The 144,179-nt window shown below is 44.2% G+C and overlaps 2 long non-coding RNA genes and 1 pseudogene across 2 annotated transcripts; 2 read left to right on the forward strand and 1 right to left on the reverse strand.

Annotated features, from left to right (window-relative positions):
- The first annotated feature begins 47,927 nt into the window (after nucleotides 1-47,927).
- LOC148113036 (uncharacterized) lies at nucleotides 47,928-86,707 on the forward strand. Its single transcript, XR_015728563.1, has 3 exons — nucleotides 47,928-48,296; nucleotides 84,021-84,207; nucleotides 84,903-86,707. It is a non-coding gene; the product is annotated as an uncharacterized LOC148113036 (long non-coding RNA).
- On the reverse strand, nucleotides 68,377-69,218 carry LOC148113037 (uncharacterized; annotated as a pseudogene).
- Nucleotides 72,279-75,534, forward strand: LOC148113038 (uncharacterized). The gene is made up of 2 exons (XR_015728562.1): nucleotides 72,279-74,331; nucleotides 74,914-75,534. It is a non-coding gene; the product is annotated as an uncharacterized LOC148113038 (long non-coding RNA).
- Nucleotides 86,708-144,179: the final 57,472 nt, after the last annotated feature.

Genomic DNA, 144,179 nt, shown 5'->3' on the forward strand with positions numbered 1-144,179 from the left:
CTATTTGCTTAGATCCGCCTTCCAAGTCCACAAACACAGAATAATTTGGAATGTTGCATTCGGAAAGCTGGCATGTTGTTTGGGTTGGTGGGTGGAAAAAAGGCCACAAATGCATTTGGATTAGACTGTTATATTTAAAACAACACACAAAAATAAAATAATTAGGCTGTTTGCAGCCCTGCGAGCCTCCAGAAATTGATTCCAAAAAGGAGAGATTGTGTTGTACGTCATCTGGCAAAGATTTCGGCGACGGGCGGTTCAGAATGAGTGAGTGTAGGGAATTTAAACCCAGCATTCTTTTCACTTATGCTAACTTTAAATTTTAAGGAAGATAACATTCCTCTGCTGAGACTTCAACATCCCAATCCCCTTTCATTGACCAGTGGCCACATCCTGGCACTGGTCTCCTGGCTGTAATCACTACAAACTCAATGGTTGAAAAGGGAATTACAGGCAGTTCGGCCACCACTGAGAATTGAATTCCCATTGTGAAACAAGACAGTTGTTAAGGAAGACGCTTGATTTTACAACCGTTTTTTGCATGGTTGTTAAATGAATCACTGCAGTTGTTAAGGGAGTCACGTGGTCATTAAGCAAATCTGGATTTTCCCCATTCGCTTTGCTTCCTCAAGGGGTCACAAAGGACAGTCACAGGACCCCAGATGCTGCAGCTGTCACAAATATATGCCAGTTGCCAAGCCCCTTAATATTGATCACATGACTGGGAGAATGTTGTGATCAGTGGTGGAATCCTTCTGGTTTAACAACCGGTTCGGTGATAATGCGCTTCCAGTTCATCGGGGCTACCGGTTCACCAGAACCGGTCAGAACCGGTAAAATCCCACACCTGGTTCAGTGGTCGGTTTCTCCTGGTTCGGGTGAACCGGTAGTGGTGACAATGTGACGTCACCGAACCGGTTCTCTTTGACGGGGAGCTGGGCCCTCCCACCCGCCCCCGCGTTATTCCAACCTTTATTTCTCATTTTTTAGCCCAGCTGATAGGTGCAGCAGAGTGGATTGCCGCACCTCAGCTGGGCAGAAACCTAATGTGATTGCGTGGGGCGCACGCTCAGCGCGCGTGCGAGCGCAGCAAGCTCGTGTGCAGTGATTGTGTGCAAAGCACATGCGCGAAGAGAACCGGTGGTAACACCAGTTGGAACCCACGACTGCCCTGGTCGTGATGGTCATAAGCGTATTTATTTATTTAGCCAAGATTTTGCTTTCTGCATTGAGATCACCCATCCTATGAAGGAATTTCATCGGGGCTGCCATCTACAGGGCATCGAGGGCAACGTTTTTCAACCTTGGCAACTGGCTAGGGAATTCTGGGAGTTGAAGAAGTCCACAAGTTGCCAAGCTTTGACACCCCTGTTTTTAATTCTCTCTCTCTCTCTCTGTGTGTGTGTGTGTGTGTATTCCAGAGCACTGAAAAGGCGTCAAAAATCATAACAGTTTTTTTTATTTCTCTTTGCCTGTTCTCTCTCTTTTTAACTCCCTTAATTTTGCTTTGTGTTTGTATTTTAAAAAGCTTCAATTTTTTATTATTATTTGTTTAGAAAGACCCACATTTGGCCTCCTATGAGTCTGCCAGCATCCTCGCTAGGGCTGTTCTCTTCCCTGTGTCCAGAAATGCCCTTTCATCCCTGGCTAATCAACCCCAGAACATACAAGCACCATCTCCTCTTTGTCTCGGGCACCAAAATGTTTTGGACCAGCTCCGATACTGTCCTGGAGAAAGGAGAGAAAGAGGGAGCATCTGTTTCCTTTCGCCTGCATTGTTATCTCAGGCAGACATTGTGTCTGTGATTGCACCCCCGTTGCACAATCCTTCTTTTTTGGCAGCCTTCCTTTATCTGCTCTGTCCATCACAATCAATATGGCCATTCTGCTTGTGCAGCAAAACCAGGAAGAAGGAGAACAACAACAACAACAAATCTTGTATAAAGATCCCAGCACATTGTGCGAAAGATGGTTATGGCTGAAACGGCTCCTCTGTTCTTTAATCTCCTTTGTCCACTTGCCATTAAGCTTTTTCTAAAGCCATCACAAAAGGACGAGTCGATCCTGCTAGACGATCAAGGTGAGAGAGAGAGAGAGAGAGAGAGAGAGAAACCAAGCAGGCAGAGTATAAACACGGCTGAGGACAGAAGGACAGATTCAGATAAGCCGTTAAATTCAAGTTAACTGAGCATAATTGCTAGGTTCGCATCCATGCAAAAGCCCAACCAATAAATGGCTTAAGATCTGACCTAAGCATAGTACATAAAATCATCTGCTACAATGTCCTACCAGCCAATGAATACTTCAGCTTCAACCAAAACAATACAAGAGCACACAATAGATACAAACTCATGGTAAACCGATCCAAACTAGACTGCAGAAAATACGACTTCAGTGACAACTCCAGGAGTGCCTGGAATGCACTATCTGACTCTGTGGTTTCTTCCCCGAATCCCCAAAACTTTAACCTTAGACTGTCTACTGTAGACCTCACCCCTTTCCTAAGAGGTCTGTAAGGGGCGTGCATAAGCGCACCAGCGTGCCTACCATCCCTGTCCTAATGTTTTCTTTTATTTGTATCCTTTTCATGTATTTATAATTATGTTTACACTTGTATCTGTCATAAAATGCATGCTTGACGAAATAAAATTTATTTATTTATTTATTTATTTATTTATTTATTTATTTATTTATTTATTTATTTATTTATTTATTTTTAAATTTGTATACCGCTCTTCTCCCTGAGGAGTAAAAACATAAACTACAAACATTAAAATACAATTAAAAAGATATATATAAATTTGGCCCCATGATTAAAAACAATAACAAACAATTAAAAACATTTTAAAAAGTGTTAGGCCAGCCCGGCTTGCTGGAAAAAGAAGGTTTTAAGGGCACGGTGGAAGGCACCGAGGTCTTGGATTCTCCTTATCTCTGGGGGCAGCTGATTCCAGAGGGTAGGTGCCCCCACAGATTAGGCCCTCCCCCTGGGGGTCACCAGCTTACATTGTTTGGCTGATGGCACCCCGAGGAGGCCCTCTCTGTGGGAGCGCACGGGACGATGGGAGGCCGTCGGTAGCAGCAGGCGGTCTCGAAGATAACTAGGTCCTATGTCATGGAGTGCTTTAAAGGTGATAACCAACACCTTGAACCGCACCCAGAAGACCACTGGGAGCCAGTGCAGCTCACGCAGGAGAGGTGTTGTATGGGAGCGCCATGCAGTCCCATTATAAATAAATAAATAAATAAATAAATAAATAAATAAATAAATAAATAAATAAATAAATAAATAAAGATGTAACACCACACCTAGAGTACTGCATCCACTTTTGGTCACCACACTATAAAAAAGATGTTGAGACTCTAGAAAGAGTGCAGAGAAGAGCAACCAGGATGAAATTGGGGACTGGCGCAGTGGTGGGTTTCAAATTTTTTTATTACCAGTTCTGTGGGTGTGGCTTGGTGGATGTGGTATGGCTTGGGGTCGTGGCTTGATGGACATGGCAGGATACTGTAAAATGTCCATTCCCATCCCAATCCAGGGGAAGGTTACTGCAAAATCCCCATTTCCTCCCGATCAGCTGGGACTTGGGAGGCAGAGAATAGATGTGGGTGGGCTCAGTCAGAATTTTTACTACTGGTTCTCCGAACTACTCAAAATTTCTGCTACCGGTTCTCCAGAACTGGTCAGAACCTGATGAAACCCACCACTGGACTGAAGACTAAAACATATGAAGAACGGTTGCAGGAACTGGGCATAGCTAGTCTGTGAAGAGAAGGACCAGGGGAGACATGATAGTTGTCTTCCAATATTTGAAGGGCTGCCACAGAAAGGAAGGCGTCAAGCTATTTTCTAAGGCATCTGAAGGCCACACAAGGAACAATGGATGGAAACTGAACAAGGAGAAATTCAACCTAGAAATAACGAGGAATTTTCTGACAGTGAGAACAATCAACCGATGGAACAGAAGTTGCCTTTGGAAGTTGTGGGAGCTTCATCTCTGGAAGCTTTCAAGAAGAGATTGGACTGCCATTTGTCAGAAATGGTGTAGGGTCTCCTGCTTGGGTGGGGAGGTTGGACTAGATGACCTACAAGGACCCTTCCAACTCTGTTAATCTGTAATCTGTAAAATGAAGACCTGCAGGGTGTCCTCCAAATTTGGCCAAAAAAAATAAAATAAAAATCAAGTTGATGCCTGTAATGGTGTATTCAAAGCTCCTTCTGTTCTTTTGTGTGTATGTTGTGTAATACCCTGAACCACAAACTGCCTCATCTCATTTGAGCATAGCTAGGTTTGGTTCTTGGGAAGGAAGGTGAGTTTTGGCCTGCCTGATCCTACACAATATTGCCATCAAAAGATGTAGGCTCATTCTGTTGCATGTTGCCACAATTTTTTTAAAAAAATGTGGATGAAATCATAAATAAATGCTGGATGCTGTTTCTATTTACTCTTCTTGGGTAAAAGTTGTATGAGCTTGCTTAAATTTCCAAGCATTTAGACTAAAAGATCTTTCTCCCAGTTGTTTAACAGTTACCCTCAATTCCATAATTGACTATTTGTCAGGGTATGAAAGAGTTAATAGCTGTAAACTGATGGGAAGCTGTAAGCTGAGGCAGCTGGAAGCTGATGCCATGGAATGAGGCAGCAGTTACTGCCACTTTAAGAAGCTAGGTAAGAAGCTGCCAATATAAGGGAAGCCATTAGAGGGCGTTTCCTTCTCCTCAAGCCTTCTCCTCATGCATTATATTTCTTGTTCTGTCGTCGTGTGTATCATTGCTCTCTGTTGTATCAGTAGCTGTATGATGCATAAGTTTGTAAATATTTAACTGTAGATAAAACCACTGTTATTTATCTAAAAGGCTCTGTGTCCTCTGTGCTGTGTTTTGCTCCTGGGTTTATCTCATAATACTAGTCACGCTGCCTAAACTCTGACACTGTTGAAATTCAATAAGTTCAAATTCAGGACTGGTCTATGTTGGGGAGGGGACAAGATATCAGAAAAAGTCAAACGCCTGACTTTTTTGACCTTTTCCTCCCTCCCATAGATAATAAATACTGTTCCAATCTGTTGATTTTCCTCCCATTTTATCCTTAGATTAGCCCTAACATTAAGACTTCCTTCTTGCAAATCTTCATCCTGAATCATTGCTTGTGTCCACACAACATGTTTAACCAGGGCAGTTTGAAAAAGTAGCGGCTTTTATCACGTTGTGATGTCCGCCCACAATGTGATAAATCTGGTGTCAGGCCTGGAAGCCATCTTTTTCATTGGATATCCAGGCCTGCCACTGAGGGAAACTGGGAGGGTGGATTGTATGGAGCCAGGGTGATATTTATTTATTTACTTATTTACTTATTTACTTATTTACTTATTTACTTATTTACTTACTTACTTACTTACTTATTTTATTATTTTATTTTATTTTATTTTATTTTATTTTATTTTATTTTATTTTATTTTATTTTATTTTATTTTATTTTATTTTATTTTATTTTATTAATCATATTTCTATGCCGCCCACTCTCCGAGGACTCTGGGCGGCTTACACCAAAGACAGTATACTAAATAGAATATTGCCTCCTAACAATCTGGGTGCTCATTTTACCCACCTCGGAAGGATGGAAGGCTGAGTCAACCTTGAGCCGGTGAGATTTGATCCGCTGATCTGCTGAACTAGCAGTCAGCTGAAGTAGCTGCAGTACTGCACCCTAACCACTGCGCCACCTCGGCTCTATTACTCATAATAACATTTCTTTCTCAAAGAGTCAAGGACATCTTGCCCTGCACCTAGACAGCTGGAACTGGGAGACATCTCCAGTTGGGACGGTACTTGGATTGGACCATGTGATGGACTTGTGGTTCAGGGGAAGAGACTTGGACTTTCTTTTGGGTGAGGAAAATCTGGAAGCTTTCAGATTTTGGTTTTCCCAGATGTGCCAATATGACATCTCTAATAAAATGGAACTTTGAGGAAACTCAACCCTTGGAGTTTTCATTCAATGGGGGTGTTACTTGGAATCCTGACACCTGGGTTTGTATTTTTATGCCTTCACTTGTCCTAAAAATCCAGCCTACAAATATTTGATTCATTCATAGTTCGATGGTGATAAGGCAAAACCAAAAGATCCAAAAAATCAGGACAACGTGTTGCATGAAGGTGCCCATAGATGAACTGAAAAGGGCTACCAACAAGGTGACTATACTTGCAAAAGCATATTTGGGGGAAGAGATATTTATTGTGCTCGCTTTTCCTGGGGAAGTCTTCTAATCTCTAAGGGGCTGCTACAAAAAGAGGGGGATCAACCTATTTTCCAAAACACCAGAAGACAGGACAAGAAGCAATGGGTGGAGAGAAGCAACCTAGAATTAAGGAGAAATTTTCTGATACTGAGAAGAATCAATCAATGGAATGACTCACCTTCAGAAGTTGTGGGTGCTCCATCACTAGAGTTTTTAAAGAAGAGATTGGGCAACCATTTGTCTGCAATGGCATAGGGTCTCCTGCTTGAGCAGGGGGTTGGACTAGAAGACCTCCAAGGTCCTTTCCGTTATTCCGTTCATCTGTACGATTAAATTATGGGTCTCTCTGCCATCTCAATGCTCTGTATTTTGCTACACACAGATGCTAGATCTAAATTCTTCAAGGTTTTGGTTATCACCTTTAAAGCGCTCCATGGCTTAGGACCTGGTTATCTACGGGACCGCCTGCTACCACCAATAGCTTCCCACCGGCCAGTACGCTCCCATAGAGAGGGGCTCCTCCGGGTGCCGTCGGCCAAACAATGTCGACTGGCGGTCCCTAGGGGGAGAGCCTTCTCTGTGGGGGCACCTACAATCTGAAACGAGCTCCCCCCGGAGATACGGAGGATCCCGGATCTGGGCACCTTCCGTCGCGCGCTTAAGACTTTTTTATTTCATCAAGCTGGCCTGGCCTAAATCTTCTCCCCTTTTTAAATGTAAAATTTTAATTTGTTTTTAAATTATGGGGTATTTTAAATTCAGCCAAATTATTTAATTCGTTTTTATTCTATTTTAAATTTTTGTATTTGTGTGTTTTATCTTGTGGCTGTTCACCGCCCTGAGTCCTTCGGGAGTAGGGCGGTATAGAAATTTAAATAAATAAATAAATAAATAAATAAATAAATAAATAAATAAATAAATGAATGAATGAATGAATGAATGAATGAATGAATGAATGAATGAATGAATGTATGTTATATCTGCAAAGCGACAGCTACTGTATTATCTTTTTCAAGGGAGGCCTAATGCAGTGTGAACACTCACACATACGCAGTTCTTCAAGCAGGATTTTCCACATTATAGCTTTACAACTTTATCCTGGCTTCTTCTCGTGAATGAAAAGGCAAACCCAAATTAAAAACCTGCCAGCTATGTGTCTCTGCAGGCTGTCTGAGGGCCACACAAATGATGGCAGTGTCTCACCAGACTCTGTTTCTCAATCAAAGTCTTTTAGAAACACGCTGGGTTTGGGTTTTTTTTTTTTCCTCCCCTATTCCCGAATGGCAAATAAAGCCATTCAAAATAAGACCACCTGTTCCAATGTCTGGATAAGACTCCGTGCTTTCAGGCCCAGGCAAGAATGGAACCAACAGAGAAAACCTCCCATTGTCCAAGATCAGTAGCTGACAACCCTTTTCTTCCTTCTGTGAAAAACCTGAACGTTGGGTCACCTTCAGTCAGAGACAGAGAGAAAGAAAGAGAGAGAGAGAGCTTGCTGGAAAGTGAGGAGTGGAGAGGAGTTTTTCTCCAACAGTGGAGAAAAAACCCTGTGCTTTTATGCTAACTAAACCTTATCAAGCTGCCCAGTAGTGAAATCCTTCATGGATTGCCACTGATTCGTTGCCTGCGCATGCTGATCATCAGAAATACCGGTTTGAATAACCGGTAGCATTTTTTAACTTTTTTTTTATCACTACCGGTTCGCTCGAACCGGTGTGAACCGGTAGCATTTCACCCCGAAGCTGCCTTGCTAGTCTATCTGTTGTAGACACGGGAAAAATCGAAAAGAAAGAATTCAAGTTGAACTTGAATTAAATGAGCCAAAAAACCATTTCTGTGCCAGGCTTGGCCAGGTTTTCAGATCGCAGCCCAGCCTGGAGAAATTTCCCAAACTTACATATATATTTTTTTCTGCAGAAGCTGAGTCAAGGTTGGCCCTTCTTTCGGATTTAAAATGGAGATGTTTTATGGAACTTAGTTTTTATGCATGATAATGGCTGTGAGACTTTTATATGCTCAAAAAATGTGATGGGACTAAAAAATACCCAGAATGGAAGAATGGATGGTGGAGCTGGTGGAATTGGCAGAAAATGCAAAACGGACAGCCTTGATTTGGGGGGCGGGGGAAAGACTTTGATCAATTTTATTTCTACTTGGAAAGCATTTTTGGATTTTTTGGCAACAAAGGGAAAGAAGTGAATCGTTGATTTGGGGATTTGATGATTAGAATTATATGTGATTATAGAAATAATATAGGGATGCGGTGGCTCAGGGGCTAAGACTCTGAACTTGTCGATCGAAAGGTTCGAATCCCTAGTGCCACGTAATGGGGTGAGCTCCCGTTACTTGTCCCAGCTTCTGCCAACCTAGCAGTTTGAAAATATAAAAAAAAATTCAAGAAGAAGTCGGGAACGACTAGCACATATGTGCGAGGGGAACCTTTACCTTTTAGAAATAATATAGTCAAATGTTAATCTTAAAGCAAGAGTTTGATGTAAGTTTTTTTACTTCGACCTGTACGCAAAGTAAGTTGGGAATCCTTCTTTTTCTATTTTTCTTTCTTCCCCCACCCCCTTTTTTTTTTTTTTTTTTAAAAACCCTTGCATTTCATCTTTTCTCCTTCCATTTCATTTCAATCTTTCTCCTGCCGAAAGATTTTCCATCTTTCGGTAGCAAATTGCAGGTGCTCTAACAGGCTATTATGAGGGAGGGAGGGAGGGAGGGAGGGAGGAAGGAAGGAAGGAAGGAAGGAAGGAAGGAAGGAAGGAAGGAAGGAAGAAAATCACTCGGATGAGATTGCCAACATTGTCCTGCCTCCTCTCCACTGCCTGGCAGAGCTCCTCCTTTCTCAAATTGTGTGGATGCTAAAACAACTTTGATTCCAAGCTGTGAAGCTTCTCAAGGATGTAAGCAACATCCTGGTTTGGATCCCAGTGATTCAGTCTAGGTTGGTGGGCCTCAAAAGGTGAACTTGAAAGCGGTACAATAACCGCTGGATCTTTTGGGCCCCGAAGGCAAAAACCACTTCTGCTGAGCTGCTGAAGAACAGGATTCTATGTCTCAACTTCCAAAACAATTCCAAGACACCAGCCTGATTCATACTATTGACTTCACTAAGGAAATTCCCTGGAATATAAGCCAGGGAAGAGAAGTTCAAATATTGGAAAAAAGAAACACAAGTTCATCCCAGCAGGGAGAAATATAGAGAATTCTGGCACCACCCTTCCCAGCCTTGTCTGTTCTGCTTGCTTTCCCCCATTAACCAGAGATAAAATGCAGAGATATCCAGCATATCCCAAGGGCCCTTCAGAAGCCACGAGATTAAACTGAGTTCTTATTTGTTGTTCAGTTGCTTCTGACTCTTCATGACCTTACCAGTTATCATTTTGTCAGGATTATTTGTCAAGCAACGGCTTCTCTGGAGTTCTTATTTTTATTTATTTTTTATAAACTTTCTTTGCCCCATCCATGCTAGTAGTTAGCTAGACACATGTCTTTTTTTAAAAAGGTTCTTCAGAACAGGGCTACCATGATTTTAGGCTGCAAAAAAATCCAGATAAACCCAAGATGGCCCAGAGAATTAATTTTCGGTATCTCTTGGAAACCATCTAGCAACTGTCTAAGTTGGTGTTTCTCAAACTTGACAAATGCTTGCTCCAAAAGAGAGAACCAGCCAAGCTTAGAAGAGCTGGAGAATTCGCTATTCTAAACATTTTAAAATGAACTAGATTAATATTATTATCCATTATCAGTCAAACTTCACACCGTACAGCATTTTAGGCTGCAGTTTCCTCTCCCAAATACACCTAGAATACTTTCATTTAGTGGCCATTTGAAGTTACAAGGCACTGAAAAAAGTTGATAAATGTTTAATAAATAAAATTTGATAAATGTGAAAGAGATTGCTAACATTGTTAGCGTGAATTGGATGAATACGAATAATACCCAGAAACAACTTTGCCTATACATAATAGAGAAATGTTTAGATTGAACAAGAAAGATACAGATGAAAATAGAGATAAAGAGGAGGAGTTAGGCATTTTTTGTTGATGTAGGTTTAAACAAATATAATGAGGATTATTTAAATTTGATAAATGTGATAGAGATTATTAATATTGTGACTGCGAATTGGATTAACATGAATGATACCCGAACCAACTCTGTCCACGCACAAGATGGATGTATATTTTTTAAAAAAGAATAAAAACTATACTTAAAAAAAAAAAGAAAAGAAAAAAGAGACTGATGACCGTTTTCCACACTTACGACCACTGCATGATCCCCATGGCCACGTGATCAAAATTTGAATGCTTGGCAATTGGCTCATATTTATGACAGTTGCAGTGTCCTGGGCAGTAGTGTGTTTCAAAAATTTTTACTACCGGTTCTGTGGGTATGGCTTGCTGGGCATGGCATAGCTTGGTGGGCGTGGCAGGGGAAGGATACTGTAAAATCTCCATTACCACCCCACTCCAGGGGCAGGATACTGCAAAATCCCCATTTCCTCCCGATCAGCTGGGACTTGGGAGGCAGAGAATAGATGGGGGCGGGGCCAATCAGAATTTTTACTACCGGTTCTCCGAACTATCCAAAATTTCCGCTACCGGTTCTCCAGAACTGGTCAGAACCTGCTGAAACCCACCTCTGGTCCCGGGGTCACATGATCCCCCCTTGGTAGACTTCCGACAAGCGAAGTCAATGGGGAAGCCAAATTTTCTTGACAACCATGTTACTAACTTAGCAACCGCAGTGATTCACTTAACAACTGTGGCAAGGAAGGTCATAAAATGGAGGGGAAAGTCATATCATATCTGTCTTGCTTAGCAACAGAAATTTTGGACTCAATTGTAGTCGTAAGTCAAGAACTACCTATATATTTGAGGAAGGGAAAATTTAAGTGCAGGTTTTGGGGCAAATTTATTTAAAATGCTGTGAGGCAACTCCATACATACAAATCAGTGAAAGGTCATTTCTAGAAGTAGTGAGGAATTAAGAAGCATTAAGTTTATCAAATATTGGAATCCATTCCTTAGAAAACAGAACCTTAGTATTCACAAACAATGAAACTGTAAAATAATATGTGGCAAAAGAACCTAATTACGTGGCTGATTCTGAGAGGGAATTGAATTCCCACATTTGAAAAGAGAGTAGCAAGCTAAATGGATCTCTAATTAGAAAAGAATATTTGTAGCTCAGGTTGAACTGTGGGGTCGTTGGTGCTCTCTGAGATTGGTTGTTTTCTTGCAGAAATTTAATTACCCAACTAGGTAACATCATCAGTGCTGGTAGGAGTGGGATTTGCTCTCTTTTTATATACCAGTGGCTTCCCCTATCAGTGTCGGTGTTGGCAGGACTGTTCTTGGCATTTTCTTGATTAGACTGTTGTTTACCATTTGATTGTTTGTCTGAGTTGGTAGTTCCTTGATTGGCATATTGTTTACTGCTTGAACTGATCCCTGAACTTCTGCAATTGGACACGTGTAATGTGTAAACTCACCTCATTTTTTGCACAGTTGACGCCAAACACATACCCTGTCAACCAAAAGAGCAAAGGACAATTATTCACAGATGAGACGAGGTAACTCAGAAGGCTTAAATTCAACAAGGATGCCCAGGAGATCATAATTGCAATGGTGACTGGCAATGGTGACCGAATGTGCCAAACATTGGAAGTTGTTAAGAAGGGATTGGACAACCATTTGTCTGAAATAGTATAGAGCAGTGTTTCTCAACCTTGGAAGCTTGAAGATGGGTGGACTTCAACTCCCAGAATCCCCCAGCCAGCAGCGCTGGCTGGGGGATTCTGGGAGTTGAAGTCCACCCATCTTCAAGCTTCCAAGGTTGAGAAACACTGGTATAAAGTTTTCTGCCTGAGCAAGGGGTTGGATTAGAAGACCTCCAACTCTGTTATTCTGTCCTGTCCTGTCCTGTCCTGCCCTGCCCTGCCCTGCCCTGCCCTGCCCTGCCCTGCCCTGCCCTACCCTACCCTACCCTACCCTATCCTATCCTATCTTATTTTATCCTATTCTATTCCTTATTCTAGGGGTGAAATGCTCTGGTTCAGACCAGTTCGACTAAACTGATAGTGATGGCGGCCGGTAGTTCGGAGAACCGGTAGCGATGGCGGCGCGAGGTTATCTATTTATTTAGACAACCAGCTAAATATGAGCTAAATATTTATTTATCATATTTAGCTGGGCTTCCAAATAGCTTCCAAATAGCCTCCCAATTAAGGTCACATCTGCTGTCAGGTCCCAGCTTATTACATTTACTGGGGGTCTTTCTACTGGACGGAGGAGAGCAGACTAAGGCCCTTATTTTAAGATGCCGGGAAAAAAAAAAGACAACTTGCTAATCGTTTTCTGAACTGCTGGATGTTTAAATAGCACTTCGTTTTCTTTCTATGATAGTGAATTAATGCAGTGAGCAGAGAGTGGATCTTCTAAATTAGAACCATAACACAGGCAGAAAGTGGAGACCTCCTCAAGGAGGCCAAGGCTGATCTGATGACTTAACAATGGTGCGCGAATGTCCTTCAGCAGCAGGATGTGAGGAATTAGTTTTAGATGACATTGGATGTTAATTACATCCAATTCTCCCAGCCTCACCCAGAGGACTTTCCCGCCTTGATTCCCTCCTGTTCAATCTTGTCTTTGGTGCCAAATGAAGGTAGACAATGCTTCTTTTTCCCTAGCAGTCTCCTCTCCTCATCTATTCACAACTCCTGGCGAGAAAAAGTTCAGCGTAACCTTCTGTTATTCTGGGCAGTGCTATAAATTCAAGGTTTGGCCTGAGATGTAAATAGTCCACAGAGAAGGACAGGGGAGCTTCTAAAAGAGCTACCATATTTTTTGGAGTATAAGACGCACCGGGCTATAAGATGCATCTACCTTTTTTGGTGAGGAAAAGAAGAAAAAGAAATCTCCCTCTGCTTCTGCCTCTGAGCAATTTTGCCTCTGTGCAGCAAACAGCAAACAGCCTGCTTTACTTTCATTTTCGTTTTCAGCATAACTTGATTAGCGCAAGGAAAAAAAAATCTGCTCCAGCAATTTACCTCTTTGCAGCAAGCAGCAGAGCCCTGTGCAAAACAACTGAGAGCAAATCAGCTGAGAGTTGGGAGGCTGATCCAATCAACTTGTGCTAATTAGGCTGTGCTGAAGCTGAAAGGAGCTGTTTTTTTCTTGCTGTTTGCTTGCAAGGGGTTAACTACTGCAAGGCAGAAGCCAAAGGGTAGAAGCCAATGGCTGGGCGGGGCTACCTTCGATGTATAAGACGCACCTAAATTTTCACCCCCTTTTAGGGGGGAAAAAGGTGCGTCTTATACTGCAAAAAATACGGTAAGCTGTTTTTTGAAGGTGCTGAATAGCTATAGTGTCAGGAGGGAATCTTTTACAAAAAAAATGTGTAGGAGAAGAGAAGGCAAAACTTGGGGGTGGAGTGAAAAAGGGGAATCAGCCTAGAATCCCTATGTAGTCACAAGAGAACTAGCTCCAACTCCTCTTGAGTGACATTGACTCTTATCTAACTCTAAGCAGTCACTACCGGTTTGCTTCACACACACATGTGTGGTGTGCGCCAAATGTGCGCTTCACATGCGCATGTGCAGTGAGTGCCAAATGCGCACTTTGCACGCATGCACACTGCATGCGCTACTACGCAGTGCTGAAAAAGGAGGATTAAGAACCTTTTTCTGAGTCTGCAAAGGTAAGTAGAACAGCGAGGGGGGGAAAAAGCTGTGCTGCGTGATTTAGATTCATTAGAAAGCAGGATTTCCTGCTTTCTAGAGAATATAAATTGTGCGGCACAGCTGATAATCGGAAATATCAGTTCGTCGAAACTGGTAGCATTTTTTTTTTACTCCCGATTCACCCGAACCTGTATCTATTTTTTTTACTACCGGTTCGTGTGAACCGATCTGAACCGGTAGCATTTCACCCCTGGTGCCAAGCATTAGTTCCCAAGAAGAAGAGACTGGGTAGCCATTTGTCTGAAATGGTATAGGCTCTCCTGGCTTAGCAGAAGGTTGGACTAAAAGACCTCCGAGGTCCTTTCTGTTCTGTTCATTTGAGAGGATTCCTGGACATAGGTTTTTAGTAATGAATCAAACCTTCACATGTGGACCTGGGTTTTTTTGCACCTGATAAATTGTCTAGAATAAACCAATAATAATAATAAGCAAGAAGTTCAGCTGCACCACTGATTATTGCATTTTTGGGGCCAACACAGATCGATGGGAATTTTGTAAGCGTGAATCCTAAATTGGCCCATTTCGGCACAGAAAGAAAGGGCTTAGATTTAAATAATTGGAACGTGCGGTCAAGCAAATCCAACAATTGCTTAGTACAAGCATTTTGATGTGGTCTCCACATATGGCAGAGAATGGAGTGGGCTGCAGAGAGCTCAGCCTACACTTCAGTGGTTTCCGAGATGTAAATAGCCTCTTACTACTTTTGTAGCCTATATATCATGATGCCACCAGCACTACTTAAAAAGTTACTTTAAAATATATTACAGGTAGGCTGGAGCCTGCCTATTATGGTTACAACAAATTACATTTGTGTGAGTGACTCAGTTTTACTAATTTTATTTGCGGTGGTCATTAAGCAAACCAACCGTTTGCTATAGGCCAGTTTTGCTGACAACCAGAAGACCAGCTGCCTGCAATTACTGCAGCTTCGAATCTCACCAGGCTCAAGGTTGACTCAGCCTTCCATCCTTTTTAAGGTAGGTAAATTGAGGACCCAGTTTGTGGGGGCAATAAGCTGACTTTGTATAAAATATACAAAAGGATGAAGGCTATTGCTTAACGCATTGTAAGCCGCCCTGAGTCTCCGGAGAAGGGCGGCATATAAATCAAATTTAAAAAATAAATTAAAAAAAAAATGGAGATTCTCAATCATCCAGCTCAGGGTTGTCCCAAAGGCAGGGGTGAAATGCTCCCGGTTCAGACCGGATCGCCCGATCCGGTAGCGATGGCGGCGGGTGGTTCGGAGAACCGGTAGCAAAAATCCCTGTGCACCCCACCCATGCCCCTGAGCCACACGATCATCAAAGGCTTTTTTAAAAAACTTTTAAAAGCATTTTTTCTACAACCTCTTCCGATGAAAAAATGCTTTTAAAAGTAAAAACAAAAAAAGCCTCTGATGATCGCATGGATCGCATTTGAATCCCACCACTGAGGGTGGGAGGTGGGGGGGGGAGTAATCCCAAGAGAAACCCATCTTTATTAGGAGGGCTACGGCTCCTGTTGCCTTTCCATTCGAAGATTTCGGTTCCCCGCCCGGTTTGCTTGCAAAATTGAAAAGTGGGAACACAACCGCCCTGCCTCAACCTTTTTCATCCCCCCCCCTTCTCGCTTTCTTGTCAGATTAGTGTCTAATCACTATGTTTTTGGGGTTGGGGGGTTGGGGGGTGGTGCTCCAGTCAAGCTGGGGACAGAAGAGGTGAAAGGTCAGCCTCTGATTCATAAGCCACCCAGTTACCAGAACAAAATTCCCCTTCTAACAAGGCATGGAGAAAACAAATTATCTTTGTTGTTAGGAAATCTGTAAGCACTTATCCTTATAACTGCCATCTGTGGTTTCTGCAGCTCAGGTAAAGTAGCTGCCCAGCTCCGATAGAAGTGAGGTGCGCAGCCTCCTAAGGGCTGTTAATCAAAACCAAACTTCCTTGCCTTCAGGTTGATTTCGATGGAAAGTGATGTCAAACTTGATTGAACCTCCAGCCTTTGATGGCCGTACCTGAAACCACCCATCATCTGTCTCTCACTCTCAGTAGCTCTGAAAAGTGATCCGGGTGGAACTGGAGAAGCGTGGGCCATCCATGTTCCACCAGAAGGAGCAAGGCCGCAGCAGCTCCGTAATATATCCGCCGACTTCAGGAATCAATAAAATGGGACCTTCTTTCTAAAGAAAGAAAGAAAAAAAACGTAAACAACACACAGAAAGAGAGAGACCCAAAGAGTTGGTCAGGAGATCTAGGCTTTAGTTCAGATTTCTGTAATCGGTTTAAATTAATGGCCTGCTTCCCAAGAGATAAATTGCTTCCAGAGATTGGAAGTGAGGTTCTACATTTAGGCAAGAAAAACAAAATGCACAGGTACAGTAAATGTGGTACCTTGCTCAATAGTAGTTCCTGTGAGAGGGATCTTGGAGTCCTAGTGGACAACCATTTAGATATGAGCCAGCCGTGTGCAGCAGCAGCTGCCAAAAAAGCCAACACAGTTCTGGGCTGCATAAACAGAGGGATAGAATCAAGATCACGTGAAGTGTTAATACCAATTTATAATGCCTTGGTAAGGCCACACTTGGAATACTGCATTCAGTTTTGGTCTCCATGATGTAAAAAAAGATGTTGAGACTCTAGAAAGAGTGCAGAGAAGAGCAACAAAGATGATTAGGGGACTGGAGGCTAAAACATATGAAGAACGGTTGCAGGAACTGGGTATGTGTAGTTTAATGAAGAGAAGGACTAGGGGAGATAGGATAGGGTTGTTCCAATATCTCAGGGGCTGCCACAGAGAGGAGAGAGCCAAGCTATTCTCCAGAGCACCTGAGGGTAGAACAAGAAGCAATGAGTGGAAACTAATCAAGGAGAGAAGCAACTTAGAACTAAGGAGACATTTCCTGACAGTGAGAACAATTAATCAGTGGAATAACTTGCCTCCAGAATTGTGAATGCTCCAACACTGGAAGTTTTTAAGGAGATATTGGATAACCATTTGTCTGAAGTGGTGTAGGTTTTCCTGCCTAAGCAAGGGGTTGGACTAGAAGGGACTCTAAGGTCCCTTCCAACTCTGTTATTCTATTCTATTGACAGTTTTTCAAAGCAAGCTGAGCTGTGGTCCCCAGGATAGAGTCGAAGGTACAGAATAGCCACCTTTGGTGAGTTTGATCCAAAGTAAAACCCAGTTTAAAGTGGTGGAATCCTTTCCCATTCCTTTTTTTGTTTTTCCCATTCCATTTTTTCCCTTCTCTCCTTTTTTCAGGGTTTGAAGGCTTCGGAGTATCATTTCATTTATTTATTTATTATTTTTATCTCGCCTTTTTATTTATTCAGCATAAGGCATACCATACATGGATTAGCAATATATTTGAACACTAGCTGGACGCTGGTGCTTCGCTACGAAACTATGTGATCGGGCGTGATAAATTGACACTTACAGCTTGAAACTTAATGTAGAATGTGTAACTCCATAGCATCAGAGTGTGTTAATATAAGGCAACTGGCAGTTGGAACAGAGTTCTTTTCAGGTGGGGAGGGGGAGTCTAGTCCTTAGCATCAGAGCGTGTGAATATATAATACTGTATATGAATTACTAATGATCTGATGGTCATTTCGAAAAATCCTTTCTTAGCGAGCACCTAGAAACCAAATTACAAGTTTATAGGCTTTACCATTCTGGAGATAAGTGAATGCTATTTGGCTTTTATATATATAGATTTCCTCTAGATTAGTAGAAACAATAAAATATAAATGTTAAGAAGATCTGTGTTCAAATATCAATGTTAGGCCATCTAACCATTGAAGCGCAACATCATTTATATTTTTAAAAAATCAGATAGTGGACTAGTATACTGTATGCCCTCAGTTTACAGCCAGCCATGATGTGATCTACAGTTTGACGTGGGTGAGTTTATCTCACCTCTATTACTTCAGAAGAAACTCAAGGCAATAAAGATATCTAATACTCCTTCCTCCTCCCTGTTTCCCCACAACAACAATCCTATGAGGTACATTGGACTGAGAGAGAGAGAGAGAGAGAGAGAGAGAGAGAGAGAGAGAGAGAGAGAGAGAGAGAGAGAGAGAGAGAGAGAGAGAGAGAATGAGAGAGAGAGAGAGGGAGGGACCTAAAGTCACCTAGATAGTTTCCATACCTTAAGGTAGGATTAGAACTCACAGTCTCCTGGTGATTGGCCCAAAGTCAACCAGTTGGCTTTCATGCTTAAAATGGGACTAGAACTCACAGTCTCCTGGCGATTGGCCTAAAGTCACCCAGCTGGCTTTCATGCTTAAAGTGGGACTAGAACTCACAGTCTCCTGGCGATTGGCCCAAAGTTACCCAGCTGGCTTTCATGCTTAAAATGGGACTAGAACTCACAGTCTCCTGGCGATTGGCCCAAAGTCAGCCAGCTGGCTTTCATTCTTAAAGTGGGACTAGAACTCACAGTCTCCTGGTGATTGGCCCAAAGTCACCCAGCTGGCTTTCATGCTTAAAGTGGGACTAGAACTCACAGTCTCCTGGTTTCCAGGCCAGCACCTTAACCACTGCACCAAACTGATTGAACGATGAAACCTCATTGGCTACATTTTCTTTTCTATTTTTCTCCCTTGATTGCTTCTGTAATTCCCAAGATTACTTTTAGTGTAGAGATGCAACATGTATGGTTTGATTATCTCTAGTTAGCGTTTAACAAACAGGCTTTGTATTATTATACAGGAGTCCCATGCTGTAATTTTCATCTGTGTTTTTTTTTCAATCATTTCCCTCAATTTCATGGAAAAGAAATTATGTCAGGTTTGTTTGTTCAATTTTTCAGAGAAGAAGTGCCCAGGATATTTCCACGAATAGAAGTGAAAGATTCTAGCACTTCATTAGTGACAAGATACCCAGGAGTGTATAAACGTATCCTGTCTCCTCGTTGTACAATCATTTCTCTAGCAACCTACAGCTTCCTTAGCTCTTATGCTTCAATTAAATTCCAAGTTAATGAATAGAATTCCTCCCATAGGGCTCTTTCAGGTCAGGAAATTTGCGTACCCTGGGAGGCGGGAGAAAAATGGAGCAACAGAAAGGAAGAAAATCAACATCAGCATCTTTCAGCAAAATTCTGAATGTTTGCTAAGGAAATTCCAAAACTCTGAGAAGAAGACAGGCGCAGAATGTCACATCAGTCTATCGCCAGACAGATGGGAAGCAGATTACATCAACTCCTGGCCATGCCCACCCCACTCCAGCCCATTCCCACGACACCAACACCAAATTAGATGGAACCAGGGGTGAAATCCAGCAGGTTCTGACAGGTTCTGGAGAACCGGTAGCGGAAATTTTGAGTAGTTCGGAGAACCGGCAAGTACCACCTCTGGCTGGTCCCAGAGTGGGGAGGGAATGGAGATTTTGCAGTATCCTTGCCCTGCCATGCCCACTAAGCCATGCCCACCAAACCACACCACACCCGCCAAGCCACGCCCACAGAACTGGTAGTAAAAAAATTTGAATTTCACCACTGGATGGAACCCTCTGGTGTTAAATGACCCAACTCTTTCTACTGGTTATTCCAGAGAATCAGATTTTAACAGAATAACAGAGTTGGAAGGGACCTTGGAGGTCTTCTAATCCAACCCCCTGCTGAAGCATTTCACACAAATGGTTGTCCCATCGCTTCTTAAAAATCTCCAGTGATGGAGCACCCTCAACTTCTGGAGGCAAGCCGTTCTATTGATTTATTTTTTTCACTGTCAGGAAATTTCTCCTCAGTTCTAAGTTGGTTCCTTCATTAAGTTTCCATCTACTGCTTCTTGTCCTGCCTTCAGGTGCTTTAGAGAATAGATTGACACCCTCTTCTTTGTGGCAACCCCTGAGATATTGGAACACGGCTATCCTGTCACCCCTAATCCGTTTTTTATTAAACTAGACATACCCAATTTCTGCAACCCTTCTTCATATAGAATAGAATAGAATAGAATTCTTTATTGGCCAAGTGTGATGGGACACACAAGGAATTTCTCTTTGGTGCATATGCTCATATGTCCTCTCCTGTCCCCTAATCAACTTTGTTGCTCTTCTCTGCACTCTTTCTGGAGTCTCAATATATTTTTAATATCACGGTTATCAAAACTGGATGTGATATTCCAAGTGTGGTCTTACCAAGGCATTATAAAGTGATACTGATACCTCATGTGATCTTGATTCTATCTCACTGTTAATGTAACCTAGACTGTGTTGGCTCTTTTTTTCCTTTCCTTCTTTCCTTTCCTTTCCTTTCCTTTCCTTTCCTTTCCTTTCCTTTCCTTTCCTTTCCTTTCCTTTCCTTTCCTTTCCTTTCCTTCCTTCCTTCCCCTTTCCCTCTTTCCTTCCTTCCTTCCCCTTCCCCTTTCCCTCCCTCCCTCCTTCCTTCCTTCTTTTCCTTTCCTTCTTTCTTTCTTTTTCTTTCTTTCTTTCTTTCTTTCTTTCTTCTTTCCTTCCTTCCTTCTTTCCTTCCTTCCTTCCTTTCACCCTTCCTTCCTTCCTTCCTTCCTTCCTTCCTTCCTTCCTTCCTCCCATCTCTGTCTATTTTGCAAAATAAAGCTTTCTTGTTGTTGCTGGTTTAAAGACCCCTGTCTATGATTCTGGGAGAACAAGAGAGTTTCTGGACATACTGATCTGGGAAACAATATCAAAATGTTGTGCAGTTACTCTGGAGCAAAGTTTCCCAGGAAGCTGTCTTCTGGATCTCAGTCCCCAGCTTTCAAGAGAACATCACTGGAATAGAATATATTTAGGGAACGAAGGGTTGCATGGAAGACTTTTTACCAGACGTTTTAATGATTCTACTCCAGTTAACAGGAGCTTGATAATGAAACAATTATGGAGGGAAATGATGATCTCTCCTTCACAGGATGGGTCCAACTGCAGACTGAAGAGCCTCTCTGTCTGGGATGCTTCAATTCGGACTGTAGCATCAAATGGGAGATTGGATTTGACAGCTCCCAATGCATTCTTCCAATGCTAGAATCCTACATCAACCAGGTGAAAAGTTTGGGTCTCCAATGACACAACAACCACCCCTCCCCAAATATACAGCCGCTTTCATTGCACGAGGAAAGGAAGAAACGATTCTTATAAGAAGCACCATCTAATATTTTCCACGCTCAACCCAGTTGATCTTTCTGTCAGTTTACCCACCCTAGGTTAAGAAGGTAGGTGTCCATTTTCATGTTTTTACAACTGCAATTTGCAATCAAATAAAAATACATTTGAAGAACCATCAACAAAAGTGAAAGCCCAGTAAAAACAGCACAAGGGTTGGAAGGAGCTGCCAGTAAGCTGAGGCAGAAGGGTGCCTGAACAAACCGATAAGCTTTAATTAGAAATGAAAGGACTTCATTGTGAAGGCTTCCCTAATCCCCAAAGTGGAAGCTGTGAATTGTGCTCAGGGTGATGCGGTGTTTTGAGCAATCTTATGCATATTCCTTCTGAGGGAAAATAGAGAGAGAGAGAGAGCTTGGGTTCAGATGGGCACATCTCCACAAAAGGATTAAATGATTTATTAATTAATGTTTCAATACTCCTAGGAGCCTGACTGCTGAGAATACTGTGGATAGCCAAGAAAACAAACTGATAGATCATCAAACAATTCAGTCCAGAATTCTAATGAAAAGAAGAACAAGGGATGACATGATAGAAGTGATCCAATATTTTAGGGGCTGACACAAAGAAGAGGGTGTCAAGCTATTCTCCAAAGCACTTGAAGCAGGGGTGAAATGCTCCCGGTTCGGACTGGATCCCCCGATCTGATAGTGATAGAGGTGGGTGGTTCAGAGAACTGGTAGCAAAAATCCCTGCCCCCTCCCACATGCCCAGATGAGCCGCGCGATCATCAGAGGCTTTTTTTCTTTTAAATGCCTCTGATAATCCATGCTGAGTTGCCTGATAGTCAAGCTGAGTTTGACAATCCAAGCTGACGATCCAAGCTGACAATCCAAGACAATGCCTGACGATCCAAGCTGAGTTGCCTGATTGTCAGAGTCTTTTTTTCTTTTAAATGCCTCTGACGATCCAAGCTGAATTGCCTGATCAGCAGAGGCTTTTTTTCTTTTAAATGCCTCTGACAATCCAAGCTGAGTTGCCTGATTGTCAGAGGCTTTTTTTTCTTTTAAAAGCCTCTGACGATCCAAGCTGAGTTGCCTGATCAGCAGAGGCTTTTTTTCTTTTAAATGCCTCTGACGATCCAAGCTGCCTGATCAGCAGAGGCATTTAAAAGAAAAAAAGCCTCTGACGATCAGGCAACTCAGCTGGGATTATCATAGCCTTTTGAAAGCATTTTTTTTTACAACCTCTTCACCGAAGAGATTGTAGAAAAAATGATTTTAAAAGTTTAAAAAAAAATTGGCCATGCCCACCCAGTCACATTACCCCCCTCCCCATCAAGCCACGCTGACAGAATCGGTAGTAACCAATTTTAGATTTCACCACTGACTTGAAGGCAGGACAAGAAGCAATGGATGGAAACTAATCAAGAAAAGAAGCAATGTGAGGGGAAGGAGAGAAGGGGAAGGAGAGGAGGAAAGAAGAAAGTAGAAAGGGATAGAAGAAGGAAGGGAAGGGAAGAAGGAGAGGAAAGGTTGTTGTAAAATAAGGGAGAGGGAATGGTAGAAGAGAAACCCTGAGTATATCCTAACATACCCTAATTTTTTAGGATGAAGAATGAACTAATATGAAAGTCAAAAGATAATATGTATGATTAACAATGGATAAGAGGCTGTACATTTAAGTATGCTTTATGAGAAACAAAAGTAAAAAACTTTTACCAAAAAAGAAGAAGAAGAAGAGAAGCAACGTAGAAATAAGGAGAAATTTCCTGATATTGAAAACAATTCATCAGTGGAACAGCTTGCCTCCAGAAGTTGTGGGTGCTCCAACACTGGGAGTTTTTAAGAAGATATTTGTCTGAATAGGTATAGGATCTCCAGCTTGAGACCTCCAAGGTCCGTTGCCTCTATTATTTTGTTATTCTCATTCAAGCACAAATAACCAAATTATCCTACTTTGGAAACATCATACAAAGACCCAGCTTTCTGGAGAAGCCTCTGATGTTGGGAAAGATGGAGGAATCCAGCACTTTTTGCTCCCTGAATAAAACTAAGATATAAATACAGTAAAAGCTCCCTTTTTACAACCCTGTAGTACCTATTCGGGGTAGAGTCGGGACGACTGGATGGAGCTGAGCCTTTACCGGCCAGATGCCCTTCCTGATGCCTATACAGAGTTCACAGCAGACATTTTTTCTTTGCGTCCTAGGAGGGAACCATCTGCTGCCACCTAGGATTGAACTCTCAACCTTCCGAGTGGGAGGCGAGGGTCTTCACCACTAGGCCACCACATCGCTCCTAAGATATAAATACAATGATTGAATCAATTAAGTTGGAAGCCAACTGTGATAAGAACTATTATGTTATGGCTACTGTGAGGCTAGGCCTCACACCTAAGCCACCATACCTAAAAGTGGTGAAGGCACAAAAGCCAGGAAAAGCTCCCTCAGGGAAAGTCGTTAAGGAAACAAAAGGACAAAAGTTGGGTCAAGTACTTTTGGGGATAAAAGAGGTCCTGAAGCCTGCCCACTCTTTGAGTTATTTTTGGATCCCAGATTTGACAGCTTCTGTCCCTCTGGCTAGTGCCTGGCATCATAGTTGTGGACGCTAGGTAAGTGTGGATGAGAGAAAGAGTGTGCATGCCAGAGGTGGGTTTCAGCAGGTTCAGACCACTTCTGGAGAACCGGTAGTGGACATTTTGAGTAATTCGGAGAATTAGGACCTGGTTATTTACGGGACCGCCTACTACCACAAATAGCCTCCCACCGGCCGGTATGCTCTCATAGAAAGGGTCTCCTCCGGGTGCCGTCAGCCAAGCAGTGTCGACTGGCGGCCCCCAGGGGGAGGGCCTTCTCTGTGGGGGCACCCACTATCTGGAACGAGCTCCCCCCGGAGATACAGAGGATCCCGGATCTGCGCACCTTCCGCCGTGCTCTTAAGACCCTCTTATTCCAGCAAGCCGGCCTGGCCTAATTTTTCTCCCTTTTCTTTTAAATTTTAAATTGAAATTTTAATTTGTTTTAAATTTATTGGGATTTTAATTGTCGTGGGCCAATATTATTTAATTTGGTTTTAAATTGTTTTTAACTTTTGTATTCTGTATTTTATCCTGTGCCTGTTCACCGCCCTGAGTCCTTCGGAAGTAGGGCGGTATACAAATTTAATAAAACTAAACTAAACTAAATTAAACCGGTAGTAAAAATTCTGACTGGCCCAGCCCCCATCTATTCTCTGCCTCCCAAGTCCCAGCTGATCGGGAGGAAATGGGGATTTTGCAGTAACTTTCCCCTGGAGTAGGAAGGGAATGAAGATTTTACAGTATCCTTCCCCTGCCATGCCCACCAAGCCATGCCCACCAAGCCATTCCATGCCACGCCCACCAAGCCACGCCCACGGGACCGGTAGTAAAAATTTTTGAAACCCACCACTGGTGTGTGCGTGTAAGAACAAATACATCAGTCAAAATTTGCTGTTATTTTAAATTCACTGGATCTCTGCATATTTTAAAGAAGCATTTGCGCCTCTGCGTTCAGTTGATTTGGGATTGTGTGTGGCGATTTTCCAGAGCTGCAAGTGTGTGAGTGAGCGGCCATAAGATGAACCTGAGAGCGCAATTGTGTAACACAACCTACCTCACTTCTTTTGGAAGAACATCTAGACCAGGGGTCTCCAACCTTGGAAACTTTAAGACTTGTGGACTTCAACTCCCAGAATTCCTGAGCCAACTGGCTGAGGGATTCTGGGAGTTGAAGTCTACAAATCTTAAAGTTGCCAAGGTTGGAGACCCCTGATCTAGACAAGGTTCTCCGAAAAAGTAGCCAACACAATCTTGATACGGATGGCTTAAAACTGTTTCTCCATATCCCAGCACGCAAGGGAAGCCAAATGGGAAATGGCAATTATATTTGTGAGTTTCCCATTAGAAGCCTTTAACATGAGATTAAAAGTTCTTTGCGCTCACCTTTGATTTCCAGATTGGATAACTTGATGCTTCTGGGAAGTCCATGAGCACGCCAGGAAGACGGGGGCTCCCCCACCCCCAGCCCCATTTGCATGCAGAGGCATTCTGCTTCTGACCCAGCGGTCTTCCATCACTCCGCTACAGCATGAAATAGGCAGCCTGCTCAATGTTTTTAAAGCAACTGATGGGGCTTATATTAAATTTCAGCAAATGATATATGAAGTCTTGACATCGATGGTTAAAAAAAAAAACCCTTGGCTTGAAACCCAAAAGAGCTCTTACGAGCAGAAGCAGATATCTCAATAATTCATAATCAAGGTGTGAATAATATATATTCATTTAAGTTGTTTTATAGCAGCCTTCAATGGCAGTCTATAATTGCTGTTATTTTTATACGGGTGCTTTCCTGTTTGATTAGTTACTACAAGGCTTTGCCGTTTCCAATGCCGTCGGAAAGGTGCTTCGTTCAAGTCCATCGTCAGCCACAAAAGTTCCCTGCATAACTTTGGACAAGTCTGGAGTTTTTAAAGAAGAGATTGGACGACCACTTGCCAGAAATGGTGTAGGGTCTCCTGCTTAAGCAAGGGATTAGATTAGAAGACCTCCAAGGTCCCTTCCAACGAGGGGTGAAATCCAGCAGGTTCTGACAGGTTCTGGAGAACCGGTAGCAGAAATTTTGAGCAATTCAGAGAACCGGCAAATATCACTTCTGGCTGGCCCCAGAGTGGGTTGGGAATGGAGATTTTGCAATATCCTTCGCCAGGAGTGGGGAAGGAATGGGGATTTTGCAGTATCCTCCCCCTGTCATGCCTACCAAGCCACACCCACCAAGCCATGTCCACAGAACTTGTAGTAAAAAAAATTGAATTTCACCACTGCTTCCAACTCTGTTATTCTGTTAATCTGGAAGATTAAATTGTGGTCTCTCTGCCATCTCAATGGAGTCGCTGGAATTTTTAAGAAAAAAAATGTGTCTGAAATGGTATAGGGCTGTGATGGCAAACCTTTTCTGGACTGCATGCACACCCACTCCCTCACACATGCCCAATTCCCCAGTGGTGAAATCTAAAATTGGTTACTACCTATTCTGTGGGTGTGGCTTGGTGGTGGTGGGGTAATGTGACTGGGTGGGCGTGGCCTTTTTTTTTTTTTTACTTTTAAAACCATTTTTTCTACAACCTCTTTGGCGAAGAGATTGTAAAAAAATGCTTTCAAAAGGCTCTGACGATCCAAGCTGAGTTGCCTGATCGACAGAGACTTTTTTTCTTTTAAATGCCTCTGACAATCAGGCAACTCAGCTTGGATCGTCAGAGGCATTTAAAAGAACAAAAAAGGGGGTTTTTTTCTTTTAAAAGCCTCTGAGGATCCCAGCTGAGCCGCGCAATCATCAGAGGCTTTTTTCTTTTACTTTTAAAAGCATTTTTTTGGCCGAAGAGGTTGTAGAAAAAATGCTTTTAAAAGTTAAAAAAAAAAAGCCTCTGATGATTGTGCGGCTCAGCTGGGCATGGGGGGGCGGGCAGGGATTTTTGCTGCCAGTTCTCCGAACCACCCGCTTCCATCACTACCGGATCGGGCGATCCGGTCTGAACTGAGAGCATTTCACCGCTGCAACTCCCCTGCATATGCACATGTGCCCCCACGCACACCCCCTGCCCCCCCGCATGCATGTGCATCCTCTGCACATGCCCCACCCCCCGCGCTTACGCAGCAGAGACCCAACGACCATATGGCCGGCGGGAGGTGCGCACGCATTCGCAGCAGAGCTGAACTGTGAGCTCATGTGCCCACAGAGAGGGCACCGTGTGCTACCTGTGGCACGCATGCCATAGGTTCGCCATCACGGGAATAGGGTTTCCTGCCTGAGTGAGGGGTTGGACAAGAAGATCTGCAGAATAATTCTATTATTCTGTGAAAAAAGCCAAACCAGCATAAGACTCCACTGCCCAGCCCTAGATCCCACAGCCAGAGAAATACAATACATACAATGGTCAATGGTACTGAAGGCTGCTGAGATGTCAAGGAAAGCAAGGATGGATACACTAACTTAGGGGTCTGCAACCTTAAACACTCAAAGAGCCATTTGGACCCATTTCACCACAGAAAAGAAAACACCGGGAGCCACAAAACCCTTCCCGTGCCTGACTATTTCTTGAGCGGCCACAAAAACTAGCATATGTACTTGAATTAAACGTTCGTCTTTTCTTCTGAAACTTTTCTTTTCTTGGATTTATCCATAGTTGGCCTACTGGGGGTTGAGAAGCTCAATAAATCGCGTGCCGGCGGGTGTTGCACATTGGCGGTTGTGACGCATATTTTGAGTGACAGGAAGCTGCAGCAGAGGGGTGAAAGAGCCACATGCGGCTCCATAGCCGCAGGTTGCTGACCCCCTGGGCTAACTCATCCTGCTTCTGCCAGAGATCATCCACAAGCGCAGCCAATAATTTTGGAAATTATTTGGCTGAGGGCTTGCTAGAATTGACACTTTTCATCACACATCTTTGCATCAGTCAGAAACTAGGGAAGAGAATCTGGGATTTTTCATTGTAGGTTCCCCCCAGGACTTAATGGAGGCAAGAATAGGCCAGGAAGAGAAGATTTCACACAGACACACACACACACACACACACACACACGCAACCACACACACACAAAACCCCAGGTCATTCTCATTTCTCATTCATAAACTTCAGAACTAAATAATGCAAGAATCGTGTGTCCCACCCTTGAGAAGGTTTTCAAAATCCCTTCCTCCTTTGAAAGAAATTACAATAGCCCGTTCTGTTTTCCCATACGGAACGAAAAGAGAAAGAAAAAAGGAAGGTTTTGTTTTTCTACGCCGGCACAAATAATTTATCACAATTTTGGTTGCTAAAAGATAACAGGAAGCCCTTTTTCTCTCCCACCCCCACCCCCCAAACAATTTTCTGATCTTTCCAGCTCATTGATGCTGTTACAGGAGCATCATCAATGGTGACTAACATCTAAGGGCCTTTGGCTAATTCTCATGTGCCCTGAGGATATATATTTTATGCCTTCATCGTCAAGAATAAAAATCCCATTTATTTTCTGGTGTACTTAACGTATTCAAAAAAAAAAAAAAGGCAAGTCAGAGAAAAGATATTGCAACCCCATTTGCTACACTAAATTGATAACATATATTTCATCAGTTGTGTGTTTTCTTCTATTGGACCAACACAGTTCTTTGATTCCCATTTATCAGATGATTTAGGGAGGAGAAAGAAAGATCGCAGATAATCCAGAACAAAGTTTTGAAAAGGCACTGTAAAGACAACAATTTGTGTGTGTGGGGGGGGGGTGTTTGCCATTCAAGATGTCGTTTCCCCACATTTATGAAGAATCTGAAGTCTAGTCAATTTTGCTTCATCTTTTTTTTTAAAAAAAGGTAATAGGACTTGGGAAGCCACAGGAAGATTCCAGGAAGAAGAAGAAGTAGAAGAGGAAGAGGAAGAGGAGGAAGAAGAAAAAGAAAAAGGAGGAGGAGGAGGAGGAGGAGGAGGAGGAGGAAGAAGAGGAGGAGGAAGAAGAAGAGGAAGAGGAAGAGGAGGAGGAGGAGGAAGAAGAAGGAGAAGAAGGAGAAGGAGGAGGAGGAGAAGAAGAAGAGGAGGAGGAGGAAGAAGAAGAAAAAGGAGAAGGAGGAGGAGGAGGAGGAAGAAGAAGATAAGGAGGAGGAGGAAGAAGAAGAAGAGGAAGAGGAAGAAGAGGAGGAGGAAGAAGAAGAAGAGGAAGAGGAGGAGGAGGAAGAAGAAGGAGAAGAAGGAGAAGTAGGAGGAGGAGAAGAAGAAGAAGAGGAGGAGGAGGAGGAAGAAGAAAAAGGAGGAGGAGGAGGAGGAAGAAGAAGAGGAGGAGGAGGAGGAAGAGGAGGAGGAGGAAGAAGAAAAGAGGAGGAGGAGAAGGAAGAAGAGGAAGAGGAGGAGGAGGAGAAGAAGAAGAAGAGGAGGAGAAGGAGGAGGAGGAAGAAGAAGAGGAGGAGGAGGAAGAGGAGGAGGAGGAAGGAGGAGGAGGAAGAAGAGGAAGAGGAGGAGGAGGAGGAGGAAGAGGAAGAGACTTACTCTGTTCCATACTTGCAATTGATTGGGGGAATGGTTAAGATGCTATATTATATACCCAATGAACTTAGGTTTGCATATATCTGATGCACTTTCAGGCTTTCAAGATTGAGATCAGCCTCATAAAGCAGTCCAGGCTGATCTCCAGAAGACCAGATGAGCTATGTCTACTTTATTGTCAGGGTAAATTTAACAGAATCCTGCAGAATTGACAGTATGTTTCTTCCCCCACCGCTTCCTCTTCCTGAATTTTTAAAAGAAAGTTTGCAAAGGAATCTTCGGATATAATGGCATAGGCAGGTAATATTTTATTAAGTGCTATTCAGAACCACAGAGTTTTAAACAACAATCCCTGAAAGTTTTTACACAATTAAAAATTAAACAAGAACAAATGTATAAAAGAAAAACAGAAACAGATAAAAGAAAAAGTGTTAGAAAAAGAGAAGGAGAAGGAGAAAAAAAGAAAAAAAATATTAAAGCTGCTTCCAATCTTCTTTTCCTGTTTTCCCCAAAATAAAACATCCCCTGATAATAAGCCCAATCGGGCTTTTGAGCGCATGGCAATAAGGCCAAGCGCTTATTTCAGGGTTCAAAAAAAATATAAAACAGGGTCTTATTTTCAGGGAAACACGGTAGCAGTTATAAACAAACTGTTATCATTTTTTCCCCTTTAGAACTGTGTTATATATTTCTCCCCTGCCCATATTCAACCCCCAGAACTGCAGTTTTCATGCCATATTACAGTAACTGTGGAAAAGTAATGCTTCACTAATGCTAATTCTAACCTGATGAGTACCTTAGAATCTCTTCAGGCGTGGCACTTCCAAAGCAAATTTCCAATTATCAGCTGGAGAAATTTTCATATTCTTTTCTGAATATGAAAGCTAAGTATTTAGGCAAGCTGTGTAGTAGAGCTAATAACCTTTTTTGTTGGATGACACACAAAGTGTCACAGAGAGAGGGGAGGGAGAGAGAGAGAGGGAGAGAGAGAAATAGAAATGGAGGGAGGGAGGGAGGGAGGGACAAAGAGAGATAGAGAGAGGGAAGGAGAGAGAGAGGGAGGGAGAGCAGGAGGGAGAGAGGGAAGGAGGAAGAGAGAGAGAAAAATAGAGATAGAGGAAGGGAGGGAGAGAAAGACAAAGAGAGGGAAGGAGAGAGAGAGGGAGAGAGAAAAACAGAGATAGAGGGAAGAGGGAGAGACAAAGAAAGAGAGGGAAGGAGAGAGAGAGGGAGGGAGAGGGGGAGGGAGGGAGAGAATATCCTGGAAAATAAACTCTATAATAAATTGTCCCACGACGAGCTGGCCATAGTGAGTTGGCCGTGGCAAGTTGTCCTATTCCAAGCATAATCTAGTGCTAAAAGACTAATGAGAACTAATCTACTGTGTTTCCCCGAAAATATGACCTACCCCGAAAGTAAGTCCTTGTTTGATTTTTACATGTGTGCTAGTGGTGAAATCCAATTTTTTTTACTACCGGTTCTGTGGGCATGGCTTGGTGGGCGTGGCAGGGGAAGGATACTGCAAAATCTCCATTCCCACCCCACTCTGGGGCCAGCCAGAGGTGGTATTTGCCGGTTCTCCAAACTACTCAAAATTTCCACTACCGGTTCTCCGAACTACTCAAAATTTCTGCTACTGGTTCTCCAGAACCTGTCAGAACCTGCTGGATTTCACCCCTGGTGTGCGCCCAATATAAGTCCTACCCCCCAAATAAGCCCTAATTAAGACCCCGCCCACTCCAGGATAATTAAAAATTAAGCTAGGGTGGGGATGTTGGGTTGGAACTGCCGTACTACTTACCTTCGGACAGTTGCAGCCAGGCCTCAAGCACCCCAACACCTGCCTTGCCAGCCCATTTATTCTGCAGCCGGCAAGGCTTTCCTGAAGGCCTCTGCAGCCGATAACAGAGCTCCAGATCGATCGATTTAAATTCCATCCTTGACCTACTCACAAGGATCAGTGTGTACCTGTTGTGATTGCCTTCACCTGACTGGTCCACGCTCTTGACATTGGATGGCTTGGAAACAAGTCCATTGATTCCTGGGCTTATTGAATCGATCCGGAGCTCTGTTATCGGCTGCAGAGACCTTTTGAAAAGCCTTGCGGGCCACAGAAGAAGTTCCTGAAGTCCACAGAAGAAGTTTCTGATAGTGAAAAGGAGGCCAGGGGCGATGCGCACAAGTGAGGTGAGTCCGTGGATGACATCCTCCCCCCTCTCTGAAAATAAGACCTGGTGCCTTTTTTTGGTGGCAAAACAATATATAAGACAGGGTCTTATTTTCGGGGAAACACGGTAGCAGCCTTTCCTCTCCTCACTGGATATGCTCAGAGGGAGGTCCATCTTACAGAGGTATCCGATGTCAAGATGGCAGCCACAGCTACACTTTAAAAGCCCTGCCAACCTTTGGTTACATAAGACAGGTACTTAAGAAAGCTCAATTTCGCATCAGTCCTGAAACTAAACTGCTGACCAGTCTGTTCGCTTGACCCAGAATTGTCAGGAAACTGCACTTCGCAGCTTTATGTGCTGAAATGTGAAATTATGAAAATGTTGACAGAGTGAGATGTTAACTCCTACCTCTACGCAGAGCCCTGACATCTAAATATAAAAGCTTCGCTTGGAGACTGCCAAGCAATCTCTCTCCCAAAGTGACTGACATTTTCTCCACGGATGCCATTCATGCATTTAGATTGGTCGCTAATGGCTCATTGTTCTTATTCACACTGTACCATGGTAGCTATAAGACTAATGTTGCACACTGTTCTTCTAACCCGTAGCAAACTCAGTAGAGTAAAAGGTGACAGGAGACACCCTCATTTGGCTAACCAAACAATAGTGTTACTTCTAAAATAGAGGTACAGTTTTCAGGTCTAGCACAAGCTGTAAAAGGACAAGAAAAATCCTGCAAATATTTAGTATCTCGTGGCTTCAGAAAATCCACTGATAGAACGGTTTATTGGCTAGTACCTATTTTGTCACCTACTTAGTAAGTGATCCAGATCCTTGTTCTGTGCAGCATTTTTGCAATTCCAAAAATAGTATGAGTTTTTAAAAAGATAAACTATACACACTTATATCCATATGAAGTACCATATTTTTCAGAGTATAAGACGCACCTTTTTCCCCCCTAAAAGGGGGTGAAAATGCAGGTGCGTGTTATACACCGAATGTAGCCCCGCACATCCACTGGCCCCCACCCTTTGGCCTCTGCCTCCCAGCAATTTACCTCCTTGCAGCAAGCAGCAAGAAGAAACAGCTCGTTTCAGCTTCAGCACAGCCTAATTAGCACAAGTTGATTGTCCCTTGGATCAGCCTGCCAACTCTCAGCTGTTTTGCATGGGCCTCTGCTGCTTGCTGCAAGGAAGTAAATTGCTGGGAGCAGATTTTTTTTTTTTTTTTGTGCTAATCAAGCTATGCTGAAAACGAAAATGAAAGTAAAGCAGGCTATTTGCTGTTTGCTGCAAGGAGGCAAAATTGCTGGGAGGCAGAGACCGATTTCTTTTTCTTGTTTTCCTCACCAAAAAAGGTAGGTGCATTTTATAGTCTGGAGCGTCTTATACTCTGAAATATATGGGTATTTTAAATGTTTTAAATTATTTCTTTCCTTATTTCATCTTGCCTTTATTTTTATAAATAAGTTAAAGCAGTGAACGTATCTAATATTCTTTCCTCCTCCTATTTCCCGACAACAACCTTGTCAGGTGGGCTTGTCTGAGAGAAAGAGTGACTAGCCCAAAGCCACCCAATTGGCTTTCATGGCTATGGCAGGACTAGAACTCACAGGCTTCTGGTTATTGGACCAAAATTACCCAGCTGGCTTTCATGCCTAAGATGGGACTAGAACTCACACTCTCCTGGTTTCTAGCCTGTGCCTTCACCACTAGACCAAACCGGCTCTGAATGAAGCAACTTCATTCCAAGTGACACATTCTCTATTTATTCTATCATGACCTATGTATTAGGAGCAAGTACACCAGAGCCCATACTAGCGTCAGGGTTCCAAGTAACAGCCCCAACGAAAGAAAACTCTGAGGAATGAGTTTCCTCAAAGATCCATTTTATTAGAGATGTCATATTGGCACATCTGGGAAAACCCAAATCTGAAAACTCCCAGGTTTTCCCCACCCAAAGGAAAGTTCAAGTCCCTGCCCAACACCCACATGTCCATCACGTGGTCCAATCCAAGCACCGTCCCAACTGGAGATGCCTCCCATTTCTATCAGTCTAGGTGCAGGGCAAGATGGCCTTGACTCTCTGAGAAAGGAATGTTATTATGACTACATATCACCCTGGCTCCATACAATCCCCCCTCCCAGTTTCCCACGGTAGTAAATGTGGCAGGCCTGAAGATCCAATGAAAAAGATGGCTTCCAGGCCAGACAACTAGATTAGCATATTCCATCTTGCCTTCCCCTTTTTCTTTCCTATCCCACTTTTCATTTCATCCATCCTCCTTCTTCTTCCCCACCAAGACAAGACAACAGGGAAAGGGTATCCTCAAAGTATGGATTTAAAAAACACCTCAGAATGGTGATCATAACAGCAGCAGACATAAAAACCAGTCAGAGTTTCAATCTCACCATCGTGGCTACCACCCATAGACCAGATATGAACTAACTGCTTGACAAACCATTTCTCCTCTTCCTTCCATCCTTGACCTACTCACAAGGATCAGTGTGTTCCTATTGTGGTTGCCTTCACCTGACTGGTCCACGCTCTTTTTTTTTTTTTTTTAATTTGATTTATATGCCGCCCTTCTCCGGAGACTCAGGGCGGCTTACAATGTGCTCAGCAATAGCCTTCATCCTTTTTTTGTATATTTATACAAAGTCAGCTTATTGCCCCCACAAACTGGGTCCTCAATTTACCTACCTTAGAAAGGATGGAAGGCTGAGTCAACCTTGAGCCTGGGGAGATTCGAACCCTGCAGTAATTGCAGGCAGCTGGTCTTAAGCTGGTTAATAACAGGGTGCCTTAAACCCTTGTACTACCAAGGCTCTTGACATTGGATGGCTTGGAAATAAGTCTATTGATTCCTGGGCTTATTGAAGGATAACTGCAGGGGTGGGATTCATCCGGTTTGGACTGGTTCGTGCGAACTGGATGCTAATTTTACATCTGGTTCGCCGAACCGGTAGTTGCAAGGACTGGCTGGCCCCACCCCGCCCACTCCGCCCCTCCCAGGACTCCACGCAGCCCGTTTTAGATGCGAGGTAAGTGCAGGGCCTGCGTGGAGGCCCTGCGAGGGCGAAAAACAGGCCTACCGGAAGTACTGGAAATCCGGAAATATTTCCAGCCTCCGGAGGGCCCCCAGAGGTTGGGGGAGGCCATTTTCGCCCTCCTGGAGGCTTGAGGAGAGCCTCTGGAGCCTGGGGATGGCAAAAACACCCCCCATCCTGCCGTGGTGCAAGAGGCTGAGTAGGCCACACCTCCATGGCCATGACCAACCAACAACCTGGCAGAGAACCGGTGGCTAAAATTTTTGAGTCCCACCCCTGGATAACTGCCTTCTGCTTTGTCAGTTCTGTTGCTCTACAAGACCTTGTGAGGAGACCATGTTCTCTTGGCAGAAACTCTGCTTCACTGTGACCCATTTCAAGCAGCCATTTCTGTCCTAGTTCAGACAGACAGAAAGACGGAAAGACGAAAAGACAGAAAGACAGAAAAACAGAAAGACTGTTGTGGCTCCGTTACCTGAGCCTGTGTCATCGGCAGGAGAGGACTCTGAGAGTGAAGGAGAGGAGTTGGCAAGGCCTCCCTCTCCAGGACCCTCCTCTCTGGCAATGCCTTCGGTGTCCGCCGAAGGTCAAGAGATAGGCCCGGGGCCAAGCACATCCACGCAGCCACAGGTGGACAGTAATGAGGGAGATGAGTCTCGGCGGCGTCGCAGAGATAAGCGTGCACAACAAAAGAAGAGGCGTGCCAGAGATTAAGCTGAGTCGCTGGACCACACCCCACAGGGTATAAAAGGGGGTGAGGTGGCCATTCAGACTCTGTGACGGACAAAATTAACTACTATCAAGTCACATTGCATCTTTGGAAACAACATTATCTGCCTTGGATTTAATTACGGACTGGACTTGACAATTCTTGAACTGTGTGTATCTTGTTTATGAGTAAAGTCTTGGCAAGCAGCTACTGGGTTGCTGCCAATCCTCTTATCGAAATAATTTGTTGTCTACCAATTTATTTAACCCCCGGCTGTCTGTTTGTGTGCGTGTGTGAGACGGGGACAGAACAAAGACAGAAAGACAGAAAGACAGAGGGTCTTCACCCTTAGGAACTTCATCTTTCTGTTCCTGAGCTTGGTCTGAAGGAATATATCTTGTCCACTCATTCTTCATTCCCCCCTCCCCCCAAAAAACCCGCTGGCATATATTTGTGTCAAAAGTGCTTTTTCAAAAGGCAACTGGCAACAGCCTTTCTTTGTTTTGCCTTGAAGATGTTTCACTTCTCATCTGGGGAAGCTTCTTCTGACCCAGAACCGATGAAGCTTCTTGGATGAGAAACGAAACGTCTTCAAAGAAAAAACAAAGACCATCAAAAGTTGCCTTTTGAAAAAAGCACCCCTGATACAATCGTGACCTGGATGTCTGACAATCTCCATACACATTTGGCATATATTTATTCTTTGCAGAGCATATTAAATACCACAGAACGGCGACTTTGCCCTTAGGAAGCCTCTCATTGTAGTAACATTTCAGATTGTCTGTTTGTTCTGGCAAGTGACTAAACAGATATAAACAACAGCTACTGACCTTATGGGAGATGGATAACAATTTGTTTGTTTGCCTTGTGTAGAAGTTCAGGGAACCGAACATTGATTGGACAATGCTTGTTGCATTCTCTTATTGATCAACTGGAGATGTACCTTGACTGGGTCATGGCATTCTCTGTGTATTCTCCAATGAGCTCTGCTAAAGACTGAGAGGGATATTATTATAGGCCTTATATTATCTTCTAGTTCCTCTATCCATCACGCAAAGATGGTTCGGTAGCTATTGGAAATGGGGCAGATCCTCATATCCTCAGCTCTGTTCCCAGCTTGAGTACAAACAGTAGAGTCCATTTGAGACGGTGTTTTCCTACTTCTTCCAACACAGAACTTCTTATATGGATGGTCATTGGTCTAGAATGTATGAATTGGATACCTGCCTTGAACAGGTGATTTGACTAACAGAATGGCCTCTTCCAACTCCAAGTATTGAGTATACTCCATACTCCAAGTACACTCCATACTATAGAGTGAATAGAGTGTCATCAAGTTAGTGACAACACTAACTGAAACTGGCTCGCCATATGATGGCTCCAAAATATGATAATTGGACCCTGTTCCTCCCTACCTTGAATGAAAATTCTGAATTGGTCTTTTCTATCATCTGTTCTATAATCTATACTTGTTGGAGGCAGGGGTGGTATTTACTTACTTTCCCTAAAGGTAAAGGTAAACGTTCCCCTCACACATATGTGCTAGTCATTCCTGAGTGTAGGAGGCGGTGCTCCAGTGGTGGGTTCCTCCCGGTTCGGTCCGGTTCGGCAGAGCTGGTAGCGGTGACGATATGACGTCACCGAACCGGTTCTCACCCCCCCACCCCACCCCCACGATATTCTTACCTTTTATTTGGTCCCACCCCCAATCTATTGCTGCCTCCTGAGTCCCATCTGATGACTAGAGGGAAAAAAACTGTTTAAACTATTGCCGTGGGGCTTCAAAGGGCCGTCCTACAGCTGATCAGTGTTAAAAGCAAACTAATGAGTCGGGTCGTAAGTCGAGGACTTGGTCGTATGTGCGAGGACCTTCCAGAAATGACTCTGACCAGCTAGCCACGCCCACCTAGTCACATGACCTCCAAGCCACACCCACAAAATAAGCCACACCCACAGAACCGGTAGTAAAAAAAAATTAGAACCCACCCCTGCGGTGCTCATCTCCCTTTCAAAGCCGAAGAGCCAGTGCTGTCCGAAGACGTCTCTGTGGTCATGTGGCTCTGTGGTCATTTGACTAAACGCCAAAGGCGCACGGAACGCTGTTACCTTCCCACCAAAGGTGGTCCCTATTTTTCTACTTGCATTTTTTACGTGCTTTCGAACTGCTAGGTTGGCAGAAGCTGGGACAAGTAACGGGAGCTCACCCCGTTATGCGGCACTAGGGATTCGAACCGCTGAAGTGCCGACCTTTCGATCGACAGGTGCAGCGTCTAACAGATTCGCAAATGTGAACAAGTGCCATCCATGCATGCGCCCAGCCTTCTGCGCATGTGCTTTGCTGGTGCACCTTTTGCGCATCCGCCCAGCCTCAAAAATGTGCCTAAATAGGATGGCATAGAGCCAGGGCAAGTGGGTGGGTGGGTGGGTTTGGGTGAACCAGTCCGAACTGGCTGAATACCACGTCTGGTTGGAGGATTTGGGGGTTATGAAAAGTCTTCTCCATCACCAAAGATCAAAATTATTTATATATCAAACTTTTTAATTGTCCGTTTCCCTCACAAAGGGCTATGGGCAGTTGAAATTTATTGATTTTCTTTCTAACCTGCTGATTCCAAGTTTGCATTCGCAACCACAGAGTGTTATGGGGAAGGTTATTGCTTGAACAATTTTAATCTCTGTTGATACAGCCTGTGTTTTTCAACCTTAGCCATTTTTAAGACCTGTTGACTCCCAGAATTCTCCAGCCAGCCGTGCTGGGAGTTGAAATCCACACATCTTAAAGTTGACCAGGTTGAAAGACAGTGATACGGGCACAATCATGTTGTCTTCATAACCTTTTAAAGGCCTCCATTCTCCACTATGTCATACACCTTATTAAAGTACCAGCAACTCATTTGTTCTGTCTTTTGACCTCAACCTGGGCCTCCTTCCTCTATTTCCCTCTTATCACACCACTGCCTGGCCAGAATCACCCCAGAACATTCTGCAGTTTGCAAAAAGCTGGAATCACCATCCTCCATGTCCTTTGTGGAGGCAGCCACGTGGACTCAAGAACAAATTCCCGTGGTTGATACACCACACCGCTCGGAGGCTATTTGTGCCCCCCCCCATAACATTCCTTTGCAAAACCAAAATTTGACATGCTGTCATTTCCAGAGTGTCTCTAAACTGAGGAAGTAGGAGCTCCAATACAAGAATGGGGCTCAATTTGTTATAGGTCTCTTCCCTCCAATACCGCCCCCTTGTACGAACAATGCTGTGGCCAGGCTTTTTTCATTGCTTAAGGCTGTCTAACGAAGATTTTTTTTAAAAAAAATTGATTTATATGCCGCCCTTCTCCTGAGACTCAGGGCAGCTTACAATGCGTTAAGCAATAGCCTTCATACTTTTGTATATTTTATACAAAGTCAGCTTATTGCCCCCACAAACTGGCTCCTCAATTTACCTACCTTAGAAAGGATGGAAGGCTGAGTCAACCTTGAGCCTGGCGAGATTCAAACTTGCAGTAATTGCAGGCAGCTGAATATTAATAACAGGCTATTAGTCTGCTGCACCACCAGGCTCTTTGAGGAGTCTCCCAAAGTTGCTTTTCCAAAAGGCAACTGGACTTTCTTGGTTTGTTTGTTTTTTAATGAGCCAGTTGCCAAGTGTGTCGACAAAGGCTGACAAAGTGTCCGAATTTTGATCACGTGACCATGGGGAGGTTTGCAGCGGTCAGAAGGGTGAAAAATATGTCGTAAGACTTTTTTTCAGGGCTGTTGTAACTTTGGACAGTCACTAAATGAGTGGTTGTAAGTTGAGGTCTACCTGTATTTAGTATAAGAACAGGATTTGTACTCAGCACGACACCAGTGCTTTATTTATGAAATAAAGCTATAGGTTTGTTCTCCAATTTAATTTCTGAATGTTTGGTTACCAACTAGGTAACATCATCAGCAGGATTTTCTTATCCTCTTCTCCTTACAAGACAGTTTTGGTCACCACACTATTCAAAAAAAGATGTTGAGACTCTAGAAAGAGTGCAGAGAAGAGCAACCAGGACAGTGGTGGGCTCCTCCCGGTTCGGTCCGGTTCGGCCAAGCCAGTAGCGGAGACGATATGACGTCACCAAACCAGTTCTCCCCCCCGTCCTCCCCACCCACCCACCCCCACGTTATTCTTACCTTTTATTTGGTCCCACCCCCAATCTATTGCTGCCTCCTGAGTCCCAGCTGATGACTAGAGGGAAAAAAACTGATTAAACTCTTGCCGCAGGGCTTCAAAGGGCCATCCTACAGCTGATCAGTGTTAAAAGCAAACAAATGAGTTGGGTCGTAAGTGCGAGACTGGTTGTAAGTGCGAGGACCTTCCAGAAATGACTCTGACCACCTAGCCATGCCCACCTAGTCACATGACCTCCAAGCCACACCCACAAAATAAGCCACGCCCACAGAACCAGTAGTAAAAAAATTTAGAACCCACCCCTGAACCAGGATGATTAGGGGACTGGAGGCTAAAACTTATGAAGAACGGTTGCAGGAACTGGGCGTGGCTAGTCTCGTGAAGAGAAGGACCAGGGGAGATATGATAGCAGTGTTCCAATATTTGCCACAGAGAGGAAGGTGGGATCCCACCAAGCCAGTGGTGGGATTCAAGTAATTTAACAACAGGTTCTCTGCCCTAATGATTTCTTCCAACAACCAGTTTGCCAAACTGCTCAGAAAGTTAACAACCGGTTCTCCCGAAGTGGTGCGAACTGGCTGACTCCCACCACTGGGTCAAGCTATTTTCCAAAGCACCTGAAGGCCAGACAAGGAATAATGGATAGAACCTGAACAAGGAGAGATTCAACCTGGAAATAAGGAGAAATTTTCTGACAGTGAGAACAATCAACCAACGGAACAGAAGTTTCCTTCAGAATTTGTGGGAACTTCATCACTGGAAGCTTTCAAGAAGAGACTGGACTGCCATCTGTCAGAAATGGTGTAGGGTCTCCTGCTTGGGCGGGGGTGGGGGGGTTGGACTAGATGACCTACAAGGTCCCTTCCAACTCTGTTAATCTATATCTAAAATCTAAAACCCAAGCTACAAGTATTTTCTATTATTTCAGTGAATAATCATCTTCCCTGACAACCTGAGCAGCCACCTTCCAAATACTGGTTTGCCCTGTTTCATTGCACATTCCCCCTCAAGATGTCTCCTTGATGGCCACGCTTATTGCTTGTCCTCCTCTGTCCAGGTTCCTCCTCAAAAAAAGGGATCTTCCAGACATTAAACCTGGGGAAGTTGGCCTCAAAACTAGCAGTGACATCTCCAGTCAGTAGCTGCAGTTCTGAAGCAGAGTCCAAGCATCACTCATTCCTTACAACGAGTGGTTTGATTCAGAGGAACAGTCAGAAACGAGTAAGTACTGCTTCTTCCTTCTCAACTGTGTTCCCAGCTGCGTTCAAGAGAGGGAACGATGGTTCCCACATGGTTGTGACACTTCTGTTTTTGCTTTTGGTCTGTGCCCATCACTATTGCGATATCAGCAGGGACTAAGATGCTACTCAGGTGTGACTGAGATGGATTATCCAAGTGGAATGACCTACGTAAAGCATGACAGTCGAGCCAAATATTTCGCTGATAAAGAAATAAAGGGAGACTAATATAGATATATTTCAAGCTATTTAGCTATCATCAGCTAGCCATACCCTTACCCAGATTCAAACTTGGGCTGCCTGCATATTAGGCAGTTATATTAACCTCTGAGCCACAAGTTCTCCTGCCTTCATCATCTTGAGCCAGGGGAGAGATTAAGTGTTTTTCTATCGAGGCACCTTGTCTACCCAAACAGGTATAAAAATGGTTTGTTGTGAATGCGACTGCTTGAGGGCTCCTGGATTGGAGCTGAAAGTCAAAAGGGAAGCAGTATGCTCCCGCCCACATGTTGGGGTAGACCAGGTGCCTCGATAGAAAAACACTTAACAATATATATATATATATATATATATATATATATATATATATATATATATATATATATATATGTGTGTGTGTGTGTGTGTGTGTGTGTGTGTGTGTGTGTGTGTGTGTGTTTCTTCTAGCCAGGTTTTCCCTACGTAACCAAGGTTTTTTGTAGCTCCAGCTCAGTAGAATCACATTTACTCGGTTCTGGGCTTTTTTCTTTTCTAACAGCTAGCAAGCTCTATACACACACGATATATGATATATAAGACGTAAGGGGTGTGCATAAGAGCACCAGCGTGCCTACCATCCCTGTCCTAATGTTTCCTCTATTTGTATCTATTTTATGTATTCAATTCATGCTTATACTTATATATATTACCTAATATGTTCTTGACAAATACATTTTATACACACACACACACACACACACACACACACATGCAAAAAATTAAAATCTCCGGTGTTTTCCCGCGTCATGTCTGTAAGGATTTTTGGAAGATTTTAAGCTAGGATTTTAACCAGAATTTTAAACATTTTAACTAACTTATTTAACATGACGCGGGAAAACATACACACACCCGCGAAATATATATATATATATATTTCATAAATATATATATGATATATAAATATATATATCAGTTTGCCCACAAGCACCAAAGCGAGAACTTCAGCCAGAAGATGACGAATGTGATTTCATCGAAACATCGCTACTACCCTTTTAAGGATATGTTTACAATTACACGGGAAGAAACCCGAGATATTAATTGTACACACACACACACACACACACACACACACACATATATATAATATGTATAGTTTAACGGACTTTGCTCGTAAAAGAGCATGCATGGGATGCATGCTATAACTGACTCAAATTAAGGGGGATAATTTGTGGGTACACAGTGTTTCACCACTAAGACCGCCACTCTTTGGAAAAAAGCATTTTTGCTATTTTTCACAACAAGATGGGTGGGCTTCTCCATGGCAAGCGTTCCTGAGGATGCAGCCACAAGAAAAGACCTTGCTTGTAGTGGAAAGGAATCTGGATTTGGATGGAGCAGGAATCTGATGTACATTCCCCTAGAAGGATCCTAAGTTCTAAAGCAGGAATGAAAAGGGGCAGGATGAATAGCTGGTCGTTAAAAGCTGTGGATTAATTAGATCTTAATTATGAATGGCTGCCTGCATGGCTTTGCAAATACTTCTACTTATGACCTGTATTTCTTTTCTTTACTTTCTTTTATTAGATTTCTTCTACTAAGATCTTACCTTTCCTTCAGGTAGCATTGTGCAGTATCCATGGACCTCTGTAGAGATTCTCAGTCATCCAGGTCCTGGTTGTCCCAAAGGTGCTTTTTCAGGAGGCAACTGGACTTCCTTGTTTTTTCTTTTGAAGACGTTTCGTTTCTCATCCAAGAAGCTTCTTCAGCTCTGACAGGATAGTGGAGAATGGAAGTTGGGGTCTGGGTAGGGATGTCAAAAAATCATGTTGGTCATAGTTATAGCTATTGTGTGTATAAGATTTATTATTTGTATTTAAAAGAGATTGTACCCAGACAGTACACTGCCATTGTGGATATGGAAATTTTATATATAACAAAGAAAATTGCATTCATCATCATCATCATCATCATCATCATCGAGTTGCTAAATTGGTCTACTGGTCACCATGTAAAAAATACAACATTCCTGTATCCGAAAAGTCATGGGAGCACAAAATGTAAAAAGTTATCGAAAATGAGACAGTGAAGACTTTGTGGGACTTTTGAATACAGACGGATCGTCATTTGGAACATAACACACCAGATATCACGGTTATTGAGGACCGAAGCGTACAGTTTATTGACATCGCTGTACCAGGAGACGCCAGAGTCGAAGAAAAAGAACTGGAAAAAATCACGAAATATTGCGACCTGGCCATCACGGCTATGGATGAAACATGTAACAGTGATACCCATTGTCATCGGGGCACTTGGCACCATGTCCAAGAATTTTATAAAACAAATCAAGAAATTGCAGCTTCCTGCAATAACACCAGCGGAACTGCAAAAAACTGCGCTACTCGGAACATCGTACATCTTAAGAAGGCACTTGGTTGATACCTAGGATGCTGGCAGCAACCCGTATCAACCATTAGCACCAGTCAATCGTATTTGTGACACATTTTAAAATGTTCAGTTGACTGAGTTTCATGTTTAATGAATAAAAGAGATAATAATAATAATAATAATAATAATAATAATAATAATAATAATAATAATAAAAAATATCATGTTGGTCATAATTGTGCAATCAAAACCGGACCGCCTTTTTTAATGTGCATTTTTATTTATGTATCTTATTTATGAGATTTTTATCCTGCCGTTATCACATTCTAAGTAACACAAGGCAGCAAACATAGGTAATATTCTTTCCTCCTCCTATTTTCCACACAACAACAACAATCTTGTGAGGTGGGTTAGGCTGAGAGAAAGAAACTGGCCCAGAGGCAGCCAGCCGGCTTTCATGCTTAAGGTGGGACTAGAACTCACAATCTCTTGGTGATTGGCCCAAAGTCAACCAACTGGCTTTCATGCCTAAGGCGGGACTAGAACTCACAATCTCCTGGTGATTGGCCCAAAGTCAACCAGCTGGCTTTCATGCCTAAGGCGGGACTAGAACTCACAATCTCCTGGTGATTGGCCCAAAGTCAACCAGCTGGCTTTCATGCTTAAGGCGGGACTAGAACTCACAATCTCCTGGTGATTGGCCCAAAGTCAACCAGCTGGCTTTCATGCCTAAGGCGGGACTAGAACTCACAATCTCCTGGTGATTGGCCGAAAATCAACCAGCTGGCTTTCATGCCTAAGGCGGGACTAGAACTCACAATCTCCTGGTGATTGGCCCAAAGTCAACCAACTGGCTTTCATGCCTAAGGCGGGACTAGAACTCACAATCTCCTGGTGATTGGCCCAAAGTCAACCAACTGGCTTTCATGCTTAAGGTGGGACTAGAACTCACAATCTCCTGGTGATTGGCCCAAAGTCAACCAGCTGGCTTTCATGCCTAAGGCGGGACTAGAACTCACAATCTCCTGGTGATTGGCCCAAAGTCAACCAACTGGCTTTCATGCCTAAGGCGGGACTAGAACTCACAATCTCCTGGTGATTGGCCCAAAGTCAACCAGCTGGCTTTCATGCTTAAGGTGGGACTAGAACTCACAATCTCCTGGTGATTAGCCCAAAGTCAACCAGCTGGCTTTCATGCTTAAGGCGGGACTAGAACTCACAATCTCCTGGTGATTGGCCCAAAATCAACCAGCTGGCTTTCATGCCTAAGGCGGGACTAGAACTCACAATCTCCTGGTGATTGGCCCAAAGTCAACCAGCTGGCTTTCATGCCTAAGGCGGGACTAGAACTCACAATCTCCTGGTGATTGGCCCAAAGTCAACCAACTGGCTTTCATGCCTAAGGCGGGACTAGAACTCACAATCTCCTGGTGATTGGCCCAAAGTCAACCAGCTGGCTTTCATGCCTAAGGCGGGACTAGAACTCACAGTCTCCTGGATTCCAAGCCAGTGCCTTAACCAATGCACCAAATTTTCACCATCTTGACTTTTTTTTGACACACGCACACCTTTTCCAACCCTGCAGCTAGGGATTCTAAAACTGGCTTTTCCCACCCCGCCTTTCTAAGATGTTTTTTTTTTTTAAAAGCAAGAAGGGGGAATGTGCCAGATATATTACATTTCTGGGACAAAGGAGGGAATAAAGATGGAACGGAAGAAGAATGATTACGTAACCAAAGAGAATGACATCGAGCTGAACTGGCAGGTTGGAAGTTTTAAACGTGGAGCTGCTCAGTCCAGATTTCCACATCTACAGTCGCTGGTGGTGAAGAATCTCCTTCCACAAGGTTTCCCATGTCAGTTCACACTCTGAATTATTTGATCCAATGCTCGGCCTCACAGCAGAGATAGGAGATGCGCCATCTGCGCATTCTCAGGGCAGGACTGAGAAGGTCGGCGCCATTCATCTTCCCTTCTAGGCTTCTCAGTCTTTTTTCTCCTGCCCCAGGAGGTCCAAAAGCTGAAGTGACATGCCAGCCCTCCCAATTTTTAATCAGAAATGCGTATATCTCCCCATCTAGACGGGGAATTGAGGGCCAACCTCCCATCTTGGTCTGCTTCTTCTCAACAAGGATAAAGAAGCCAGGTGGTCTCCAGGTGGACCCTAACTCATCTTCTTGCATCTTACGCACAGATCGTATTTTATCTCATGGCACCTGCCGTTATTGTTATTATTTATCTTTGTTGCAGCTTCCCTGGTGCTCTGGGCCCTTTGCAGACAAGGTGTAAATTATGAGGAGAAGTTTCAACTTTCCCTCATGAGCAGAAAGCAATGGCCTGCCTTTGCTTTTTTGCAATGTTTCCATCCCGTATTTTCTCTTCTCGGTCTCTAAATTTTTCCACACGCTCTACATGAATCAAAGAAAATGTTTCCCATTAGCTTTGTTTATCCCCCTTCTCTGGGCCTTTTTATCCCATTCCATAACACATGGATATATCCAGTTCCTACATTAATCTCATACTTTTGGGTAGAATCCCTGCGGCCTCTTTATGGTTAGTGCAACCCAATAAAAATCCATGTGCTGGTAATTGCTCTAAGCATCTCTTAAATATATGTTGGATAAAGACATTACAAGCCTCAAGCAGCCTCCTCTACTAGTAACTACAAGAACTCAATGTGCTTAACCCCTTCAGTTTGACTTCCAACTACATCCACACAACATGCTGACCCTAACTAAGATTAAACTGGGTTGTATCTGGGGAGAACTGGCTTAATACGTTTGGTGAATTCAGCCAGGTGAGTTAATGTATGTAAATCGTTAGTGTTTGATTAATGTATGTACAGCTAGTCCTCGACTTATGACAATTGAGCCCAAAATGTCTGTTGCTAAGTGAAACATTTGTTAAGTGAACTTTGCCCCATTTTACAACCTTTCTTGCCACAGTTGTTAAGTGAACCATTGCAGTTGTTCGATTAGTAACATGGTTGTTAAGTGAATATGACTTCTCCGTTGACTTGGCTTGTCAGAAGGTTGAAAAAGTCAATCACACAACTCTGGGACACTGCACCTGTCATTAAATATGAACCAATTGCCAAGCATCTGAATTTTGATCATATGATCACAGGGATGCTGCAACAGTTGTAAGTGTGAAAAACAGCCGTAAGTCACTTTTTTCAGTGCCATTGCAACTTTGAACAGTCACTAAATGAATACTAGGTTGAGGACTACCTGTATGGACCAGTTCAATCCTGCTGAGCTTTCTTCAAGATCTGCCGAAGCTAGTTATTGATATCTGACCTCTAACCAAAGTAATTTCACAACTCCCTCAAATATAAAGCCATCGCTTCCGAGATCACTGTTTCTCAGCCTTGGTGTAGAAAGTCAGCACCCACCCACCCTCCTAGAGAATGAAACATTTTGGGGGATATTAAAAAGACAAGATAGAATATTTCCCCTAAAGGAGAAATGGGAAAAAAATTTAAGGGAGGCAGAAACCAGCCCCAGTCACCCTGCCCCAAGCAGAAACTAAGGAGTCCAGCTTTTAGAAATTCAGATTTGGTAATCCATTCAGAAAGACTGGGTCAGACAGAAACTCCAGATAAGCAACACAATTAGGAAAGCCAAAAGTTGACAAGATTAGCTGAGACAAACACCTAGGATTTGCATTTCCTCTTTTGCCTATAGAGCCAGCCATGACGCCTACATGACTTCATAGGAATCAAGAAGATATTAAAAAACCCACCCAGTCTCAACTCCATTTTGTTAACTGTCCCAGAACTGCAGTCTCTCTCTCTCTCTCTCTCTATCTATCTCTCTCTCTCTCTCTCTCTCTCTCTCTTTCTCTGTGTGTATGTGTCTGTGTCTCTGTGTGTGTCTCTGTGTGTGTGTGTGTGTGTGTTGGTTCTGTTCATCAATAAATGGACCTTTCTTTCTTAAGCAGACTCAATTTTCTTCCCAGCTTGGAACTGGATTTTTCTTTCAACATTGGCAACTTTATGAAAACCAGGCCTAAGATACAGTTGGAGTATGTGGACTCCAACTGACATAGCTGTATAGGGAATTCTGGGAGTTGAAGTCCACATATCTTAAAATTGCCAAGGCAGAGAAATACTGCTTCCGATCAGAGGTGGCATTCAGCAGGTTCTGACCAGTTCTGGAGAACCGGTAGCGGAAATTTTGAGTAGTTTGGAGAACCAGTAAATACCACCTCTGACTGGCCCCGCCCCCATCTATTCTCTGCCTCCCGAGTCCCAGCTGATTGGGAGGAAATGGGGATTTTGCAGTAACCTTCCCCTGGAGTGGGGAGGGACTGGAGATTTTACAGTATCCTTCCCCTGCCATGCCCACCAAGCCACGCCCACCAAGCCACACCCACAGAACCGGTAGTAGAAAATTTTGAATCCCACCACTGCTTCCGATGTTCCTATCCTACAACTTTGATCCCACAACATTAGCAACACGGCTGCAATTGATGGAATGAGCACCCCAGCATCACAATTTCCCACCACCATTTCAAACCATTACATGGCCCAGGGGCAAAGTCCTGTGAAAGAAAGACAGAGGCCTGGGATCCTTACAGTATAGTATAGTATCCTTAACTTCCACATTTTTATTTTTTTTTTGTCTTCTGCAAATTCCGCAAAGAGTTTTTTGTCTTCTGCAAATTCTTCCTCACAAACTTTGGGAATATTTCTTTTCTGCTCCTCTAAGCTACAAGCAACGATGGAATATAAGAACCGAGCATGCCTCTGGCTGAGCCTGTACATGCCAGCATTCAGAAGACGGGGTGTAAAATAATCCTGCTACTTATTATGGAACTCTGGAAGGCAGCCAAGGTCCACTAAGCCTCCTTCCTGAAAGGACACTGGACTTGCAAAACAACTGTTCCCCCAAAATCCAGACCCCAGAGTGAGGCCTTCTTTGCATCGCCTGGTTCTCCGGCTGAAATTTGTCCCAGGAAAGCAGATTCTCAAACCCAACGGATATCCATCCCATTGCATTCAGAAGGACAAAGAAAGAGATGCCCACAGACACCTTGAGTACCATCATTTCTGCTTTCCATCTAGCCTTTTCTTCCTTGGGTTTGCTCCAGCCTCTCAGCCCTCCCCTCTTCCTCTGCAAAGAATGTTGTCCATGGAAAAGTTTGGGTTTCTCCTCTTTTCCTTTCTTTAATCACTCGTAGCCTTCTGGGTTAAATAGCTCCCATATGCAACTTTTCAAATGCCATAGCCCCACATCTGTGCAAAACGATCAGCTATCCCCTCCAGACACCGGCCATTAGCAGAGATGGATGGACAGGGGACAAGACAGGGCCTGGCAAGGTAAGAAAACTTTTGAGTTTTATTTTGCTAGTTTGGCTGTTGTCTTCTTGGGCAAGTCTCCCCAACACTTAATCAGTTTGGTTTCCTTGAATTCGTACATAGAGAGAGAAAGACAGAGAGACAGAGAGAGAGAGAGAGAGAGAGAGAGAGAAAGACAGAGAGACAGAGAGAGAGAGAGAGAGACAGAGACAGAGACAGAGAGACAGACAGAGAGAGACAGAGACAGAGACAGAGAGACAGAGAGAGACAGAGAGAGAGAGACAGAGAGAGAAAGACAGACAGACAGACAGACAGAGAGAGACAGAGAAAGACAGAGAGAGAGAGACAGAGAGAGAGAGAGAAAGACAGAGACACAGAGAGAGAGACAGAAAGACAGAGAGAGAGAGACAGAGAGAGAGAGAGAGAGAGAGACGGAGAGAGGGAGAGATGGAGAAAGAGAGAGATGCTTTTAAAAAACGAAAGGATAGGACTCAGTTTCCTTGGTTGGGATTTTGATTTACATGCTGACATTTAATGTCTTGTAACAGGACATGCTAGAATCAGCAGCTACCACAGAGTGATGTGGTTTCTGGCACCTTCTCTCCTGGTTTCCAGCTGTTAGCACGCATACTTCCAGCCCCTGATGGTTATTTCCCCACCACCCCACCCCGTGGGATAATTGTTTTCTTGTTTGCTTGAAAGCCACAAAGAACTCAAGCTGAGAAACAGCACCAGCTTTCTGATCCAAATCCCTTCTGTCTTGTGAACTCAGTTGGAGGTCTTCAGCAAAAGTTCTCCGCCTCCCCGTTCCTTAGTCTATATCTGCCTTGGGGATAAGGAAACTGACCCGCTTAAGGGGAATAAGTGGGGATTATAACACAAATAATGTTTGTGAAATAGGAAAGGCTGATACAATTTACAATCCCGCTCATGTGGCAAAATTGTACAGTTCAGGAAAGTTAGGAAAATTTGAGCCTTATGACATATATGACAAATTATTTAATATGTTTTTTAAATTGCTTTTAATTTTATATATGTGTTTGTTTTATTTTCTGGCTGTGCACTGCCCTGAGTCCTTCAGGAGAAGGGTGGTATAAAAATTAGATTAAATAAATAAATAAAGATAGATAGATAGATAGGTAGATAGATAGATAGATAGATAGATAGATAGATAGATAGATAGATAGATAGATAGATAGATAGATATAGGTATAGGTATAGATATAGGTATAGATATATAGATATGTATGTATGTCAAAAAATCAGGTTGATCACATGGGTGGCTGGATAGGTTGCCAATGGTGATCACATGATCCTGGAATGCTGCAGTGATCATAAATACTGTATTTTTCGGAGTATAAGACACTCCAGAATATAAGACGCACCTTAGTTTTGGGGGAGGAAAATAAGAGGAAAAAAAATCTGTGTCTGCCTACCAGCATCCATCGGTTTTTATCAGTGTCCTGTCAGTGTTTGAGACTGTTTGGAAACTGAAACAATATTTGCTGTGTGAGCAACAAGGAAGGAGGCAGCAAGGAGCCTGGGCGTGGCTTAGGTCAATTGATCTAAAGCTGCATGCTGTGCTGATTGCTGAAACTAAAACTGAAACTGAAACTCCTCTCCTCTGCTTGTGTTTTGCTTGCTTCTGCAAACTCTGACAGTCCTTGCAGAAAATAGCGAACAACCAGGTCAGCTTCAGCACACACATTATTGCAGCCTGATTCAGCATGAGCAGCTGATTGGCAGGTGGTTCAGCCTCCCGGAATACCCCCAGTCAGCTGTTCCAGGCTGCAGGGATTGCCATAGATCATTGCCTCCTCTGTGCCTCACGTTTTTGGCTACATTCGGTGTATAAGACACACCCAAATTTTCACCCTCTTTTGGGGTGTGGGGGGGAAGTGCATTGTCAACACTAAGATAAATGCATCTTGACGTGCTGACATTCATCTTATACTCCGAAAAATACATTACATGCTGGTTGCCAAGCTTCCAAAGTTTGATCATGCAACTGTAGGGATATTGTGATGGTTGTATAAGTGTTAGGACTGATCGCAAGTTACTTTTTTCAGTTCTGTTGTGACTTTGAATGGTCATTAAACAAATAGTTGTAAATCGAGGACTATTTGTATCCATTTATTCCTATTCGTTTTCATAAATAGGAAGCGGTGAAGGACTATTTTCTCCCTTACTTCCTCTTTTACTGCTTCAGGTATAATGGGCTAGGCATTGCCAAATTTTAATCTTTTTTCCTCATTTTAACTTATCTCCACATACTAGAATTTCTCCTCATACTAGAATTTCCCTTCATACTAGAATTTCTCCTCATACTAGAATTTCTCCTCATACTAGAATTTCCCTTCATACTAGAATTTCTCCTCATACTAGAATTTCTCCTCATACTAGAATTTCTCCTCATACTAGAATTTGCTCTCAAGCATGGAATGGGACAACTCGCCACAGACAACTCACTGCGAGACAACTCACCGTAGAACAATTCAACAAATACAAAAGTTAAATTAATTTCAACAGAACTGTGGCCAATAATCATAAAGTAAAGAGAGTCACTCCAGAAATACAAGAGTTACAATAATTTTGATGAAAACACGGCCCCCAATAATAAAAGTAACAGATGTAATTAATACAGCATTGAATTGTCCCATGTTGAGTTGGCTGTGGAGAGTTGGCTGCAGAGAGCTCGCCATGGCGAGTTGTCCTATTTCAAATCTTGATTGTCAGCGTACAACGTATGTACAATACGTTGTACGCTGTATGTTGTATGTATGTATGTACGTTGTATGTACAAAGGAGGTGAAAGGGACAGAGAAAGTTGTGGTTTCATGGGAGAAAGACAGCCTGCATGATGTATCCTTAGATCTGTGAGTTGGCAGTTTGCAAAGGAGTCTAGCTTTCCGCTACATTGGAGAGGCTGTGCCCAGCTCTTAAACATCCCTTCCAGCAGCAGATAATCTCCAGATGCCTTAAAAAGCCATTTTCCTTGCTGCTATGCGCGAAGCAAAAGTTTTTGTTCCCCTGCCTGCTTCTGCTTTCCTAGTAAAGACATGGCTGGAGTCTAAATTAGAAACACAGCTTGCCAGAATGTTTGACAACACCGAGCGCAGTTGGCAGCATGCCAGATTCCCGTCGTCCTTTATTTTTTTTCTCCTAACGGGGTTCTATCCAAGTTGACATCAGAATCAATTTGCGATCCCACAAGGAAGAAAAAAAAAATGGTGAAGAGCAGCACCTATGGGAAGGCTAGAAAAAAAATGGCCCAAGAGGAGAAGATGCTGTGCAACATTTTTTAAAAAAAAGTTTTGATTTTGATTCCTGCGTTTATAGAGCCGTGGTGGTACAGTGGTTAGAATGCAGTATTGCAGGCTAATTCTGCTCACTGCTGGGAGTTCGATCCTCACTGGCTCAAGATTGGCTCAGCCTTCCATCCTTCCGAGGTCGGTATAATGAGGACCCAGATTGTTGGGGGCAAATATGCTGACTCTGTAAACCGCCTAGAGAAGACTGTAAAGCACTGTGAAGCGGTATATAAGTCTAAGTGCTATTGCTATTTTCTAAGCACCACAACTAACTGTCAAAGGTAGTTATGAAGAAAATTGGGAGTCAGGCCAGAGGAAGACAAATTGCAGACCAGGGATGTTGAAAAGGTTATGCTGGTGGTTGGGCGTATACCACCAGTATCTTTTCCTTTTATTTTCTTTATTTAGATTCTAGATTTTTTTTTTTTGATAAGTAACATATAAGACTCTTTCCTCCCTCATCCTATTTTCCCCACAAAAACAATCCTGTGAGGTGGCTTGGGCTGAGAGAAAGTGTTTGACTCAAAGTTCCCCTGCCAATTTTCATGCTTTAGGTGGGACTAGAACTCACAGTCTCCTAGTAATTGGCTCTAAATCACCCAGCTGGCTTTTGTGCCTAAGGCGGGACTAAAATTCAGTCTCCTGGTGATTGGCCAAAGTCACCCAGCTGGCTTTTGCGCCTAAGGCGGGAATAGAATTCACAGTCTCTTGGTGATTGGCCGAAGTCACCCAGCTGGCTCTTGTGCCTAAGGCGGGACTAGAATTCACAGTCTCTTGGTGATTGGCCGAAGTCACCCAGCTGGCTCTTGTGCCTAAGGCGGGACTAGAATTCACAGTCTCTTGGTGATTGGCCGAAGTCACCCAGCTGGCTCTTGTGCCTAAGGCGGGAATAGAATTCACAGTCTCTTGGTGATTGGCCGAAGTCACCCAGCTGGCTCTTGTGCCTAAGGCGGGACTAGAATTCACAGTCTCCTGGTGATTGGGCAAAGTCACCCAGCTGGCTTTTGCGCCTAAGGCGGGAATAGAATTCACAGTCTCTTGGTGATTGGCTGAAGTCACCCAGCTGGCTTTTGCGCCTAAGGCGGGAATAGAATTCACAGTCTCTTGGTGATTGGCCGAAGTCACCCAGCTGGCTTTTGCGCCTAAGGCGGGACTAGAATTCACAGTCTCTTGGTGATTGGCTGAAGTCACCTAGCTGGCTTTTGCGCCTAAGGCGGGACTAGAATTCACAGTCTCTTGGTGATTGGCCGAAGTCACCCAGCTGGCTTTTGTGCCTAAGGTGGGACTAGAACTCACAGTCTCCTGGTTTCTACACTAGTGCCTTAATTACTAGACCCATGCATGCAATGGGGGTTAAAGAGGGAGGGCTTTAAAAATATAGAGATAGATGCGATTTGGATGTTTTGACCCCCTACAAAAGGACCATGATGAAAGGAGCTACAATTCACTGCTTTCACTTCAGATCCTTTCTGAGATTCTGTGTCCGCCATTACCAGCTTCTGGAGAAAATTCCATATTTATTACATTTTTATTTATAATGTATTACATTTTTCGCTGCATTATATATTTTATAATTTTATTACCTTTTTATATAGTATTACATTTTCACTGCATTATTGTATCTTATAATTTTATTACATTTTTATTTATATTGTATTACGTTTTTATTTGTACTGTATTACATTTTTATTCCATTAAATGGAATTTTAAAAATCCATTTTTATGACAAAATTACTTAAATGTTGCAAGAGGAGCAGGGACGGAAGATCACACTAAGGTTAACTTTTCCACAGGGCTTTAAATAAAGAAGAGCATGGAGGCAGCATTTTATCCATTTTCCTCTAAAAGAGGGGGCAAATTCACAGGTGATACAAGTTCCCTTAAAACCAGAGGGAAATAGTCAACCAAATACTGCAGATAATGGAATCCTATGTACAGGTAGTCCTCGACTTACAGCCATTCATTTAGTGATTATTTGAAGTTACAACATCACCGAAAAAGTGACTTCTGAACTATTTTCACACTTACGGCCACTGCAGCGTCCCATCACATGATCAGAGTTTGGAGGCTTGGCAACTGGCATGTATTTGTGACGGAACCAGTGTCCTGGGGTCACGTGATCAAGTTTTGCAACCTTCTAACTAGTAAAGCCTTCAAAAACTAGGTGTGCTCCATCACTGGAGATTTTTAAGAAAAGATTAAAAAGTCACTTATCTGAAATAGTATAGGTTCTCCTGCTTGAGCAGCGGGCTGGACTAGTAGACCTCCAAGGTCCCTTCCATCTTCTCTTCTCTTCTCTTCTACTCTACTCTACTCTACTCTACTCTACTCTACTCTACTCTACTCTACTCTACTCTACTCTATTCTATTCTCTATTCTATTCTATTCTATTCTCAATGGGGAAGCTAGATCCACTTAATAGCTGTGATACTAACTTAATAACATCACTCATTCACTTAACAACTGTGGCAAGGAAGATAATAAAATGGAGCAAAATTCACTTAACAACTGTCTCACTTAGTAACAGAAATGTTGGGCTTAATTGTGGTCATAACTCAAGAACTACCTGTACCTATGGAATAGAATAGTCCATACACAAACTGCCACTGCAAAATAGACGACTTTATTCTGGTTGTTTGGTTGTTACTTGTAGTTAGATTTTTCAAGGTTTAGGTCCTTTTCATAATGTGTTTTTCTTTTCTACGACTTTGATTTTCATGCATTTACCATTAATTGTCCTAAATTGATATATATCTTTTGAAGGTACACTGTGATAGCCTTGGTGAGGATTGGACTAGGGGAAATAGTTAACATTTAATTCCATCCATTTTTACAGATTTTAAAAAAATCTAAATTTTGTACAATCAATCAGTTGTTAGCAGTTTTCCTTAAATATAAAATTTTGCATTCTACTTCCCCAGTTATAGTCCAGAATGTGGCCACGTGGGTGATTATGGGAGCATCATGGCACTCCCATGTAACACCTCTCCTGCGTGAGCTGCACTGGCTCCCAGTGGTCCTCTGGGTGCGATTCAAGGTGTTGGTGACCACCTTTAGAGCGCTCCATGGCTTAGGGCCTGGATATTTACAGGACTGCCTTCTGCCACCGAGAGCCTCCCACCGGCCAGTACGCTCCCACAGAGAGGGACTCCTCCGGGTGCCGTCGGCCAAACAATGCAGACTGGCAGCCCCCAGGGGGAGAGCTTTCTCTGTGGGAGCACCTGCCCTCTGGAACGAGCTCCCCCCGGAGATACGGACAATTCCGGACTTACGTACTTTCCGTCGGGCCCTCAAAACCTTTTTATTTCATCAAGTCGGGCTGGCCTAATCTCTCCAATTGTATATTTTAATTTGGATTTTTAATGGAGGATTTTAACTGTCGGGCCAAAATGTTTAATTTATTTTTAAATTGTTTTTAAATTTTGTATTTGATGTTTTTTACTTCTGGCTGTTCACCGCCCTGAGTCCTGTCAGAGCTGAAGAAGCTTCTTGGATGAGAAGTGAAACCTCTTCAAAAGAAAAGGCAGTCCAATTGCCTCCTGAAAAAGCACCTTTGGGACAACCATGACTTGGATGACTGAGAATCTCTATAGATTCCCAAGGTTGAGAAACACTACTAGTTCCATCTACTACTTTGATATACTACTTTGATATTCTACTTTGATGTAGAAGCTTGATATTAACCGTGTCCACCACATTTACTTCAGATGACTGTATTTGCATCTTCTCTCTGACCCCAATCAAACCCCAAGGAGCTTTCCTTGCATATAAAAAGGGAAAAGGAGATTGAAATGGAAGAAGAAATTCTATAGTTCCATTGTCCTGTTCTCTAGCTTTAGAAATATGAATAAGGAAATCTACCTCTCATCCTTTGGGAGATAGTTCAATTTCCCAGGACATAAGTAGAATCAAAGTGTACTATAAAAAGAAGGAAAATGTAAAACAAAACAAAAAATTACACAGTGCAAAGAAGGTAAAAATGTAGAACTGGTAAACCTACAGATCACAGCTTAAAAGGCTGTGTATAAAATATAATTTCAGTCAGAGACAAGATAATGCTGGTTTGCCCTGAATTCAAAGAAATTCAGCTGTTGGGGCTCCAAATTGCATGAAGATTCTCAATTCTGGAAGTTTTTAAGAAGAGATTGGATAACCATTTGTCTGAAGTAGTGTAGGGTATCCTGCCTAAGCAGGAGGTTGGACTAGAAGACCTCCAAAGTCCCTTCCAACTCTTCTATTCTATTCTATTCTATTCTATTCTATTCTATTCTATTCTATTCTATTCTATTCTATTCCATTCCATTCCATTCCATTCCATTCCATTCCACTCCACTCCACTCCACTCCACTCTTATATTTTTTACTGAAAATATCCAAGACCTAACATTAGACTTCAAACATCTGAAATCAGGAATTCATAATTCCTAGCTAAACATGCTACCTCTTAAGATGACTCAATGACTAAAGCTAAAGTCCACTGCTTGCTTTCTGGGACACTTCCAACTTCCTGTAAATTTTTTACAAGGAGTCTCAGAGCACCTTTCTCGGCCAACACGTTTTTATTAAAAGGCCTAAACTTTCATCAGCTGTAGCTCACAAAGGTTTATGGCTTTTAATAAAATTTTGCTAGTTAGAAAAGGTGCTAGCAGATTCTTTCTGCCTTTTTTGCTACTCCTCATGCTCTCCTCCTACAATATAGATGTTGAGATTTTGATTATTTTTTTTTTCTCCTTTTTCTGAGCTCTGATTGACACCCTTTCAAACTTTTTTTTTCTCTAGCAGAAATAGGGAAGTCTGGGTTTGATCTCCCTGCCTGAATTAGACAGAGCCTTATTTCCTTCCTTCCTTCCTTCCTTCCTTCCTTCCTTCCTTCCTTCCTTCCTTCCTTCCTTCTCCCCATCCCCTCCTTCCCTTTCCCTTTCCTCCTTCCTTCCTTCCTTCTCCCCATCCCCTCCTTCCCTTTCCCTTTCCTCCTTCCTTCCTTCCTTCTCCCCGTCCCCTCCTTCCCTTTCCCTTTCCTCCTTCCTTCCTTCCTTCCTTCTCCCCATCCCCTCCTTCCCTTTCCCTTTCCTCCTTCCTTCCTTCCTTCCTTCTCCCCGTCCCCTCCTTCCCTTTCCCTTTCCACCTTCCTTCCTTCCTTCCTTCTCCCTGTCCCCTCCTTCCCTTTCCCTTTCCTTCTTCCTTCCTTCCTTCTCCCCATCCCCTCCTTCCCTTTCCCTCCCTTCCTTCCTTCCTTCCTTCCTTCTCCCCGTCCCCTCCTTCCCTTTCCCTTTCCTTCTTCCTTCCTTCTCCCCGTCCCCTCCTTCCCTTTCCCTTTCCACCTTCCTTCCTTCCTTCTCCCCGTCCCCTCCTTCCCTTTCCCTTCCTTCCTTCCTTCCTTCCTTCCTTCCTTCCTTCCTTCCCTCCCTCCCTCCCTCCCTCCCTCCCTCCCTCCCTCCTTCCCAGAATACTGACCCCAATATGAATATGAATATTGGGGTCAGAGACCTTACTCATCCACTATAGCAACTTTCCTTAACTTATACAATTTTCGTACAAAATGTCCCCAAATATACATTCTTGGAATGCATTTTTGCCACATATATAAATATTTGGGCACCTGTTTGAATGTTGCAGGAGACACTTCTTTTCTGTGCTGCTCTGGTTGTTAAATTCCTTTTATGCTCACTGCATTCTAGGGCAGATTTCTCATAGTTGACTACTTTCAACTAACATATCTGGAGAAATGCCACTCAGAACTGTGGCAACCATACTTCACCGAGGTATGTTATACAAGTTCAAAAGGGTGAGAAAGTAAAACTGAAAAATGCATTGCTTTTCAAGATTAAAAAACCCCTTCAAAAGTTGAGAGGAGAAGGAGGAGGATTAGGCCCCCATATGCCAGCTCACAACATGGCCAAACGTATGTTTACACTTAATTTACTTCAAAGAGTAGCACTGCTAAAATTAAGGTGCATTTTATGCTTCAAAATTTTATGGGAAAAATTATCCGAAGATGTGCAAAGATGTGTTATCACAAAGCCATATTGTGAAGCATTTGTTTGAAAAAGATGGAGAAGGGCCCAGTCTTGTAAGATTTCTTTCTTCTTTTTTTTTTTCCAGCCTCATTTTGGTTTTGATTTAGTCTCTTTCAAACTTCCTCCATCCACCAATAAAACTTCTGCCTGTAAATGAACACAAGATGTCGTATAAACTGTTTCCTTTGCATAAAGTGAAGCTACGTTCCCAACAACATGAGATTTCAGTAGATCTGGGTCATTTCCTTAATGTTTTGTTTTGTTTTATTTTAAAAATCAAACCTGGAATGTTGTATGAAATTGCAGACTGGTAGAAAAGTAACTGATCCCCGTTAAGGAGGTCAGTAAGGAATCACCAGGGCTGTGAACTGTGTTGAGATGCAAATTCAGAGATATTGCGATCCGGGAAAAGGAACGCCATGTTCTTTAATCATCCATTTTTATCAAAAGGCAAGACGTAACGTGGGATATCTCCGACATGATCTTCACACGCAACCCGCTTTTTGGACAACTGTTCTCTATCAAGATGCAAGTCAACTGTTCTCCATCAAGATGCCAACCTCACCAAAGGCTGGTCTGTCTCCAGCCTCATCCAGCATCCTAGATAAGGGCAAATGAACCCTTTGCTGTGCTTCTGACCCAGAACATGTTTTCAGCCTTTCTCATTTCACAGTCTGCACCACATCCTTCGCTGGAAGGAAGCACAACCATCCATCTGATCAGAGAATCCATCTGTTATAGAGCTGTAACCTTTTGCTGGAAATGTTATGCTGGAGAGCTCTGTAAGCTGGTATTTACCGATGCTCCTGATATTATTATTATTTTTTTTGCTCCGTATTTCAGACTTTCTGCTCAGTATTTCAGTCCAGGAGCCTCTGTAAATTAATATTTAGGTAGCAATTGTGTCTTTTTTGATGGCCATTCTGGAAGGGATTAAATTCATCGATTTTTCACAGTTGCTCTTGAGAACAGCTTCGCTCTTTAAACCCCAAATTATTCCGAGGCACATCTGGCTCCACAGAACAATCAAAGTTAGTGTTGAACTGTATCCATTGGCCGGGTTCATGCAGCATGATAAACTAAGCTGGGGTTAAATACCAATAGAAGAGCCTTGGTGGCGCCTTGGTGCCAATAGGAGCCTTGGTGGCGCAGTGGACTAAGTGCTGTTAAAGTAGTACTTAGCTGCCAGCTGCCTGCAATTACTGTGAGTTCAAATCTCACCAGGCTCAAGGTTGATTCAGCCTTCCATCCTTTCGAGGTAGGTAAAATGAGGACCCGGATTGTGGAGGCAATAAGCTGACTTTGTATAAAAAAGAACACAGCTTAGGGGGGCCCGAAAGCCCTACTAAGCAGGTATATACAAAAGTATGAAGGCTATTGCTTAATGCATTGTAAGCCGCCCTGAGTCTCCGGAGAAGGACGGCATATAAATCGAACTAATAAAATAAATAAGAGAATATTTGTAACTCGGGGTCGAATTATGGAGTCCTTGGTACTCTCTGAGCTTGGTTGTTTTCTTGCAGATGTTTCATTAACCAACTAAGTAACATCATCAGTATTAGAAGGGGCTGGGGTTTGCTTTCTGATTATATACAAGTAGCTTGCTCTGTCAGTGTTAGTAGAAGTGGAACTACCCAGGTGTGGCACTAAAAAGCACATTCCCTCCCAACACTGACAGGGGTAGCCACTTGCACATAGGCAGAGAGCAACTCACTCCCTTTTAGCACTGATGATGTTACTCCCATGGGTAATCAGATGTCTGTAAGAAAACAGCCAAGCTCAGCGTGCATCAAGGACCCCACAGTGAGGTTAAATAGTTTGCTGTTTCAGATATTGTGGGAACCTAGGCATGTGTGTGTACCAGCGGGGAAATCCAAATTTTTTTACTACCGGTTCTCTGGGCGTGGCTTGGTGGGCATGGTGTGGCTTTGTGGGCATGGTTTGGTGGGCATGGCAGGGGAAAGATACTGCAAAATCTCCATTCCTTCCCCACTCCTGGAGGAAGGATATTGCAAAATCGCCATTCCCACCCCACTCCAGGGGAAGGATACTGCAAAATCCCCATTCCCTCCCCATTCCTGGGGGAAGGATATTGCAAAAGAGCCTTGGTAGTACAGTGGTCTACAGCACCCTGTTATTAAGAACAGCTGCCTGCAATTACTGCAGGTTCGAATTTCACCAGGCTCAAGGTTGACTCAGCCTTCCATCCTTTCAAAGGTAGGTGAAATGAGGACCCGGATTGTGGGGGCAATAAGCTGACTTTGTATAAATATACAAAAGGATGAAGGCTATTGCTTAGCGCATTATAAGCCGCCTTGAGTCTCCGGAGAAGGGCGGCATATAAATCAAATTAAAAAAAAAAATCTCCATTCCCACCCCACTCTGGGACCAGCCAGAGGTGGCATTTGCCAGTTCTCCAAACTACTCAAAATTTCCGCTACCGGTCCTCCAGAACCTGTCAGAACCTGCTAGATTTAAACCCCTGATGTGTACATTTCAAAAGCATGAATCCATCTGGAGCAGAGATGTCAAACTCGCGGCATCACGGCAACGTTACATGATGTATCACAGCTTTTTTTTCTCCTTTGCTAAACCTGGCATGGGCATGGCCAGCATATGACATATCTGGCCCGTGGGCCACAAGTTTGACAGTCCTGATCTGGATCAATGGCAATCAAACCAGGTTTTTATCAGGAATATTAAGAACAAGTTTGGAGGGATGCTTATGATGCTAGACTAGAGATCTGGACATCAAATCATCAACACTGTTAAATTTGCACCTCCAACAATGAGCTGATTTACTTGGGGCTAGCATGCTGGGTGAGCTCAACTATTGTGGTGTGTCGGGTTCCAGGTTTAGCCTGTTGCGTGAACCAGTTGTTGAGAAAGAAAGAGATGTTTTCAACGGTTTTAGTCTCATGCTACAAAATCAACAGTCTTGTGGCACCTTAAAAAAAAAAGTAACGCTTTTATTGTTTTAAGTTTTGTGGGTTACAGATGCTGGATTATACTCCTGAGAAAATATGATCTGTATACACAGCTGGTGAGCAAAGCAAGGAGGGGGTAGAGAAAGGATGGTAAATGGAAAGACAAGGAACATTAAGTATAAATAGCAACTTTTAACAAAATGGTATTTAGCTGTGACATGCTTGTATGAATCAGCTGTGCACCATATATCAGCTGCATTGTGCACTCTAAGCCATGGCTTCCTTGGCCACCCTTGCTTAAATTCATTTATTTCTTTCATTTAGCATATGGCATCTACATCATGCAACCACTGATATACAAGAGTAATAAAACACATTACAAGTATAAACATAAATACAATAGATGAGATAAAATATTAAATTAGGGTAAGCCGTGATAAAATTGCCATAATATGGTGCCATAGAATCGCAATGGGATAGATGCCATTGTTCAATAGCTAAGGAAGTTAACCATTCTAACCAGGGGTGAAATCCAGCAGGTTCTGACAGGTTCTGGAGAACCGGTAGCAGAAATTTTGAGTAGTTCGGAGAACCAGTAGTAGAAATTTTGACTAGTTCAGAGAACCGGCAAATGCCACCTCTGGCTGGCCCCAGAGTGGGGTGGGAATGGAGATTTTGCAGTATCCTTCCCCTGGAGTGGGGAGGGAATGGGGATTTTGCAGTATCCTTCCCTTGGAGTGGGGTGGGAATGGAGATTTTGTAGTATCCTTCCCTTGCAACGCCCACCAAGCCACGCCCATCAAGCAATACCATGCCCACCAAGCTACGCCCACAGAACCGGTAGTAAAATAATTTGGATTTCACCACTAATTCTAATTGCTTCTGTTGTGGCCATCATAAGTTCATCCCAGGTGCCTTGAAATTTCCCGAGGGAACGTTCTTGAACAATGGGTTCATTTTATGACCATCAACTTCACTTACCACTACAAAAAGGTCATCAAATTAGGTCAAGTCACATGGTGAGCCATTTTATAACATCATGATTTACAAGTACAAATTCCAGGCTCCATTATGGTCATTAGTTGAGGACTACTTGTCTGTGTACAGATTCTCCACTTAAAGAGCTTTCCCTAATTCTGGCATGGCTGCCTTGATTTGTCTATGGAGATTCTCAATCAGTTCATAAATGCATGGCACAATATAGGACAGTGATGGTTAACCTTTTTGCCGTCGTGTGTCAAAAGCAGGCGGAGTGTGGGGGGGTCGCACGTGCGTGTGCCCACTCCCATAATTCAATGAGCCCCACCCCCCCATGCTTGCATGCATGCGCGACTTCCCCATGCTCCCCCCGCTTTTGGCACCTGATGGCATGGTGGGCCCGGTAGGCCTGTTTTTTTGCTCTCTCCAGGCTCCAGAGCCTTTCTAGGAACCTGGGGAGGGCAAAAACAGCCTTTCCCAACCCCATGGAGGCCCGCCAGAAGCCAGAAATGGCCCGTTTCCCTACTTCCGGTGGGACCGGAACAGTGGTGGGTTCCTCCCGGTTCGGCCCGGTTCAGCCGAGCCGGTAGCGGTGACGATATGATGTCACCAAACCAGTTCTCTTTGTTCGGGAGCTGGGCCCTCCAGCCCTCCCCCCATGTTATTCTTACCTTTTATTTGGCCCTGCCCCCAATATATTCGCTGCCTCCCGAGTCCCAGCTGATCAGCTAGAAGGAAAAAAACTGTTTAAACTCTTTCCGCGGGCTTCAAAGGATCACCCTACAGCTGATCAATGTTAAAAGGCGGTGTGGTGGTAGACCAATGCGCTCGAAAAACAAATGGGTAGACCGGTGCCTCCAAAAACAAATGGGTAGACCGGAACGCTCCAAGAACAAATGGGTAGACTGGTACAGCTCTGCAAGCAGTTAAAAGCCTAGTAGACCAGTACCTCTGCTAAATCCTAAAGAATTGTCACATGACCATCAAGCCATGCCCACAAAATAAGCCACGCCCACAGAACCAGTAGTAAAAAAATTTAGAACCTACCCCTGGACCGAAAGGCCCGTTTCTTTCTAGGAGCCTGGGGAGGATGAAAATGACCTTCCCCACCTCCCGGAGGCTGGAAACAGCCCGTTTCCCAACTTCCAGTGGGCCCAGAATGCCGAAACTCAGCTGGCCGGCATGCACATGTGTGTTGGAGCTGAACTAGAGCAACGGTCATGTGCCCACAGATATGGCTCCACGTGCCACCTGTGGCACGCATGCCATAGGCTCGCCATCACGGATATAGGAGAACAAACCCATTAGGACAAGATTCAGCACTCTAGCTGCATTTGAAAGATAAATGTCACTCTTTTGAAGACAGCAAAGTCCACATTTTGGACAGAGAGGACCGCCGGTTGGAAAGAGGGGTGAGAGAGGCCATTTATGTCAAAATTGAACAGCCCTCTCTCAACAGAGGGGGAGGGATACAACATCATCTATGTCTAGTGTACAACACAATCCTTTCAGCAGTTCCAAGAAGGCTCCACACCAATTTGCACTACTCAGGTGACCCTGAGGACACCGATAATCATCCAAGTGGCCTCAACGACTCTCTAAAAAGGATGCAAATGACCAGCGGTCTGCAAGGAGTATAAATCCTTCCGTTCCCCAACAAGAAGCTGAAGAAACTTCTTGGATGAGAAGCGAAACGTCTTCAAAGAAAAACCAGAAAGTCCCATTGCCTCTTGAAAAAGCACCTTTGGGATGTCTGGTGGTCTTAAAAGTTTTTGAGTGGCTCAGAGCCCAAGGGAGGTGTCACTTGCATATTATCACAGCATAACCCGTCTCCTTGTGGAAGACCATGGAACCCACTTCTCACCTGTCAGCGGTGGTTGTTTGGTAGTATAGAGGGAGTGTTGTCATATTTTTAACTATGTTTGTGCCAATTTTGGGGTTCATATCACAATGTCCATAGATTTCTCACCTCAAAATGGCAGGAAACTGTGGCTTCATTTTTCATCACTGTCAAATGATGTTCTGTGCACTAAGAGAAGCATTCATCATTAAGCAGCAAATGATTGTCCATAAACCACAATAGTGTTTCCCACATCCACTAAGGTAAGATCACATAAATGAAATGATGGTTAATATGTGTGAAATTGTGTGCTGTTGGATAAGATCATGTTCTTTTTAATCCATGAGAAACTGTATTATATCTAATAAACAGGTATTTCCCTATTAACTTGGCTTCTGTAATTTCTTTTAACAAGATCAATGATGACAAGGAGTTTAAACATCATGCTAAACCATGGTTTCTTTTAGGCCAAAGTTTCTCAAATAAGTCCCAACAATTAAATCCACGTATAACAAAGGCCTTAAATTTTGTATTGCAGGACTGTGTGGATTTCAAGCAGAGATTTAATTAAAAGGCAGTTCAAAAAAAGGCACAAAATCAAGCCAACTTTAAAATAGAATGAAAAAGTCCAGCTGAATCCTTTGGCTGCTTGTGAAACCATTCAACAAATCAGATGCTAAACATTTTTCTCCCCAAATCAATTCTGAACATTGAACAGATCTGACTTTCTAAATCAAATTGGAACAGTTGAATCAGAGCAATTCAACAGTCCAAATTAAATCCATGACATGATTCAGATGATATCCCTGACCCAATCATCCTTATGATTTCACAAAGTATAAAACCTGTTATGAAGCAAACCATGATTTAGCTCAATAAATGAAATGAGCCAAGTGAGCTGCAGAGTTTAATATATTCCCATTATTCACATGACTGTGGTTTATGATGTTTTTGCTGGAAACCAACATTTACTTCCTGTTTCTGGAGAAAAACCGCCCTACAGTGAACAATGGGTTCATTTTACGACCATCACATTCACTTAACAACCAGCACAAGAAAGATCATAAAATCAGCTCCAGTCACATGGTGATCATTTTACAACCATCTTGATTTACGACCATAAGTGCCAGGCTCCATTGTGATCGTAAATTGAGGATTATTTGTGTACAATAGATTATTATTATTATTATTATTATTATTATTATTATTATTATTATTATTATTCGAATTTCTATACCGCCCTTCTCCTTTCGGACTCAGGGCGGTGAACAGCCAAAATAAAAACATTTATACATAAATACGATTAAAAATAGATTTAAAATAATTAAATTTGGCCCATAGTTTAAAATTTATCAATTTAAAATCCATATCAAAATTTAAAACCAACCATAAAATCATAAAATCAAGAGAGACCGGCTAACTGAAAGAGATGAGTTTTTAGGGCCTGACGAAAGGTCCGGAGGTCGGAGATCACTCGTATCTCTGGGGGTAGATTGTTCCAAAGGGTAGGTGCCACCACAGAGAAGGCTCTCCTCCTGGGGGTCGCCAGCCGGCATTGTCTAGCCGACGGCACCCTGAGGAGGCCCTCTCTGTGGGAGCGAACTGGCCGGTGGGAGGCAATTGGTGGCAGAAGGCGGTCCCGTAAGTACCCCGGCCCTAAGCCATGGAGCGCTTTAAAGGTGGTCACCAACACCTTGAAGCGCACCCGGAAGTCCACCGGAAGCCAATGCAGCTCGCGCAGGAGAGGAGTCACATGGGAGCGCCCAGTCGCTCCCATAATCCCCCGCGCGGCCGCATTCTGCACCAGTTGGAGCCTCCGGGTGCACCCCAAGGGGAGCCCCATGTAGAGAGCGTTACAATAGTCCAGACGAGAAGTGACGAGTGCTTGAGTGACTGTGCGTAGGGAGTCCCGATCCAGAAAGGGGCGCAACTGGCGTATCAGGCGAACCTGATAAAAAGCCCCCCTGGCCACGGCCGTCAGATGCCCTTCTAAGGACAGCCGTGCATCCAGGAGGACGCCCAAGTTGTGGGCCCTTTCCGTGGGGGCCAATGATTCACCCCCAATAACCAGCGATGGCGTCAGCTGGCTATACCGGGACGCCGGCAGCCACAGCCACTCGGTCTTGGAAGGGTTGAGTCGGAGCCTGTTTCTCCCCATCCAGACCCGCACGGCCTCCAGGCACTGGGACATCACTTCCAAGGCATCGTTGGGATGGTCTGGGGTGGAGATGTACAGCTGAGTATCATCAGCGTACTGATGGAACTCCACCCCAAAACCACGGATGATCTCACCCAGCGGCTTCACATAAATGTTGAACAGGAGGGGCGAGAGGACCGACCCTTGTGGCACCCCACAAACAAGGCGCCTCGGGGTCGACCGCTGCCCCCCTGTCAACACGGATTGCGACCGGTCGGAGAGATAGGAGGAGAACCACCGCAAAACGGTGCCCCCCACTCCCAGTCCCTCCAGCCGGCGCAACATGATACCATGGTCGATGGTATCAAAAGCCGCTGAGAGGTCTAACAGGACCAGGATAGAGGAGTAACCCCTATCCCGAGCCCTCCAGAGATCATCCACCAACACGACCAATGCCGTTTCCGTGCTGTACCCAGGTCTGAAACCGGACTGGAGCGGATCCAAATAGACAGCTTCATCCAGGTACTGTGGAAGCTGTCGCGCCACCACACTCTCAACAACCTTCGCAATAAAGCGAAGGTTGGAGACTGGACGATAGTTAGCCAAAACAGCCGGATCCAGGGATGGCTTCTTGAGGAGAGGCCTCACCACCGCCTCTTTCAAGGCGGCCGGCAGGACACCCTCACTCAAAGAAGCGTTGATAATTCCCTGGAGCCAGCCTCGTGTAACCTCCCGGGAAGCCAGCACCAACCAGGAGGGACACGGGTCCAATAAACATGTGGTGGCGTTCAGCCGTCCCAAGATCCTGTCCACGTCCTCGGGAGCCACAGGATCGAACTCCTCCCAGATAACATTCTCAAGGCCTGCCTCAGTCATCTCGTCTGAACTAACCCAGTCAGTGGCCAAGTTTTCCCGAATCTGAGTTATTTTATCATCCAGATACTGTACAAAATCCTCAGCTCGGCCCTGCAAGGGGTCCTCCCGCGCTCCCAGATGGAGAAGGGAGCGGGTCACCCTGAACAGGGCGGCTGGGCGGTTATCTGATGACGCGATAAGAGCGGCAAAATAGCTAGATTTCGCCGCTTTTATCGCCACTAGGTAGGTCTTAATATGAGACCTTACCAGTGTCAAGTCGGATTTGGAACGACTGGCCCTCCAACCGCTCTCTAGGCGTCTTTTCCGGCGCTTCATCTCTCTCAGCTCCTCGGAGAACCAAGGAGCTAAGTGAGTTCGGTGCCGGGTCAGAGGCCGCAAAGGCACGACCCGGTCCAAAGCCCCGGCAGCCGCACTATCCCAGGCGGCCACCAGGTCATCAGCCGAGTCGTGAGCTAGAGTTTCAGGAAATGGCCCAAGCTCCATCTGGAACCTATCAGGATCCATCAGGCGCCTGGGGCGGAACCACCTGGTCGGCTCCGCCTCCCTGCGACGGGGTGCGGCGGTCAGAAAGTCAAGTCGAAGGAGCGAGTGGTCAGACCATGACAAGGGTTCAGTATCTATATCCCCTATATCAAGGCCACTCAACCACTGACCAGAGACAAAAACGAAGTCCAGAGTGTGTCCCCCCATGTGAGTAGGGCCGTGAATTACTTGGGTCAGGTCCATGGCCGTCATGGAAGCCATGAACTCCCGAGCTACCTCAGAAGTTTCACCAATGGATGGCAAGTTGAAATCCCCCATGACCAGAAGTCTGGGGGTATCAGCCGCCACCTCGGCTATAACATTGAGGAGTTCGGGCAGGGTCGTCGCCACGTGGCAGGGAGCCAGGTACGTGATCAACAGACCCATCTGCACCCCACGACCCCACTTCACGAAAAGGGACTCACATCCGGCTATCTGAGGCACAGTGGTCTCCCTCGGATCAAGACCCTCTCTTATAATGACCGCCACCCCCCCGCCCCTGCCCTGAGCTCTCGGCTGATGAAATGCACGGAAGCCTGATGGGCACATCTCCACGAGGGGAACCCCCCCCTCATGGCCCAACCAGGTCTCTGTAATACCTGCCAGGTCCGCTCCCCCCTCCTGAATAAGATCACAAATGAGGGGGGCTTTATTTACTACGGACCTGGCATTACACAACATCAGCCGGAAACTCGGGCCCTGAGACTCTAAGCAGCCTGAGGAACGGGAAGAGCTAAGGGGACCGGGGCACGCAATCGCTCGGAGATAGCGAGCGCGTGCCCCCACCACATGATGCGGCCCCCTGCTCCCGCCATACCTGCCCCTCCCACTCAGCGTATTGCATACATACATACACACACCACAAACTCAGTTTGATGTAAGACAAGTACAAAACTGGGGAAATTGCCTTACCATAAATTATTGGAAGTCAGAATTGGTATTTTGAATAGAAATAGTCTACCTTATTGTTTAAAATTATTATTTACTTTATTCATTAAACATGAAACTCAGTCAACTGAACATTCCAGAATGCATCACAAATACCATTGACTGGTGCTAATGATTGATACGGGTTGCTGCCAGCATCCTAGGTATCAACCAAGTACCTTCTTAAGATGTACGATGTTCCAAGTAGCGCAGTTTTTTGCAGTTCCGCTGGTGTTATTGCAGGAAGCTGCAATTTGTTGATGTATCTTATAAAATTCTTGGACATGGTACCAAGTGCCCCGATGACAATGGGTGTCACTGTTACATGTTTCATCCATAGCCGTGTAGTTTCGATGGCCAGGTCGCAATATTTCATGATTTTTTTTCCAGTTCTTTTTCTTCGACTCTGGCATCTCCTGGTACCGTGATGTCAATAAATTGTACGTTTCTGTTTTCGACAACTGTGATATCTGGCATGTTGTCTTCCAAGTGATGTTCTGTCTGTATTATTATTATTATTATTATTATTATTATTATTATTATTATTACAGTATACACAGCAAACGAGATGACCATGCTGGATTTCGTATCCCAAATCACTAGTCGAACACTTCCCAAGCGTTTAGGACTGTGTGATGTATCGGCGGATTATGCGATTATCCCAGTAAGGTGGCCTTCTGCAGCTGACCAATGGTGATCTTGTGAGTGCCAATTGTTTTTAAGTGCTTGCCTAGGTCTTTAGGCACAGCATCCAGTGTGCCGAGTACCACTGGGACCACCTGCACCGGTTTATGCCAATGTCTCTGCAGTTCGATTCTCAAGTTCTGATATCTGGTGACTTTTTCAAGTTGTTTCTCATTGATTCTGCTGTCACCAGGTATGGCAATGTCAACGATCCACACTCTTTTCTTCTCCACAATCGTGATATCCGGGGTATTGTGTTCCAAAACTTTGTCAGTCTGTATTCGGAAGTCCCACAGTAGTTTTGCATGCTCATTTTCAACCAATTTTTCAGGCTTATGATCCCACCAGTTCTTTGCTACAGGCAGATGGTAGTTGTGACACAAGTTCCAGTGGACCATCTGAGCGACTGTGTTATGGCGTTGTTTGTAGTCAGTCTGAGCTATTGTCTTGCAACCGCTCAGTATGTGATCAATGGTTTCATCCTCTTCTTTGCAGAGTCTGCATTTGGGGTCATCAGCAGATTTTTCTATTCTGGCTTTGATTGCATTCGTTCTGATGGTTTGTTCCTGGGCTGCAAGAATCAAGCCTTCTGTTTCTTTCTTCAGTGTTCCATTGGTCAGCCATAACCAGGTCTTTTCCTTATCTACCTTTCCTTGGATCTTCTCAAGGAACTGTCCATGCAGTGCTTTGTTACACCAGCTGTCAGCCCGAGTTTGCATCATCATCATCATTATTATTATTATTATTATTGGTTAATCTTTAGTGAGATTCACAGCCTTTGAGGCTGGTTAATAGCTCAGCAGCTCGAGTCCTAACCAAGGACCTAGGAACTGTTAAGGTATCGTCGGAGATGTAAGCTGTTCCGAGTAAGGTGGTTTTTTGTAGAGTCAAAATGTTCAAGTCCGGCAATTTTAGAATTTCTAAATAGCGGGGTAGCCCTTTGGGTATTGCTCCAAGGGCTCCAAATACAATCGGGACAACACACGATTTCTTTTTCCACAGTTGCTCAACTTCAATTTGTAAGTCCCGGTATTTTGTGATTTTTTTCTTGCTGCTTATCTTCAATTCGTGCATCACCAGCTATTGCAATGTCAATGAACCATACTTTTTTCTTTTCAACTATTGTTATGTCAGGTGTGTTGTGGTTATTATTATTATTATTATTATTATTATTATTATTATTATTATTATTATATAAACTAAAAACTTATTGGAAAGTTTACTGTATCTTTAATTTGTTTTTCTCACACTTTTTTTTCCTGTACTAACAGAAGGGTAGCCAAAGGTTAACACTGTCATATAACTTGCTGTACTGTTTTATAGATATTAACCATATTTATAACTGCAATGCACTGTAATGTTTAAGGTGATTGATGCTTGGGACCTCCAACTAAAATCAGACTGTAACTGGTAATTCCAATATACAACTGTCACCATGGAATTCAAAGAATGGGTTTTCTTATTTATAGATTTCTGTGTTTATGCACCAGTTTTACACCATGTAGGATTTTTTTTTTTAAATAGACATTTGAAGTCTTTGAAGTGAGTTTGGAAAAGGATTCTATGCTGAGAACTGAAGTCTGTCTCAAAATGATTACTCTCAAATTTCTCTTAAACGCCAAAAAATTTATGGGATATAACATTTTCTAGTTTTGGGATAAGAAGGAAGATGAGAAGAAGCAATTTGCTCAGAATGGACTTTTGGATAAAACTCCTTGAAGTTCATAGGATTTGCATAGTAAGACATATAATCTAGGATTGTACTGCTAACTCTCAAGTATCAGCTATGGACATGATCCTTATCTTAAAATGCCAATTTAAAACGCAGGGGAGTCACTGGACATATGATCTCTGGGAAAATCTCTGTTTCTGCTTTACAAAGTTTTATTAAGGTTTATTATGAGATAAAGTACAAATCGAAACAAAAGTCAAGAAAGAGAGAGTGGGAAGGAAAAAGTGCAAAAAGTAAAAAAAAAAAAACAGGAAAGAAAAGATTTTTGATTTTTTTTTTTCCAGTGCAGTAGAGTACAAGAAAAGTTACATCAACTTTTGGCTTCACATTTCTAATTATTTCTGATTTCTATACCAACGAAGTCAATCTAGTTGTCAAAACCTAAAACCAAAGCTTCCCCATTTCGAGCACAAAGTCCAGAAACGGTTTCCATGTGGAAACATTCTTCTCTTTAATTAAGGTGATCTCCAGTGATTGAAAGTGATTGCCACTTTCAAAAATGCTTTGAAGTGAAACCTGAGGAGAAAGGAGTTGTTGGAGGTGAGGCAGGGGTGAAATGCAGCAGGTTCTGACAGGTTCTGGAGAACCGTTAGCAGAAATTTGGAGCAGTTCGGAAAACTGGCAGCGGAAATTTTGAGTAGTTCAGAGAACTGGCAAATACCACCTCTGGCTGGCCTCAGAGTCGGGTGGGAATGGAGATTTTGCAATATCCTTCCCCCAGGAGTGGGGAGGGAATGGGGATTTTGCAGTATCCTTCCCCTGGAGTGTGGGTGGGAATGGGGATTTTGCAGTATCCTTCCCCTGGAGTGGGGTGGGAATGGAGATTTTGCAGTATCCTTCCCCTGCCATGTCCATCAAGCCACGCCCACAGAACCAGTAGTAAAAAAATTTGGATTTCACCACTGAGGTGAGGCCTCCTGCAAACCTGACAAAATGGAGCTCTCTTCTTGTTGTGAGGTGGCCACTCGGATGGAGAATATGGGCTCAGATAGCAGCCGCCATTTATTTATTTATTTTATTTATTCATTAATGAAATTTCTAGAGCTTCCCGTCTCACCAAAAGTGACTCTGGGCAACATACGATAATTAAATTAAAAGAAAAAACAATACCTACTGTATGAAAAAAAAAAAAGCCATCCAAGTGAGGTCCTGTGGTTCACTATGCCTCCTCTCCTAGATCTTGGCCTTCATTTCATGCAATCTGAAGCCTGTGGACAGGACTAGGAAAGAGAAACAGATGTTCCTGTGGTGAGACAGGACTCTGGGCTGATGACAAAGCAAGGAAACGTAACTCCCATCTTCAGCTCCAGGCAGCCTCCTTGACAGATCCTCAATTTATGGGCTTATACACAGTATGTGTGAAAGAGAGAGAGAGAGACTGGGAAGACATACATTCTAATGTTATTGCTCATGTTGCATTAATCTTGGGCTCTTAGTGATCTCTTGGGAGAAGGTTCTAGAAAATTCTAGAAGGTTACACCAGATCAAGGCAATTCAAGTGGATGGGCCATCCATCCATCCATCCATCCATCATCCATCCATCCATCAGAATAGAATAGAATAGAATAGAATAGAATAGAATAGAATAGAATAGAATAGAATAGAATAGAATAGAATAGAATAGAATTTGTTATTGGCCAAGTGTGATTGGACACACAAGGAATTTGTCTTTGGTGCATATGCTCTCAGTGTACATAAAAGAAAAGATATGTTCATCAAGAATCATAGGTACAACATTTAATAATAGCCATAGGGTACACTCTCTCTCTCTCTCTCTCTCTCTCTCTCTCTCTCTCTCTCTCTCTCTCTCTTTCTTTCTTTGTAATCTAATCTAATTTAATCTAATCTATCATCTATTTATATCCAATTTAAAGTGATTGGCCTAAAATAGCCCAGCTTGGGTTACTGGGTTACTAAAATTGTTTATATTTTAATGAAAGAGGCAATCACTTTTTAATATATATTTCTCTTTTCTTTATCTACTGTATACTTATTTTTCTTTCCTTTCTATTGTTTTTCTGTTGTTGTTTTCTTTTTGCACATTCTATTTTTTTTTTGTTTTAGTTTGCATTACTTTGCCTTGTCGTACATTGTAATCTTTAATTAAATGATTATTTTTTAAAAAAAGAAAGATACAGGGCAAAGCAGAGCAAAGAGCAGTTCCTTGTCTGTCCATCACATCAAGTTGCAAAATAAATGAATTCTTTAAACACCAGAGAAAGGAAATCCTATTGGGATCTCTTCCATTTTCTGGAAGTAAATGAATCTGACAATAAAAGATTTTAATAATTAGTGATTTGCTTCTCTGGGACGATATCCTAAATCTGCTGATGTTCATGGAGCTTCTGAAGAACAGTTTAATGCTGGGATGATGGAGAGGCCTGGAGAAAGAATAGATGGAATGAATGAATGCATTGCAGAAGAATGTAAAAGGTGGGGATGAGGAGAAGAAAAAGAAGGCAAAACATAGACTTCAGTTAAGTTTCTGATCAAGGGATATGTGTGTGAATAACAACAACCACAGAAACACTATTCTTGTTACTTGATACACAATAATACTCTCCGAGCACTCCCCTCCACCACAAAATTTAAAAGAAAGTGTCAGGCCCTCTGGGAAGAAAACACACAGAAAAAAATCAGAAACTTTTTCATGAAATAAATTCTAACCAAAATTCTTGCAGGCATCTGTAAGAGAATTCCAGTAGTGAAATTCAATTTTTTTTATTACCGGTTCTGTGGGTGTGGCTTAGTGGGCATGGCAGGGGAAGGATACTGCAAAATCCCCATTCCCACCCCACTCTGGGGTCAGCCAGAGGTGGTATTTGCTGGTTCTCCGAACTACTCAAAATTTCCGCTACCGGTTCTCCAGAACCTGTCAGAACCTGCTGGATTTCACCCCTGGGTTCAAAGACATTTGAAACCTTACATGTAAAAATACCATCACGGTGCAAATCAACCCCCAGATTGAAAGAATAGCCTGATTGCAGGGGAAGTAAAGCCTTCGTAAAGAAATGAACTTTTGTCATGGATAATATTACGGTCTTGTGAAATAGAGGTGGGGGGGTGTTAATGCTGGAGAAAAATATGCGCACAGAAAATCTCAGCACCTTCCTGTCATAGTGGCATTGTAATGTGAAAGAGATGTAATCCAAGGGTGTCCCTCAGCATCTCTCAGCCAGCACCCACTCAGCAGTATAGATAGCGGGCAAATGAAAGGTACCATGAGAACATCGAAGTCAGCTGATGAGTATCATTTCAGATCATCTCAGTTAGGCCTACATTTTGAACCTGTGAGTGTCTTTGACATTTTGAGAACATACATATTTTGTTTGTTTTTGTTTGTATGTGTCAGCGTTTCAACGCTGGCATAGAGACCAGAGGAGAGCGAGAGATAAACTCTGAAACTTTTGCCTGCTAAATCCCTTTGAAGTCGGGTTGTCGTGGAAATGAGGGGAGGGGGCACATTCCTGAGAAATGACGAGAAAAGAAGTCTGAAAAATGACTTGGAAGATAGCCAATGAGAAGCAGAGATTTGGGGATCGGAAAGGGAGGGATTGGGGGGCAAAAGGTCAGTCTTGTCCGCATCGAATCATGATCCGGTGGCTGTGCTCAATTAAAGAACGATTTCCTTAAAGATTGGCAGTTTGGAAATTCATTTAATTTTGAGATAGCATCGTAGTCTGACAGTATGTTTATCAGATTTTTATGCAACTTTTATTATTCTGTAAGTAACTCAAGGAGACAAACATACCTAATACTCCTTCCTCCTCCTATTTACCCTAGGTGGGTTGGGCTGACTGGCCCCAAATCTTCTGATGATTGGTCCAAAGTCACCCAGCTGGCTTTCATGTCTAAAGTGGGAGTAGAACTCACCGTCTCTTGGTGATTGGCTCAAAGTCACCCAGACAGCTTTCATGTCTAAGGATGGACTAGAATTCCTAGTCTCTTGGTTTCTAGGTCAGCATCTTAACTACTACACCAAACTGGATCTGTCATGCCTAAGGTGCAGTGGTGGGTTGCTACTGGTTCGCCCCGGTTCAGGCTCCGCCCACCCGCCAGGACATTATCAAATACAATCTGCGCATGTGAGCGCACCGGTAGCAAAGGTAAGTGAAACCCACCCCTGCTAAAGTGGGAGTAGAACTCACTGTCTCCTGGTGATTGATCCAAAGTCATCCAGCTGGCTTTCATGCCAAGAGAGGACTATAACTCATTGTCTCCTGGTGATTGGTCCTAAGTCACCCAATCAGCTTTCATGCCAAAGGAGGGACTAGAACTTGCAGTCTCCTGGTGATTGGCCCTAAGCCATCTTTCATGCCTAAAGTGGGACTAGAACCCACTGTCTCCTGGTGATTGATCCAAAGTCATCCAGCTGGCTTTCATGCCAAGGGCAGGACTAGAACTCATGGTCTCTTGGTGATTGGACCTAAGTCACCCAACCAGCTTTCATGCCTAAGGTTGGATTAGAATTCCCAGTCTCTTGGTTTCTAGGTCAGCATCTTAACCACTACATCAAACTGGGTCTCTAAACGTTTAAACACAAATGTGCCTCTTTCAAAACGTCTGCCATGAGGATGCTTGCATGTGTACCGAATGGCCACTATGGTAACAGTCATAAACATGCATGTACTCAAAGACCAATTGTCCACCACTTCCTTGGTCCCTTACCCTTTTCTTTTCTCTTGCAGGAAAGTAGAGTCACTTCCCAATAAAACATTAAAAGGTAAAGGTTCCCCTCGCACATATGTGCTAGTCATTCCCGACACTAGGGGGCAGTGTTCATCTCTGTTTCAAAGCCGAAGAGCCAGCGCTATCCAAAGACATCTCTGTGGTCATGTGGCCGGCATGACTCAATGCCAAAAGTGCACGGAACACTGTTACCTTCCCACCAAAGGTGGTCCCTATTTTTCTACTTGCATTTTTTATGTGCTTTCGAACTGCTAGGTTGGCAGAAGCTGGGACAAGTAACGGGAGCTCACCCCGTTACATGGCACTAAGGATTCGAACTGCTGAACTGCCGACCTTTCGATCGACAAGCTCAGCGTCTTAGCCACTGAGCCATTAGGATGCAACAAATTTTTCTTTTATTTATTAGGGATGCCAATTGGATGTAGCGTCCAGAGACATTCTTGAAAATGATGATGCTATTGGTCTTGCGGCCTACTAGTTTTTTATTTTAGTTTATTTTTAATCAAAGGAATCTAATAAAAAAGAAATGAAATCAGGGTAGGGTAGCAAGAAGAAGACAAAGAGAATTATCTGCAAATACATTGGGGTCTGGTGGTATTAAATTTCTCCATGCAAAACAAGTTCCATTGTTGCATATTAGTAATATGATGTTGCTTAGTTCATATTTCTCCCCTCCATCTATTTTCTGTGCACACAAGGGCCCGCTGAAGAGATTGTGTTATAACTACATCAAGATCACGCTTGCTGAGTGTGTCATCAAATATGTGGGGAAAATAGGTGTCCCTCAACAAAACACAACAGGAAAAAAATAAATAAACCCTTGCTGCAATTACCTCAAGATTATTCAAAGCGACGGGTTATATTTTTACTAACAGACGGAAATATGTCTCTGTATCATCTAATAAGAAGGAAATTGTTGCTGTCTTAAAAGAATCGCCTGGAAATGGGAGTGGATTAAAGCTTGATCCAGAGAAGTCAAATGTAGTCCTGATGAAGAAGAAAGCAGCTTTTGAAACGAGGGTTTAATGTGCTTTGGGGTAGTAGTAGTTCAATAATTCACTCACTTCTGATTCTTCGTGACCTGAGGGACATCATTTTGCCTGAAAGGTCTGTCAGTAGCAGTTTCTGGAATTTCTTCTATGCTCATGCTTGGATTATTGGTGAGAGAATCTAGCTACCTGATCATTTCTCAGCCTTTGATATTTTTTTTTCAAACATCTGAGTCTCTTCCAATAATGCTTGCCTTCACATTACGTGTCAAAAGTATTTAGGACTTATCTTCATTATGAGTGCTTCCATTTCATCTTCTGTTGAGTGAATTGTTCTTCCTGTCCAAAGTGCCCTTCGCACCATGTTAAGAAGATCAGCCTTGAAAAATCAGACTCACAATTTGGGGGCATTCCTGTGGATTCTGTTCTTTTGAGAGGGAACAAGAGGAATCTGCGATCCAGACTCACTGCATTAGAAAGCTGGATCTGGTGGGCAGGGCCACCCATTCCTCCAAATGAAAGGGACCCTCTTGGAAGATTTCAGTGGCATCCTCTAAAAAGAGCCACAAACATTTATAATTTACCATTTTTACCACCACAGAATGGAAATCATTAAATATCTACCTCAAGGTTAATCATGTTCAATTAGTTAGTCATCATTACCCTTAAATATAAATAAAATTAATCCGGTTTTTTTTAGATCAGTCTTCTCTGATCTAAATTCTTGGAGGCAGCCTACAGCTGCACAAAGGGTAAATAATGGAGTTTAGCCCAGGAAAACTGCTTACTTCTTTCAGTAAGACAGATAAAACTACACATGTTATTTGTTCAAGGACAGAACCTATTAGGGGCTATCCATCCATCCCGCCATCCCGCCATCCCTCTATCCATCCATCCATCCCTCCATCCATCCATCCATCCAATATATATCCTGCTGCAATCAGAATAGACTCTTCATCCTAATATTGGTTTTAAAATAATAATATTACAAGGCTGGCGCGGGTAATCACGGGAGCGACATGGCGCTCCCATATAACACCTCTCCTGCGTGAGCTGCACTGGCTCCCGGTGGTCTTCCGGGTGCACTTCAAGGTGTTGGTTCTCACCTTTAAAGCGCTCCATGGCTTAGGGCCAGGGTATTTATGAGACCGCCTTGTGCTACCGATAGCCTCCCACCGGCCAATACGCTCTCACAGAGAGGGCCTCCTCAGGGTGCCGTCGGTCAAGCAATGTCGGCTGGCGGCCCCCAGGGGGAGAGCCTTCTCTGTGGGAGCACCCGCCCTCTGGAACAAGCTACCTCCCGGAATACGGCTGATTCCGGATCTCCGCACTTTCCGTAAGGCCCTGAAGATGTTTTTATTTCAGCAAGCCAGCCTGGCCTGAATAGGTTTTATGGGTTAGTTTTTTAATTGTATTGCTAGGGGTTTTAAATTGGGGCGGCCGTTTAATTTAATTTATTTTTAATTATTTTAACTTTTATATTGTATGTTATTTTAATTCTCGGCTGTTCACTGCCCTGAGTCCCTTTGGGGAGAAGGGCGGGATATAAATTTAATAAATAATAATAATAATAATAATAATAATAATAATGATGATGATGATGATGATGATGATGATGATGTCAGATGGGGTGGTACATTCTACAGCATCTTAGATGAACTTCAAGGGCAGCTCCCCCAGTAAGTGAATTACAATGGTCTATTTAATAGATGACATGATGGGCATAAGTGGCAGTACTCCATGACTCCAGTTCCAGGAACAGCACAATTGGTGTACCAACTCAGCAAGCTGAGCAAGGATTCTCCTAGTCATGCATCCTACCGACTGTTCCAGTAGGAGACATTAATCTAGGAAGACGCCAAATTATAAACCCCTTACTCTAGGAATAATGTGATCTTGTCCATAGTCAAAGAGGGAGAACATCAGAATAGGGAGTTTTCCAGTCAGGAGTGTCATCCTGAGGACCCGGTTTGTGGGGGCAATAAGCTGACTTTGTATAAAATATACAAAAGTATGAAGGCTATTGCTTAACTCATTGTAAGCTGCCCTGAGTCTCCGGAGAAGGGTGGCATATAAAAATAAATAAAAATAAAAAATAAAATAAATAAATAAAATCCTGCAAATTCTCTTGGTTGTTATGCGTTAATACATCTCTTTCCAGCATCACTGAAACAAACCCAATTTATCCTACCTTGTTTCATCTTTGAATTCACAGGCATCTTTCTTTCTTCCTACCATGCTGATGGCTATTGCACCAGAAGCTCTAAAACCGTGATGGCGAACCTATGGCACGCGTGCCACAGGTGGCACACAGCGCCCTCTCTGTGGGCATGTGAGCTGTCACCCCAGTTCAGCTCTGCCGTGCTTGCGCGCACGCCTTCCGCCGACCAGCTGATCATTGGGTCTCTGCTGTGCATGTGTGGTGGCGGGGCACATGCAGGGGGGCATGTGCATGCATGGGGCGGGGCACATGTGGAGGCTGCACACACATGTGCAGGGGCGAGGCGCATGTGTGGGGGCCACGCATACATTGCATTTTGAGGGTTCGGGTGCATACACGCGCATTCGCATGCAAATGTGCGCTTTGGGCACTCGGTCCGGAAAAGGTTAGCCATCACTGCTCTAGAACATAGAACATAGAAACCTAGGACTAGAAGGCAGTGGTGAAATCTAAAATTTGTTACTACCGGTTCTGTGGGCGTGGCTTAGTGGTGGGATAATGTGACTGGGTGGGCGTGGCCAATTTTTTTTTTTTTTACCTTTTAAAACCATTTTTCCTACAACCTCTTCGGCGAAGAGGTTGTAAAAAAAATGCTTTCAAAAGGCTCTGACGATCCCAGCTGAGTTGCCTGATCGTCAGAGGCTTTTTTTCTTTTAAAAGCCTCTGACGATCAGGCAACTCAGCTTGGATCGTCAGAGGCATTTAAAAGAAAAAAAGCCTCTGACGATCAGGCAACTCAGCTTGGATCGTCAGAGGCATTTAAAAGAAAAAAAGCCTCTGATGATCACGCGGCTCAGCTGGGCATGGGGGGGGCAGGGATTTTTGCTATTAGTTCTCCAAACCACCAACCTCCATCGTTACCGGATCAGGCGATCCGGTCCGAACTGGGAGCATTTCATCCCTGCTAGAAAGGACCTCAAAGATCTTCTAGTCTAGGGCTGTAAAACTCCCGGCTCATGGGGTGGATGCGTCATCACTAGCCACACCCATGCCCAGTTTAGTGAAGGGGAAAAGAAATCCCGATACGTCATGTGATGCCGCCATGATGACATGAGTTTGACACCCCGCTCTAATCCTTAGACCTTAGACCTTAGACCATCCTGAAAAAAATCGATGTCCAATCTTCTCTTGAAGACCTCCAGCGATGAAGCACCCACAACTCCAGGAAGTGATCTACTGGTCTAGAGCCAAGTGTCATTAATCAGCCTTTCTCCACCGATTCGAATATTTATTGCGCATCAGGGCATTTGCAAGAAAACTCTTTGGACGTCCCAGATTTCAAACGGAAAGGATTCTACATTTTGTCTTCTTTATAAGTTTCGAGCGGCCCTTTGCCAGGGAAAGGAAAGGAAACGCCGTTGAAAACAATGCAATAAAAAAAGAGCTAAGCCAAACAACAGTCAACAATCACTCCGTCCCACCCCACAAATAATTTTAAGAAACCTCTAAAGTGCAACTCAGAATTTCCACTTTGCTGAAATACTGCCTCAAGACACACACAAAGCAAAGGCACCAGGGACAAATATTCTCAGAGAACTGAGGGGGTCTCCTTCCCAGATCTAAGCTACAAAACTAGGACATGTAAACAAAACTGAAAAGCAAAAGGGGGGGAAAAAAAACCCGGAATGGTTGAAGTTCCCACAAAAATATAAAAGGCTGGAATGAGCCTTTTCACAATTCTGGGAGTGATGAAAGGTATAGAATAAATACCTCAATTCTTGGCATCTCATGTTGGGATCCAATGAAAGGAATCCCATCTGAGCTTTACAGGGCAGCTTTTTTCTTGTGGGATATGGAAATCACTTTGCTAAAAAAAAAAAAAAAAAAAGAAATGGAAGAGAGACAAAGAACAAAGGTAATTTTTTTTAAATTTCTCTTGAAGAATTGGACCTGAAGAATTGACCTCAAAGGATGGAGTGCCTAATCTTTCCCCAGACCAACCAATTATTCTCCTTAAGCCTTCTGTTCTTCCTATTCTCCTTTCTTTAACTGAAAGAGCCGGATTCAGAAGACTTACAGGCAGGGGTGGGCTTCAAAAATTTTAGCAAGGGGTTCTCTGCCTGGTTGCCGGGTAGGCGTGGCCATGGTGGGTATGGCCTGTTTGGCCTCCTGCACCATGGTGGGGAGGGGGTGTTTTTGCCCTCCCCGGGCTCCAGAGGCTTTCCTCGAGCCTCTGGGAGTGCAAAAACGGCCTCCCCAGGCTCCAGAAGCCCTCCAGAGGCCAGAAACAGGCCTGTTTCTGGCCTTCCCAAACTTCCGGTAGGCCCATTTTTCACCCTCCCCAAGCCTCTGTGCACGCCCTGCACTTACCTGCATCCAAAATGGGCCGCGTGGGGACTCCTGAGAGGGACGGGGTGAGGTGAGTGGGGCCAGCCAGGAGTAGGATTTGGGGGTTCTCCAAACTGCACAGAATCTTAGCTAGAGGTTCTCCCGAACCCCTTCGAACCCCCAGCAACCCACTCCTGCATACAGGTAATCCTCAATTTACAACAGTTCATTTAGTGACTTTTCAAAGATACAATGGAATTGAAAAAAGTAACTTAGGACCATTTTTCACAAATACAACCGTTGCAACATCCTCGTGGTCCTGTGATCAAAATTTGGATGCTTGGCAACTGGCATGTACTTATGACGGTTGCAGTGTCCCAGGGTCACGTGATCACCTTTTGCGACCTTCTGACAAGGAAAGCCAATGGGGAAGCCAGATTCACTGAACAACCATGTTTTCAGTAACAGTAACAGAGTTGGAAGGGACCTTGGAGGTCATCTAGTCCAACCCCCTGCCCATGCAGGAGACCTGTATTAGGGATTCGAACCGCCGAACTGCCAACCTTTCTGATCAACAAGCTCAGCGTCTTAACCACTGAGCCACCTAGTCAGGCATTAAGTTTTGAATTACTATCCCTAAGCTGCTGGTCAGCAGTTGTTAGTTTTCTTACCATCTTGAAATATATCCAGTGGTGACCCATTAACTCAATGAGCAATCCTTAACTCTAGTGTCTGGGTTCCAAGTAATAACTCCATAGAAAGCAGAACTCCGAGGCAGGCAAGTTCCTCAAAGAACAATTTTATTGGAGATATCATATTGGGACAAACAGAGGTGTGATTCACTTCCCTTCCCTACCAGTTCGCAAATGTGAGTGCGTGCGTGTCAGCTTCACTCACACGTGCCACCTTCCACGCATGTACGGCCTTCCGTGCATGCTCTTTTCTCGCACGCGCACCTTCCGCACATCCACACGGCCTCCAAAACGTGGTGAAATAGGACGGCATTACATCCGGGCGGGTGGGCGTGGTCTACCGTAGTCGCCACTAACAGTTTTCCCGAACCGGACAGAACTGGCTGAATCCCACCACTGGGTACAAACAGTGGTGGAATTCAAATAATTTAACAACCGGTTCTCTGCCCTAATAATTTCTTCCAACAACCTGTTCATCAAACTGCTCAGAAAGTTAACAACTGGTTCTCCCGAAGTTGTGCGAACTGGCTGAATCCCACCACTGGGTACAAACTGGTGAAAACCGACACTGAAAGTTCTCGCAGTTTTCACCTGATTAAAAAGTGAAACTTCCCCCTTTCCCCAAACCATCAGTCACATTGTCCAATCAAGATGCTGACTGGTCGCATGGCAACCAGACTCCTCCTCTCCGCAGCCACCTTTTGGAATGTCCTTGGTTCCCACAGGAAGCTATTTTGTTTTGACTACAAACTCCCATTAACTATGTACCCCCTCCCTATTCCTTCTTCGCACTGTGGCAACCCTGGTGCCTCTAAAATGGCCCCAGTCAGGTTCGCCTCAGAGATGACACCTAGAAGCTCATACTCTATCTAACCTTTGTATCTCCAGTAGGGTCTACCCAGGCTGAGTAAAACAAGTCCACCTTACTTAATATTGCAAAGCTCCCTTTCCCTCCCTTTAATTTTTGTTTTAATTAAGTTTGCTTTTTTTTAATTAAGTTGCAGCAAAAGAACATTGTTATTTTACTTCTATGAGAACTATCAGTTCTTCCTTGCTAAAAAGTTTCCATAGATGAGCGTTGCCCAGCTTAGCTATATTGCGCATGAGCTCGCGCCTCACCTCGGCCAGCTGATTTGCGGGATGCCCAGGGGGCGAGGCGCATGCAGGAGACATATGCACATGTGCAGGGGGTCGCATGCACATGCATGAAGGGCAGGGAGAGTGTGGGGGAGCGGCGCACCCGTTCCAGAAGTGCGGATCTAGCCTGCGGGCCTTGAGTTTGATATTCCTGATCTAATGGAGTGCTCAAAAACTAAATCATAGGATGCCTTAATTGGTCCAGGATACTCCAACTGTACCACATTCAACCACAAAACAACTAGACACAGAGACAGTTTTTTCCTCATGTCATCACACTAAAGGTAAAGGTAAAGGTTTTTCTCTCTCACACACACACACACACATACATACTGTACATGCATATATACACACACACACATGCATGCATGCATAAAAGGTAAAGGTAAAGGTTCCCCTTGCACACATGTGCTAGTCGTTCCTGACTCTAGGGGGTGGTGCTCATCTCCGTTTCAAAGCCGAAGAGCCAGTGCTGTCCGAAGACGTCTCCGTGGTCATGTGGCCGGCATGACTCAATGCCAAAGGCGCACGGACCGCCGTTATCTTCCCACCAATGGTGATCCCTATTTTTCTACTGGCATTTTTTACGTGCTTTCGAACTGGTAGGTTGGCAGAAGCTGGGACAAGTAACGGGAGCTCACCCCGTTATGCGGCACTAGGGATTCGAACCGATGAACTGCCGACCTTTGGATCAACAAGCTCAGCATCTTAGCCACTGAGCCACTGCGTCCCACAGTATTACGTTCCCACAGAATACATTCCCACAGTATTGTCTTATGTTTAAATACATTTACCCATGTAGCCTAGGTAGTCCTGGATTTACAATCATTCATTTAGTGGCCATTCGAAGTTACAAGGGCACTGAAAAAAGTGACTTATGACCGTTTGTCACACTTATGACCGTTACAGCATCCCCGTGGTCACGTGATTAAAATTCAGATGCTTGGCAATGGACTCATATTTATGATGGTTGCAGCGTCCCAGGGTCATGTGATCCACGTTTTACGACCTTCTGACAAGCAAAGTCAATAGAGAACTTAACAGACGTGTTACTAATTTAACAACTAAAGTGATTCATTTAACAATTGTGGCAGGAAAGGCCGTAAAATGGGGCAAAGATCACTTAACAACTGTCTCACTTAGCAATGGAAATTTGGGGCTTAATTGTGGTTGTAAGTCGAGGACTACCTATATGGCTGTATTCCTACTATCTTCCTATTTCGCTACCTTCTCTTATTGGAATCATATTATGATTATGATTGCTTTATTATGATGATTATTATTATTCTGCTCCTTTGCATGTATACTGAGGGTTTATGCACTGGAGACAAATCCCTTGTGTGTCTGATCACACTTGGCCAATAAACCTCTTCTCTTCTCTTCTCTTCTCTTCTCTTCTCTTCTCTTCTCTTCTCTTCTCTTCTCTTCTCTTCTCTTCTCTTCTCTTCTCTTCTCTTCTCCTCTCCTCTCCTCTCCTCTCCTCTCCTCTCCTCTCGTCTCCCCTCCCCTCCCCTCCCCTCCTCTCCTCTCCTCTCCTCTCCTCTCCTCTCCTCTTCTCTTCTCTCTTCTCTTCTCTTCTCCTCTCCTCTCCTCTTCTCTTCTCTCTCTTCTCTTCTCTTCTCTCTTCTCTTCTCCTCTCCTCTCCTCTTCTCTTGTTATTCCTATTCTATTCTATTTTCTCTTCTTCTCTATTCTCCTCTCCTCTCCTCTCCTCTCCTCTCCTCTTCTCTTCTCTTCTCTTCTCTTCTCTTCTCTTCTCTTCTCTTCTCTTCTCTTCTCTTCTCTTCCTTCCCCTACAGGGGTGAAATTCAGCCAGTTCTATCCTGCTTGGGCGAACCGGTAACGGCAGCTGTGGGAGGCTCCGCCCACCCACATGGACGTTATGACATCAGTTTTTTGCAACAATTTGAAGCCTCTGCGCATACATAGAAGGCTTTGCACATGCGTGGATGACGGCATGCACACATTTGCGAACCAGTAGGGAAGGTAAGTGAATTTATCCCCTGTTCTCCTCCCCTCCCCATTTCCCTCCCCTCCCCTCCCCTCCTCTCTTCCCTTCCCTTCCCTTCCCTTCCCTTTCCTTCTCTCCTCTCCTCTCCTCTCCTCCCATCCCATCCCATCCCATCCCATCCCATCCCATCCCATCCTATCCCATCCCAATCCATCCCATTCTATTCTGCAGTTGTAGTAAGAAAACCCTGTCCTCCTCCTCCTCCTCCTCCTCTTCTCCTCCTCCTCCGTCATTAACCACGCTCATGGCATTTCAACGAAGTCTTGGAGAGGAACAATGCAAATTAAATAAAAGTGCAGGCAAACTCTAAATACTGCAGATTCAGGAAGAACGAGATACGGAGCAGAGCAAATACGAGGGCCAACTGCTGTGTTTGTTAGCTCAAAGCTGCCACACTTTACAGAATCCCTGTTGTGGAAGTATCAAATGCAATGCTTTGATTCCCTTTGCTCCGGCCTCCACACAAACACACATTTAGTTGCCTGGATTAGTGGTGCTAATGTTCCCTTAATGCTTCCACAAACATTGCAGGAATGAAGCACCTCCTGTTTTTCTCCCACCGGGATCACATTGGACACAACCCATTGAGATCCGCCTAAAAGATTATTTATTTTCGTCCTGAGCATTATTCCTCCTCCCTGCGCATACCCAAGGACACGATTCTTTTCAGCTTTACAGGGCAAAGACTGGGAAACAAGAAAATGCTTTGGGAGTTCAACTCTCGTTCGCTTGAGCGTTGCGGCCCAGATGCAACTCAGGAAGAAGGCGCAGCGTCGCAAGGCAGCAGTCAGCAAGAAGCTCAGGATTCACACGGCAACACGTTCCCCTCCGTCTCTTGGAGACGAACCAAAGTGCAACGGTGGGCCAGCTGGATTATCAAGGGACTTGGTGCACCTGCTTTTCCAGCCGTTTTCGGCACTCGCTCCTTGTCATTTATCAACCCCGCCTAGATATCCCTGCACGCCTGCTGGAAAAGTCAACAAGTCAACTAGGCTATTGTCTGCATGCAGACAGAGACTTGCAGACACGGGGGGCTTGTTTCTGACCTCCCAGATGACGGATTCTGCAACAGTGCCCCCTACTGGAATAAGAGCTCATCAAATTTCCATTCTTCTATTCTTTTTTACGACCCTGTAGTCCCTTTAATTCAGGGTGGGGTTGGGGTGAATGGGCGGAGCTGAGCGTTTTCTGGCCGGATGCCCTTCCTGACACCACACATGGAGTTCACAGTAGATAAAATGTCTACGGAAATTCTCAGTTCATCCAGGTCATGTTTTTTTTTTCCCCATGGTGCTTTTTCAAGAGGCAACTGGACTTTCTGGTTTTTCTTTGAAGACTTTTCACTTATCCAAGAACCTGAAGAAGCGAAATGTCTTCAAAGAAAAACCAGACAGTCTCACCAGGGGTGGGTTCCACTTACCTTTACTACTGGTTCACAACCCATGCACATGCACAGCCCATGCACATGCACAGCCCATGCACATGCACAGCCCATGCACAGATCGTCAGTGATGATGTCGGGGCAGGTGGGCGGAGCCTCCCACCATCATTACTACCGGTTCGTAAAAACTGGACTGAACCAGAAGCAACCCACCACTGAGTCTCACATTTGCCCTGAGAGAGAAACAGCTACTACTACCTAGAATCGAACTCTCAACCTTCTGAGTGGGAGGCGAGCACCTTCACTACTAGGCCACCATGCTGCTCTCATCAAATTTCCAATAAAAAGGAGAATATTTGTAGCTCAGGATTGAAATGAGGGGTCTTTGGTGCTTTCTGAAGTTGATTGTTTTCTTGCAGACGTACTAACCAAACTAAGTAACAACATCAGTTTTAGTACTAGTACCTAGTTTAGTACTGAACTAGGTGTTACCTAGTTCGAGGAATGAAGCACCTGCAACAAAACAACCAAGCTCAGAGAGCACCAAAGAGCCCTCACCAAACTTCCCTCAATCTTTCCTCCGATTCTTTTCAATTCTCATCCGGCGTTTTGCTTTATGCAGTTTTACCAAACAAACTTTACATACTGAGAAAGTCTAATCTACTTGACGAAGAGCAAATTTGTGATAGTAGGGATGGGAAATAAGAAAAGTGATCCATGCAAGCACATTTACTATATATATATATGTATTTATTTATTTATTCAAAACATTTAGATACCGGCCCATTTTATAACCAACTCTGGGCAGCTCCCAATCAAAATGTAATGTACGCACATTTATATACGTGTATTTCACAGGGAGTAGAAACAGTAGTTTCTACTGTAGTAGTTGTTAATATTTATGTATTATTTCCTCTGGTACCATGGATTCTAGCACTTACGTATAAACTAGAATTGATTCCTTTCCATGCTATTTTACCCCAATTCTCTTCCAATTATTTGGTTAAATCAGTTCTTCTTGGTTTGCTTCCGAGTTTATTTCCTGATTTACATTTGTATCATGAGTTTGTTGGGGAGATAAAATGAGAAGATGACTCTATGTTGTTTTAAGTTTCCCAGAAGAAGCAAAGAAAACATATGTAATTCACAATAAATAAAATATGAAGAACATCATATTATCAGCATCAGGTCACAAAAGCCACAAAGGTAAAAAAATTAACTGACTTCTCCGAGCTTAAGTTCATTTCACTCAGTCCCCAGGTGGATTTACCATATTTTAATGCCCCTACAAAAATTCATACACATTTCCGTTATCATTTTTTTTCCTACAATTCACATTTTTATCAGTATTTTCCCCACATGTTTACGTTTAGGCAAACCATTTTCCCCAATATAATTTATGCTATTTCCATTAAAAATGCATTTTTCTGTACTTCCCACACCCACACAGACAAATGCATATACATCAGAGGTGGGTTTCAGCAGGTTCTGACCAGTTCTGGAAAACCGGTAGCGGAAATTTTGAGTAGTTTGGAGAACCGGTAAATACCACCTCTGACTGGCCCCACCCCCATCTATTCTCTGCCTCCAGAATCCCAGCTGATTGGGAGGAAATGGAGATTTTGCAGTAACCTTCCCCTGGAGTGGGGAGGGAGTGGAGATTTTACAGTATCCTTCCCCTGGAGTGTGGTGGGAATGGAGATTTCACAGTATCCTTCCCCTGCCACACTCACCAAGTCATGCCCAGGGTGTGGTTGGGGTGAATGGGCGGAGCTGAGCGTTTTCTGGCCGGATGCCCTTCCTGACACCACACACGGAGTTCACAGTAGATAAAATGTCTACGGAAATTCTAGCTCATCCAGGTCATGTTTTTTTTTTTCCCCATGGTGCTTTTTCAAGAGGCAACTGGACTTTCTGGTTTTTCTTTGAAGACCACCCACAGAACAGGTAGTAAAAAATTTGAAACCCACCACTGATATACATGTACAGTTTTTACACTTTAAAAAAAAAAATTAGGAACTGCATTGCAACAGTCAGAAAACCGTTCCTTTCAACCCAACGTTATATTTCAGTTCATCCACTGATTTGGGAATTTCAAATTAGGTAATCTTACATTCATATGTGCTTTTACATCCATATGCAAATCCAAGATCATTCTTCTGCACCCCTTACATCGTGGGTTCTGATTGAAAATTACCTTCCGGAATAAAGTAAGGCAGCTTTCAATCAATTCCAATCAACTCTCGGGGAACTTACATAGATCTCTGGAGCAATTTTGACTTGATACAGGAACCATCACATTCTTCCACATGGCTTTCTCAACCTCCCAGTTTAGTGTACGGGCCTGGGATGTTCTGATAGTTTCCCATTGAAACGCTGAGCTTGTCGATCGAAAGTTCGGCAGTTCAGCAGTTCGAATCCCCAGTGCCGCGTAACGGGGTGAGCTCCCGTTACTTGTCCCAGCTTCTGCCAACTTAGCAGTTCGAAAGCACGTAAAAAATGCAAGTAGAAAAATAGGGAGCACCTTTGGTGGGAAGGTAACAGCGTTCCATGCGCCTTTGGCATTGAGTCATGCCGGCCACGTGACCACTGAGACATCTTCGGACAGCGCTGGCTCTTCAGCTTTGAAACGGAGATGAGCACCGCCCCCTAGAGTCGGGAACGACTAGCACATGTGTGCGAGGGGAACCTTTACCTTTTTAAAGTTGTTTATCTTTCTAAAAGATAACAGATCTGCCTTAAAAGCCCATGTAAAAGTTAGTAATTAGAAATTCAAATGCTTGGACAGGCTAAGAGAAGGCAGAGGTCATTGGCTATGTAGAGCCTTGGTGGCGCAGCAGACTAAAGTGCTGTTAAATAGCACCAGCTGCCTGCAATTACTGCAAGTTCAAATCTCACCAGGCTTAAGGTTGACTCAGCCTTCCATCCTTCCGAGGTAGGTAAAATGAGGACCCAGATTGTGGGGGCAATAAGCTGACTTTGTATAAAAAAGAACACCGCTTGGGGGGGGGGGCGAAAGCCCTACTAAGCAGGTATATACAAAAGTATGAAGGCTATTGCTTAATGCATTGTAAGCCGCCCTGAGTCTCTGGAGAAGGGCGGCATATAAATTGAACAAATAAATAAATAAATAAATAAATAAATAAATAAATAAATAAATAAATAAATAATTCTCTATCTCATACAAATAGTCCTCAACGTACGACCACAACTGAGCCCAAAATTTCTGTTGTTGAGTGAGACCATTGTGAAGTGAATTTTGCCCCAGTTTTGCCCCATTCACTTGTTAAGTGAATCACTGCAACTGATCGGTTACCCTGTTTTCCCGAAAATAAGACATCCTCTGATAATAAGCCTGACTCCGAAGGCAATTGATAACTGTCAGACGGCCCTGGCCTCCTCTCTGCCTCGGACGCAGAGCCCTCATCAGAACCTTCCCCGGACTCCAGGACTGGCCCATGTTCCTCCACAACCTCCTCACTGTCCGAATCTGCTGCCAGCTCCTCTGGCTGATGGCGGGCCACAACACTACCTACTGTCAACCTACCTGTCAGGTGTGAAAGACCAGGTCCACATGTGTTCAATTGAATTGATTTATTGCTACACACAGAATCGTCTCAACTAAGACTCAGCACCTGCTTAGACTGAGATAAGGGTCAACAGCAGTCAAGGGAGGTTTGACTTAGCTTGCTTGTGACTATGTTAAGGATTCTAGGCTGATCCACCTTTTCACTCCGCCCCTGGGTTCTGCCACTTCTTCTCCCACGTCACTAAACGAGCAGATAAAACCACATGCTTCTTCCACAAGGGGAAAAAAAAAATAGCACTGAAAGGATCCGATCAACCAATTTCAATTCTCACGATTTCAGCTGGCCTCATGGCGATATTGGGGGTTAGACAGGGAAGTTGAACAGTTCCCTATTGGGAGCCTGTAGAGATTCTCAGTCATCCAGGTCATGGTTTTTCATGGAGGCAACTGGGCTTTCTTGTTTTTCTATTTTTTTCTTTTGAAGACTTTTCACTTCTCATCCAAGAAGCTTCTTCAGCTCTGGCAGGATTCCATTCCATTCCCCGCTATCCTGTCAGAGCTGAAGAAGCTTCTTGGATGAGAAGCGAAATGTCTTCAAAAGGAAAAAAAACAACCAAGAAAATCCAGTTGCCTCCTGAAAAAGCACCTTGGTTCCTCATTGGGAATGAAATTCAATAGAAAGCTATAGGCTAGCAGTCTCCTTCTCCTCTCTCTCTCTCTCTCCTTCTCCCTCCCTTTCCCTCTCCCTTCCCCTCTCTCTCCCTCCCTCTTTCTCTTTCTCTCTCCCTCTCCCTCCCCCTTCCTCTCCCTCCCTCTTGCTCTCTCCCTCTCCCTCCCATTCCTCTCCCTCTCTCTCTCTCCCTCTCTCTCTCCCTCCCACCTTCTCTTTCTCCCTTTCCCTCCCCTTCCCCATCCCTCTCCCTCTCTCCCTGCCTTCCTCCCCTTTTCTCTTTCTCTCCCCCTCCCCCTTCCTCTCCCTCTCTCTCTCTCCCTCCCTCTCCGTCCCATTCCTCTCCCTCTCTCTCTCCCTCCCTCCCTCTTTCTCTTTCTCTCCCCCTCCCCCTCCCTCTCCATCCTCCCTCTCCCTTGCTATGAATATCAATTAGATGTGAATCCAAAGATGTTTTGTACAGCAAGAAGCCTTTGCAAGCAGATTGATTCCTCTTATCTCAGCCACAGCTGGTGAAGTTCTCGTCTCTGCCGAGGTATAAAACACCCACCTCTCTGCAGAAAGTTCTGCCAACAAAAGAAGTCCCCAATTTTGTCTTTATGTAGGGCCATGTCTTTGTGCATCGCATACATGTGGTATTTTTTTTTATTTATTTTTTAATTTGATTTATATGCCGCCCTTCTCCGGAGACTCAGGGCGGCTTACAATGCTTTAAGCAATAGCCTTCATTCTTTTGTATATTTTATACAAAGTCAGCTTATTGCCCCCACAAACTGGGTCCTCATTTCACCTACCTTAGAAAGGATGGAAGGCTGAGTCAACCTTGAGCCTTGGAGAGATTTGAACCAGCAGTAAATTGCAGGCAGCTGTGTAAATAACAGGGTGCTTAGACCACTGTACTATCAAGGCTCATTTTGCGTGGTTTGTGAGCTTTTGTACGTCCAGTGTCCCCGTGTACCACAATTATGTCCAAGGTAAATGAACACTGGCCACCATTTACCTTGTGCCCTTAATATATTTCCTCCCTCAACAGATGGAATAACTTAACAAACTATTTAATTCCTGGTGGAAGGGGGGAGGCACCTGTAACTATTAGAAATTGATTTTATGAGCCTGTTACACAAACATTACTCTTCATGGTCCGAAGCCCATTGAAATTCTTCCTGTTCGCTCACAAACAGATGGTGCTTGGATTTTTTTATTATTATTATTTTTTTTTACCTCCAAACCGACTCATATTCATAAATAACAACCTCCAATCTCTCTTGTGAGACAGAAACAATTCTAATTAGAACATTGCATGTCGGCCATTTTTCTCCCCCCACGCATTTTCCATTCAAAGACACATCTATGCGCATTTACAGATACCCATATATCCATCGTGGGTCGGTGTGGGAGCCTCCTGCGAAACGAGGGAGGTTATCTTTTTCTGTGAGTGTGGATGAGTGTCTGCATCTGGGTGTTTCTGTGGGTGGTAAGAGTCATCCTGGAACAAGCGTTTGTGAAATGTGCAGTATGTTTATCATCATTAGAAAATGAAGGGAAGGAGGAGAATCTCAGCATAATGGGCTTGGAATCCAGACGGAATGAAACACCGCCATAGTTCCCCAGGTGGTGCCAAAAGTGTTTTTCCAAAAGCCAATGGAACATTCTTGGGTTGTTGTTGTTGTTTTTCTTTGAAAACATATCGCTTCTCATCCAAGAAGCTTCTTCAGTTCACAGATGGGAAGAGAAATGTTTGCAAAGAAAAAAAAAAACACCAAAAAAAAAAAGTCCAGTTGTCTTTTGGAAAAAGCATCTTTGGAACAACTATGACCAGGATGATTGAGAATGTAGACATGTCCCCCCAGGAAATTCCATTCAGGAACCATCTCAGATGATTTAACATGAAGCTCACGCTTCCAAAGTGGCCCCAACAACTCTCTAATGCAAAAGACCAGTTTGTCAGGGTTCCAAGTAACACCCCCAACGAAAGAAGACTCCAAGGCTTGAGCTTCCTCAAAGATCCATTTTATTAGAGATGTCATATTGGCACATCTGGGAAAACCCGAATCTGAAAGTTTATAGGTTTTCCCCACCCAAAAGAAAGTTCAAGTCCCTGCCCAGCACCCACATGTCCATCACGTGATCCAATCAGACACCATCCAAAACTGGAGATGCTTCCTAGTCACCTCATCGCAGCTGCAGGGCAAGGTGGCCTTGACTCTTGGAGAAAAGAATGTTACTTTGACTATCACTCTATACCAGTGATGGCTAACCTTTTTTCCATCGTGTGCCAAAAGCAGAGGGAGCGCAGAGGGGTTGTGCGTGCACGTGCCCACTCCCATAATTCAATGCGCCCCCTCCCCCATGCATGCGCACGTGACTTCCCGTGCTCCCCCCGCTTTTGGCACACGATGGCACAGTGGGCCCGGTAGGCCAGTTTTTCGCCCTCCCCAGGCTCCAGAGGCTTTCTTGGAACCTGGGGAGGGCAAAAACAGCCTTCCCCACCCCCGGAGGCCCTCCAGAGGCCAGAAACGGCCCATTTCCCGACTTCTGTGAGACCGGAAGGCCCATTTTTCACTCTCCCCAGGCTCCAGAGGCTTTCTAGGATCCTGGGGAGGGTGAAAACGACCTTCCGCACCCCCTGGAGATGGGGGTGCTGATGGGCCCAGAATGCTGAAAATCAGCTGGCCAGTGCATGCATGCACGCTGGAGCTGAGCTAGGGCAACGCTTGCGTGCCCACAGATATGGCTCTGCGTGCCACCTGTGGCACGCACGCCATAGGTTCACCATCACGGCTCTGTACAATCCCCCCCCCATTTTCCCACAATAGAAAATGTGGCAGGCCTGAAGGCCCAATCGTAAAAGATGGCTTCCAGGTCTGACACAGCTGTCTGTCCTTCCATTCCCCAACATCCAGTCAGAGCTGAAGAAGCTTCTTGGATGAGAAGCGAAACATCTTCAAAAGAAAAAACAAGAAAGTCCAGTTGCCTCCTGAAAAAAAGTACCTTTGGAATAACCATGACCTGGATGACTGAGAATCTTTATAGATACTCTGTGAGTGACAATAGCTTCTTGGAGGGTGTTCTGAGATTTAACTGGCAACCCTTTCCTAAACTGTGCTTTTGGTACCCAAAGTGAGCCAAATAGATACAACTCAGTGGGAAGAGAAAGAAGGAAAATTGGTTGGTTATATTGAGGTGGGGTGAGAAGAGAGAAGGAAAGGGAATTGAGTATGTCTAGTTTAATGAAAAGAAGGACTAGGGGAGACATGATAGCAATCTTCCAATATGTCAGGGGCTGCCACAAAGAAGAGGGAGTCAAGCTGTTCTCCAAAGCACCTGAAAGTAGAACAAGACGCAATGGAGGGAAACTAATCAAAGAGAGAACCAACCTAAAAATAAGGAGAAATTTTCTGAGAATTAAACAATTATCCGTGGAACAGCTTGCTCCCAGAAGTTGTGGGTGCTCTATCACTGGAGGTTTTCAAGAAGAGATTGGACAACCACTTGTCTGAAATGGTCTCCTCCTTGAGCAGCGGATTGGACTAGAGCAGAAATTTTGGGCTCAATTGTGTGGTCATAATTCGAGGACTACCTGAATATGGCTGGAATTGATGGATCTTCAATGAATCACAAAAGTAAGGTAGACACGGTCTTTTACTACTGCATATGTACAGTATTTCAGGGACGTGGTGGCTCAGTGGCTAAGATGCTGAACTTGTCGATCGAAAGGTCGGCAGTTCAGTGATTTGAATCCCTAGTGCCGTGTAACGGGGTGAGCTCCCATTATTTGTCCCAACCTAGCAGTTCGAAATCACGTAAAAAAATGCAAGTAGAAAAATAGGGACCACCTTTGGTGGGAAGGTCACAGCGTTCTGTGCACCTTTGGCGTTTAGTCATGCCGGCCACATGACCCCGGAGATGTCTTCGGACAGCGCTGGCTCTTCGGCTTTGAAACGGAGATGAGCACCGCACCCTAGAGTCAGGAACGACTAACACATATGTGAGAGGGGAACCTTTACCTTTACCTTTATGTACAGTATTGTAATTATTCCATTTATACACTGCTTTTCTGCTTGGATAAGCACACATGTCCTTCTCTACATTGTTGAACTTCACATTCTGGTGCCACACTCTCTATGCAAGAGGAAGTCAACTACAGGCGTGCAACAGGGGTAGCTGATTTTGGATAGAGTGTAGAGAAAAGCAACAAAGATGATTAAGGGAGTGAAGGCTAAAACATATGAAGAGCGGTTGCAGGAATTGGGTATGTCTAGTCTAAGGAGGAGAAGGACTAGGGGCAATATCTTCCAATATTTGAAGAGCTGCCACAAAGAAGAGGGGGTCAACCTATTCTCCAAAGCAGCTGAAGAAGCAATGGATGGAAAATAATCATGGGAGAAAAACAATCTAGAAATAAGGAGAAATTTCCTGACAGTTAGACCAATTAATTAGCAGAATGACTTGCCTCCAGAAGTCCTCCATCATTGAAGGCTTTTAAGAAGAGACCTAACAGCCACTTGTGTGGCGTAGTATAGGGTCTTCTGCTTGAACAGAGGGTTGGACTAGAAGACCTCTAAGGTCCCTTCCAACTCTATTATTCTGTTATCAGCCCTCAGCATCAAAAAGATGCTCAAAAATGCTGCTTTCTCCACTCAGACAATATCTTGGCCATAATTTGGAGAATGTATGGCCATAATTTAGCCTTCAGACCTCTCAAAAATTGTGGATCTGCTGGTTTAAGTAGGTCTCCACCCTAACACTGGATTTTCATGCAAGATGGGGACCACAAAATACTCCTCAGAACACAAAAAGGCTTTTTTTTTTTTTTTTGGTTGCTCCCAATTCTATATTTCTATTCAGTTCTAGCATCTCTTTTAATGGTTTTCTCTCTGGTCTCATTTGTCCCTGTCCATTCAGCTTTTTTTTCCTTCTTCTTTTCTTCTTAAGAACCAGCCTCATTGCGATGTTTATCACCCAAGCAGGCCCAAGAGATGACTTGGGACATCACAACTAAAAACTAGCTATCACTTCACATTATCTCAAATGCAACCTTTTTTGACAGAGGCAATTTACACATTACACTACTAGGCTTCAGCAAACCGAGACAGCAGAGATGCCTTCAAAATATCCTTCCGTAGCAAAACATCTAAAGAATTTTTGCAGGAAACTGGGGTGGGGGTGGGGAGTCTCCATGAGATTGACAACATTCCTAGGGAGCTGGTCACGTGTCTCCGTGATTTATAATAGGGTTGAGTGATTAGCTCTCTCTTCCCACCACCCAGTCAGAGTTAACAAATATACAATATATAGAAGAAAACCATAGCAGATCTGGGCTACAAGAGCAGTCAGAGAAATTGACATTATAAAGGTTTAGCCCTGACTGTTGTTTATCTCAAAGCTCATTAATCCTCTTCTTCTTCTGGTTTGTTTTGTTTTTTGCCACTGTTGCTGAATCACTTGTGCTTTCCAAGATTATAAATAAGGTCAAGTCCAAGAATGAAGGACATCAGGCTACAGCCTGTTTTGCTGCCCGTTTCTAGACAAATAGGGAACAGCTGGGTTCAGACATAGAGGGTAAACTACTGGCGTAGAAATGACAGGAACGAGAAACTAGGTTAAATAATGCCATTTTGCTCAATAATCTGGAGGAGACCTGGCTGTTCTCGATCGATGCATATTTAATCGTGGGTGGAGAGAGGGAATGGAAACATCACAATGCAAATACATTCAGCTTTAGGATGCTCTCATATCTGGGTTATAAAAATCAGAGTCATGAGATGCAACAAAATACTAACGATCGTCTAGATTTTTGCAGCCCAAATATATTAGCTGTACTTTGATCAAATGATCAAACAGTGAGACACCGGTGAAGCGGGCACAACAGCACCTGCATTTTCAGTGTCGTATGAGAAGAGCACATCTTACTCTGTCCTTACCACTTTCTATAGAGGGACGATTGAAAGCATCCTGTCATATCCACATGTTCTACTCTAGACTGGAATTTTAATTCATATCAATAATATTCAGGTTCTTTGGCATGGATTTTTCAATTATTGGTTCGATTGATATGCCGCCCTTCTCCGGAGACTCAGGGTGGCTTACAATGCATTAAGCAATAGCCTTCAAACTTTCATATATACCTGCTTAGTAGGGCTTTCGCCCACCCCTAAGCGGTGTTCTTTTTTATACAAAGTCACCTTATTGCCCCCACAAACCGGGTCCTCATTTTACCTACCTTGAAAGGATGGAAGGCTGAGTCAACCCTTGCCCCAATTCCTTCCCCCATCACCCTCAACGCATGCTTTTTTTGGCATGCCACACTAAGAGGACGGACACAGTTAAGGATGGAGGAGAAAAACAAGGGAGGCAAAGAAATATCCCATTTAGTCTGGAGGAAGGAATTGTTCGCAGAGAACCCTCTGAAATTAGGCAAAAGAAAAATACGGAATGTGAGACTCCACTCCTCTGCAGCTGAAGAGATCTATTCAGTGGTGGGATTCAAATAATTTAACAACTGGTTCTCCGCCCTAATGATTTCTTCCAACAACCAGTTCACCAAACTGCTCAGAAAGTTAACAACTGGTTCTCCCGAAGTGGTGCGAACTGGCTGAATCCCACCACTGGATCTATTCCAGCCGTTTCATTTCTCAACACTTCATTGCCCTCGTATATTCAATCCTTAATTAATACAGTCCAATAAGGACATATAAGTAATCCTCGACTTACAACCACAATTAAGCCCAAAATTTATTTATTAGTTTGTCAAACATGTACAAGATAGCAGGTATAAATATGAACATGGACATGAATGAAGGAAAGGAATACAAATAAATGGGGACAGTAGGACAGGGACGGTAGGCACGCTGGTGCACCTATCCACGCCCCTTAGGAATGGGGTGAGATCCACGGTAGACAGTTTGAGGTTGAAGCTGTGGGGGTTTGAGGATGTAACAACGGAGTCGGGTAGAGCATTCCAGGCGTTGACCACTCTGTTGCTGAAGTCGTATTTTCTGCAATCGAGTTTGGAGCGGTTTACCTTGAGTTTGTATCTATTGTTTGCTCATGTATTATTGAGGTTGAACTGAAGAAGTTGTTGACAGGTAAGACTTTGTAGCAGATAATTTTGTGTACTATACTTAGATCAGACTGCAGGCGGCACAGTTCCAGATTGTCCAAGCCCAAAATTTCAAGCCTGGTGTCGGTTCAAGCCAGACAATGTCGGTTGGTGAGACCCAGGATGAGGGCGTTCTCTGTGGTCGCACCGACCCTCTGGAACGAGCTACCCACTGGGCTCCGGACGGCCCCCGACCTCCGCTCCTTCTGCAGCGACCTGAAGACATAGCTTTTTCAACAAATCTCCTGATCTGTTGGGAATTCAGTTTTAATTGTTGGGTTTTTAATTGAATTATTTTTCTATTTCATTTTATTGTTGTCGTTTTATTGTTGTGAGCTGCCCCGAGTCCTTCGGGAGAGGGGCGGCATATAAATGTGAATAAAATAAATAAATAAAATAAATAAGGTATTCTATTGAGAGCAGAGGATTGGAGGACTCTTCCCGTGAAATACCTCTGGACCCGCTGAATCATATTAATGTCCGATATACAGTGTGGATTCCAGGCAGACGAGCTGTATTCGAGAATTGGTCTGGCAAAGGTTTTGTATGCCCTAGTTAACAATACAATATTATATTGCTAAGTAAGATGTTAAGTGAATTTCGTTTCTCATTCAAAAAGCTTCTTCAGAGCTGAAGAAAGTCCAGTTGCCTCATCCAAGCTGAGTTTTTTTTTTTTTATTGTTTCGTAGACAAATTCTTGCCAGGTTGAATACTTTACCATAGGTAATCCTCAACTTGAGACCACAGTTGAGCCCAAAATTTATGTTGCTAAGTGAGACAGTTGTTAAATGAGGTCTGTCCCATTTGATGATCTTTCTTGCCACAGTTGTCAAGTGAATCATTGCAGTTGTTAAGTTAACAACACAGTGGTTGGAAGGGATAGAAACTAACCAAGGAGAGAAGCAACCTAGAACTAAAGAGAAACTTCCTGACGGTGAGAACAATTAACCAGTGGAACAGAAGTTGCCTTCAGAAGTTGTGGATGCTCCATCACTGGAGGCTTTTAAGAAGAGACTGGACAGCCACTTGTCTGGAATGGTAGAGGGTTTCCTGCTTGAGGGGATTGGACTAGAAGACCTCCAAGGTCCCTTCCAACTCTGATGATGTTCTATGTTCAATGTCAGTCCACCATCAAACCATTAGCTCTCTGTTTGACCTCAGATTTCAATGCATTAGGCTAAAGAAGTATTCCCTGACAGTATTTCTGTCAGGTTGAGTTAGATTCCTTGTCCTTCAACCAGCTCTCGATAATTTCCCAGTGAACTTCTGTAGGAGAAGGTCTTATGCTGGGAGGATTGGCCTGAAGTCACTGTGGCCACGCTTCTGTGGCTGAAGGGCAAATGGAACCTGAGTCATATTGCTCCTAGTAAGACCCCCCCACCTTAACCACTGGGAGGAGGAGGAGGAGGAGGAGGAGGAGGAGGAGGAGGAGGAGGAGGAAAATACAGAATAACAGAATTGGAAGGGACACCTTGGAGGTCTTTTAGTTCAACCCCCTGCTCAAAGAGGAGAAGGAGAGAGAACAGGCCACATCCTTGGCCCAGTAGGTAGACAATTCCAATATTGGGAGGCAGATCTTGTCATGAACTCCCATATGAAACTGCAAAATGGTTAGAGCTGCTACTGTGCTTTAAGCACGTTTTTGTCGGTTATCGGTTTGGTCATGAACTCTGCATAACCTCATCTGACTGTAATAGATCAAGAAGTGTGCAGGGCTACAGGGTAGGCATTCTGTTTTATTTCACAGAAGGCATATGCTCTTAAAGGAACCGGGGCCCTGAGAGAAGTCAAGGGACTCAGGGAAGCTGAGAAGAAGAAAGAAGGGAACCTGTTTAAAGGGACGTTCCTCGGATCATATGCAAAGTGTCTTCCCTTGCTAAGCAAGCATATGTCTCCTCTATGCTCATAATCCTAAAGGGTTTTTTTTAATCACACAACCTTATGATCATGAACTCTGCATAAGGGTGTGTGTTTGTGAGAGAGAGAGAGGGAGAGGGAGAGGGAGGGAGGGAAGGAGAGAGAGGGAGGGTGAGAAAGAGCGAGGGAGGGAAAGGGAGGGAGAGGGAGGGAGAGGGAGGGAGAGGGAGGCAGGGGGAGAGGGAGGGGGAGAGAGGGGGAGAGGGAGGGAGAGGGAGAGGGAGGGAGAGGGAGGGAAGGAGAGAGAGGGAGAGGGAGAGAGAGGGAGGGAGAGAGAGAGGGAGAGGGAAGGAGGGAGAGGGAGGCAGGGGGAGGGAGAGAGAGAGGGAGAGGGAGGAAGGAGAGAGAGAGAGGGAGAGGGAGGGAGGGAGAGGGAGAGAGAGGGGGGAGAGGGAGGGAGAGAGAGAGAGAGAAGGAGGGAGGGGGAGAGAGGGAGAGAGAGGGGGGAGAGGGAGAGGAGAGAGGGGGAGAGGGAGGGAGAGAGAGAGGGAGGGAGGGAGAGGGAGAGGGAGGGAAGGAGAGAGAGAGAGAGGGAGGGAGAGAGAGAGGGAGAGGGAAGGAGGGAGAGGGAGGCAGGGGGAGGGAGAGAGAGAGGGAGAGAGGGGGAGAGAGGGAGAGAGAGAGAGAGGGAGGGAGGGGGAGAGAGGGAGAGAGAGAGAGGGAGAGGGAGAGGGAGAGGGAGGGAGGGAGGCTGGGAGGGAGGGAACAAGAGAGAGAAAGAGACTGCTAGCCTATAGCCTTCTATTGAATTTCATTCCCAATGAGGAACCAAGGTGATTTTTCAGGAGGCAACTGGACTTTCTTGGGTTTTTTTCTTTTCTTTTGAAGACGTTTCGCTTCTCATCCAAGAAGCTTCTTCAGCTCTGACAGGATAGTGGGGAACGGAATGGAAGCTTCTTGGATGAGAAGCGAGACGTCTTCAAAAGAAAAGAAAAAAACCCAAGAAAGCCCAGTTGCCTCCATGAAAAACCATGACCTGGATGACTGAGAATCTCTAATGGTATGTGCACCCCGGTGTTGGAGACCAATAGCCAACCCATCCAGTGTCTTAAAGCATATGTTTATTTGCAATATGCTTACTGACGGCATTCCCACAACCTACTTATTGAATTCTCCCATTGTCTGGTTTTTATGATAACCTGCAGGAACCTGAAAAGCCTAACATGATTTGTTCACACAACACACACAAAAACCAGAACAAAATCTAGTCAGAGGCTTTTTTTTTTTTTTTTTACTTTTAAAAGCATTTTTTCTACAACCTCTTCGGCTGAAAAAATGCTTTTAAAAGTAAAAAAAAAAAGCCTCTGATGATCCCGCGGCTCAGCTGGGATCATCAGACGCTTTTCAAAGCATTTTTTCTACAAGCTCTTCAGCTGAAGAGGTGGTTAAAAAAATGCTTGGAAAAGCATCTGACGATCCCTGCTGAGTTGCCTGATCGGCAGAGGCTTTTCAAAGCATTTCTTTCTGCAACCTCTTAAGGTTGTAGAAAAAATGCTTTTAAAAGTAAAAAAAAAAAAAGTTGGCCATGCCCACCCAGTCACATTACCCCCCACCAAGCCACGCCCACAAAATAAGCCACGCCCACAGAACCGGTACTAAAAAAAATTAGAACCCACCCCTGATGTTAGCTTGTTTGGGTAATGAGACATCTGCAAGAAAGCATCCAAGCTGAGAGTGCACCAATTAAGCATTAAGCTCAAGATGGAAAGTCTTTTTATATCATAAAATAATTTAATGCATGTCTCAATTGTCTGTCAGTACCATACGTAGTTTTAATTGCACGTTTCAGGCCTCCTTACATTTACTAACATTCTGCAAATGATATTTAACATCAACATCAACTTTTTCCTTCTTCTCTTTAAACTAGAAAACCGCCACAGGATTAACCATTTCTAATTTATATTGCATAAATTCCACTCTACCCAACTGGTGTCTGTACTTCCTCATGTATTATCTGCATCTTGTAATGTCATAAAACAAATATTTTGGAGAGAGAGAGAGAGAGAGAAAGACTGCACCTATCAAAGAAAGGTGCAATTTTTATTTTTATTTTTGCTCTGGCCCATAGATGGGAGACTCAGAGCAACAGTTTCCATCCGTGGATTCTTGTCCAGCCTTCGGATGTTTTGGAGAATAGGTTGACCCTCTCATCTTTGTGACAGCCCCTCAAATATTGGAACACTGTTGTCATGTCATCCTTAGTCCCTCTTTTCATTAAGCTAGACATACCCAATTCCTGCAACCAATTTTTTTTTTTTAATTTGATTTATATGCCGCCCTTCTCTGGAGACTCAGGGCGGTTTACAGTGCGTTAAGCAATAGCCTTCATACTTTTGTATATTTTATACAAAGTCAGCTTATTGCCCCCACAAACTGGGTCCTCAATTTACCTACCTTAGAAAGGATGGAAGGCTGAGTCAACCTTGAGCCTGGCGAGATTCGAACTTACTTTAATTGCAGACAGCTGGTGTTAAATTACAGTGCTTAGTCTGCAGAGCTATCCAGGCTCTGGATAGTTGGAAGAAATGTCCTTCTGGATTCAGTTCCAAGTGGGGAAAAGGACACTGGAAACATGGTGGCTGCTTGGAAAAATAGTTTTAATGGTGGACAGGATCCCATGTTTTGAAGATCTTGGATGAAGAGGGGAAAAAAGGGAAGAGATGCTGAGAGTTCCTGAGTTTTATACCCTCTCTGGGCTTTTGAATTTGAGCTTCTATTCTGGTTGGTTGCCAGACTCCTATGGGGCCATGCAGGGGTAACTTTGTAGGTTGTGTTTTTGAGTCCCAAGCTTGGTTGAGCCTTGCTGGGTGATGATGTAATGAAAGGGCTTTGGGATCCCTATTATGGCTCTGCCTGAAGGAGGTCGATCTTTGTTATGTAGAATAGACTGGCCCAGGCCTTAATGGCCCATTGAAAAGGTGGGGGGCCCTGAGTTTCTGTCTCCCTTTTAGGGGAAATATTCTGCCCTTTTAATATTTCCTAAAATATTTCATTTTCCTAGGAGAGGGGTGGGTGCTAACTTCCTACACATTCTTCATATTTTGGCTTCCAGTCCCCCTAATCATCTTTGTTGCTCTTCTCTGCACTCTTCCTAGAGTCTCAACATCTTTTTTATCATATTTTTTCCCTCAGCCTTCTCCTCAAGATTGCTCTAGAAAGGAAAATAACCATAAATCTCTCCATGAAATGGCTCCCTTGCTTTGCTCTGAACCTCTGCTACTCATATTTTTTGCAGATAAACCGGACTTTGAGTCACGGCCCACCAGAAGTGTCCGTCCATTTGTATTCCATTATGGCTGCTGTCAGAGCTGGACAGTATGCTAGGATCCCCGGGGTGGAAGAAGCTGTCTTGTCTGCTCTGCAGGGTGCTTTTTTTTATCCTTTTAAAGCATACCTCAAGATGGGTGTGAGGTGGCTGATTTTCTGGAACCAGCAGCGGCCGGCCTGAAGCCAGCGAAGGATTAAACTTGTCAGCCAGTTATTTCCTGCGACGTTGGAGAAAGGAATGAAAGGGAAAGAGCCTCATGAAAAGAGCTCCATAAAAAGGAAATTATTTCCTTTCTCCCATCTGCTGTCTTTCTTGATCATAAAAATGGGAGGGAAGTTGCCTGGGCGAGCTGCCTTTATTGGGGTTGATTTTTACACGTTCTATAGGTTTTTTGTGTTTTTTTTTAAAATCCATATGGCCAAAACAATTCTTCCTGTTATTGCCCGATGGAGAAATTGGAGAGTGGTGAACAGGAAGGTTTAATCTGGAGAAAGGGCATTTTAATTGCAGCAGTTCCATCCATATTCATGTGAAATTGACCGCATTACTGTTAGTTCCGTAGATAGATAGATAGATAGATAGATAGATAGATAGATAGATAGATAGATAGATCTATTACTGCATTACTGTTAGTTCCATAGATAGATAGATAGATAGATAGATAGATAGATAGATAGATAGATAGATCTATTACTGCATTACTGTTAGTTCCATAGATAGATAGATAGATAGATAGATAGATAGATAGATAGATACACACACACACACACACACACACATACACACACACATATTGTGTTAAATTTATATTTACTGACAAAGAAATAAAGGGAGACTATTATATATCTATTTCAAGCTATTTAGCTCTCATCAGCTAGCCATACCCTTCTGGGATTCGAACCTGGGCTTGCCTGCATATTAGGCAAATATAAATATAAATTTAACACAAAATAGTTTGTCATGAAAATGGCTGCCTGAGGGCTCCTGGATTGGGCCTGAAAGGCGAAAAGGAAGCAGTATGCTCCTTCCCATATTTGGGTAGATCAGGTTGCTTCGATAGAAACCCGTATGTATGTATGTATGTATGTATGTATGTATGTATGTATGTATGTATCTATCTATCTATCTATCTATCTATCTATCTATCTATCTATCTACCTTTCCTTCAAGATCTGAAGGCAACAATGTCCTCCAATTTTTGCCCACAACAGTAATCCTGTGAGATGGGTTAGGATGACAAAAAGAGAGAGGGGGAGTAGAAAGAGGAAGAGGGAGGGAAGGGAAGGGAAAGGAGTAGGGGTAGGGATAGGATGGAGGTAGGGGGTATGACAAGGTAAGTTTAGTTTAGTTTAGTTTTATTAAATTTGTATACCGCCCTACTCCCGAAGGACTCAGGGCGGTGAACAGGCACAAGATAAAATACAGAAATACAAAAGTTAAAAACAATTTAAAACCAAATTAAATAATATTGGCCCACGACAATTAAAATCCCAATAAATAAATAAGGTAGGGTAGAGAAGAGGAGAGGAGTGAAGAGGGGAGGAGAGGAGTGGAAAGGAATGGAGGGGGAGGGGAGGGAGGGGAGGGGAGAAATGGAGAGGGAAGGTGAGGTAGGGGAGGGTGGAGGAGAGGGGAGGAGAGGAGAAGAATGGAGAGGGGAAGGGAGGTAGGGGAGAGGAGAGAGGATGTAGAGGCGGGGAGGTGGAGGGGAGGAGAGGAGTGGAGAGGGAAGGGGAGGGGAGAGGAGAGGGGAGGAGAGAGGAAAGGAATGGAGGGGAGGGGAGAAATGGAGAGGGAAGGTGAGGTAGGGGAGGGGGAGGAGAGGGGAGGAGAGGAGAAGAATGGAGAGGGGAAGGGAGGTAGGGGAGAGGAGAGAGGACGTAGAGGCGGGGAGGTGGAGGGGAGGAGAGGAGTGGAGAGGGAAGGGGAGGGGAGAGGAGAGGGGAGGAGAGAGGAGAGGAATGGAGGGGAGGGGAGAAATGGAGAGGGAAGGTGAGGTAGGGGACGGTGGAGGAGAGGGGAGGAGAGGAGAAGAATGGAGAGGGGAAGGGAGGTAGGGGAGAGGAGCGAGGACATAGAGGTGGGGAGGTGGAGGGGAGGAGAGGAGTGGAGAGGGAAGAGGAGGGGAGAGGAGAGGGGAGGAGAGAGGAGAGGAATGGAGGGGGAGGGGAGGGAGGGGAGGGGAGAAATGGAGAGGGAAGGTGAGGTAGGGGAGGGTGGAGGAGAGGGGAGGAGAGGAGAAGAATGGAGAGGGGAAGGGAGGTAGGGGAGAGGAGAGAGGACGTAGAGGCGGGGAGATGGAGGGGAGGAGAGGAATGGAGAGGGAAGGGGAGGGGAGGGGAGGTAGAGGAGAGGGGAGGGGAGGAGAGAGGAGAGGAGAAGACTGGCCCACCATCCTTCAATAAGACATGGACCCACCTAGCCAATAGAATCGCTAAGTGTTGGACATGACTGAATGGATAACTTCATCATCATCAATCTAAGACTGGCATTTCTCCAACATTCCTCCAGCAAGCTAAATGCTTCTTTCTAGGAAATTATGAATTTTAGGGCCAAGGTGGAAATGTCCACAGGTGAAATGCCCAAATCCAACATTTATCAGGCGTAACATTCCTTCAAACGATGCCAAACTGTGGAACCCAGGGTCTATGCTTCCTCATTGGCATCTTCTCCCCTTTGATCTCTCTTCCTCCATCACTCCCACCACCTCAGCCCCTGACAATCAGCCCCGAACATGCTTTTTCCTTTAGGAAAATGGTGACAGCAGAATAATCAGCCCCAGAATAGATACAATCAGTTTTAGGGATTTTGTATTCAGCCATCTTCGCCATTGATTTTGTACTCGGTTTAAATAACACAGGTTCTTTTCTTTTTTTTTATGTTTAGACTTTCTTTTTACCTCAGAAAGGGAATTCCTCCCAGGGGCCTTTTCTTAAGATTTGTGTGTGTGTGTGTGGGTGGGGGGGGAGAGATGCATTGTGAAACAGCAAAGACACAGCTGGCTTGTGCAGCTGTGACAGCTGTTGTTAGGCCTCTTGGATCTTCAGGTTGATCCAACCAAGGCAGATAAAAGAGCCACCTCTTACAGCCTGAACAGCTGATTTCCAAGGTATGAGGGATGGCAGTTGAAGGAGGAGCAAATACAGGTAGTCCTTGACTTACAAACTGTCACTTAGTGAGCCTGCCAAATGAAATCAGATCCTAATTAGGGGATTTATGACCCAGATTTGAAGTTCCAGCATCGGCAACACACATACATACATACATACATACATACATACATACATACATACATACATACACACACACACACACAGAGAGAGAGGGGGGGAGAGAGAGAGAGTGTGTCAGGGGACTGCACTTCTGCAATTCAGAGTCTTGATGAGGCAGGATCACACAAACTCTCCCACATCCATCTTCCTTTGCGGAGTTTGACGGCTCTCAAACATTCTGCTGCACGGAGGCATCTCGGCTTGATGGCAAAATTGGGTCACGGTTAACAATTGACCTTTCGCCTGTCCATATGTCTAGCAGATATTAAGATCCAGAAAGTGCTGTTTTATTCTCCATTAATTAATCTGAGCTACAAAAGCACAAGGGTATAATGATCGGGACTCACAAAACATCCGTTTGAGCATTTCCATGGAGAAAAGGCCCAAGGACTAGCCGTAATCAATAGCCATGAACAAAATATCCTTGATACGGAATAGCCCCTGACCTAGGGGTGGGCTGCTGGGGCTTCTCAGGGGTTCAGGAGAACCTCTAGATAAGATTCTGTACAGTTGGGAGAACCCCCCAAATCCCACTCCTGGTTGGCCCCGCCCACCCCACCCCGCCCCTCCCAGGCGTCCCCACATGGCCCATTTTAGATGCAGGTAAGTGCAGGGCATGCACGGATGCTCGGGGAGGGTGAAAAATGGGCCTACCGGAAGTTCGGGAAGGCCAGAAACAGGCCCAGAGCCTGGGGACCATTTTCGCCCTCCCGGAAGTTCGAGAAAAGCCTCCGGAGCCCAGGGAGGGCAAAAATGCCCCTCCCCCACCGTGGTGCAGGAGGCCGACTCTTTGTTATTTGGAAGGAAATCCTGGAAGATGGACACCACGTCAATAAAGCTCCAGGGGGAGATTTGAACAGGCCGGGGGCAGGGGAAGGCTCACACCAGGAGGAGAATTCCCAAATTTTATTTATTTTTATTTATTATTTATTTTAATTAGATTTATATGCTGCCCTTCTCCGGAGACTCAGGGCGGCTTACAATGCGTTAAGCAAGAAAGATAAAGATTCAACTTGCATTTTCTGGCTTGGTGATTCGGCTGGTGGGCAGAGGGAGTTTGACGTGTCATTGGATGGGACAACTGAGGAAAATAGCAAAGCTTTTTGGTCTTTCTGACCCATCGGAGCATAGCAAATTCTCAGAGACAGAAGCCTGTAATGAAATACGGCTAAGGCGACATTACTCTGCATGAAAGCGTTAGGTGGCTTTGGATACTCAAGGGAGGGATTAAGGAGGGAGAGGAAAAGATCCCCCAGACCCAGATCCCAAAACAGACGACGGTGTTAGACTTTAACTCTTGCGTGAAGAAAGAATATGCTTCAGTCCCTGGGGATGCCATTAGACAAGGAAGCTTCTTTTGCGGTCTCACCTACAGTTTGCAAAACGTGGGAGGAGGTTTCCGTGATTTTCTAAGAATGGAGTGAAACAACAGAATAACAGAGTCGGAAGGGACCTTGGAGGTCTTCTAATCCAACCCCTCGTTTAAGTGGGAGACCTTACACTATTTCAGACAAGTGGTTGTCCAATCTCTTCTTAAAAACCTCCAGGGTTGGAGCACCCCCAACTTCTGAAGGCAGGTTAGGGGTGCCCCAACTTGGTTGAAGGCAAGCGTTCATCTAAAACGGTACAGGGCTTCCTGCCTGAGCAGGGGGTTGGACTAGAACACCTCCAGGGTCCCTTCCGACTCTGTTATTCTGTCATTATTATTATTCTGCTATCCAGACCCCCACAGCCACCAGACTTAAGAAAACTTAAACCGTGATAGTATTACTTGCTCAACCCAGATTAGATGTATAAACTGAATATCATCATTGTATGATGTAGCCTCATTTCAGAGAATGATGTTAGCCAGGGATTTCATATAAGGGTCAAACAGGAATTGGGAAAATAAATAGCCCTAAAGAACCCTGCAATATTTTCCCATCAATTAGAACTGGCCCTGGAAGAAGGAAGGGAACCATGGCTCCCACTCCGAACTTTATGAAATGATCCAGAGGATATCATGATGAAGGGTATTAGACAGTGGTGGGATTCAGCCGGTTTGGGCAAACTGGTAGTTAAATTGCTGGCTGGCCCCGTCCCTTCCTGCTCTGCCCCTTCCAGGAGTCTCCACATGCCCCATTTTGGCTCCCAGGTAAGTGCAGGGAGGCCTCCTAGGTCCAAAATGGGGTGCAGGGGGATGCGGCACCAGCCTGTTTTCACTCCCAGGAAGCTGCGGGGAGGCCTACTAGGCCCCAAAAGGGGTAAGGGGGGCCGGCGGATCCTCCCGCAGCCCATTTTTGCTCCAGGGGGGTGTAGGAAGCCGAGTGCTACCGGTCACACCCCCTGGCCATGCCCACCATGGCCGATGTCAGCACTCCAAACTACATTCGTTCCAGTGCTGACATAAGGAGGAGAAGAGGGGGCAGCTGGCAAGAGGACGCTTGACTTTTCACCTACTTATTTTCCCTGAAGATAATATCCCCTAGGAGATGAGATGGGAGGGGGGACATTCCTGGGAGCTGAAGTAGTAGATATGGGGAGAGTGATTTGGAAGATGGCCAATGAGACGCAGAGAATTGGGGAATGGAAAGAGAAGGTTTGGGGTCAGGAAGTCAGTGTTGGCTACGATATAATCGGGGACAGTTTGTCGTGCTTAATAAATGAAATATTTCATCAAAGACTATTTGTTTGGAAATGCAATTTTATTTGAGACGACACTGAAACCTGACAGCCACACCCACCCAGCCCGTCATTAGAACTGGTTATTAAATTATTTGAATCCCACCACTGGTATTGAAAGACATTGAGATATCAAGGGGAGCCTGGATGGATGCTCCACTCTTATTCACCTCCAGCTAAAAGTCACCCATAAGCATGATCGATGCTGTCACAGGACTATATCTGGGTCCAACACTTAACTAAAAGGGATCACAGGTAATCCATTTCCTCCAGAGCTCTCTGAAACTGCAACCTGACAACCTTCTCTATAAACAGAAGGTTAGTGTCAGGAGTAGAGAGATAGAATACTGATGAGTGACTGATGGTTGCTTGAAGAGAGGGCAAAAATATGCCTCCTACACCATGGGTGAAACCATGGTTTACTAAAGAATGAATTCACCACCCTCTGGACCAAACCATATATTTTTCTTAGGTAGCCCTAGCTTATTTAGATGAGCTTAGGCTGAAAGACACTGACTGTCCTGAAACTCTCAGTGTGTCAGGCCCGGAAGCCATCTTTGGTGTTAGGCCTTCAAGCCTGCCACATTTACTGCTGTGGGAAATTGGGAGGGGGAATCATGTGGAGCATGGGTGATATATAGTCATAATAACATTCCTTTCTCAGAGAGTCAAGGACATCTTGCCCTGCACCTGGAAGGCTGGAGCTGGGAGGAATCTCCATTGGATGGTGCTTTGATTGGACTTGTGGGTGTTGGGCAGGGACTTGAATTTTCCTTTGGGTGGGGAAAGCTTTCAGATTCGGATTTTCCCAGATGTGCCAATATGACATCTCTAATAAAATGTAACTTTGAGGAAACTCAAACCTCGGAGTTTTCTTTCGTTGGGGGTGTTACTTGGAGCCCTGACACAGTGAAATTTTATGATTGTGATTGGACTTAAACCTGGTCCACCTTCTCCTACTCCACAAATATTATTACCATGCTGGTCCTTGGGAATCAGGGGTGGGTTCTATTTACCTTTACTACCGGTTCGCAACCGGATCGCATGCGCAGATCGCCGATGATGATATCCGGGGCGGCGGGCAGAGCCTCCTGCCAGTTTTACTACTGGTTCTTGTGAACTGGTCCGAACTGGGGGCAACTCACCACTGTTGGGAATGTATAATGTCAGGTACAAAGAATCAGGATTACATGTAAGTTCCAGTTCAGATTTATTGCGTAAGCTTATACACAGGGATCTGGTCAACTAATAGCCAGCATTAGTGAGAATTAATGGAGTTCAAGAGGTGCTGGGAGCATTTGTGGACATGTAATGATTCTAAACTGAGTCCTCTCTTGACTCCGCCCCCCAGCCTCTGCTTGCTCTTCTCCTACAATAAACAGCTAAGTTTAGCTGTAGCTATGTTCAACCTCTCCCAAAATTCCAGATGTGCCCCAGTTTAAAGAGGATGCCTACTGATAGTTTACAGGAACATTGAAGATATTCTTACAAAATAACAACCCGGGACAGGCAGTGTGGTTGTGTGATTTCATCCGCCTAGTATCCCACTGTTTCCAAAAGATCTTGTTCATGGCAAAGTGGTAACCGGCCAATACAATGGGATCCCTTTATAAGCAAGGGGACCTAACTTTTTCCAATTTTTCATAGCAATCCAAGTAAGTAGGATAACCTACTCACCTGCTCATTTTGCTGTAGAGGGGATAAATGGAGGCCCAGACAAAAGAAATGGGATCATCTTGGCCATGTAACATAGCAATTCATGAGGAGCGTTAATTGACTTTCAGTCATTCTGAGCAGACACATCAGTAAATAACAGCCATTCATCAAGGTATTATGCATCTGTAATTAAAAATTAGGAGGTAATTTCTTCCAAAAGAGGAATTGTTCCAAAACCTTCCGTGCAAATGACACCATTATTTTCCCTATCAGTGACCCAAAAAATTGCATTTTTTTCCCCTCCCTCCCAATGATCCTCCTTTTCTTGTTCCCTCTTCCTGCCCCCAATTTCTTTGCTTTGGTCTCTCCCCGCCTTTCCTCATCCCCCATCTAATTTATTTCCATTGTTAATTTTAATGAGTTAGGTTTTATTATAAACATTTGTGTATACGTGTGTTTTAGAAATGGTTTTCATTAGGCCGGGTGCACTCCAAAGCGTCTCGAATGCAGAAGGGAGATTTGGAAAATAAAATGTTATTACTGTTGTTATTATCTTAAATCAACCCCTGCAGCGAAATTCAACCATGCAAATCCATAATCAGAGCCTCTGTGAATTCATCACCATTGCCCAGAAAAAAACCCACCCACCCTTTCATTTTCTGCAATGGAAAAAATAAAAAAATCTGCATTCCGCAACAGAATATATTATTGTCCATTGTAAAATATATCTCTCAGGTCGCCCTAAAAAAATGTTATCTCCAAACTGACATTTATCTTTAAAATAATAATTGTAATAATATAAAGACCTGCAATTAGAAATAGAATGACTGTGGAAAAAGAAAACAACAGCAGTACCAGTAGTGAAATGCAGCCGGTTCTATCTGGCTCGGGCGAAGCGGTAGCGCCGGTGGCGGGAGCTCCGCCCACCCGCTCAGATGTCATCATGCCCCATTTTTGATGCTCTGTGCATGCGCAAAAGGAAGGTCCTGTGCATGCACAGAGGTTTCGCACACGAGCGAAGCGAGCCCGCGTATACTCCCATTTGCGAACTGGTAGTAAAGGTAAGTGGATTTCCGGCCTGGGTAGTACCAATAACAATAGATGCCTCAGTTACAATCCCAAAACTTCTGGAGCATCACTTCAACACCATACATTTTGACAAATTTACCACTAGTCAATTACAAAAGGCAGCTTTGCTTGGAACAGCTTACATCCTGTGATGATACCTGTAACACTGCCAAACATCCACATCTGTCTATCCCAGGTCCTTGGGAAGGACTTGATAGGTAAATAAAAATGCCATATCCAACATCTGGATGACTGGGCAATAAATTATAATAATCACAAAAATCTATCAAGATCTAAAAATTAGTTGAGAGGTGATGGCAGAATCTGATAATGGTGGTCCCAGTGTTATTGGTCATATCAGAAAACCTTGGATGGTGCTTATAAAAATCTGTGATATTGACAACATTTAATGGAATAACAGAACAACCGAGTTGGAAGGGACCTTGGACCAATCTAGAATTAAGGAGAAATTTTCTGACAGTTAGAACAATTAATCAGTGGAATGACTTGCCTCCAGAAGTTGTGAATGCTCCAACACTGAAGGTTTTTAAGAAGAGTGTCAGGTTTCGATGTCGTCTCAAATAAAATAAATTGCATTTCCAAACAGATAGTCTTTGAAGAAATCTTTCATTTTATTAAGCACGACAACCTGTCCCCGATCGTGGCGTAGCCAACTCTGACTTCCTGACCCCAAACCTTCCCTTTCTGTTCCCCAATTCTCTGCGTCTCATTGGCCTTCTTCCAAATCACTCTCCCCATATCTACTACTTAAGCTCCCAGGAATGTCCCCCCTCCCATCTCATCTCCTAGGGGATATTATCTTCAGGGAAAATAAGTAGGTGAAAAATCAAGCATCCTCTTGCCAGCTGCCCCCTCTTCTCCTCCTTATGTCAGCACTAGAGTAAATGCAGGTTGAAGTGCTGACAAAGAGATTGGACAACCCATTTGTCTGAAATAGCATAGGGTCTCCTGCTTGATCAGGGGGTTAGACTAGAAGACCTCCAAGATCCCTTCCAACCAGGGGTGAAATCCAAAATTTTTCCCTGCCGGTTCTGTGGGTGTGGCTTGGTGGGCATGGCAGGGGAAGGATATTGCAAAATCTCCATTCCTACCCCACTCTGGGGCCAGCCAGAGGTGGCATTTGCCGGTTCTCCCAACTACTCAAAATTTCCCACTACCGGTTCTCCAGAACCTGTTAGAACCTGCTGGATTTCACCCCTGCTTCCAACTCTGTTATTCTGTTACCAATGTCTTCCTATCCCAGGTCCTTGAGAAGGTAGGTGGACAAATATGCCAAATCCAGTCTAAATATTTGGCTGATTATGCAACCAATTATAAAACATAAACTGGCTATCAAATATTAATTTAAAATAAGTAAAAGACATTCAGACAAAAAGTTACATTTCTAAGAGTAGATAGGACAGGCTTAATAGCAACATTTCCAATAAACAGCACTCCCTTTGTTAGTTACACATAAGCAGCTAGAATAGGCAGTGATAAAACTCTTTGGGGAGACAACAGAGTTGCTGGAATGACAAAGTTAGTGACACTTTCTGAGACTGTGCGGTCTGGAGAGCAAGACAGGAGTTCAATGGTCCTTGCTTCCTCAGAGTCTCTTAATAGGTCACACTTCACACACAATGCAGAGCAACTAATTAGGTTTCTACTCTTGACTGACCCTTACTAGTTCAATACTGAAGGCACAAAAAAGAAATTAAGAGTGTGTTTCCCTGCCATCGCTGCTCCAGAACACGCCATGCAGTTAGCTAATTTCGGTAACGAATGAGATAGCCAATAAATTGTTACCGAGTAAAATGCTCCAGTTAGTTTGTCCCATCAGTGATAGGATCCCAATATTCCTACTTGTTTCCACGCCACAGTCTACATTCCATTAACACTTCTATTACCGGGAAGGAAAGAAAGAAGGAAGGAAGGAAGGAAGGGAGGGAGGGAGGGAGGGAGGGAGGAAGGAAGGAAGGAAGGAAGGAAGGAAGGAAGGAAGGAAGGAAGGAAGGAAGGAAGGAAGGAAGGAAGGAAGGAAATAAATTAGTACCCACCCAGGAAAATGAGATACTTTAGGAAATATTTAAAAGACAGAATATTCCCCTAAAAGGGAGGCAGAAACTCAGCCCCCCACCTTTGTCAATGGGCCATTAAGGACTGGACCAGTCTAGTCTACATAAGCTAGATTTGGGGTTTAGCATAAGGATGGACACTTTATGTATGGTCCTTGACCAACAAAGTTTTTGAAGTGTGGAGAACCACATTAAGAGTCAGATAGAGCCATAGTAAGAATTGCCCGAAGCCCTTTCTTTACATCATCACCCAGCAAGAGTCAACCAAGCTTGGGACTCAAAAGGCAACCTACAAAGTTACCCCTGTATGGTCACATGGGAGTCTGACAACCAATCAGAACACAAGCTCAAATTCAAAGCCCAACAGAGGGCATAAAACCCAGGCACTCTCTACATCTCTGCCCTTTTTGCCCAGGACCTCAAAACCATGTGGTCTTGTCCACCATTAAACCATCTTTCCAAACAGCCACCTTTCTCCCCACTTGGAACTGAACCCAGATGGACATTTCTTCCAATGGAAGGAAGGAAGGAAGGAAGGGAGGGAGGGAGGGAGGGAGGGAGGGAGGGAAGGAGGAAGGAAGGAAAGAACAGAAGGAAGGGGAAGGAGGGCGGAAGGAAGGAAGGAAGGAAAGGAAGGAAGGGGAGGGAGGGAGGGAGGAAGGAAGGAAGGAAGGGAAGGAAGGAAGGGGAGGGAGGGAGGGAGGGAGGAAGGAAGGAAGGGAAGGAAGGGGAGGGAGGGAGGGAGGAAGGAAGGAAGGGGTGTGAGTGGAGGAAGGGAAAGAGGGAGGGCAGGGAGGGAGGAAGGAAAGGGTATGAGGGGAGGGAAGGAGGGAGGAAAGAAGGAAGGAAGGAAGGAAGGAAGGAATCAGATAAAATCGAATACCCATAGAGGTGGGTGACATCTTTCAGAAATTCACTAACCATTATTATATTCCCTACTTATTACTCCCTATAGAGGTGAGATAGACAAGAAGCTATAACAATATTATAGTTTTGCCCCCAAAGTCCATGATATGGTCTGACTCTTAATGTGGCCCTCCACACTTCAAAAACTTTATGGATGGTCCTTGACCAACAAAAGTGTCCATCCTTATGTAACACCCTAAATCTAGCTTATTCAATCACAATCACTGTGCCCAAAAAATGAAATTTGGAGTGTGTGGGGGAAATGAAGAAACCACATGATAGCTTAATAAAAGCATCTGGTTCACACAAAGATCATGGCTATATTCTGACCACAGTCTGTGCCCCAACCCAATTTAGCCCAGTCTGGTATGTTGTGCAAACCCACTTTAAGAGTATCCCTGCCAATTTTTAATCAAACTTTACCCATGTCTTCCTTCAGCCCATCTCATCAATGGCATGAGATGCTTTCCCCAGCAGGAAATGCCACCAGAAAGTAACCCTTTGTGCTAAAAGGTCATCTTGTCCATAGAACTTGGGCTCAGGAAGAAAAACCACAGTGTGAATAGGAGAAGCAAATTCAGGGCGATGATCGAAGAGTTTCTTCCTTTCAATATTATAGAAGGTTGCACGGGGTTGTTTTAATACCTATAGTTATCTGAGCACTCCAAAGAGCCCTTGACCCCAACTCCAGGTTCTAAAGGTTGGGTTTGGCTTTGAAAAATGTGCTTTATGCCTTGGCTCTGACTCTCTTTGGTCATGGGGAGAAGCTCAGAAAGTGTCTCCATGAATGTGTTTAGTTTTGAAGTTCAGTGCCACCACGACAAAACCTGTACAGTTTTCTGCAGCACTGCAGGTTTTGTTCCAAAACATTGGCTGGGACCTCTTTTATTTGAACGTAACAAATCCAAGGTTACTACAACTGCAGAATAGGATGGGATGGGATGGGATGGGATAAGGGGAGGAGAGGAAAGGAGAGGAGAGGAGAGAATGATCTGACCTAGGCTTCCTGAGTCATTAAAACACACGAGTAGTCCCAAAAGCCTCTTTTATTGCAACAGCTGTGAATTCTGTTCATTCACGGATGAGTCCCAAATAGTTGTAAAGAGTCCTTCGGGATAAGGCTGATAATCACCCACCTTTATTTCCCTTGACACGCTGCCAAAGACCTAATTGGCAAAGCCACACCGAGTCCAGAATCAAACAGAGCTTCAGGCTTTAATCTGAACCGAATGAACAAACGTTGCTTCCTGCAAAGGCCCACGTGCCTTTGCTCCTCTTTTAAATCTTATGGGAGGGGCCAATCATTTCCCAGCCCTACTCCCGAGTCATCCCTTTTGTTTTAGCTGTTCTTGCCTTCTGGCAGCTCTGCGCATGCGCGCACTGGGAACAGGCTCCCCCTGTTCCTCTGCCTTGCTGAGGTCCAAATCTGGAGGCTCCAGAGGCAGCACATACCTCCCAGATGGCCCTTTCTCTGCCTCCAATGCAGAGCCCTCGTCTGAACCTTCCCCAGACTCCAGGACTGGCCCATGGTCCTCCCCAGCCTCCTCACTGTCTGACTCTGTCTGGTGGACCACAACAGAGAAGAGAAGAGAAGAGAAGAGAAGAGAAGAGAAGAGAAGAGAAGAGAAGAGAAGAGAAGAGAAGAGAAGAGAAGAGAAGAGAAGAGAAGAGAATTCTTTATTGGCCAAGTGTGATTGGACAGACAAGAAATTTGCCTTTGGTGCATATGCTCCCAGTGTACATAAAAAGACAAGATACATTCGTCAAGAATCATAAGGTACAACACTTAATGATAGTCATAGTTTACAAATAAGCAATCAAATCATACTAGGAAACAATCAATATAAATTGTAAGGATAAAGAGGAGAGGAGAGGAGAGGAGAGGAGAGGAGAGGAGAGGAGAGGAGAAGAGAGGAGAAGAGAAGAGAAGAGAAGAGAAGAGAAGAGAAGAGAAGAGAAGAGAAGAGAAGAGAAGAGAAGAGAAGAGATAAAATCTGATATGTTCTCCTTCTTTGGCATGAAGCATTTTTCCCCACATGAGCATTAACATTTTTAAAGTCAATTCCATTCACGTTACTAGCAGGATTCAGCAGGGATAATGCCAAAGCAAACACAGTCACCGCCAAAATAAAAATCCCTAAAATGAGAGAGAGGGAGAGAGGGAGGGAGAGAGAGAGAGAGAGAGAGAAAGAAAGAAAGAACGAGGTATGTTCCAGTGTTTGGATGGGTGCACAGAAATCTCCAAGGTGGGATGCAGATGTGTCAATCAAGAGAAACCTGGGGACATTCCCCAGGGTGCCGTCTTATCCCATTTGGCTCGATACCTGCAGAGATTTCTTTTTAATTAATATCTAATTTGCTCTCAGGTATTTCCTCAGCCCCTCCCAGCCCCATCCTTTGTTATCTCCCAGGACTAGACTCGCAGAGGGAGGTGGTTTTTTTTCCCCTTCCTTCCAAGAATCAGACTTGCAAACAAAAACTACACTGCAGCATTTTGCAGAGAGAGAAAAATGATGCAAGAGCTGGAGGAAAGCAATCTTAATCTGCCCGCTTTATTTTTTTCTTCTTCTCCATTTTTCATATTTAGGAATATATCTTTTTTTTTTCTTCTCCTTTTTGCAGTTTTGCCTCTTGTACATATATCTTACATCTTCCTAAGAGAATGCTGCCAGGGAAACTACTTTCATGAATACAGGTTGACAGAATAACAGAGTGGACATTGCAGGGGACCTTGGAGGTCTTCTAGTCCAACCCACTGCTCAAAGCAGGAGAACCTAGACCCGTGATGGCGAACCTATGGCACACATGCCACAGGTGGCACGCATAGCCATATCAGTGGGCATGCCACGCGCGGGCTGGACAGCTGATTTTCGGGCTTTCTGGGCCCACCAGAAGTAGGGACACAGGCTGTTTCCTGCCTCCGGAGGGCCGGGGTGGCGGGGGGGAGGCCCGTTTTTCTTTCTTACCTGGCTCCAGATCCTCTCTATGCATCTGCGGAGGGCAAAAACAGCCTTTCCCACTCCCTCGGAGGCCTTCCAGAGGCCTGAAAGGGCCCATTTCCCAACTCCCGGTAGGACAGGAAGTGACTTTTTTTTTGCTGTCCCCAGCCTCCAGAGACTCCTAGAGAGTCTTTTGTTTTGTAGATAGGCTGGCCCATATTCGTTTTTATCACATCTTACCTTAACATCCTTAATCTTTATTTCTACTCGACCTTTGCACAGGTTCACCTGGTGCAGCAATTGCGACCCTATTTGGATCGGGAGGCTCTCCTCACAGTCACTCATGCCCTTATCACCTCACGGTTAGATTATTGCAATGCGCTCTACATGGGGCTACCCTTGAAAAGTGTTCGGAGACTACAGTTGGTCCAGAATGCAGCCGCGCGAGCTGTCGTGGGTGCACCTAGGTACACCCACATTACACCAATTCTCCATGAGGTGCACTGGCTCCCTATTGGTCTCCGGTCACAATTCAAGGTGTTGGTTATTACCTTTAAGGCCCTACATGGCTCAGGACCAGGTTATCTTCGAGACCGCCTTCTGCCGCATAGCTCCCAGCGACCGGTAAGATCCCACAGAGTTGGTCTCCTCCGGGTCCCGTCAGCTAAACAATGTTGGCTGGCGGGCCTGCCGGGGAGGGCCTTCTCTGTGGCTGCCCCAGCTCTCTGGAACCAGTTACCTCCTGAGGTCCGGACCATCCCCACCCTATTGGCCTTCCGAAAAGCGGTGAAGACCTGGCTTTTCTGGCAGGCCTGGGGCCGTTGATCTCTCTCTTATGATCTGGTGAGATCCCACCATGAATGGTGTGAATGAGTTTTGAATGTTTTTGTCAAGTATTTGCAAGCCATTGGCACATGTGTCATATAGACACCAGTGAAGGCAGAGAGTGTCTCCATCCCTATGTGGAAAGGAGGGGCTTACCCTGAGTATGAAACCCACTCCAACCTTTTCCATCTTGCTCTCTCCATCTCTCTCTTTTCATGTTTGTTCCTCATGAGACTTGATCTCTGTTGTACATAGTTAATATGATTTAACATATGAATAAATACGTTTAAGACATTTATTTATGCATCTGCCTCTGAACTCTTCTATGCTCCTGGGTGTTTCTACGATCCTAATTCCACAGTTTTTAATGTTTTTTAATTTTTCAATGTCTTTTTATAATGATTTTTTAAATGTATTGTGAGCCGCCCTGAGTCTTCGGAGAGGGGTGGCATATAAATTGAATTAATTATAAATTATAATTATTATCACTCTCTAACCAGTTGTACCATAAAGTCCAAATCAAATAGTAGTCAGTTTCTCCTTTGTCTTTTATTTCCATTGTCTATTGCCTATTTCAAACCACAATTTTAGAATAAAATGGAATAAGCTGGAAGGGACCTTGGAGGTCTTCTAGTCCAGCCCCCTGCTCAAACAGGAGAATCTATATCATTTTAGATAAGTGACTGTCTAGACTCTTCTTAAAAATATCCAGTGACGGAGCGCCCAAGATTTCTGGAAGCAACTTCTGTTCCACTGCTTAATTGTCCTCACTGTTAGGTAGTTTCTCCTAAATTCCAGGTTACTTCTCTCTCTTTGATTAGTTTCCAACATTGTTTCTTGTCCTGCCCTCTGGTGCTTTGGAGAATAATTTGATCCCCTCATTTTTGTAGCAGCTGAAATATATGGACTTCAACTCCCAGAGTTCCCCACACACAGAATCTTGGGTGGGGAATTCTGGGAGTTGAAGTTCACACATCCTAAAATCACTGAGATGGATTTGGCAAGAAAGATAGGTGGGAAGAGAATAATTAGACTTTATTAGATTTGTCTCTCATTATTTGCTCCTAATTACAGATCTGGCCTTCAGATGTGCTTCCTTCCACTTCCTCTGCCTGCTCTCACCTAGCAATGCCTCAGGCAAGTTCCATATGGACTCTCTGCATTTTCATAGCATTTGGTACCAGACATGTATATTCTCATACAATCTGCATCCAAGCCAATTCATTTCTAACTTGGCTGTAGTGTATCTAGAACGGCAGAAAAGGCGTATTTCGATGGGCAGCCCTGAAGATCTGAGAGTTTTGTAAGCAGGCCATTTTCACCTCAGTGGAAATTCATGCATCTGGCTCCTAAATATAAGATATTCCTTATTTTCTGCCTCTACTCTTCTAACCCACGTACTGTATGGGCAGTTTTAGGACCTGTGGACTTCAACTCCCAGAATCCTTCAGGAATTCCTCAGAACTCCTCAGGAGTTCTTGAGGAATCCTGGGAGTTGAAGTCCACAGGTCCTAAAATTGTCATAGTTGCCCACCTCTGTTCTAACCCTACATAAAATTTCAGCATCCTACTGTCTATCTGTAGGCCTTGTTTAAAACTTTTCCCTCTCTCTCTTTCTCTCTCTCGCTGTGGTCAAAACATGCAACCAGGCCTATCATGATCATGGAAATTCATGCCAGGCTGAAAACCTGGTGTTATCACGGTCACAACAGGGGTGAAATCCAGCAGGTTCTGACAGGTTCTGGAGAACCGGTAGCGGAAATTTTGAGTAGTTCGGAGAACCGGCAAATACCGCCTCTGGCTGGCCCCAGAGTGGGGTGAGAATGGGGATTTTGCAGTATCCTTCCCCCAGGAGTGGGGAGGGAATGGGGATTTTGCAGTATCCTTCCCCCAGGAATGGGGTGGGAATGGAGATTTTGCAGTATCCTTTCCCTGGAGTCGGGTAGGAATGGAGATTGTGCAGTATCCTTCCCCCAGGAGTGGGGAGGGAATGGAGATTTTGCAGTATCCTTCCCCTGCCACGCCCACGAAGCCATGCCTACAGAACTGGTAGTAAAAAAAATTGAATTCCATCACTGAGTCACAATTTTCAAGAGGCTTTTAAATGCAACCGAAAAAATGGTCGTCAGAAAGCTTTTCCTCATAGCATTTGCTCTCATTTTGCTTTTTCAAGACAAAAGACTCTTGCTCTGAATATGGGGTGGGAGAGCAATCATATAGCAAGTTGGAGAGTCAGCTTGGTCTATTTTGTTAAGGCACTGGGCTAGAAAGTGGAAGACTTTGAGTTCAAGTCCTGCCTAAACCAGAGGTTAGCACTGATTGTCCCCAGGGCCTGGTGGCTCAGCAGACTGATATCATTGTGATTAACACCAGCTGTCTGCAATTACTGTAAGTTTGAATCTCACCAGGCTCAAGGTCGACTCAGTCTTCCATCCTTTCTAAGGTAGGTAAATTGAGGACCCAGTTTGTGGGGGCAATAAGCTGACTTTGTATAAATATACAAAAGTATGAAGGCTATTGCTTAACGCATTGTAAGCCGCCCTGAGTCTCCAGAGAAGGGTGGCATATAAATCAAATTTAAAAAACAAACAAAAACCATTTGGTTCTCAGGTTTTCGAGACCAACAGAAGTATTTGCAGATCAGTTTTGAAGTGGTTTGTGGGTAACTGGGGAATGAAAGTGTCAGGCCTGGAAGCCATCGTTTGCATTAGGCCTTCAGAGCTGCCACGTTTACTACTGTGGGAAACTGGGAGGGGGGATTGTATGGAGCACGGGTAATACATAGTCATAATAACATTCCTTTCTCAGAGAGTCAAGGACATCTTGCCCTGCACCTGGAAGGCTGGAACTGGGAGGCATCTCCAGATGGGATGGTGCTTTGATTGGACCATGTGATGGACATGTGGGTGCTGGGCAGGGACTTGGACTTTCCTTTGGGTGGGGAAAACCTGGAAGCTTTCAGATTCAGGTTTTCCCAGATGTGCCAATATGACGCCTCTAATAAAATGTAACCTTGAGGAAACTCAAGCCTCGGAGGTTTATTTCGTTGGGCGTGTTACTTGGAACCCTGACATTAACCCGAATCTGACAGAAAGTCCTCCAAGTCTTTAATCTATACCTGGTCAGTCCTATCTGTGATCATGGCCATCCTGTTTTTTTGGAGGTTCCTGGCTCAAAGGAGGAAAAAGTATCAAGATGGATGGACCTACAGTGGTGATGGATGTCCCGTTGGAAGACCATAAAAGTCTATAGAGATTCTCAGTCATCCAAGTCATGGTTGTCCCAAAGGTACCTCTTGAAAAAGCACCTTTGGGAAGACCAGAAAAGAACAAGTTAGGGACAACTCATTAAGGAGAAAACCTTTTTCCACTAAGAGTCAACAACAACTTAAGTGTATATAATCAATCAATACTGGTGCACACGTCTATATAATTCAGCATGGGTTGGGTTAGCAACCATCCCAACATCCTTTTGTGTCTATCTCTTTAGTGATGTAACCTTATCTCTGAAAGTCTTCAGATAGCTCTGTTCAGGGGTGGGCTGCTGGGGGTTTACAGAGGTTTGGGAGAAACTCTAGCTAAGATTCTGTGGAGTTCAGAGAACCCCCAAATCCCACTCCTGGCTGACCCCACCCACCACGCCTCGCCCATCCCAGGAGTCCCCACCCGGCCCATTTTGGATGCATGTAAGTGCAGGGCATGCACAGAGGCTCGGGGAGGGCAAAAAACAGGCCTACCAGAAGTTTGTTTCCGGCCTCCAGAGGTCCTCTGGAGCCTGGGGAGGCCATTTTCGCCCTCCTGTAGGCTTGAGGAAAGCCTCCAGAGCATGGGGAGGGCAAAAACACCTCCCCCACCATGGTGCAGGAGGCCAACTAGGCCACGCCCACCATGGTCATGCCCACCCAGCAACCGGGCAGAGAACCCCTTACTAAAATTTTTGAAGCCCACCCCTGGCTCTGTTCGCACATCTATAGAGCTTCACCTCCTCGTTGAAGAGCAGAGCTTGTCCACCAGGGTTTAAGCTGTTTCACCACTAATGACTGATTTGGTCCCGAGGTTGCATTCCTCTGTGAATCCTGGTGATCTTGCAGCCACCGAGGCAACAACAAGAGTTGTAGTGTTATCTCAACCAGTTTGGTTCATGGGTGAGTCAGCATTTATTCCCCATCCAGTTGGAGAAGAGCCCAGGCTCTAACAAATGATTTCCAATACTAAGGCCTTGTGGTCAGGCTGGATGTCAGCAGGATTAATGACAAAGGCTTTGTTAGGGATGGGGTTGGGATGGGGGTGGACAGAGATGGAAAGGATCTGGATCTAATTAAACACAATACATGGACAAGTTTTGCAGTCCAAGAATGCATTTGGACTGGACACCATAATGAGATGTCTCTCCAATCTAATCCTCAGCCCCTGGTTGTGGGAAGCAGTCACTTTCTGGAAGAATAGAATAGAATAGAATAGAATAGAATAGAATAGAATAGAATAGAATAGAATAGAATAGAATAGAATAACAGAGTTGGAAGGGACCTTGGAGGTCTTCTAGTCCAACCCCCTGCCCAGGCAGAAAACCCTACACCACTTCAGACAAATGGTTATCCAACATCTTCTTAAAAATTTCCAGTGTTGGAGCATTCACAACTTCTGGAGGCAAGTTGTTCCACTGATTAATTGTTCTCACTGTCAGGAAATTTCTCCTTAGTTCCAGGTTGCTTCTCTCCTTGATTAGTTTCCACCTATTGCTTCTTGTCCTGCCCTCAGGTGCTTTGGAGAATAGCTTGACTCCCTCTTCTTTGTGGCAGCCCCTGATATATTGGAAGACTGCTATCATGTCTCCCTTAGTCCTTCTTTTCATTAAACTAGACATACCCAGTTCCTGCAACCGTTCTTCATATGTTTTAGCCTCCAGTCCCCTAATCATCTTTGTTGCTCTTCTCTGCACTCTTTCTAGAGTCTCCACATCTTTTTTACATCGTGGTGACCAAAACTGGATGCAGTATTCCAAGTATGGCCTTACCAAGGCATTATAAAAATGCAGGCACGCTCTGCTAGAGAGACGTTCCTTGAGAATGGGCTCCAGCACGAGTCCAAAATCTTGGAAGACTAAATCTCTGGTCTCGGTGACCGACTCAGGTTGGATCTTGCAAAAATGGAAGACTTTGGGAATGGTAAAAAAATATACACTGCTCAAAAAAATAAAGGGAACACAAGCAGAAGACATCCGAGATCTGAATGAATGAAATAGCCTTATTAAATACTTTGTTCGTTACATACAGTAGTTTTGTGTTCCCTTTAGTTGTTTGAGCAGTGTATAAACTACTGTATGTAAAGAGCAAAGTATTTAATAAGGCTATTTCATTCATTCAGATCTCGGATGTCTTCTGCTTGTGTTCCCTTTATTTTTTTGAGCAGTATATATTCTCAATAATTCTGGCATTGTAATGGACATTTTAGGGAGCCATTTTTCCTCAGATCATAGAAGATTATTGGTGAGGTGTTTTGTCTCTGGAATTGGGTATGTCTAGTTTAATGAAGAGAAGGACTAGGGGAGACTTGATAGCAGTCTTCCAATATCTCAGGGGTTGCCACAAAGAAGAGGGAGTCAAGCTATTCTCCAAAGCACCTGAGGGCAGAACAAGAAGCAATGGGTGGAAACTAATCAAGGAGAGAAGCAATCTAGACATAAGGATAAATTTTCTGATAGGACAGTTAATCAGTGGAACAACTTGCCTCCAGAAGTTGTGGATGCTCCAACGTTGGAAGTTTTTAAGAAGAGATTGGACAACCATTTGTCTGAAATGATTTACGGTTTCCTGCCTGAGCAGGGGGTTGGACTAGAAGTCCTCCAAGATCCCTTCCAACTCTGTTATTCTGTTATTCTTATGGTGTAGTCACCCATAAAACACGAGTCACCATCTATTCAAGAACGTGCATGATAATCAAAAATGGAACAATGTTAATAATGTTAAAATGGAATCATGAACAATACAGGGCAAATGGAATGCACCACAATTGTGTGGTCACCTTGTTTATTTAAAATATATTCAGACTTATCGTGAGATAAAGCACACCAGAAGACATAGGCGTTGAAATAAAAATGCTGGAAGAAACATCAGCAACCCTAGATGTGCTGATGCTATCATTTTGATGGCTGAGAGCTGGGAAGAACCGAAGGAATTTAGTACTGAAAAAAAGTGGAAAAGTTGGCCCGCTGTTCAATCTTCTTTTTTAAAAAAAATAAAATAAAATAAATAAACTTTTAAGATTATTTTGATCAGCCGTGCCAATCCGATGCAAATAGGTAAGAAAAAGCTGAGGCAGTAACAGATTTTATCTTTCAAAATTTGCAAGGGGTGGTGATTGCACTCGTGGAATAAAGAGATATTTTGCTGCTAGGGAAAACCGCTTTTTCACCCGAGGGAAAGATCTAGACAAAATATTAAAGTGCTGAGACATCACACTGACAACAACGGTACAAACTATCAAGGCCATGGGTTTCCCAGTTGTAATATATGTCAAAGCTGGACGATCAGAAACACTGAACGGAGGAAAAATCGATGCCTCTGAACGATGGTGCTGGAGGAAATTGTTCAGAATATCTTAGACCACAAAAAGGACAAATCGTTGGAAGCACTAATCATGAAACTGAAGTTTAAATATTTGGACTACATAATACAAAGGCCAGAGCCATTGGAGAAGGCCCCGATGCTTGGAAAGAGAGAAGGCAGTTGTAAGAGAATAACAGAATAACAGAGTTGGAAGGGACCTTGGAGGTCTTCTAGTCCAACCCCCTGCTCAGGCAGGAAACCGTAAACCATTTCAGTCAAGTGGCTGTCTAGTCTCTTCTTGAAAACCTCCAGTGATGAAGCTCCCACAATATTTGAAGGCAAGTTGTTCCACTAGTAATTGTTCTCACTGTCAACAAATTTCTCTTAGTTCTAAGTTGCTTCTCTCCTTGATTAGTTTCCACCCGTTGCTTCTTGTCCTGCTCTCAGGTGCTTTGGAAAATAGCTTGACTCCCTCCAGAATATGTTTCAAGATCAGATAAGGTGTTGCCATCTGCTAAGAATTGTTGAAGACACCAATGAGAAATCAAGGTTCAAGTTTATACCATTTTACATATAGGAAAACTAGGGGCAAAACTGGTCACCAGGAATTGAGAATGACTTGAGGGACTCTTAAATGTTCTCTCCTTGGTTATCAAGAAGGCATATAGAAACTCTGCCTTTAGGTTGGCCAGCAATTATTGGGTATTTCTTTCTTTTTTAAAAAAAAATTTTTAAGAACAAAAACAAACATAAAAACATTATCATTCCGGACAGTTACAGACAGTGTTATCGGTCGGTGACATTTTTTTTGTGCTCTTCCTCTCTTCAATTTATCATTAAACATGCTAGCTTATTTCCAAAAATTTCAACATCTATTTATATCATAATTATCATAATTTTCTCCAATCTTATTCTCTATCCATTGATAAAATAAATCCCATATCAAATAATATTGTCTATCTTCCTGCTCTCTTATTTCAAATGTCAGTTTACTCATTTCAGCACACTCCATCATTTTCTTAATAATTTCTTCATCATTAGGTAACTTTTCTCCTTTCCAGTTTTTAGCAAATACAATTCTGGCTGCTGTCAAAAGATTCACCATTAAGTATTGCAATTCTTTGTTATACGTCTCCGGTATGATCCCTAATAAAAATATCTCTGGTTTAAAGTCAATAAGTCTCTTTATCATTTTTTCCAACCACGTGTGTATCTTAGTCCAATATCTCCTTGCTTCTACGCATGACCACCACATGTGGTAATAAGATACTGGGGTCTGATGTGTATTGTTGTGTGTTTCTTGATGGAAAGTTCTGGAAAGTTCTCCATTGTGGGCAGGATGGATGTTGGTGTCCCGTCATCTACAGATAATTTGCATTTGTTAAAAGATATTTTTATTTAATAAACCCATGTTACTTTTGAGCCAATGAGGGCTTTGCTATATTTTGAATGCACTGGATTTGGCTTGCTTTTTCAAACTCAGTAAGGGCAGTTCAGAGAATGCAACCATGGACTATGTTTTAAGGCAGGGGTCAGCAACCTTAAACACACAAAGACCCACAAAGGTCCTAACCGGAAGCCCGCCATTCAATTCTGGAGCCAACCGGAAGTCGGGTTCCCCTACCATAGAGTCTCCTCCTAGTGTGGCGTCCTTTTTCCTCTACCTGTCCTAACCAAAAACCCCATCAATTGTGGAGCCGACCAGCGACAGGGAGCCGCAGCAGGGGGATGAAAGAGCCACATGCGGCTCCAGAGCCGCGGGTTGCCGACCCCTGTTTTAAGGGTTTTTAATGACAAATTATCAGGGGAAGGAAAAGAATGGCCTGTTTTAGAGGGCTAATTTAAGGCAGAAGGAAACAAAAAATATAGCTAAACGATCTGTCATAGATCAAGTATTCTGACTCCTAGTGTGCTTAAAAAAAACCCAACCTCTTAATATCTGCAATTGTAGAGCTTAGTGTTGCCAGGTGTCCACTATTTGAGCGAACAGACCACTTTTTTCACATTATGTTCACTATTTTTTTTCACAAAATAGTGGACATTTTTTTTATTCAAAAGCTTTATGATGAAATTAAAATGTAATTTAATATTTTACATATTATTATAATATATTTGATGTTTTGAATTTTAAGTAAAGTTTTGAAATGATTATTTTAATACGTGTTAAAATGTTTGTAAGAAAATATATAATTTAATTGTAATTTTTTTATATTTTTTTACTACTTAACACTTACCCACCCCCCACCCCTGCTTGTCCGCTATTTTTTGGAAGCAGACCTGGCAACCCTATGTTTTTTAAAACAAAAATCTGTGGTAGATTTCATTGCGGAACAGCTAAACTTGCGTTCTGTGGTTTGCAGCAAATTTACAGCAAATTCCTGGGCTCAGAATTCATCAGTTATATATCTTTTTATACCAATCTCCAGTTGATACCATTGCTTTAAAAAACCCATTGCTTTTAAAACCTGGATACACACCATCCTGGTTTAAGGTTATTTAATCCAGCCTTTTGATGGAGACAGCAGAGTGAAACGCCACTTATGACCCAGCCTAGCAGAAGTTCTTTTAAAAGATGAATCACTCTTAGGATCAGAAGGCGTCTAATTTAAGAAAGGCCTTGAAATGCTCACAGGTGCACACAATGCTCCAAAATGCAATGAAATGGCTCCCAATTAACTGAGATGGGCTAAATCCACAGCCAGGAACATCTAGAGAAGATCAAAGAAGCCAAGAAGATGGCACCACCGAAGCCTCATCCCTTCCTTGTGTGTTTCATGTACAATGCGTGCAAAAAAGGGGGTGGAGTTTTATTAACACAGTTGTGGCCATCTTTACTTCTTTGATCTTTCTCTCCCTATGGGCATGCTTGTCCTTGGCCAAGTCTCATTTATTGCTCAAGTCTCATTTAAAGTTTAATTGAATTTTGTTAATATACATGGTGTTAGTTTATATAAAGTGCAAATAGAAATACGTATTATTTCAACAGCAAGAAAGATAAAGCAGTAATGGTTAAATTGCTTGTTCTATTCAAAGAGGAGAATATAGTTACCGTATTTTTCGGACTATAAGACGCTCCAGAGTATAAGACGCACCAAGATTTTGAAGAGGAAAACAAACAAACAAAAAATAGTTTTTGGCCTCCGTGCATCTGGTTTTTGCAGCACGTGGGGGGGGGTTGGGAGGCCAAACAGGCCTCTTTTTGGTCTCCCAAACCCCCCACAGGTCATGTTTTTGCCCTCCCCAGGAGCACGATGCAGGCCTCCCAAATTCTCGTTTTTGCGAAAAATGGGCCTGTTTTTGGTGAAAATGGGCTGCTTGGGCCGGGGTTTCGGGAGGCCAAAAATGGCTGTATTTGGTGTATAAGATGCACCAATATTTCCACCCTCTTTTAGGGTGAGGGGAGTGTGTCTTATACTCCAAAAAGTATGGTATGTTTTTTATTTGGATATCCCTTCTGGATTTTATGATGAAAGAAATGAAACTTTGACTTTGATTTTGCTGATGGATTTGTTATAGAAATGGCTAGTTATAGATTAATGTGTAAAAGTGAAAAGTTGAGGTTGTAATATTATCTTGAATTGTGCTTAAAAAGTGTTGGACGTCAACACATTTTTCTTTCTTCTCTTATATCTCATATTTTCTTTCCCCCTTTCTTTTCTCTTCCCTTAATTTTTTATTTTTACAGGTAATCCTTGACTTACAACAGTTTGCTTAGTGACTGTTCAAAGTTACAACAGTACTGGGAAAAAAGTGACTTATGACCGTTTTTCACACCTATGACTGTTGCAGCATCCCCATGGACATATGATCAAAATTCAGATGCTTGGCTACTGACTCACATTTATGACAGTGTATTTTGTCCCAGCTACGGACACCAAAGAACGCAGCACACACAAAGTCTGTTCAAACCTTAGTTTACTAAATAAACCGGTTTTTTACAACAGCTCTTAAATTAACTGCATTAACAGCTGCCAAGAATTCAAAGAATAATACTGAAAGCTTACTGTGGTTGGCAGAATGCCCAGAAGCAATTTGCAGGAAGCTGATAAGATAAGCAAAACAAGACACAAAGGTATGTGAACGAAGTTGTTCCCTGCAAATTACTTCAGTCAGCATTCCTCCTTAAATAGACTAAGGGAGTGGCCAATTAGCCCCAAGCCTTAGTCTCAAGGAGACCTCCTCCTGAGGAATCCCAGCTGCCTCTTGGCAGCTCTGCGCGCCAGTGCATCGAGAAGAGGTTCCTCCTCTTCGTCCTCTTTACTTAAGGGAGCTTCTGGGGGTTCTGAAGGCCCTGGCTGAATCCCCGCCTCTGGCACCACATCTTCTCCAGCCTCCTCATTGTCTGACTCGAGTGCCAGCTGCACAGGCTGTGGTGCAGCACCACACCAGCCTCCTCGCTGTCGGACTCAGCTACTAGCTGCACAGGCCACTGACAGGCCACAACACAGTGGCAGTGGCCCTGGGTCATGTGATCCCCTTTTAGGACTTTCTGACAAGCAAAATCAATGGGGAAACCAGATTCACTTTAAAGGTAAAGGTAAAAGTTCCCCTTGCACATATATGCTAGTTGTTCCCGACTCTGGGGGGCAGTGCTCATCTCTGTTTCAAAGCCAAAGTGCCGGAACTGTCCAAAAACGTCTCTGTGGTCATGTAGCCAGCATGACTCAATGCCAAAGACAGAGAACGCTGTTACCTTCCCACCAAAGGTTGTCCCTATTTTTGTACTTGCATTTTTATGTGTTTTCAAATTTCTAGGTTGGCAGAAGCTGGGACAAATAAAGGGAGCTCATCTCGTTATGCGGCACTGGGGATTCAAACCGCTGAACTGCTGACCTTTCAATCGACAAGCTCAGCGTCTTAGCCACTGAGCCACCGCATCCCTATTCACTTTACGTGTTACTAATTTAACAACTGCTGTGATTCACTCTAGAAATGTGGCAAGAAAAGTCGTAAAATGGGGCAAAACTCACTTAACAAATTTATCACTTAGCAACATAAATTTTGGACTCAGTTGTGGTCAAAGTTGAGGACTACCTGCATTTTTCCTTGTATTTTATACATTGATAAAACAATAAAAGTTATAATAGTAAAAAAATAAATAAATCTCATTTAACTGACCATTATTGTATCCTTGGCAAATATAAGAATCTAAGATTCAAACTCCTCTTTCTCTTTTACATTCTATGACTGTGAAAATCTAGAATCCGTACATTTTAAGGACCATTTATTTAAGGCAGTCTGGAGGTAGCTGAGTCGCTTCAAAAGAATTCAGTATTCTTGAATAGAATTAAGGGTGAACCCAGTCAGATTATACCTATTTTTCCCCATCCAGCATTCATTTGCAAAACAAATGTGATACTAAAATGAAAATGTTTTCCTGTCCAGTTGTGTCCGACTTTAGGGCCTGGTGTTCATCTCTATTTCTTGGTCAAGGAAGCCAGAATTGTCTAAAGAGATTTTTTGTAGTCATGTGGCCAGCATGGCTATACACCAATGGTGCACAAAACTATGTTATCTTCCCACTGTAGTGGTAACTATTTATCTACTCGCTTTTGCATGCTTTCAAATGGCTAGGTGGACAGGAGCTGGAGCAAGGAACGGGTGCTCACCCCATCTCCAGTGGTGGGTTGTTCCTGGTTCGCAAGAACCAGCAGTAAAAATTTGTAGTAGTTCAGAGAACCGGTAATAACATTGGCTGGCCACGCCCCCGAACCAGTTCCCGGCCCGGTTGTCGCTCGCTTACACCGCCCACCACATCAGAGGCTTTTTTTTTTACTTTTAAAAGCACCAAGGAGAGAAGCAGCTTAGAACTAAGGAGGAATTTTAGAACAATTAATCAATGAAATAGCTTGCCTTCAGAAGTTGTGGGTGCTCCATCACTGGGGGCTTTTAAGAAGACCCCATACAGCCACTTCTCCGAATGGTGTAGGGCAAGGGTGTCAAACTTGTGGTCCACGCTGGCCACACCCACACCCAGTTTAGTGAAAGGGGGGAAAAGTTATGATACATCACATGACAATGCAAGTTTGACATCCTTGGTGTAGGGTGTAGGGTGTAGGACGTAGGGCAGTGATGGCTAACCTTTTTGCCGTCACGTGCCAAAAGTGGGGGGAGTGAGGGGGGTCTCTCGCACGCATGACCACATGCATAATTCAATGCCCCCCGCCCCCCCATGCATGTGTGCACAAACCACCACCACCCGTTCTCCCCTTGCTTATGGTACGGTGAGCCCGGTAGGCCTGTTTTTTTGCCCTCCCCAGGCTCCAGAGGCTTTCTAGGAGCCTGGGGAGGGCAAAAACAGCCTTCCCCATCCCCCCACCCCCCCAGAGGCCCTCCGAAGGCCGGAAACAGTCCGTTTTCTGACTTCCGGTGGGCCCCAAAGGCCCAAAAATCAGCTAGCCAGCGCACGCATGATGAGCTAGGGCAACGCTCGTATGCCCACAGATATGGCTCCACGTGCCACCTGTGGCACGCATGCCATAGGTTCGCCCTGAGGGGCGAAGGGTTTCATGCTTGAGTAGGGGTTTGGATTAGAAAATCAACCCTGCTAGATACTAAGGAGAACATTCCTGACAGTTAGAACAATTAACCAGTGGAATGGCTTGCCACCAGACATTGTGGGTGCACCATCACTGGAAGCTTTTAAGAAGAGACTGGACTGTTCTGTCCCCAACCACACGCACACACACCAACAGACGTTCAAGAGTTAAAGACCAAACCAGCCGGCAGAATCCTTTTCCTTATGATAATGGAACTTGGCAACAACCTAGTGGCTGCCTGCCAATAATTTATTATTTACGAAGAGGAGAGATAACTTCTCCCCACTCCTGGTACATCAAAAGAAACAGCTCAATAATTATGGAGTCAATCAAGTCCAGAGATAATCCAGCAAAGTCTATAGCAATGCAGAATGGCGTGGAAGCTTTCAGCTTTGTTCGTCACAAGGTTTGACTGGCCACCACGCTCCCTTTTATATCCTATGGGGTGTGGTCCAGTGACTCAGCCTAATCTCGGGCACGCCTTTTCTTCTGTTGCACACACTTATCTCTGCGACGCTTCCAAGGGTCCAGCCAAGACTCATTACCTTCATCACTGTCCATCTGTGGCTGCTTGGACGTGCTTGGCCCCGGCCCTATCTCTTGCCCTTCGGCGGACACCGAAGGCATTGCCAGTGTGGAGGGTCCTGGAGAGGGAGGCCTTGCCAACTCCTCTCCTTCACTCTCGGAGTCCTCTCCTGCCGATGACACAGGCTCAGGTAACGGAGCCACAACATGGACAACCACTTGTCTGACATGGTATAGGATCTCCTGCTTGAGCAGGGGGTTGGACTAGACCTCCAAGATCCCTTCCAGCTCTACTATTCTGTATCTCCCAGGTCCCTTCCAACTCGGTTATTCAGTTATTCTGAATCCACTGCTTTGGCTCCAGTGGCTTCTAAGTTGGCTTCTGTTCTCTGCCCTCCGGCTTTCCGAGGAAGCTTTTCCTGCACAAACATCTGGCAGCTGGATGCAATAAGTAACATACCTGAGAATCCAAGAGATAACCCAGCTTGTTTCTGTGCGGGTCCCCAGCGAATGTTTGCAATTAAGGGTTTTAACAAAGAGTAAGGTAGATTTGCTCGGTTTCTGTTTGAAGGAAAACTGCCAGCCTGGACTGAAGCTTTAGGGATTTATTAGCAACATGTTCTTTTTTATATATATATTTTTTTATTTTAGCGTGGTTCCCTCCCCCCTCCTCTCCTTATTAATAAAATATTTTTTCCAAAAGCAGCATTTCACCAGATTGTTTTTAGGGGGGTTGTGTTTTTAAAAAATAAATAAATAAGAATTTGCTTCTATGACCTCATTCCAAGCTCTGCTGTCTTGAAGATCTAAGCCTTAGGTATGACCACACTGCCCCCTACAGGCAATTTAGGATTATGGGTTTCCCTCCTCCCCTCCTTATGGAAATTCCATGAAGGCGTCTATATTCCCTGCTTCTATTCAACCCCCCCCCCTCCCTGAAGACTCTTTGAAAGCCAGGTCTGGAAGGAGGAGGAAGGGGGAGAAAAGGCTAGCAATGCAAGCTTGGAGATTTTTCCATACCCTCCTGTTGAAGAATCAGAAACCTAAACAAATTCTTCGCATTAAACTTTTATTTTCTTTTTCTTTTTTTTTTAATCCTTGCAAAATGCTAAAGGCAGTTTAGGGAGGCTAAGAGAGGGTCAGAGATAGAATGAACGGTGGCATTTTCTTCGGAGAATACTAGCCACCTTCTGAAGATCAGAAGCATTGGCAATGAGAAAGACAAAAAAAAAAAAAAAGATATTGAGACTCTAGTGTTGGAAGAAATGTCCATCTGGGTTCAGTTCCAAGTGAGGAGAAAGACACTGGAAACCTGGAGGCTGTTTGGAAAGATGGTTTAATGGTGGACAGGACCACATGGTTTTGAGGTCCTGGGCAAAAGAGCACATGGAAGAGAGAGACAGAGACAGACACAGACACACACAGAGAGAGAGAGAGAGAAAAAGAGAGAGAGAGAGAGACAGAGACAGAGACAGAGAGACAGACAGAGACAGAGACAGAGACAGAGACAGAGACAGACAGACAGACAGACACAGAGACAGACAGGGACAGATAGAGAGACAGACAGACAGACAGACAGAGAGAGAGACAGAGAGAGAGAGAGAGAGACAGAGAGTGAGAGAGAGACAGAGAGAGAGAGACAGAGAGAGCGAGAGACAGAGAGAGACAGAGAGAGAGAGAGAGAGACAGACAAGACAGAGAGAGAGAGACAGACACAGACACACACACAGAGAGAGATATACCCTTTGAATTTGAACATCCTGTTCCTGTGGCAAGCTATTGGCTGCTGTAGGGATCATAGCTAACCTTGCAGGTTTTCTGAGTCAAGCTTGGTTGAACTGTTTTTAAGAAGAGATTAGACAACCATTTGTCTGAACTGGTATAGGGACTCCTGCTTCAGCAGGGAGTTGAACTAGAAGACTTCCAACTCTGTTATTCTGTATTCTATATTCAGTTGTATTAGCAGGATTGAAAAAGTGCTGCTTGGGACCTTAAAGATAGTTAAACATTTTGGGCAGTAGTAGGTTTCAAATCCCGGCGCTACCTGTTCGAACCCAGAATTATGTTCGTGAATCATGCCGGTCTTTAAGCGAGTCAACACATGATCGTGCTTGGTTTTGCAACCTTTTTTTTTTTTTGAGACAGTTGTAAAGTGAATCAGTGTGATTGTTAAATGAACATGGAGTTCGTCAAGGGAATCTATTTTCCTCAACGGGCATTTTTTTTTTTTTTTTTTTGGTAGAAACCAGCAAAAAACACCCCATTTTTTTCTGACAAAAACCCCTATTTTAATCACAGCCATATGATAGCAGGATGCTGAAAACAGCTGAAACTGTACACCCAAAATGCAATAGCAATAGCACTTAGACTTATATACTGATTCACTGTGTTTTAGAGCCCTCTCTAAGTGGTTTACAGAGTCAGCATATTTGCTCCCCCTCCCAACAATCTGGGTCCTCATTTTACCGACCTCGGAAGGATGGAAAGCTGAGTCAACCTTGAGCCATTCAGTATTGAACTCCTGGCAGTGAGCTGAATTAGCCTGCAATACTGCATTCTAACCACCGCACCACCAGGTGAATGGAATGGAATGGAATGGAATGGAATGGAATGGAATGGAATGGAATGGAATTGCCAATGGCAATGCACTTAGACTTACATACCACTTCACAGTGCTTTACAGTGCTAAGTAGTGGTGGGATGCAGCTGGTTTAACAACCGGTTCAGTGAGCATGTGCTTTGCGCACATGCGCATCTATCACACTTGCGTGCAGCATTCAAAATACAGCAATTTGAAGCTCAGCTGCTTACCTTCTAAGGCAGCCCCGATAAGTCGAACAGCGGAGGCGCGGAAATCAGCTGTGCCGTGCAAATCAGCTGAGCCAGAAAGAAGGAAATATAGAACAGGATAGGCTGGGGACGGGTGGGTGGGGCCAGCTGATCATTGGAATTACCAGTTCGCACGAACCGGCTGAATCCCACCCCTGGTGCTAAGTGGTTTGCAAAGTTAGCATATTTGCTCCCAACAACCTGGGTCCTCATTTTACCGATCTGAGAAGGTTGGAAGGCTGAGTCAATCTTGAGCCTGATGAGAGTCGAACTCCTGGCAGTGAGCCATGAATTAGCCTGCAATACTGCACTCTAACCACTGTGCCACCATGCTTGGTGGTGTGATCCTGAGCAAGGTACCAGTCATCAGAACTTCAAATCTGGGATATAAGTAGCCCTAAGGAAGTCCATCATAGCTTCAAACAGTTGCTAAGCAAGGACTGCCCATAGTTATGAGAATTCACTGTCTGAGAATTGAGAATTTGTCCCTCAAGTGTCTAGAATTTAATGCATTTACTGCAAGAGATATAGCCCAGGGGACATAATAATGTGTAGAAAGCATCTGCTGTCTGAATCGGAGAATCTGTGAAGTAACTGGGCATGGAGAAAATGTTGGACAATTAATGGCTGCATTCAGACAACACATTTTCTCAGGTTGCTAAATTAACCTTGTTTTCATAGTAGATTATCCTACATACTAACTAGGCACGTGGGAACCAGGGGTGAAATCTACTTACCTTCCTTACCGGTTTGGAAGTACATGCGCCGTGCGTGTCACATGCACACACAGACCCTCTGCGCATGTGCAAAAGTTTCTGCACATGCTCAGAGGGTAAAACCACATTACTTCCTGGTTAAAACCAGGAAGTAACGACACCCGGGCGGCTGGGCGGAGCCTCGCACCGCTATCGCTACCGGTTCTCCGAACCACCTGCCACAATCGCTACCGGATCGCCCAATCCGGTCCGAAACGGGAGCATTTCACCCCTGGTGGGAACCACACAACATGCTCGCTTGTGGGAGAAAAAAACAACATTAAGCATAACACCAGCCAAATTTAGCATGAGGTGCAAATGCAGCCATTAAGTTTTTAATTGATCTGGTTAAGCAGGTTGTATAAATGCAGCCAAGGAGTCAAAGAGAAGCTAATCTTCTCACCCTGTTTTTGTTTTGTTTTTTAACTTTTCCAGCCCATAGCCTCTCTGCAGAGATCCAGGCAGCCACAGCCATTTCCCTCCTCCTCCTCCTCCTCCTCCTCCTCCTCCTCCTCCTCCTCCTCCTCCTCCTCCTCCTCCTCCTCTTCTTCTTCTTCTTCTTCTTCTTCTTCTTCTTCTTCTTCTTCTTCTTCTTCTTCTTCTTCTTTTTCTTTCTTTCTTTCTTTCTTTCTTTCTTTCTTTCTTTCTTTCTTTCATCCTCTTAACTTAGGGCTCTGAGGATAAAAGCACCTTCCACATGTGCCGCAGATGTTCTCCTATGCTGTCCATCTTTGCTAGCAGATCTAATGCTGGAGAACCAGACACATTTATATGTGCATGCGGGGGGGTGGGGGGGGAATGTTAGGCATTTCTGAGGGAAACCCAGCCTGGAAAATCTCCTGCTTACCAGGTTGATGGTAGATAGATTATTGAGGGGTGATTAATAGAAAAGGATTACTGTGGAAACAGGATACATGTGCATTCAGTAAAATACATGCAGAAAGACAGGACCTGTTTCATTTAAGCCTCTGTAACTCGTCCAAGATCAGACATTTTGCAAGAGAATGTAACAATACAGGCAGAATTTGACTTACAACCCTCCGTTCAGTGACTATTTGAAGTTAACGGCACTGAAAAAAAAAATGACTTATAACTTATGTCCTCCCGCTTATGACCATTGTAGTGTTGGAAGAAATATCCTTTTGGGTTCAGTTCCAAGTGGGGAAAAATACACTGGAAACATAGAGACTGTTTGGAAAGATAGTTTTTAATGGTGGACAGGATCACATGGCTTGAGATCCTGGGCAAAAAGGCACATGGGTGAGAGAGAGAGATTTATACCCTCTGTTGAGCTTTGAATTTGAGCTTGTATTCTGATTGGTTGTCAGACTCCCATGGGGCCATGCTGGGGTAACTCTGTGGGTTGTGTCTTGAGTCCCAAGCTTGGTTGAGCCTTGCTGGGTGATGATCAGGGGTGAAATCCAGCAGGTTCTGACAAGTTCTGGGGAACCAGTAGTGGAAATTTTGAGTAGTTCGGAGAACCGGTAGCGGAAATTTTGAGTAGTTCGGAGAACCGGTAGCAGAAATTTTGAGTAGTTCAGAGAACCGGTAGTGGAAATTTTGAGTAGTTCGGAGAACCGGTAGCAGAAATTTTGAGTAGTTCGGAGAACCGGTAACAGAAATTTTGAGTAGTTTGGAGAACTGGTAGCGGAAATTTTGAGTAGTTCGGAGAACCGGTAGCGGAAATTTTGAGTAGTTTGGAGAACCAGTAGTGGAAATTTTGAGTAGTTCGGAGAACTGGCAAATGCCACCTCTGGTTGACCCCAGAGTGGGGTGGGAATGGAGATTTTGCAATATCCTTCCCCCAGGAGTGGGGAGGGAATGAGGATTTTGCAATATCTTTCCCCCAGGAGTGGGGAGGGAATGGAGATTTTGCAGTATCCTTCCCCTGCCATGCCCACCAAGCCACACCCACAGAACTGGTAGTAAAAAAAAGTGGATTTCACCGCTGGTGTTGCTGTAATGAAGTGGCTTTGGGCAATTCCTATTATGGCTCTGCCTGAAGGAGGTAGATCTTTGCTATGTAGAATAGACTGGCCCACGCCTTAATGGCCCATTGACAAAGGTGGGGGGAGGGGCTGAGTTTCTGCCTCCCTTTTAGCGGAAATATTCTGCCCTTTTAATATTTCCCAAAATATCTCATTTTCCTAGGAGATGGGTGAGTGCTAACTTCCTACAGTAGCATCCTCAGAGTCATATGATCAAAAATTCAGGTGCTTAGCAACTGGTTTGTATTTATGATCGTTGCAGCACCCCAGGTTCATTTGATCACCATTTGCAACCTTACCATCTGGCTTCCAACAAGCAAAGTCAGTGATTGCCACGATATATAAAAAAAGATATTGAGACTCTAGAAAGAGCAACAAAGATGATTAGGGGACCACAAGCTAAAATATATGAAGAACGCTTGCAGGAATTGGATGTGTCTAGTTTAATGAAAAGAAGGACTAGGGGTGACAAGATAGCAGTGTTCCAACATTTGAGGGGCTGCCACACAGAAGAGGGGCTCAACTTATTTTCCAAAGCACCTGAAGGCAGGACAGGAAGCAATGGATGGAAACTAGTCAACAACCTAGAACTAAGGAGAAACTTCCCGACAGTGGGAACAATCAATCAGTGGAACAACTTGCCTCCAGAAATTGTGGGTGCTCCAACACTGGAAGTTTTTAAGAAGAGATTGGACAGCCATTAGTCTGAAATGGTATAGGGTTTCCTGCTTGAGCAGGGGGTTGGACTAGATGACCTCCAAGGTCCCTTCTGTTTTTCTGTTATGAGGAAAGCTGGATTCGCTTAACAACTGTGTAATTCACTTACCAACCATGGCAAAAATGGTTGTAAAATCAGTCAGGACTCACTCAACTACTGCTTTGCTTAGCAATGGAAATTCTGGGACACCATTGTGACGTGCGTCGAGGATTACCAGTACAGCAATCTGTTACATGATCAGTAATGATCAGGGTTATGATTCCTTCCTTCTTAGTGAGCCACCGTGGCACAGTGTTGTGGCCCGCCAGTGGCCTCCGTGGATCATGGCTGATCCCGACGACAAGGAGGCTGGTGTGGTGTCGTGCCAGCAGCCGGCGCAGCTGGCGCTCGCGTCAGACAGCGAGGAGGCTGAAGAGGATGTGGTGCCAGAGGCAGAGACTCAGCCAGGGCCTTCAGAACCTCCAGAGGTTCCTTCAAGTGGAGATAGCAAAGTGGAGGAGCCTCTCCTCAATGCTCGGGCACGCAGGACTGCCAAAAGGCAGGAGTGGTTACTCAGGAGGAGGAGGTCTCCTCGAGAGTAAGTCTTGAGGATAATTGGCCACTCCCTTAGCCTATTTAAGTCATACGCCGTTAGTAAGTTTCTTGATGGAAACAACTTGTAATTATCATCAGAGCATTTTTGGAAAAGTCTTATCGTATCTTGTTTTCTGGGCTGGTTGCCAACCTTTGCCGGACTTTGGTTTATTCGTGCTACTTAATAAATTTGATAAGGACTGTTGGTGTGTGTCAATATCCTCGGGAATCCGGAGCTGGGGCAGAACACACAGTGGTTAAAGTGCAGTACTGCAGGCTACTTCTCCTGACTGCCGGCTGCCTGCAATTTGGCAGTTGAAATCTCACCAGGCTCAAGGTTGACTCAGCCTTCCATCCTTCCGAGGTGGGTCAAATGAGGGCACAGATTGTTGGGGGCAAATAGGCTGACTCTGTAAACCGTTTAGAGAAAGCTGTCAAAGCACTGTAAAGCGGTATATAAGTCTAAGTGCTATTATTGCTATTAGCGTACGCTCCTTGGCTCCCCTTTGGAGGTATCAATCCTGTTCCTGGCTAAGGAAGGACCATGCAGGTTGCAAATCACGGCCCTGTTGGTTTTTGACAGGTACCAGAAATAAAATAAAATAAAAGATAGAGAACATTCCTGCAGAACTCAATGCTCAGGCAAGCTAACGGAGATTCATGTACAGACAGAGCCCAAGCTCTCATTTTTGTGATTATCATTATTTACTGTATGGTGCACTCGATGCCTGGCACTGAGCCATGCGAGATCCACGGAAATATATCTTTATCCTGGCTAATACACACAATCCCTTCCCCCCCGAACGGTTTTAGTGGTGGCTATAAAATGTGATTTTCCTAATGATCGCGTTTGCAGCACTTAAGGTTATGTACTTCGTAACGGCTCGCCATTTGCACCATCTTTAACGCTCGGCTTTCATTTCAGGGCTGTGTAATTAAGGCAGCAGCTTGGCAATTCATCCCCTTTTGTAATATCGTTTGCCAGAAAGGAAAGGAAAAAGAAGAGAAAAAAAAAAAGAACCTCATCCAGTGGCACACAGCTGGGTCTGGAATATCTCCACCGCAAGTGTTTGGGTTTTGCAATTGATGTTTATGATGTGTATGCGTATATAACCTAAGTGCTGTGAAATATGTACATTTTTTTTCTCTCCCTACTGTAGGAGAGCTTGCTTAAACTCTGGGGGAAAAAAAATGTATAGCTGGATGTAAGTAGCACTTAGTAGGGCCGTTAAAGGAAGGAGCTAATTCATCATTTTTCAAGGATCTTGGAAGAAGCAAGGAAGAACCGGGGCGCTTGGGAATTGGAGAATAGCAGATGAATTCAGAAAGGGATCAGATGGAGCTCTCTTCAAATCCAGTAACAGTTGCAGACTCGGAAGGGACCTTTGGAGGTCATCTGGTCCAATCCCCCGCTCTTGCAGTTGATATGTACTATTTCTAATAAATGGCTATCCAGTATCACCGTAAAAGCCTCCAGTAATGGGGCACCCACAACAGGTAACAGGTAACAGTGTTAGAAGGGACCTTGGAGGTCATCTAGTCCAACCCCTTGCTCACACAGGAGATTCGGGATTCGAACCGCCGAACTGCCGACCTTTCTGATTGACAAGCTCAGTGTCTTAGCCACTGAGCCCCTAATTTGTTCCACTGGTTACTTGTTCTCACTGTTAAGGATTTTCTCCTTGGTTCTAAGATGCTTCTCATCCTTGGTTAGTTTCCATCCATTGTTCCTTATCCTACCTATAGTATTTGGCAAATAAGTTGGCCCCTCTTCCTTGTGGCAGCCCTTCAAGTATCAGAAGACTGCTATTATGTCACCTAGGCAGGGGTGAAATCCAGCAGGTTCTGACAGGTTCTGGAGAACCAGTAGCGGAAATTTTGAGTAGTTCGGAGAACCGGCAAATACCACCTCTGGGTGGCCCAAGAGTGGGGTGGGAATGGAGATTTTGCAATATCCTTCTCCTAGGAGTGGGGAGGGAATGGGGAGTTTGCAGTATCCTTCCCCTGGAGTAGGGTGGGAATGGAGATTTTGCAATATCCTTCTCCTAGGAGTGGGGAGGGAATGGGAATTTCGCAGTATCCTTCCCCTGGACTAGGGTGGGAATGGAGATTTTGCAGTATCCTTTCCCTACCATGCCCACCAAGCCACCCCACCAAGCCACACCACGCCCACGAAGCCACGCCCACAGAACCGCTAGTAAAAAAAATTGAATTTCACTTCTGCACCTTGGGGCCTTCTTCTCACTAGACTAGATATATCCAGTTCCTGCAATTGTTCTTCGTATGTTTTAGCTTCTAAGCTCTAATCATTTTTGTTGTTGTTCTCTGAACTCTTTCCAAAGTCTCAACATTTTTTTTTTTTTTTTGTATTGCGGTGACCAAAACTGGGTGCCGTATTTTAAGCATGGCCTTACTAAGGCTTTATAAAGCGGTATTAATACTTCGTGAGATCTTGATTCTATCCCTCCATTACCGCAACCTAGGATTGCATTGGCTTTTTATTTATTTATTTTATTTATTAGTTTGATTTATATGCCGCCCTTCTCCGGAGACTCAGGGCGGCTTACAATGCTTTTAAGCAATAGCCTTCATATTTTTGTATATACCTGCTTAGTAGGGCTTTTGGTTCCCCCTAAGCGGTGTTCTATTTTATACAAAGTCAGCTTATTGCCCCTACAAACCAGGTCCTCATTTTACCTACCTCAAAAGGATGGAAGGCTGAGTCAACCTTGAGCCTGGTGAGAATTGAACTCGCAGTAATTGCAGGCAGCTGGCAGCTAAATACTACTTTAACAGTAGTTTAGTCCACTGTACCACCGGGCTCCTTTTTGCGCTGCTTCTGCACACTGTTGGCTTATGTAGTATCTATAGATACCAAATATACCTGCCTCTTTTACGAAGGACAATGCCACCCCGCAAATAAAATAAAACTAAAAAAATGAAGAACATTATGACGTGCAAAACTTCCAGCAGGCTCATACGGCATCTCCCACAACCACCCAAATGCCACAATATTTTGTGAGTCATAAAACTCACCAGATCTCACAAGACTTCAGCATCGGCACTAATATCATTTCCGGTGTCCCATCTTTCCCAAGGCAGAATATTGATTTGATCACCAGGGACTGGTGGCTCAGCAGACTATTAGCATTGTGATTAACACCAGCTGTCTGCAATTACTGTAAGTTCGAATCTCCCCAGGCTCAAGGTTGACTCAGCCTTCCATCCTTTCTAAGTGTTGTGGCTCCGTTGCCTGAGCCTGGGCTATCGACAGAGGCAGACTCTGAGAGTGAGGGGGAGGAGTTGGCAAGGCCTCCCTCTCCAGGACCCTCCTCTCTGGCAATGCCTCCGGAGGACACTGAAGGCCAAAAGATAGGCTCAGAGCCAAGCACGTCCCCGCAGCCACAGGTGGACAGCGATGAAAAAGATAAGTGCTGGCTGGACCCTCGGCAGAGGCGCAGGGAGAAGCATGCGCAGCAGAGGGGAAGGTGTGCCAGAGATTAGCTGAGTCACTGGACCACACCCCACAGGGTATTAACATGGGTGTGGTGGCCGGTTCAGTTTGTGACGAGCAAAAACTGGAAATAATCCATGATCTCTGCGTTACTGGACTTTGCCTGCTTTATCGGACTGCATTTGGATTAATCCTTGTATTGTTGAAAACTCTGCCTGTTCTATCGGAATGCTTGCAGTCTAATCTTTGTTTTGTGTGAGTAAAGTCTGAATTGGCAGCTAGCCACTGGGTTGCTGCCAGCTTTATCTTCAAAGAGTTTTGTCGTGTGGCTTATTAACTCCGGGCCGTCTGTGGGGGTGCGTGTGTGGTACGGGGACAGAACACTAAGGTAGGTAAATTGAGGACCCAGTTTATGGGGGAAATAAACTGACTTTGTATAAATATACAAAAGTATGAAGGCTATTGCTTAACGCATTGTAAGCCGCCCTGAGTCTCCGGAGAAGGGCGGCATATAAATCAAATTAAAAAAAAAAAAAGGGAAACCAAGAGGTAGACAAGGTCATCTGATGGTCAGCAGAAACGGTTGAGATTTATCAAGTGTGGGTTACTTGGTGTCCTATACCAGATTGTTGGGGGTCATAGGCTGACTCTATAAACTGCTTAGAGAGGGCTGGAAAGCACTATGAAGCGGTATATAAGTCTGAGTGCTATTGCAATTGTATAAGTCCCTTTTGTGGAGAGAGGGGAGCGCTTTGACTGGTCACTAAGGAACTGATCATAAATTGAGGACTCCCTGTACGTACAATGGGGCTTTCCAACCTCCAAGCAGATTGGGAATAAGATGTTCTAGCACTGTGACGGCGAACCTATGGCATGTGTGCCACAGGTGGCACGTGGAGCCATATCAGTGGGCACGTGAGCTCAGCTCCAGCGTGCATGTGCGTGCAGGCCAGCTGATTTTTGGGCCTTCTGGGCCCACCAGAAGCATGGAAACAGGCTGTTTTCGGCCTCTGGAGGGCCTCTGGGGAGTGGGGGTGGGGAAGACCATTTTCGCCCTCCCCTAGAAAGGTTTTGGAGCCTGGGGAGAGCAAAAAAGGGGCCTTAAAGTCCCACTGGAAGTAAGCAAACGAACTGTGTCTGGCCTCCGGAAGGCCTCCAGGGGTGTGTGTGGGGAAGGCCGTTTTTTCCCTCCCCAGGCTCCTAAAAAGGCTCTGGAGCATGAGGAGGTTGAAAAACAGGCCTACCGGGCCCACTGGGCCATCGTGGGCCAAAAGTGGGGGGAGCATGGGGGGGGTCATGCAGGTATACGCGGCGGGGTGGGGCACATAGAATTATAGATGTGGGCACGCACACGTGTGACCCCCCTGCACTCCCCCGCTTTTGGCACGCAATGGCAAAAAGGTTAGTTTGAGTGGCAATCCAGCTGTTTCACAGCCAAGCTTTGCCAGGCTCTCGGAGGAGTTTCTGGACTCTACCTCTGGATCGTGGCTATGTGTTGGAGATGAAGGACTCTGACCCTGTCCTTGAGGGAGAAGTTGAAGCTGATGGTTGAGTTTTTCTAACTCGCCTACCTGCTTCCAGCAGACTTTGTCCCTCGCTTTTCTGCAGAGGGTTTGGTCACCTCTGCCCTCAAAGGCTGTTTGGAATTCAGGCTGGCTGGCTGCGCTGCGATCATATCGAAATTAGAATCAGGCCTAGCCAGAAAGCTTTGGTGCAGCTGCTCTTCCGGATAGAGGAGGGGGCGAGCAGACTTAATTTAAAATGGGCTTGCTCCTGACTTGCTTCAGATTTCTTTCATCCTCATCGCTCAGTTCCATGAAGGGGTCTGCAAAGGTTATGGAACACAAAGCTCACGAGGAAGAGGAAAAAAATCAGACCTATCAAACATGCCAAAGCAGTCAGAAGACATGATGGAAAACTCTTTTAATTTCACAACATGTGGACAGACCTAACCAGAGTTTCAATTGGGAAACGGTGACCATCCTAGCCCGAGCCAAGTCCAAAAACACTGAAATTCTAGAGAATTTCAAGAAACCTAGCACTCAGCCATCGATAGACCAAAAAAGCCAATGCAATCCTAAATTGCATTAACAGAGGGATACAATCAAGATCAAGCGAGGTACTAATACCACTCTGTAAAGCCCTAGTAAGACTACACCTAGAGTACTACATCCAGTTTTGGTCACCACATTATAAAAAAGATGTTGAGACTCTAGTAAAAGTGCAGAGGAGAGCAACCAGGATGATGAGGAGACTGGAGACTAAAACATACGATGAACAGTTGCAGGAACTGGGCATGGCTAGTCTAATGAAGAGAAGGACCAGGGGAGACATGATAGCAGTGTTCGAATATTTGAGGGGCTGCCACAGAGAAGATGGGGGTCAAGCTATTTTCCAAAGCACCTGAAGGCCAGACAAGGAATAACGGATGGAAACTGACCAAGGAGAGATTCAACCTAGAAATGAGGAGAAATTTCCTGAGAGTGAGAACAATCAACCAATGGAACAGAAGTTGCCTTCAAAAGTTTTGGGAGCTTCATCACTTGAGACTTTCAAGAAAAGACTGGTCTGCCATTTGTCAGAAATGGTGTAAGGTCTCCTGCTTGAGCGGGGGATTGGACTAGATGACCTATAAGGTCCCTTCCAACTCTGTTAATCTAAGAATCTGAGAATCTGAGACACATAGACATAAACAATATCTACATACTAAATGTCGATGGAGATTCTCAGTCATCGGGGTCATGGTTGTCCCA

The sequence above is a fragment of the Pantherophis guttatus genome, chromosome 6 (assembly GCF_059756535.1).
Source record: "Pantherophis guttatus breed Tessera chromosome 6, ASM5975653v1, whole genome shotgun sequence".
Taxonomy (NCBI): Eukaryota; Metazoa; Chordata; class Lepidosauria; order Squamata; family Colubridae; genus Pantherophis; species Pantherophis guttatus.